The following is a 144,179-nucleotide window of genomic DNA, read 5'->3' as shown; positions in this document are numbered from 1 at the left end:
ATCTCCTAGTAGGTGTCAAAGTTCTAACATGGATTGGACCCTCCACTAAATACACACCTTGAAGCAATGCACCTGTCAGATTAGTAAGATGCATCTAGGAGCTTCAATCAAAAAATAAGAGTGGTAAATTTTGGAGACAGAGTTCTCTATACAAAGGACGATGTGATTATCAAAAGGATCCAAGGTTAGCACGAATCTGGCCAAAGAAAGAAGGCCAAAATAAATGCAATTGGAAACTTTATGCCTACAAATGGCAATAACGAAACCCCAAGACAATGAACCATGCCACTTCAAGAGAAAATGTCTAAAGCTTAGCCAAATAATTCACTAAAGATAATTTTAATGGCTAGAATTGCACAATTATGGCCAAGGGAAATGTTGTTGGTACAACCCTCAAAGGAATAGAAGAAGGTGAAGACTCTACATTAGAGGCAAACATGGAGAGAGTTACGGTACATATTGCCCTCAATAAGAAAGGACCAAATTGCTTATTCTCAATGTTCCAGATGCCAACAACTTACCAAGGTAAAGCATTCATGATTATGATTGACTGTGGAAGTACACACTCATTCATCTCACCAAAATGTGCAAGAAGATCAAGAATAGACAATGCACCTGCATCAAAGTTGTTAGTATAATTAGAAAATGGAAAAGAATCGATTTCAACTCAACAAACTAGGAAAGTGGAATTTAATTTAGCAGGTAATTTTTCCAACATGGGATTTAGAGTAATGAATTTGTGAACCTATAAGTGCTTTCTAGGAATGGGTCGATTGATTCTCAATGAATGTCATATTCATTGTGGGAAATGCCAAATCACATTCAATTGGACCCTTCTAGATAAGAGCGACACTCTAGACAATAATTTGCTAGTCAATGATGAACCTTTTGATGATAGACACAAAAAGTGTCTACACTAATTGCAAATCCCAACTAGAAGCCTTAGGAAATGAACTTGAAACAATTGATTATGGCATTAATGGACATGCAATTGAGCAAATCATTGTCAACTCTAAACCTAGTGGAAGCACCTACATTGCTCATGGATTGAATAGTCAAGATACCCTATGATCAAACTTAGCTTGAGTATCTCAAGATGATAGCTCAAATGAGCAAAACTCAACCAAGCATAATTCGTTGCACTTTATGAAGTTAGGGTCGAATCTGAGTTGCAATCACCAAGTGAAACACCCATATCCAACAAAGGATACAACTACAAATCTGAGTCAAAAATTAGCTTTGATGGTGATCCAAAAATTCCATTGCCAGTCATCTAAGACATGACACACCAAGGGGGATCTTTTAGTCAACCTATTGTGCAAAAGTTTGGAGGAGGAAAGGAAGAAAACATCAAAGGATTCACAGGCTAGGCAATAGAAATAGCCTAGGATCTCCCTACGCATTTCATGAAATACAAGAAAGGAGATTAGATCGTGGTGTTGCTAGGTACTAAGTGTCAAGAAAAAAACAACAAGCCTATAGAGGGGCCTGCCAAGGTAAAGGAACTCAACTTGGTTGGCAAGGGGGAAAAGCCTCCATCCATGTTCATAGCTGACGACTAACTAAGGATGGGGAGCATGGTACCAACAGTGGTATGTGTGAAACAACAACTATATATGATGATCCCAAAATGTGCACATGTTGCAAAATAAGAGATAGACAAGCTCTTAAATGTAGGATTCACTTATCAAATTGGGCACACAAATTGGGTTTTTTTAATTTTCATCGTGTTGCTAAAGAAAGATGGAAAGATTAGAGTGTGCATTAATTCCAAGAAGGTCAATGTAGTGATGAAAAGAAACATTCACTATTGAGTGGGGAGTGTTTGCATATATAATCATGTTGTTTATCCTAACTAATACCCTTGCTACCTTCCAATGGCTTATATACACCTTTTTCAAGGATATGCTCTAGAAATGGTTGGAAGTGTTCATGGATGACCTTTGTGTACACACCAATTGGAAAGAGAATTTAGAAAAGCTTTGATCAATCTTTGAATGTTAAAGGCAATATGGTCTCTCCTTGAACCCCTTGAAAACCCAAGTTTGCATCGTGAAGCACGGTTGTATATTAGTGCTTGTAGTTTTCAAAAATGGCATTCCTATCAACATCTCAAAAGTAAAGGGGATTGTCAACTTGTCTCCACCAAAGAACTACAATGGAGTTCAATGATTTTTGCTACACTAGATACTATTAGAGTTGTGTTGAACTATGCATTGATCACTCAACCCTATATTTGTTGGAAATAGGCCTCTCTAATGGGCCAATGTGAATCCTCCTCTAGATGGTGAAAAAGGGGGAGATGTATTTAGACCCCTTTGAGAAAAGTAGATGGACCCATGACATCACTGATGATGTAAGCAAGCCACTTGCCTCAACCTATATAAGAGGTTGATCATTCTCATTGTAATACACAACACTTGGATCTATCAATATGAGTACATTTCTACTTTGCATCTAGCTTGTTTATCTTGCTCTATTTTTTCTCTCCACACACACATTCTCTCTCTCACACAATCATGAGCACTCTATAGTACCATACTCCACAACCATGTCTTCCAACTTGTGATCATGTAGAGCATCAAAATTCCAACATGGTGTCAAAGCCATAGGTTCTAGGCTTGTGCACACACAATTTACTACTATGTTGTTATTAGTCACTCATGCTTAGTAGTCACTACAAGGATTTGAGCTAGTAGCGATGCCGATTAGTGACGGCGGATAGCGGCGTCGCTATTGGCATCACTAATAGCATCGCTATTTGCGTCACAGCTCCACAGGGAAAAAAAGTGGGCCGAAATCGAGTGCAGTTTTCATTTCGCGTTTGCGGCTTGTGTGTTTTGAGAGCGAGAGCGAGGGAGAGAGCGACCGTCGTGAGAGAAGGAGAGGAAGAAGACTTGCCGCCGCCGTTATTCGCGAAGGAGAGGAGGAGCCTTCATTGCAAAGAGGAGCCGCCCCATGCTTGCCATATCTCATCGGTGAGTCTCCCTCTCTCTTTCTTTTGCTTGTTTAAGGTTTAAATCACTTTCTCTTTTGCTTGTTTAGGAGAGGAAATGAGAGAGAAAGAGAGGGAGAGAGAGAGAGAGGGAGAGAAAGAGAAAGAGAGGGAGAGGGAGAGGGAGAGGGAATGAGAGAGGGAGAGAAAGAGAAAGAGAGGGAGAGGGAGGGAGAGGGAGGGAGAGTGCATTCTCTCTCTCCCTCTCAGGGAGAGGGAGAGGGAGAGGGAGAGGAAATGAGAGAGGGAGAGAAAGAGAAAGAGAGGGAGAGGGAGAGGGAGAGGGAGGGAGAGTGCATTCTCTCTCTCCCTCTCCCTTTTGCTTGTTTAATGTTTGAATCACTTTATTTTTTGCTTGTTTAGGAGAGGAAATGAGAGAGAAAGAGAGGAGAGAAAGAGAGGGAGAGGGAGAGGGAGAGAGGGAGAGTGCATTCTCTCTCTCCCTCTCCCTTTTGCTTGTTTAATGTTTGAATCACTTTATTTTTTACTTGTTTAGGAGAGGAAATGAGAGAGAAAGAGAGAAAGAGAGGGAGAGAAAGAGAGGGAGAGGGAGAGGGAGGGGAAGGAAATGAGAGAGGGAGAGAAAGAGAAAGAGAGGGAGAGGGAGGGAGAGTGCATTCTCTCTCTCCCTCTCCCTTTTGCTTGTTTAATGTTTGAATCACTTTCTTTTTTGCTTGTTTAGGAGAGGAAATGAGAGAGAAAGAGAGAAAGAGAGGGAGAGGGAGAGAGAGGGAGAGAAAGAGAGGGAGAGGGAGGGGAAGGAAATGAGAGAGGGAGAGAAAGAGAAAGAGAAAGAGAGGGAGAGGGAGAGGGAGAGGGAGGGAGAGTGCATTCTCTCTCTCCCTCTCCCTTTTGCTTATTAAAGGTTTAAATCACTTTCTTTTTCACTTGTTTAGGAGAGGAAATGAGAGAGAAGGAGAGAAAGAGAGGGAGAGGGAGAGGGAGGGAGAGAGAGGGAGAGAGAGGGAGAGAGGGAGAGGGAGGAAATCAGAGAGGGAGAGAGGGAGGAAATCAGAGAGGGAGAGAAAGAGAGAGGGAGAGAGAGAAAGAGAGGGAGAGGGAGGAAATCGGAGAGGGAGAGGGAGAGGGAGAGGGAGAGGGAGGGAGAGTGTTAAGATATATTGTGAGAGGGAGAGGAAATGCAAGAGAAAGGGAAAGAGAGGGAGGGAGAGGGAGAGAAAGAGAAAGATAACATACATTGGAATGATAGCATATCCATGATTATGGGAATGGTACCCACTTTACTTTTTTTATGGGTACCATTACATCGACTCTTTAAGAGGGCTAAAAATTAGTCATACACTTTATAAAGTCTAATTAGGAGATTTAAGATGCACGATAATAGACTTATCGATAATGGTATGCAATGTGCTTTGCCATGGGCCACGTACATTGGTGACTCTTTAAGATGGCTTAAAATTGGTCATATCCTTCATAATGTCCAAGTAGGGGATTTAATTGTGATATACATAATTCATTGTTTTTGTATTAACTTTATAGGCATAACAAATTAGAAATCATGCCAACTAGTCAACGGAAGGACTAAAAGAAAATGATACCCTAGCTAATGGTCATTACGGTACTTCATCAAAATGAACCCAAAAGTATTGTTATAGAAGAAGAATCCCTTAAATTAAGTATAGGATATTTTCTCTCACGTCTTATGACTATGAGTAGAATTGATTGAAATAAATTTTATTACTATAGTTGATAAATTTCATAGATGGCATTAATTTTAATACGCGATCCTAGGACAAAAAAACCACATTTCTAAGATGCTTTTTGTTGAGACTGATTTATTATTAGACTAAGAGATCCTCAATGATTCTCATAAATGGATTACTTATACTCAAAGCCCTCTAGTGCAGTTTTTTACAATAACGAATAATTATCTACTGGGACAAACAAATCCTTAAGCATGATACAGGGCCGAGATATAACATCAATAAATATCTCAACTACTATGTACAATGCAAGATTTATGGTCAACTTGCAACTTGACATACATCTCCATAAAGCTATCCATTTAAGCCTCGTTTGCTGTAATGTAGATAAGATAGAAAACGAAGAAGGTCTTATTGTTCAAGATCGCGAGACATATCTTAATCAGTGTGTCCCATGTCCTTGCTCTCAATGCAAGTTGGCAATTAGACGAAAATGCCGATTGTCTATAGAACACGTACGACGATTTGGCGAGTTTCAATCTGAGATCATTGATCAGGCGATTGCGGATTTTCAGCAAACGGTAATTTGAAGTTAATATTAATCATGCATTGTACTCGCAAGCTAATTGAAAACCATACACAATAAGATTGGGTCTTGTTGGCAAATTTTCTATCCAGGGGGGTGATGTCTCGACCCAAGGGGGAGTGCACCCTTTGCCAGTCAATTAGAAGAGTTCGTGGACGTGCGATGGATGGATTGCAGGAGCCAATCCACCACTCGCAAGGCCCATCTATACCGTCAATGCCAGAGGAGACAGACAACCTTCCCGACCTACCTACAATCTTGGAGCCTGAGATGGAGGCAATGATCGATGCATTGATTCCCATCTGACCCACTTAGAGAGGAAGCATCCATACCATTATGTGATGGGTGTCGAGTATCTCGGTTGAAGACATTGCTTGCACTCTTAAGTGTACAAGCAAAATATGGGTGGAGCGATACGAGTGTGACCGAGTTATTCAGGTACCTTACACATAGGCTTCATTGATTTTTTTTTTGATACTATTATTGCAAACATTTGTACTTTTTCCAGGTGTTTTATGATTTTTTTCAGGTTATTGAAATATCATATATTACCACCTGCAAATACCATGCCTGAGTCTCGTGATGATGCATGACATGTTTTACGGAAGCTTTGCATGGACTACAATAACATCCATGCATGTATCAACGTCTGCATACTGTTTCGACATGAATACGAGACTATGGAGACATGTCCAAAGTGTGGTGCTCACAGGTATCGATAGGACTTGCAAGGGCAAACCATCCCTCAAAAAGTTCTCAGAAACTTTCCTCTCATCCCCTGCATAAACCACATGTTTCGCACGTCCGGCATGGCATGCTTGACAAGGTGGCATGTGCAGAATAGGTCCACGGATGGAGTTCAATAAATATCAGCGGATTCACACGCATGGAGCCACATTGACTCTACCTTCCCAGGCTTTGCGCAAGAGCCAAGGAATCTTCGGCTCGGTCTCGCCATGGATGGTGTGAACCCATTCGGTCTACGCTCGACTTCTTACAGTGTGTGGCCTATAGTGCTTGTCAACTACAACATCCCTCCATGGCTTTCTACGAAGAAACGACATCTCATCCTTAGCTTGCTCGTCCCGGGCCGCTACAAAGTTAAAAATATGGACGTGTATCTTCGTCCATTAGTCAATGAGCTTAAGATTTTGTGGGAGGAGGGGGTCACTGTGCAAGATATGAGCAAGCGCGATGGTCGGCAGTCAGCCAACATTCGAGCCATTCTCATATGGACGATGCATGACTTTCCGAGATTGGGAGAGTGCTTAGGTGAGCAGACCTCCGTTCTCGCTAGTAATATCTATATTTTATCTCATTCAATCAAGAATTCACTAGGTCGTGGCTCACCTTACAGGTCTGGTTACCTCAGGTTATCATGCATGTCCATTGTGTGGGCCACAGTTAGACTCCCGAAGGTCACGAACCATGAAGAAGATGGTATATCAAGGACATGCCGCTTTCTTGCCAGAGGATCATGAACTCAGGGAAGGTTTTCTTGGACGACCTCCAACACGTATGAACGCCACAAGCTGATACGAGTTGAAAATGGTAAACCCTGAATCACATCCAAATGGAATGCGACAATTCTCTATTTTCTACGAGTTGCCATATTGGACCCACTTACAAGTCAACCACTTGTTGGATCCCATGCATATTTTCAAGAATATGGGCAACTTGCTATGGGACCACATCACAGGAAAGAGAGACATTATAGGGTCACGAATGGATTTGAAGGAAGTAGGTAAGATGGAGGCACTTTGGCCGCAGTCGAGTACTGAAGGGGGAGTGCAGCTTCCTCCCGCTCCTTGGGTTTTGTCCACCAAAGAAGAGCGCATTGTGAAGCAAGTAATCAAGTCTATCCGCGCTCCGATGGGTATGATGCGTTCTCTCAAGTCCGCATTTTCTAAAGATGACCAATTGTCGGGGCTAAAATCCCATGATTAGCATAAGATATGTCAGGTTTGAGCTACGAATGGATTGTAATTAGCGTGGGCATTTTGCAATTTGAAAAGTGGCCATTATTCATAATGCTTTCTCATTTGTGGCAGTTTGTCCTACCGATCGCGATCACAGGATGCCTTACTCCAGAAATTTGCGGGGCTATTTACAAGTTGTCAACTTTGGTGCAATGGATCTCACAAAAAGAGATTAAGATTTCCTCTATTGAATCCACGAGGCGGGGAGCAATGGAGACAGTCTGTCTCTTTGAGAAATGCATGCCCACTAGCATGCTCACGATACAAGTCCACCTTCTTATGCATCTTGTGGACGAAGTGGAGATTGCTGGACCTATCCATACACAATGGATGTTCGTCCTGGAGCGCTTCATGAAAACCCTGAAAGGCTTTGTGCGACAATGAGCTCGGCCAAAAGGTAGCATGGCCGAAGGTTGGTTGGTGTCAGAGGCATTAGTGCATATCTCACAATGGCTACCAACGGTGGAACCAGACAATGAAATGCTATGGACGCTCAAGGACGATGATAGACTGACTGGAGATGTGGTGGTTGGAAATGGGGTAGAAAAAAGAATGGATGCCTCAATGGAAGAGAAGGTGAATCGCTTTTGTATGTTGCACCATGCCTCCATGGAGACGTGGCTCGCGAAGTACCAAATTGCAAGGCAAGATCGAGAGGAAGTGCGAGCTGAATTCCGACGCAGTACACATTATCGACCGATTCGATATCCCAAAGGCATGGAGGAGATGCCGCGGTTTATGTCAACACGATGGTTGCATGGAGCCTTGACCGCAGCATCCAGCGAAGGGACAGAGGTCTCAATGGAGGAGTGGGAGTTCTCGAGGGGATGTAGTCCAACGGTGATTAGGGGTTTAAAATATGTCGTATCTAAATTTTATATGCGACATCTAATTTGAGTGTTTCAATGTACAGTACAAAATATATAGTGCAGCGTGGTCACGCGGACGACATTTTCGCGTGGAGCGTATTGACAAAATGTGCTCCACAATGGACTGTGGTGTCATGGCAAGGTTTGAGCAAGAGAGCCGGCGACGAGAAATGGATCTGAACATGGTTGTGGATGAGATGGAGTATTTTGGGAACTTGCAAAGTATTATTACGGTGGATCACTGTAACTTCTCCATGATACTATTCGATGTGCAGTGGTTCAAAGTGGTACTTGGAGGAGCTGGAGCAACAGTTCGACGAAGTCCATCTAGATTTCTCAAAATAGATTCCGAAAAAAAATGGACGGATTTGCGCGACACCTTTGTGTTGCCGGCCCATTGTGAACAAGTGCATAGAGTCATTTGCTTGCTAATTGTAATACGGCATGGTTTATGTCACAATGGTTTGAACTCGCTTTGTACGTGTTTGTGAACAGGTAATCTTCTATCCAAACCCCCGACAACCTCGATGGTGGTATGTTATACCTTCAACTCCTCAAAGTGCGAGAGTATATGATCAAAGTGATGTTCCGGGCATAGATAAAGATAATATGCAAATAGAGGGGTCGATATTACAAGGGGTGGAGGCTGCCGCAAGCTTGGAGCCCGCATCGGCTAACAATGATGGAAATACAGGAGTCCAAGAATTTTTTGACAACGAGACAGACTCATTCTTTTGTGGTGACATGTCTATCGACCTTCGAGTGTATGCAGAATTGTGTTAGGAGATTAACATGAGACCATAGGATACTTCATTCTTGGAGAATTGTATTACTCAATTCGTTGTTTAGATCTTCCATAAAGGTACATAAGATATGCATTTTAAGAGGGATTTTTTAAAAATGATTTATATTACTGTGCTTTGTATAGTTTAAATTGATTATTCTAACACCATTTTTTATCTGTGCAGGTGACATTTTCAAGATGAGTCGAGGGATGAGCGATGAGGAGTTTCAGGACATGATAGCACGCATGTCTCCAAACCAACTCGCAAGATTCAGAGAGATGGGAGACTAGGAGCTGTCTCGTTCTTTGTCAGGGCGCTCTGTTAGATCTGCTTCAGCGCGATCAGATGCTTCAGCTTTGAGCAAACAATCTCGATGCTCATGACTTGGGCCAAAGGGAGGGACTGCATCGAGATCAGGGGGATGCTGCTGTGGAGACACGGATGTGGTGTCTCCGTCTCATCGTTCAGCTGGAGCTGCATCACCTCCAGGATTTGTCACACCTGTGGGGATGTCTTCTCCAGTTACTCCGGCTTTTGCGCAGCCATCAGCATGTGGCACCCCTTTTGGTGGCACCCCTTTGAGTGCCACTCCGAGAGAGGTTACCCCCGTCGGTACACCGGATGTAGAGGGGTCTCCTGGATATGCCCAGAAGCGTGGACGGATATAGGAGAGGACCCATCTTAGGCAGACTCCTAGGGGTTATGGATATCTGGTGGATAGTAGGTTCTCTTTTGTTTTGTTTGTTTGTTTTTTTGAAAATATTCTTTGTACTGACAATCATGTTTCTAACAGTTACCATTTTGTTTTCTTTGCAGCACTCCATTACAAATCGCGATCCGCAAGGCCTTGAGACTCGATATGCAGAGAGGCACGGTCTCAATGCATTGATCGACCGATTGTATAGATGCGGGGGCCCTGTAAGTCACTCATATTTCTTGTCCATAGTTACCATGAGATATTTGAATGCATTATTGTATGGTGGATTGATGTGTTGTTTCTTTTTTTGCAGAATCCGTTCGATACTCCTCAGAGCTTTCGGGGGACGAGGATTTGTAGCTCGCCCTTGGATCCTTGGAGCTCACACACCTTTAGTTTTTAGTCGCCTGATCTATGTATACATTTTCTATATATTAGTGATATCCTGTCATGATTGTACCAATAGCATTTTATGTGATCATGTATTTATTTCATGTATCAGTTTTATGATTTCAGTATACATTCTTTTTGTTTGCAAGCGCTTTGTATACAGTAGTGCAGAAACTATTTTGTATGGCTCTCATATAGCACACAGTGCTAACCACAAAAAAAAAAAAAAAATCCATGTTACCATCACTATTTGCGTCGCAAATTTACTGCTCGCGTCGCTATTGGCGTCGCTATGTGCGTCGCAAATTTGCTTGCATCGCTATATGCGTCGCTATTTGCGACGCATATAACGACGCATATAGCGATGCCAATAGCGACGTTTCTATGGCGTCGTCCATAACGACGCTTTTTGCGACGACGGGGGCAAATTTTGTTGTTTGTATTTTCGTCGCTTTAAATGTCGGTATAAGGTCTATATCTTGTAGTGAGTAAGGACTAAATATTTTTAGTTTGGTTGTGTATTCTCTCTCTCCTTTCTCTTACCCACCTCTCATGCCATCTTGTTATCCTCTCTCTTTATGCTCATTTATCTTCTTAAGAGCTTTTCATTATCATCTGAGAGAGAGAGAGAGAGAGAGAGAGAGAGAGAGAGAGAGAGAGAGAGAGAGAGAGAGAGAGAGAGAGAAGCTCCCAATTAACTTGGCAATAATCATCAGCTTTTGGCCCATGCTTCAACTCAGCATGGCGATAGTCCAAAGGAAGCTTGAAGCCAAATTAGTATACATGTGACATTAGCTCAATAGTTCAACTTGTACTCCACATCAGCCATACCAAGCTTCAAATCATTCAACATGTCTATTCACTCAACATTCCATTCCCCTTGCATCACAATGCTAGTCATCCAACTAAAATCTTGAAAGCCACATCAATTTCAACATAGTAGCTCAAACTCCAATGACTTTTACTCTAGTGTAGTCAACAAGCAACTATCTACAAGCATATCTAGCATGCAAGAGGCATCACACATGTAGCATTAGTGCTTACCAACTAGCATATTTGACATCCTTCATATGCAACATCCTCAATGAAATCAACAATCCTTCATGATTAGATTTAGCATCTTCTGCTTCAAAATCGTCGTGGTTGTTTCCACCATATCAATGCAAAAAAATGGTGCGATTATAAGCCTTTTGAGCTTATAAATTTATGAAAGGTTAATGAATTTTATATTTCCTTTTCCCTCATTCATAAACTAAGGCTGTGAGCCTTCTCTTAGCCATTTTTTTACAAAAGGAAATTTATTGTTGATCTTCCTATCAAGTTTGCACTTTGAACTACAAAAAGTAGCATTGTATGGAGTCTCTAGACTAGCAAAATTATGAAGTCAATATACAACAAGCTTCCACAATCACAAGTGTATAGGACTAATAGAAGGACATGTTTCCATGCTACAAGCAAGGGAGGGTCATCCAAAAAGGTTCCCAACAATGAAAATAAGCTTCATGTGTCTCTTATGAGGGCACTATTTCTAGCTCATAAGAGAAACTGTGCAAAAGAAGTTTGTGCATTAGGATCATCAAACGAAGATGTTCTTCATCAACAAACCACTTGGAGATTTTGAAGACAGATATTTTGTAAAGGCTAGGTTTTGTTTTATATCTCTTCATGTGATCTTGTACTTATTGATTAAGTTCCATGAGTACTTTTCCTAGTATTTGTGAACTTGTTGTTTTAAGTTCTAGAGTCTTTCTTAGTAATCTTGGTCTTCATGGGTAACACTAGGAATTTGATATTTGTGATCCTAGACTTTCTTTTTTGAGGTTCTAGATGTTATTTTGCCTTATGACAATGAGTACCACCTAGTCCCATCTATCCTATCTTATCTTATCCATCTATTGTCTGTTATTTGAGCTAGGGAGAGTGGCAAATAGGCCTCTCTAACAAACTCATGTGAATCCTCCTCTAGATGGTGTAAAAGGGGGGGGAGATGTTTTTAACTATTAAGTGAGGATATTTTTTACTTTTGAGTTACAATTTAAGGTGCTCAAGTGGTTTCAAGGGGGCTTATTTGTTATTTATGAAAACAATCGCATGTACACTCGATTTTCTAGGCTTTTTTTTTCTCTATATGACCTTAGGCTACTCTAATCTTTCTCAAGTACAAAATCATAGCCTAACCACCTATTGAGGTCCATACAAAACTCTAGTAGAGATTTTTCACTTGCTACTTTCAGATAAACATCAAGTCTACCTTCTTGAATGGTGTCCTTAAGGAGGAAATTTACGTTTCTCTGTCTCTAGGTTTTCTTGTGCAAGGGAAGGAGGACCGTGTCTAAAAATTGTAGAAGGCCCTCTATGGCATGAAGCATGCTCCTCATGCTTGGTACTAGAGGATTGATCGATTCTTTCTACAGAGTGGCTTCCAACGATCAGCTCATGACCCTAACCTATACTTCAATGTTGAGGGTGACATGTGTGGTTTTCTCATCTTGTGTGTGGATAATCTTATTATTACAGGGAGCTCTACTCATGAGGTTGATTGTACTCGGGAGATTTTGCAATAGGGGTTTGACATGATAGATCTTAGGATCCCCCACTTCTTCCTTGGATTTGAGATCTATTAGATGGCACATGGCATTTTTATTTTGTAGCATAGGTATATTTCCAAGCTTCTCTCAGAGTTTGATATGGCCACTTGTCAAATTTTTTATTGCCTCACGAACCCAGACTCCAAGCTATCGAAGCTCCCCTTACAAATGCCACCCATTATATGTGTCTTGTTGGCTCCCTCATCTAACTTATTTACAATCCATTAGATGTTTCTTTTGTTGTAGCATTGTTGTCTTCTTTCATGAAGACTCCCACTCAGGAGCATTGGAGAGAAATCTTGTGTGTTCTTCATTATTTATAGGGGACTTGATCCTACGAGATCATGTATGGAGAGGGGGTTACTCTCTCTGGTTGGAGTGACTCTGATTGGACAAGTGATGTGGATTTGTGATGGTCCACTACAGGTTATACCTTCTCCCTTGGATTGAGAGTTATCTTGTGGAGTAGTAAGAAGTAGCCTACTGTGGCCCTTTCTTCTACAAAGACAGAGTATTGTGCCTTATATTCCACATCTAATGAAGGTAGTTTGGCTTGGTGGCATGTTGGTAGAGATTGGTTTTCTTTAACCTGGACCTATGAAGTTGTGCGTGGATAGCTAGAGTACTCTAGCTCTGGCAAGAACCTTGTGTTTCATGCTCGCATGAAGCACATCGAGATTCAACATCATTTCTTCTTGAGTTTCCCCCATTCCTTGACCTCTTCCTCTTCCCGAATCTATCATTGAAGCTGGTCTAAAGTCCATAAGGATAGGATACCCTTGTTGTAGGTGACATAAGGGTTTATGTAAGGTTCTTCTTCTAAGGGCTCTTCCATTTAAGTGTATAAGCATATTGCTAGGTGGATGAGTAATAATGGGTACAAGCAATCTAGGTATTCATATCAGATTTATATCTACCCTAGGTGTTGTGAGTCTTTACTTGTTTGGTGTTGATAGTTATCAATGGGGCTCCCCTCCTGTAGTTGAGATACTAATTCATTTGATAGAATGGTTTTGGGTAGGGTTGATAGTATGGCAAGCTCCTAGGTAGCCAATAGTGCTGGGGTCTTATGTCCAAAACTTCCATAATTTATGCAAGTACACAATCAAGGATTTGAGGATTTTGCCAAAATTTGGTTTCCATCAAAATGAATGCATTGCACATGTGGTCACATGGGTCATTTCAATGCATCCTAAAGTTTTGGGAGCTCTAAGCCTTTTATTGTGTGAGGTCCATGTCTTTCCCTTTGTCTTACATGTAAAAATTTGATTGCTTATTAAGAATGGTGGATCACTTGTTGTTTATGGGTGAGAATGCATGTTGGTTGAATAGCCTTATTGTTTCGCTCCTTTAGTAGGTGGTCAACATATATTGTTTCTTTGAAATCCTTGGCCAACTTGTCCCTTTGTAGACTTGAATTGTTGACTAGAGCTTTGTATAACTCTTCATTTCTAATCCCATTAATAAATGTTATGGAGTTAGCCTCCCACACACTCCCTTTCACATTCAATTCTCTCTCTCTCTCTCTCTCTCTCTCTCTCTCTCTCTCTCTCTCTCTCTCTCTCTCTCTCTCTCTCTCTCTCTCTCCAATGGCTATCTTGAGTGATGATGAAAGTTAGAATATAGACGATAGTTCCTGTTTTCTTTCTTGATGATGATGCTTGCCGTGAGCATATATTTTGCTCCTTGGTTGTTCTTTTGTGGCATTTTAATGTCCAAGGGTGTAGAAATGCATGGCCCTATCTACTATACAAAGGCAAAGTATGTTGTAGCCACTAAGGCTTGCAAGGAAGCTCTCTGGCTAGGCCGTATGATGGCAGACCTTGGCATCACTAATGTGGTCCCTATATTGCATTCGAATTCTATGAGTACTATTCAGTTGGCCAAGAATCTAGTCTTCCATGCAAAGACAAAGCACATTGAGGTATTCCATGTGAAGACGAAGCACATTTGGTCTTCCATGCTATTCAGTTGGCCAAGAATCTAGTCTTCCATGAGAAGACGAAGCATATTAAGGTGCATTGCCACTTTATTTAAGAGGCCATTAAGGACAAGTCCATTGAGCTTGTCAAGTTCTCAAATGACCAAAATCCTATAGATATGCTCACGAAAATTCTCTCAGTGGAGTGTTTTGCATTTCCTAGGAAGTTGATGCTCGTTGGATAAGATGACATCTTTCCTCATCTTGTTGTACATATGTATACTTGTAAATTGTCACTTTTTTTCTTGTTCTCTCCTCAATAGGGACACATTCACCTTCAAGTGGGAGGTTGTTAAGGGTAAAGGCGCCTATGCCTAGCTGCCCTGTATATTAGTTACACTCACAATATTTGCATATCCACACATGTACACTGCAAGTAGTAGGCACCCATCACTATCACTTCATTCTTTATTCTTTGGTGATATTTGAATAAAGAGAAGGGCAGTCACACATTGTGACTGTTGGAGTTCCCACTTTTTGTGTGTCTCTCTCTTTTGCTCTTGCTCCTTTCACCATAGCTCTTGCTTCTGTTTCGTACTTCCACTTCAGGGCTCACCTCCCTTCATCCACAAATATATATGTTTTGACCCTAGGTGAGTATAATACTATAGTTTTTTTGTTCTTTTTAATCACATAGTGCAATATGACCTTGCATGTGATTGCATCAATCATGCAAAGAGGAATCTAGACTTGATCTATGGACTTTAGACATGATCTACTACATGACTGCATCATGATTGGCCAATCTTTATGCCGAGACACACTTGATTATTTAGTAGAGACACATGCTTCAGCTAGGTGGTGGATAAGCATACTTTTAAGGTGGAAAGGAATCTAAAAGGTGGAGTAGGAGTAAGAGAGAGAAAAGAGCACAAGCGAAAGTAAGAGCTATGGAGATTGGAGCAAGAGAGAGCAAGACACTATGTGGAAACTCCAATAGTCACAATATGTGACTTGCCTTCCCTTATTCTATTTTCATGGAAAGAATAAAGAATAAAGTAATAGTGATAGGCAACTACCACCTATAATGTACTAGTGTCCGAACACTCTGTATAGAGTAAATGTAGGCATCTAGACACATGCTTTAGCTAGGTGGTGGATAAGCATACTTTTAAGGTGGAAAAGAATCTAAAAGGTGGAGTAGGAGTAAGAGAGAGAAAAGAGCACAAGCGAAAGCAAGAGCTATGGAGGTCATAGCAAGAGAGAGCAAGACGCCATGTGAAAACTCCAATAGTCACAATTAATGACTTGCCTTCCCTTATTCTATTTTATGGAAAGAATAAAGAATAAAGTAATAGTGATAGGCAGCTACCACCTACAATGTACAAGTGTTCGAACACTCTGTATAGAGTAAATGTAGGCATCTAAGCACAGGTGACCTATAACCCCCAACAACTTCCACTTAAAAATGAATATGCCTCAAGTGAGGAGAAAAGAAAAGTAAAAAGTACAATGTGTATGTATGAGTACAACTAGATGAGGAAAAGACATCATCTCATCCTACATCTATCATCTTCCTAAGGAAAACATAACATTCCACTAGGAGACTTTTAGTGAGCAAATTAGTAGGATTCTCATATGTAGAGATCTTGACAAGCTCATGGACTTGTCCTCTACCACCTATGATGAAGTGAGTGTGTACCTTGATGTGCTTGGTCTTCACATGAAAGACCAGATTACAAGCCAACTAAATGGCACTCATAGAATTGAAATGTGGTGTAAGAATCATAGTCATACCAAGATTTGCAACCAAATGGCCTAACCATAGGGCCTCTATGCAAGCCTTAGTGGTTGTTGCAATATACTCAGCCTCTGTAGTAATAAACAAGGTAGTGCATTTTTGCACCCTAGATATCCAAGAATCAACACCTTCAACAAAAGTGAAAACATAACCAGAGGTGAAATTCCCACTATCGGCATATCTTGCATAATCTGAATCAATTTGACCCATGACTCTAGTAGCTTAGCTACCATAGCGAAACCATAAATTTACAGTGCCCTTAAGATGTCACACGATATCCTTCACAACACCCCAATGCCAGTTGCCAAGTATCGTCATATAACGAGCCACAACTCCCACTGTAAATATTATATCAGGTCTAGTGGCTATCATGGTATACATGAAGTTTCCCACTACAGATGCATACAGGATATTGGCCATCTTGGGCTACCTAAACTGACCTTCACATGAGAAGATAAAGGGGTGCCAATGGGCTTACCACCTTGCATATGAAACCATTTGAGTACTTTGTGAATGCACTCCTTCTATGATAAGTAGAGTTGTCTCTTAGAGTGATTGCGTGTTAATACACATACTAAATATATGAGAAGTATGCCCATGTCTTTCATCTCAAAGCTCTTCTTGAGTCGAGTCTTCAAAGCATCCCACTCATCATAAGCACTCCCAACAATCAACATGTCATCAACATATAGTAGCAAAATGATAAGACTACCATCATGGCCTTCTGTAAAGACAAGGATCCAAATTGCTATGGGAATAACACTATGAATACATAAAGGCATCAAACTTATGATATTATTACCTAGGTACTTGCTTAAGTCCATAAAGACTCTTCATCAACTTGCACAATAGGTGTTCCCTACCCTTTTCCACAAAGCCATGGGCTACTATATAGAGATGTTCTCATGTTGGTCCCCATGTAAGAAAGTTATTTTCACATCCATTTGGTATGAGTCCATTCCATCTACGTAATCAAGACCAAGATCAAGAAAAAGAAAAAGGTAGTCATCTTGACTAAGGGGATAATACCTCATCAAATCAAATCCCTTTTTCTTTTTAAATTCCTTAGCAATGAAATGGGTCTTATATATTGGCTTAAGGCAATCAAGGGTACTCTTCAACTTATGTACTCACTTGCATGGCAATGCATGTTTTTCAATGGGCAATGGAATAAAATCCCACATGGCCTTCTTTTGTAAAGACAAGGATCCAAATCACTATGGGAATAACCCTATGAATACATAAAGGCATCAAACTTGTGATATTATTACCTAGATACTTGCTTAAGTCCATAAAGACTCTTCGTCAACTTGCACAATAGGTATTCCCTACCCTTTTCCATAAAGTTGTGAGCTACTATATAGAATGTTCTCATGCAGGTCCCCATGTAAGAAAGTTATTTTCACATCCATTTGGTATAAGTCTATTCCATCTACGCAATCAAGGCCAAGACCAAGAAAAAGGTACTCATCTTGACTAAGGGGTTAGTCTCTCATCAAATCAAATCCCTTTTTCTTTTTAAATTCCTTAGCAATGAAATGGGTCTTATATCTTGGCTTAAGGCAATCAAGGGTACTCTTCAACTTATGTACTCACTTGCATGGCAATGCATGTTTTTCAATGGGCAATGGAACCAAATCCCACATATGATTCTTCTACAATGAATCAAACTCAAACTACATTGCCCTCTTCCAAGAGTAACTATCACCTTTGCATATAGCCTTCTCATAAGTAAGAAGTAAACCATAATCTATCACTATGGCATAATCCATAGAGGACATATAGATGAGAAGGACACAAGGCTCGAGTAGAGCATCTCAAGGGTGGTTGGAGGGCTTGTATATCATGTCCTCTCTGACCAACATCATGATCCTGCTCAACAAGTGGATCGTGGGCCACTACATCATCAATAGTTGTAGGCTATCTAACTAGGACTAGCTGTATAATAATAAGAGGCTCCTCCTGAAAGATAACCTTGTGTGCCTCAATCACCAACTTTGGTTGCTTACGCATCTTTCCCTCGTGAAAGACAACATCATGGTTGTGGATAATATTCCAAGCTTGCTGATTCCAAAGGTGGTGGCCCATCTCACCTACATCACCATATCTAATAAAGATGTATTTAACAAACTTTGAATCTAGCTTATTGTGTTTGTATTTGGGAATATGACGAAATACATTACATCCAAATATGCACAAATGGGTGTATGAGGGAAGTTTACTAGGCCATACCTCCTCTACAACTCCACCACTAAGAGCAGTGCATGAGGATCAATTAATCAAGTGAATGGTAGTACTAACTGACTCGTTCTAATATGTATATGGTAAGCATATCTAACTATTGCGGACTCTTTCTTGAAGAGTCTTATTGATGCACTTTGCAACACCATTCTAGGGTAGGATGTAAGGGGCAGTCAACCAATGCTTAATATCCCTCTCATCACAAAACTACTCAAAGGCACATGAGATATATTCACCCCCATTGTTAGATCTAAGGCACTTTAATCTATGTCCAAACTAGCTCTCAATAATAGCAAGAAATCCCTAAAAAGTAGACAAAACTTCTAACTTTTGCTATATGGGATAGGCAGAGGCCCTAGACCTTATACAAATAATCATCAATGAATGTAATCAAATACTTAGGGCCACTTGAGGATTCATAGCGCAAGGGACCATAGACATCCAACTGAACAAGAGCCAGAGGCTCACCCATGCATATAGAGCCAGACATTTATTACATGTTACAAGTCTGATTGCCATATAAATGATGATCACATGAATCAAAACATGAAAAGTCTAGGGGTGGGAGATATCACAAAAATGAGTCAGGACTTGCATTCCTTTGAGAGACATATGCCTAAGATGGTAATGGCAAGGAGATACATGTTAAAGGCTAGTCATAGCCAAAACATGATCAGTAGTGCCATATACAAGTAAGGGATAAAGACTATCTGTCTTGACACCTTTAGCCAAAATGAGATTGCCAGGAGTGATTTTCCATCCAAAATCACAAAAAGAGACACAATATCCAACATCACCCAACTATCTTGCAGCGATAAGGCTTTTAATCAAAGCTAGCACATGACATACATCATGTAAAACAAATGAAGTATCGATAGTAAACTGCAAGTGAACATCATTGATGCCAACAATATTGTAAACATGATCCTCAATCTCATAGAACTTGTTATGAGATTATAGGTATAAAAGCAAGCACATTGTGGGGTCACATGAAAGGAAACCCTCAAATCGAGCAACCAACACTGGGAGAGAGAGGACTAAGTGACAATCAATTGAGCATTAGGTTAAGAAGAAACCAAAATGTACTTACTCATCAAAACAATATCCCATTGTATTGATCTCCTAAACCTTGATAATAGACTTTGTGGTTCCACGACTATCAAAGGTCTTAACGTTATCCTATGCTTTTTCCTTGCCTTTATCTCGCTTATTCTAGTGCATTTCATAGCAATGTGGTTGAATATGATCCTCTTGCCTGCAATAATGACATGTAAGAGATGATTTGGAGTCACAATATTTATTACAACCCTACCCACATGATTTGGACTTTGACCTTCCCTATCATGCACGTTTGTCACGATAGTCATTACCACGTCTGCCATCATTATGGCTTCTAATAGTGAGTGCATGAAGAGATGCATAGGCTGCATCAATATTCTTTCTATTTACTCCCTTAGTAAGAAAGACACCTTCTACGTCTTTGAGCTTAAAAGCATATGCAAGAGCATTAGCATTTATGGTAGTGGGAAAAGTATCCCAATATTCAGGGAGAGTAATAAGCAAGAACATAGCCCAAACATTCTCCTCAAAGGTAATCCCCTGCAAAGTAAGCTGGCTACAAATGGAATGAAACTCGTTCAAATGAGAAGACATAGTGGTGCCTTCCTTCATACGAAGATCCACGAGTTTCTTAAGCCAATATAATTGCAAAGCAAGGCTTTACTTATCATAGAGATCACATATCTTCCCGCATAACTCTCAAGCAACACCCTCACTCTCAATGACATTAAAGTAAACGTGCTTTAACAAGGACAAAATAATAGTGGACTTGCATAACTCATCAAGATCAACCTAAGACTCTACATCAAACTCTTTAGGCTTTATCCTTTTAGTCTTCAATGGTATAATTTGTTTCTTTTGGACCAAAACTTGCAATATTTGGGTCTTCCAATAATTGAACTTGTTGCCATCCAACTTATCTATGTTGAAAATGACTCTATCCCTAGAAGCACTTGAAGTAGTTGCCATTATGTGGTTGCAAAGCAAGGTTGCTATTGTAATAGTAAATCAGTCCCAAAATCAGCCCAAAACTAAATACAAGAGACAATATATATTACAATCTATGGACATCCACATGTACTAAACTACTAAAACCAAGTGTTTATTCTCAACAAATTGACTCAAAACTGAATTTCAGCATTGCTATCCATAAAATTGCAATAAAAGAGTATGTAACTATAGGTAAAATACCAAAATACAAAGCTTCCACTACCAAGGAATCCAGGTAGCAATCAAACAAAAAATGCAACTGGCAGTATAAAAAGAATGAGCATAAACCTCCATGTATCAAGTACTGTCAAAGAACTAAAGTATGTTAGCTATGTAGATACATCCCAACAAATAGGATAACCATATACATAAGCTGATTATGCATAAGAGATCTCCAAAAGCAACAAAGATCCACTAATCTACAACTAACTCACTATATTTGAACAATGAAGCTCAAGTACATAACCGGGCATGCATACAAAGCTAACAAACTTGTTTGACATGCGGAAGTGCTAGGTGTACAAATCAAACATAGATCAGCTAAAATTGATCAAAGTCAGCAAACAAGGATAGTGTATGTAGCATAAAACAACTAAGTATATACACATAAAGAAGAGACTCCCACTGTCTCTAATAAGCCAAGCTATGCAAATGTCAAAGTGCTCCCACTGGATCAAAATCCAAAATAGCAAAGAGCAATACAAGCTCAAGACATAAGCGTCATAGCATCCAAGAACCCAAGAAGCATCAAATGTACATCCATGAGCATATGTATAACACAAGTGACCAAGCCCATAAAACTAATAAAGCTCCAAAGCAAGTAACCACTTCAAGTATGTAAATATCTAAGCTTAAGTTCAAAGCTCATGTCTCAACATAAACATATCCTTGCATATATATTAGTGGCAAGCATCAATACAACTATGTGGCATACCCTAAAAGCCTATAGGCATCAAATACATAAGCATACATAGTGTACACTTGTTGTCCACATGGTATTATAGTAAAGAACTTTTAAATGGTGGAGTTATCTGAGCTCTAATGGATCCAAATGCCTTTCCCAAGCATAAAAGCATTGATTGGTGCATCAAAACCTTGCCCCATAAGCATCACTAGAGTAATAGGCAATCAAATACATGCTACCCAAACATTAATCCACTACATCTATCTTGAAAGATGAGGCAATGAATGGTACTTAAAACAAAGCCTCCAATGCCAAGAGCAATGCCCAATAGTTGGAGCAACACCCAAGAGTTGATTGAGAACTAATGGAGTTATCGTGAGTTAATGACACATTGGCTATACATTAGGCACAACCAACATGAGCAGTCGTGGAGCCTATGATGGTTGTTCTTCAACTCAATTAGCACTTAGCAAATGGACTTCTTCCCTCTCTCTAACAAACATTGATGCCCTCTCTTCTACCTTGGAGTTAACACAAGATTACTAATTAAAACTATTTTCATCACTTTGTATATAATCAATTTAGTATTTACCTAGGCTTGGACAAGGTGCCCTCCTCATTGCCTTGAAAGAATCAACAAGAGGCTTATCACCATCCTTTCTCTTCATCTCAATATAAAAAATGCTATGCTTCTATCTTTGTAATCACCAAAAAAGAGGTTGTATCTATCTTGTGAGTGATAAAGAGGTATCCTACACTTCTAGACTCTATTCTAACTAACTTTGATCCAACCATCTTGCCTTAGGATTAACAACTAAGATGAAGGGTTGTAAGGACTACTGACAACTAATAATCCTGAGAAGATAGTTTCTATTATAAAGGAGAGGGGTAGTACTCATATACACACACCAATACTTTATCAAACTATTGCAACACCCTCGTTGGTACCATGCATGTGTGTATGGGGGTTATAGCACAATTATGTTACCAAAACTCTACCCAATTTTGATGGAAGCCACTTAAAAGAGAAATGCTTATTGTATGGGATATTAAAGGATGATTAAGCATGAAGAGGAGCATTTGCAATCCTTACATTCATGATGGCCCCAAGTCTCATGTTAATGCCACATCCTTATGTAATTGGGGATGAACAAGTGCTTGGAGTTTACTTCCTTTCATTAATAAATGCGATGGAACAAAAGGGTCTACTCTCAATTGGGTTATCCCTCGATTCTTGCAAATGTACAAACCAATTGATATAAGGACATTACATTATTGAATTCTAGCAAGAAATCATCGTGCCTCTCTCATTAGGATCCACCATTGACTAATGCCCAGTCGAGAGGTCATCTACAAGTGGAAGGTTCACTCCTATGGTGGGACACAAACTAGCAAGCTTTGGTTGTGCTAGTAATCCCCATCATCACCCTATGATGAAGCAAAGACCCCATGAGCTCAATTCACTACATCGGATGGCCCATTTTAGATAAGGGCAATATGGAATCCATGGAGGGTTGTTCCAAACCTTGGAGAGAAAAGAATATTGCTTTGAAAGGATCCTTTTCCATTGCCTTTTGTTCATATAAGAAATTACATGAAGGAACCTACGTAAAGGTCCAATTGAGGAGGCTACTCCTAATTGTGTATTGATAGGACCTAATTAGACAACTAGATCATACATTGGGTATGTGAGTTGGAAAGTAGGTAAATGCTACCATTGATGGGTGTGTCCTATAGAAGGGGTGGGCCAATTAGTGAGGTAGCTTTCTAAGATATATTAGAACATGGCTCAATGAATACGAATATTTGGGTCGATGAATTAGAATCCTAGCTAGCACTATTTTAGGGAGCCTTTGTGTAACTAGGCTTTGGCAGAGGGGTTAATATTTAGCTCCCTCTTATTTCACACACTCTTTAAACCAAGTTTGATGTTAGCTTACTCTAATCTTTGATTGGTTATAAAGTGACCCTTAAACAAGCATTAGGATATTGTTAGATAACAAAATAAAATAGAAACCTTGGGGCAATCCTTTTGGTTCATGTTTTTGGTGCTCCAATGTGAAGTAAACTCAAAAAACACCTAACTAACTAAGTCTATGCATTTCATGGAATCCAAATAGTGTTGTTCTCATAAAGAGATGTCTCAGCATCTCAAACATTACTTTCTCTAGCCTAGCCAAGACATGTATGTCTCATATGGTATCATAGAGGTAGGAATTATTTGTGAGGTTTGTATAGTAATAATAATATTTGTACATTGAAATGTGATGTGATTAGCAAGCTTGAACTTTTCAAGGCCCATTAAAAAACTAATAGGTAACATTCTATTTCATTTCATGACCACCTATCAATCAGATGATTACTACTTTTGATGCTTGGTCATGTGAATCATCAACAAGGTGATCATACCCAAAGAACTCTTATGGATGAAGTTGGAGTGATTACTTTGGTTGGCACTAATGTTGGAAAGATTTCCACATAGATTTGAAGAATTTGAAATGTCTCAAGTGGGACTTGAAGAGGATTGAAGTGTTGAAACAACTATGCCTAGACTCTGCCTTTTGGTTCTCTAAGATAAGGGATCCTTATATTGAACTTAGAGTCAATGGTTGATTGATCAATAAAAACCAATTTGCATACTCCAACATAACCAATATTATACTCTCGAGGATGTTGTGGTTTGCATGAGCTCACTACAATAGCTTATGATATAAATGTTCTTAATGTAAAGAAGTAACCTTCCAAGTAGCTTACAATAGTAGCTACACATTTTTATTATTAGCTTGATAAACCCTAGCAATATTATCAATAATCGGTAATTGTATTGCTGAATTCTTATGTTGTAGAATCTTATACTATAATTGCTTTGATAATAAAGTTACAAGTTTATTGATTCACTTTTGAGAATGTATACCCAGCCTTTGTCAACATGAGGACATCTCTATTTTCTTAAGGAACATAGGATGTAATGTCCTTGAGATCCCTAAGCTTAGATGATTACGCATGACTACATGACTGCTACTTGAGACCACTCTATGGTTCAATGACACCCTCCTCCAATTGTAATTGCCTCTCGATACATCATGTCCTCCCTTCCCCTCCTCCCCTTGCACTGCCAAATAAATTTTCATTTTCCATTTGAGACCTTCCTTCTATCTTAGGGTCTCCAAAAACATCATCGTGTCACTCTATATTATTAGTCCCCCTACCCAATTATCATCAGCAAATTTGGTTATCCTTTCCTCCTCCTCATATTAAGGATGGCCACCATGAGCTTCTAATGAATGAGGGAGGGGAGCTAATATTAGGGTAGGCTTTTAAAGAGGGGTTATAACTAGATAATGGCTTATGAGAGGCAAAAGTGATGAAGCATGCCATTGATGATAATGGAGTTGGAGGGTATTATATTAATGTTGCTTTCTTTAAGGTGGGGAATTATATAATAGGCTATCACTTGAGATAGCTATCGGTTGTTTTAGAGGACCCTCTCACATAAGATCACCATTACCCCCACCATGAAACTCTATTAAGCGCTCCATGTCTAGATTCTCCCAATGCGTTGTGCCAATGTTCTCTTGATGCTTTGTATCGAGATTCAAAAGCATGTTTCATGTGGCAAGAGGGTTTACGGGAGTTTGATATAAGAAACATGATTAGAACTTTGAAACCTTTGACATCACACACACCTACACATGTATGTATGGGTGTGTATATGCACATATATGTGTATATACATATATATACGTATGTGTTTAATAAGTGTATCTAGTTGCGTGGTCTCATAAATGCGTGTCCTCTCTCTTGCACTCATCATTTTTACTCTCTCTCATTTTTTTTTCTTCTTCCTATCTCTCGTCTTTATTCATCTCATATGTGTGCATGCATGTGTATACGTGTATGCACATGTGTACGAATTACATGTATATGTAGATATATATATTTGTATGTGGATATGTGTATTTGCATAGGGTAAGGGAGATGATTGCGAAACAAGGGTCAAAAAACAAACATATTTGGGCCACTGATATTACAAAAAAAGAGGAAAATGCTGAGAATCTTGCTTAGGTGTCAATCATTGATTTGTCAAAAGGTGTCACATTACCAGCCATCAAGTGTACCCTTACCTCCCAAAAGTGTATTTTTAAAATTACATGAAAGATTTTAAAAATAAAAAGCTCAATATTAAACTCGTTCAAAGTTTTTTGATATCCCCTATACTCTCATATATTCAAATCTCAAAAAAATTACAAAATGTAAAATCTCCCTCGAAAATACATATTTTTTCTCAGGTGTTCCATAATTAGTCGAAGGCATATGTGGATGTGTGCATGTTTATAAATGTGCATTTCAAAGAGTGTATTTATTTGAGAGAGGACTCAGGAGCCTTTTCTGATGAACTGGAATCCATTGGCAAGCCTCCATGTTTACGCAGAGCCGCATTTAGTAGCTCTGATTTGTTATTGACAGTCCCCTATGGTGAGCGAAGGGCCTGCAAGCTGAAAGTTTCCACCCGTTTACCTCATTGCTGAGATCGAAGGTGGGGGGATTGCATGCCACTATACTTTGCCAGCTTACCCTAGGCTATGGCATCCTCTACCGTCACACTTCCCCATACCTCTGTTTGCAGACATCCGGGCTACAGCAACAGATTTCATTATTGGCTGCTTTCATTTTCATCTCCTGCAAAGCAATACCGCAGCTCGATAGCTCAGTCACCTCGTCTCAAGGCTACATTGAAGAGTATTATGCCCGTTACAGATACTTCTTCGGTATGCGTCAATTCTGTTTCTCTCATAATGTTTATATGTATCAAAGAGAGAGAGAGAGAGAGAGAGAGAGAGAGAGAGAGAGAGAGAGTGTGTAGTCCATAGACCAATTGGGACAGAGCTCAGTAGAAGCAAGACACAATGTAAAGCATTAAAAACCTTAAAGCTAACCCAAAGCAGGGGTTCTGGTCATTGTAATATGGATGCTCATCTCTCTCTACTAGTAAGGATAGATCTCTATTGCATCCATGTACATTACCTTGCTTCCCTTGGATGAATTTGTTCGATTTTTGGAATTGAGATCAAAGAAGTTGATATAAATGCAAAGCTTTGCATTTTTCTTGGGCACAATCACAATAGGTGAAACCCATTGACTTTTGGCCATTGGATAAATTAACTCCACTTCTAAAGGCTTCAGTAACTCAATCTTTATCAAAGCAAAGCAGTTGGGATTTTCTATGTTGAGATTGCCATACCGGCTCGGCACGAGGCTGTAGGTCGATGTGATGTTGGCATAAATGGGATCTATCCCCTTTAGATCCTCATACAATAGGTGACATAGGGCCAGTAACTTCTCCTTGGAAGACCGCTGTCCACCTTTAAATGAGACTTAGTTCCATTTGCATCAATAAAAAACAATTGCTTCTTTCCTTCCACTCCTCTTATGAATATGCATCGCATAGCTTTTGGGGTATAGGTCAGACTTCTTGAAGGGAGTTGCCACTTTTTTTGATGCCCAATTGGAATTGGCCTTGGTTACATTGGGCTTTAACTCTTCTAATGCCATGGGGGGACTGAAATTGGCATGAGGGCCATTTTTCACTATACCCTAAATGGAATCACTTCTTGAGTGGATGATTTATCTTTTGATGATACATCTAAATATCCTATATGGTAGTTAAGGCTCAATACTATACTCCTAAACAAGAAACTTCTATTGCATCCTTTTAATGTTGTTCCATATCTTTTGCGTCAAGCTTGTTACCAAAGTTGGCAATCGTCTATAAGACCATTCAGCATTGTTCACACCAAGTCCTTGTCAGTGTTTTAGCTTTTGTGACTTTGAATAATACATTTCCTTCACTTGATTAGAGACTTTCCAAGGGTGCACATGACACATATTTTACTTGCTTAGATGCTCTATAAGACACATATGACTTTGATCGGCATTGCTCATGCAAATAATTTGAGAGGATGCACATTGCTTATTTTCATTGTGTAGGTGCTATGTAGGGTACACTTTGTTAAGTTGCCCGTGAATTAGCTAAACATTTAATGTAAAAAGTCACATGTGAATTTCTCCAACTTGATTCAAAATTCTCTCCAAATAGAGCTTCTAGAATTATCCCTCATTCTTATTGATTGTCATTAGCCGTTGCCATCACCATCATCATTATCGTTGCTATCATCATCATCATTGCCATTTCATTGTCGTTGCCATCACCCTTATGATTTATTGTTGTGTATCCATAAACTGAGAAGTCTCCAAGATGGCATGGACTAAGTTGGAGTATTGGTAGATACCATAGTGTCTATGGGTTGAGTTGAGTTAGTGGCTACCCCTATCCACATCCTTAATTTATCATCTATGTCAACCATGGTTGGTATGATACCTTTTGAGGTTTACTTTGGTCTCAAATCCGATGTGTCTTACTTTAGGGTGTTCAAGTGTAATGCTAATATTCACATCTCAAAGAAATAGAGAGAGAAGTTTGAGCCAACTTCCAAAAGACAAGTGTTTATGGGATATGAGTTGCAATCATAGGGATATAGGCTTTATGACCTTGTTTCTTAGGAGGTCTATTTGAGTCGATATTCAGTTCATGGGGTTTCCAGTTGTTGCAGGAGGGAGGGGGGGTACTGAGCATCTTGTACGTGGAGATTTGAATGATAGTTGGGCACTTGAGCCAATGCCTTTGGAGCCTATGCCTCTTGACACTCCACCATTAGTGGAAGACGACATTGCTTTACCATTGGATTCACCCATTGAGTCGGCACCTGTGGTTGTTCTAGAGACTTTATCAAAGGTAAAGCGATGAGGGGAGTACTAGTCTTCTCGTTGTTGGGCACGTGTCCTTGAGGAGTGGCAATGGTAGGATGGCCCGTGGCGATCTTAGAGAAACTATGCACACTCCTCTCAGATTGTTTGTACTAACTATTATTTGATAACTTTTGCCATATAAGATAGAGAGCCCACCTTCATGAAGGAGGCTTTGTAGTCACAACATTAGAAGGCTATGGAGCAGAAGTTGGAGGCTATTGAGTGGAGTAGCACTTGGGACCTTGGGTTGCGACCCATTCATTAAAAGGTGATTGGAGTCAAGCGGGTCTTCAAGACCAAATACCACAGTGACGGCACTTTGGATAAGCACAAGGCATTGCTGGTTGCTAAAGGGTTTGCACAACGGCTAGGTGTGGCCAAGGTTGTCACATTTGATGGCGTCCGATTTATACCGTCTGATACTAGTATGGTACTAATCAGATTGATAAATCTTGGACCTATGTTTTATGCTATATCCATTTTAAAAAAAATTACATATAATTTGTGTACTTGACAATCTTGGGCTTAAAATGTACATATAGAGACTTAACTCAAAACTAAATGCAAAAGAGAGTTGAGATTACAAGGATAGAGAGGTTGAGGGAGTAGAGAGAGCTTCACGGAGTAGAAAAGGCAGAAAGATTAAGGAATCAAAGACAGCATGAGGGATGAGAGAGCTTGAGATGGTAAGAGTGCTTGAGGGAGTAGAGAGTGTGGGAAGCTCAAGTGAGTAGATACTAGAAAGAATGAATAAGATGGGAGAGAGGGAGAGATTTTTATAGAGGGAGAGTTTGGGAAGAGAGAGAGAGAGAGAGAGAGAGAGAGAGAGAGAGAGAGAGAGAGTGGGTATGGGTGTAACCAGCCTTCCTTTTGTGGATCGGCTCCAAAATTGGCGCCCCTTTCGATATTTCTTTAGCTTTATTGAAGAATAAGTTGATTTACAATGGGATTCTTCCAATCCCTTTCGGTATTCCAACTCCCCTTGTTGTGATGAATCACCAACAAGTCTTTAATCCGATTTGCCCCTTGATTTGGGCAATCAATTGGCCTTCACCCGCTTTGATGGAAATGGAAAACGTCCCAAATTCAATTATTTGCTGGTCCCTCCACTTGAATAGGCTAAAGACAACTTTAGCCTTGTTCAATCCAAGTCTTGGAGCTTCCAATTTCTGGCACGATTCTCAAGGTTGCTACTAAACCCTAACTTCTGTTGCATATTAGGATTTACAATAAAGAAATCTGAAATTTCTCAGCCTCCAAGGGTCGAAATGCTGAGATTTTTGGAGCAAGGCTATGAAATGGCTAAGAGATGAGAGGGAAAGTTGTAGAGAGAGAAAATTCAGAGTTTTGTTGTGAAGAATGACTGAAAATCAGTCAAATGCAGCTGCTGCCCTGCCGCAACAGCTTGTAGATGCGAAGAATTGAAGAAAATTAATCATTCACAGTTGGTGCCATGTCTCAACAACCTGTAGATGCTGCCTCCTACTGTTGATTGATCTTCTCTTGCACTTGGTAGTCTCAAAAGGTCCTCCAACGATTGCAAATCAGACCAATAGTCCCCTCTTCCTCTCTCTTGCAGACTGAATTTATAGAAATGCTTCTCTTCAGCCTCTAAAGACGTTTTTCAATCTTGCATGGGCATTTTTGACAAGTGGCAGTCTTCCCAAATGGTTTTTTCAGCATTTTTCATAATTAAATATTAATTTTGAGTCTTTAAATACTGAAAATTAATCTAATAATAATTTCGGTGCCCTGAAAAATAATCTGACTGGCCAATTATTAAATTGGCTAGGCAACTTCCATTTCTGAGTGTCTTTACACTATCTTTGACCATCAGATTAGTGTTATGTACCATTAAACACCGCTTCTCTAGTGTTGCCAACTCACTTTTATTGCAAAATGGATGACCTAGGCCAACAACTAGCACTAGATACCACCAAATACCTATGCGGCATAACTTACAATAACTTTTGCCTTTGACATCCCGTGATTTCCTTAAGTCTTGAGCTTGTAAATTTACTCTAGACCCAGTTACATCTCATGTGTGCAACGTTTACTTAACCATGTGGTTAAAAATTAATTCACATGTTAAGTGAGGTTTCAAAAATACATGTCTTGATGACAGTGGGTATGGCTGGTTGTGTATTTTGGGGGAGAGAGAGAAAAAGAGTCCCTGAGATGGTTGCATTGAGTGGGAGAAAGAAAGACTTTGGGTGTAGGGAAGAAAAGAGAGCTGCTAGAGGAGAGTAGATGGTAGAGAAGGGAGAACTGTTGGATATAAAAAATGCAAAAAAGGTGTAAAAATGGGTAAAGAATAGTCATTTTGACCTCAGCCCTGACATCCTTGACTGGCGCAATGAATCCATCGAACGCCTTCGGATGGGATTGGATGAGTCATACGAGACAGTATGGATTGGACGGATTGACTATCACAAGGACGTGAAATTTTATTGCTTTGCTTAGCATTTGATTAAAAGTTAATTAAATGTGTTAATGTCACTTGCACATTGGAGATACAAGTCAATTATTTCATAGTGTGGGACCTAGGATCTCAAGATATCAGTTGGTGTCAAAGGCAAAAGTTGTAATAAGTTATAATTGACAGGTACTAGGTGGTACTCGGTGCCAGATTTTGGCCTAGATCAATTTATGGGCCACTACTGTTGGTGGTGACATTAGACACTAGAAATTAATTAATTAATTAGTTAATGCCGGTCTAAGGGCTAATAACTGCTCAGGGATACTTGGAAGACAAATTAGCCTAGCCAATTTAATTATTGGTTGGGGGAATTGATTTTATGAGCATTAGAATAATTGTGGATAATATTAGAAAATGAGACTAGAAGGTTGTCACTTGGTAAAACTTGCCCATGTATGTGGACAAAACGTTTTTAGGGGTTGGGGGAAGTCTATTTCAGCCATTGTTGGAGAGGAGGTTGTTATAGAGCAAGAAGAGGAGGCTGATGATGTGATTTGTGTAAAGAAAATGTCCTAACACAGAAGCATAAACAGAAACTGTACGACAAAGCATAGACTGATAAAAGAACACAGTTAGGATTAGGGTTAGGGTAACTCAGAGACAATGAACACAGTGAATAAATGAAATGATATGACTACTAATAATACGATGCTCATGCAGCAAACACACTATGAAGTAAATGAATACTAAATCTCGAACTCCTATATCTCAAGGATCAGGGCAGGGGTAATGAGCAGGATAGTGTGTCGTACTTCGAATGGATCTCGAATCACAGCAAGGCAGCCTCCGGATGTCAAACACCAGCAAATGCAGCAGTGAGAAGTTGGATCTGATGCAGACAACAGTGAGAAGAGAGAGAGACTAAAAACATAGGCAGGACAGCCTGCAAGAGAGAGAGACTAAATACGAAGGCAGCAGGTGAGAGAAAGACTAAAAACGCAGGCATGATAGCTTGCAGGAGAGAAAAAAACTGCAACAAGAGAGAGAAAACTGTCAGGGCGGCAGTTGGGGCTTGCAAACGCAACAGTTTGCTGACATGGTAGGTTGTACGACAACAGTGCAGATGATCAACAGGCAGAAACAATAACAATCAGCGTGTGGAGGGTTGGAAACATGCGCCAGACTATAGGGAACAGTGATGGACAGCAAGGGTTGAGATGTCCTTCGCGAACGGGGTGTGGGCAGTAAGCTGATAACACCTGAAACTTGCAAAAACGAGATTTGGGGAAGAGTGGAGGGTTGGCTGCCAATTTATAGAAAATTAGGGTTTTAGATTCTCTCCCACTTAACTCTCTCAATCCTCTTCCCATTTTAGGGTTTTCGCTAAAATAAGCCTAAAATAAGCATGCTTTGGGGCTGTTTAAGTGGCTAAGAGCAATTCTTATCACAACACCCCCTCTCAGGCCCAAAATAGGGCGAGAAAAGTAGGCTAGCCTAAATTTTGATTTACCCCAAGGCATCCCACCCCAAGCAGCCAAGGCATCGGACAAAGGGTGCACGTCTGCTGCCCAGTGGCCTACCAAGACTACAGAGGCGATGGTTATCTTACCAAGGGAGCCCAAGTGATCACCCTAGAGAGGCCAGGGCATCAGACCAAGGGTGCGGCGGCTGCCCAAGGGCCTACCAAGTCCTACAAAGGCGGATGAAATCAATGGATTTTTAAAATTTTTTTTTGAAATGTTTTGAAAATACATAAGTAATATAAGGGCAACGGCCGATTAAGTGACAGATAGGAAAAGATAAAGAGAGCTTTAAACCCAAGTCAAGCACAAAACTAGCAGACCAATCCCTCGCACTGACTAGGATAAGTGCCTAAGGATGAGAACAAGTGTGTGTATGTGCCAATCTTATGGTGAATATGTGGAAAGGCAAAAAAGAGGATGGTGGGCTTAGCAAGACAAGCAAAATAAGCTAGCAAGCAAGCAAGGGTAGGGAAACTGCTGTTAGGAGAACTGCCATGTGTTATGCAACGAATATGGTGGATCCTAGAGTCGACCACCTCAAAAGACCGAAAAGGAATAAATGTGCAGAGATGCATGTTTACATGAACAGAATGCCAATGCATGGGGTAATGCAAAGGGAGATGCAAGATGTCATGCTCATGCAATATGCTATGCAACAGTGCCATTGGGACAGTGCCCTTGCAGGGGAATTGTTCACTTGTCCAAGTGCCCTTTTACAATCAGGTAATCCTCCTGACAGTGCGGATGAAGTTACAAATTGTCACAAGGATGTGAAAGTTTGATGCTTTGCTTATGTTTGATTGACATTTGATTAAAGGATTAATCAAATGTGCAATTAAAAGATGCACGAGTTGCATATGTGAGGTGCAAGCTACTTTTTCACAGTTGAAGGCCGAAGGTGTTAGCAGTTATGTTTGTCATGCCTTGTCATCTCTTCCCTGTGAGCCTCAGTCTGAGTCAGACGAGGACTTTAGGAGCTCTGACTTGTCTATCACTTGTTTTGACGGAGGAGGTAGCTCATTCTAGAGCACTCAGTTTATTGCATTTTAGTGCATTTTCTCCTCTAGTCGGGATTTTATGTGCATTTCCCGGGGCAGTTTCTGCATTCTTCAGCTTGCCTCACCTGCCGGACATTGTCCACCCTTTTCGGGATTTTTTTGAGCATTCCTGGCATTTTTACCAGCATTAAATGCTGGTCGGATCAGCATTAAATGCTGGTCGGATCAGCATTAAATGCTGGTCGGATCAGCATTAAATGCTGGTCGGACATATTTATGGCCTCAAATTTCAGGTCGGCCAATTTTTGGGTTTTTTGGCTATTTATAGCCATTTCCCACTTGCCAGTCAATTGTATTATCATCTTCCCTCCTTCTTTGGCAGGTGCACACTCCGACTCCGTCATCTTCCTCCGTCTTCGGTGCTGCCATCATCATCAGCCTGATCTGGTGCCCTCACTGACGCCTCGGGCTGCGTGCAGGGACTGATCAGTCCACAGTTTTGTATTCAGCATTCATTACAGTCAGTGCAGATTTTCTTCCTTCATTCCTTGCTTTCTCTCTCTCCTCCTTTGTGTTCGTGTTCTTCCGTTTCGCACTCTCACATGGTATCAGAGCCGAAGGAGAGAACACGGAGTTGAGATCTACACGGGAGAACACCCACAACCTTGCGTTTGCTGGTCAAGACGTCTCCAACAGCTGAGGCGTCACCTTTTGCACCATCTCCTTGATCAAGGCGGCCTGTTTTAGTGTCAACCTACTTGCGTTTGCTGCTGGTGTCATCCCCAAATTTGCATTTTCAGACTGGGCGGCCCTCCTCTAGCTGGGCGACACTCCATCAAGCTGCGTTTTCAGCTTTTGTGGCTGCGTTCAACCTTTGGCGGCACTCCTCCAAGCTGGCGACCTCATTTCTCCTTGCGTTTTGAGGCAGGAGGTTGTTTTTGGTGGTGATTGCATCGTTAGCACTTGTGTTTGACATCATCCTTGCGTTCTGTGCAAGGCGGCCAGCTTAGGAGCTTGTGATGTTTGTGTTTTGGCACCGGCAACCTTCCCTTGTTGTGTTTTGGTGTTTGCAGATATCGAAGACGTCTTCTCATCAATTTACGGGCTTTGATGACTCAGATGACGAGCTTTTGTCTCGACACTCATCTGAACGGAGGCGTGATTTCTATCACGAGGACCGTCGTCCGGAGTCTATTCCTCTTTCCTGTCCCCCTTCTATTCATGTATCTCGGCAAGCCCCTTCCAGTGGGCCGAAGATGCAGCCTTTGGTACCCCCTGTACAGGTACCCGTACTTCCTCAGCTGCCCAAAGAGGACCGGTTGGATGGCTCCAATTTTTCTTTATGGTCCTGCAAGGTGGAGTGTATCTTGGACTTCTTCGATCTTTGGGAGCTTGTTTCTATTCCTATTCCCCGGCCTAAGGTGGATCCCGCAGATGGGACATCTATGGATCGTGCAGCATTATGGGATCGACTCAATTCTAGAGCCAGATCTTTCCTCTTTCTGAGTTTGCAGGATTCTGTCCTTGTTCATGTTCACAGGTTGAAGACTGCAGCAAATGTGTGGAGAAAGCTCACGTCTCTCTATCAACAGAAGACGTTTGCCCACCGGATATCTCTCGAAAAGAAGTTGCGGATGCTCGCTATTGATGATAGTCTTTCCATGAAGGACCACATCAACAGAGTACAGGATATGAGGGATGAGCTTGCATCCCTCGGTCGAACGATATCTTCTGAAGACATGGCTATGATTCTTTTGACTCAGCTGCCATCGCCTCGGTTTGATGTCTTCTACACCAGCCTTCTTACATGGAGGACCCGTGAGAAGCTTCTATGGGAGGAGCTATCCCCGCTTGTCTTGGAGCATGATGAGCGACTCAGAGAGGTCAGTGCTAGTGGATCCGACTCCACTAGAGCCTTTGTTGCAGGTTCGGGAGGACAGAAGAAGAAGAAGACGAAGTCAAAGGCTAAGTAGAAGGATAGTTCTTCAGGCTCTGACTCAGATTCAGAGAGACCGAAGTGCCCACACTGTGGGAAAGGGACACATCCCGAGGAGAAATGCTAGAAGAAGTACCCTCACCTTGGTCCGCGAGCGAAGGGTGGATCTACATCGGAGCCTTCTTCTACCTCTACACCAGCTGTTACCCATGAGTCAGTGTTCCTTCATATCCATGCTTTGGAGGAGGATCCTTCTTCCGTGGCTGCAGTGTCTTCTGCGCAGCCTTGGTTAGTGGACAGTGGTGCTTCGAGTCATATGACTCCCCGAGGTGATTTGTTACAGGATCTCCGTCCATCAAAGGGTTCAGTCACTGTTGGTGACATTTTATCGGTGCCTATTAGTGGTGTTGGCCCTTCGAGCTCCTTTTCACAGGCCCTACATGTTCCGGATTTGGGCCTTCTCCTCCTCTCAGTTTATGGCCTTACGAGACTTGGGACACGAGTGATCTTCACCGAGCATGTCGTTGTTATTGAGGATTCTTTTACAGGAGCTGTCTTATCTACAGGTTGGCAGGAGAGCGGGCTTTACAGGCTCCATTCCCCTTCTTTGATGCAGGGTTCTCCGAGGCAGTCTATTGCTACACCCGTTCCCGCTTGTGCACCTTCTATTCCACAGGTTCCTTCCCATCCCCCACCCTCTCCTCCGGTGGTTCCCTCGTACCTCCCATACCTTTCAGAGGGGGACGATCTCGGTGATGTGGCTGTGGATTCCCTGGTCCCTAGTGTTTTAGAGGGGGATTCCCAGGATTGTGAGGAGTTCATTCAGCAGCAGTCTACATCGACGGACTTCATCGACCTTGGCATTCCTCTTGCCACCCCAGGATCCGTTTCTCCCTTGGCCTTCTGCCACATCCAGGATGTGAGAGGGGGTGTTAGCAGTCATGTTTGTCATGCCTTGTCATCTCCTGCCTGTGAGCCTCAGTCTAAGTCAGACGAGGACTTTAGGAGCTCTGACTTGTCTATCACTTGTTTTGACGGAGGAGGTAGCTCATTCTAGAGCACTCAGTTTATTGCATTTTAGTGCATTTTCTCCTCTAGTCGGGATTTTATGTGCATTTCCCGGGGCAGTTTCTGCATTCTTCAGCTTGCCTCACCTGCCGGACATTGTCCACCCTTTCCGGGATTTTTCTAAGCATTCCTGGCGTTTTTACCAGCATTAAATGCTGGTCGGATCAGCATTAAACGCTGGTCGGACATATTTATGGCCTCAAATTTCAGGTTGGCTAGTTTTTGGGTTTTTTGGCTATTTATAGCCATTTCCCACTTGCCAGTCAGTTGTATTATCATCTTCCCTCGTTCTTTGGCAGGTGCACACTCCGACTCCGTCATCTTCCTCCGTCTTCGGTGCTGCCATCATCATCAGCCTGATCTGGTGCCCTCACTGACGCCTCGGGCTATGTGCAGGGACTGATCAGTCCACAGTTTTGTATTCAGCATTCATTACAGTCAGTGCAGATTTTCTTCCTTCATTCCTTGCTTTCTCTTTCTCCTCCTCTGTGTTCGTGTTCTTCCGTTGCGCACTCTCACAGAAGGACCCTGTGAAAAAAATGGGTGTCAAAGGCAAAAGTTATAACAAGTTACACTTGTTAGATTCTAGGTGAATTTTGGTGTTAGTTTGCCCCTAGGACCATTAGTTGGCCATTAAGTGTTAGTGGTGACACTAGGGACTAGGCATTAATTAATGGATTAATGCTTGTCGAAGGGTCAATTAATGCATGGGACCACTTTGGGTTGCAAATGGCCTAGCCAATTAATCTTTGGATGGGTAAGGTCAATTTTTTGGGCATGGATTAAGGGCTGAATTTATTTTCAGAATTAATTAATTCTGAAAATTAATTAAATGATTGGAAATTGCTGAAAATGGATTAAGAAAGCTGCCACTTGGCAAAACTTTCCCATGCAAGTGGAGGAAAGGTTAAATAGGGCTGAAAAGAGAGGGAAATCTAGTTTTTTCGTTTTGGAGCTGTTGGAAAGAGGTGTTGGACTGTTGTTGCGAGCTTTTGGGGCCATTTCCCAGCCATTGGAGACCATTTTGGTGATGGAGATTGCATATTCTTGACCTTGGGAAGCTAACAATTGCTGCTGATGCACTTTCTCTTGAAGATTACAGTCTTTGATGCTCCTATTGTTGTTGGTGCATCCGTTTGGGGCTGGTACAGCAGGGCAGCAGCTGATTTTGATTAGTTCTTCGTAACAAATCTCAGAAATTTCTCTCTCTACAGTATTCTCTCATCTCCTTCAGCCTATGCTTAGCCATTCTCAACAATTCTTAGCCATTCAGAGGAGATCTCAGTCATTTTTGGTGGGCTGATCTGTAATTTCTGCAGTAAACCCTAATTTATAGCAGAAATTAGGGTTTAGCAGCCACCTTGGGATTTGTGCCAGAGATTGAAGACTCAAGGGACTGAAATCAGCAGGCTGATAATTGAAGATTATCAAGGGATTTCAGGAGCCAGCCCATCCCGAATTGATTTGGGGCAGCATTTGGCTAGCGAAGGGTCAAATTGGAAAAGAAGTCCTTGGTGAATCAAGGGGCAAATGACCCAAAACGCTTGCTGGTCATTTATGACAGCAAGAGCAATTGGTTAGCAGGAGGAGATTGAAGAATCTCAAGTTGTACTCCTTCCAATTGAATGAAAGGTAAAGAAATACTGCAAGGGGCGCCAGTTTTGGGGCCAACAAGGAGTCTATGGTCCAAGAATGTTATGGTAAAGTGAGTATGTCGTTTTATGTACTTTTATTTGTTGCTGTAATTAGTTCTTAAATCAGGTTATCACCACCCATTCCAAGAAGGAAGGCTGGTTTCAAGGTTCCATTACCGGGATACATCAAATCTCTTGATTTGGTGGGCCCGAGGCACCTGATTGCAAGCCAAAGCTTTGTGCTAGTGTTGATCTTTGTGCTCAGTTGAGAAATTATAGCAAGATGTCTTCATATAGTGGGATGCAATCAAGCAGTAATGATGCCTCTCATGATGCACATTCACATGGGGAAGAAGGAAATGCAATGCCTGATCTTGGACAAGGCAGGAATCATGGACAACATGCTGAAAATATGGCTGAAGGCCAAGATGTTGGACCCTCAATGCAGAAAGAGGATGATGATCAACAAGGGAAAAGGAATTCGATGATGCATTCAAGAATCGAATGAGGGCAGCAGTCAATATCTTTGCTGAATTGGTAAAAGATCCTCAGTTTACTCGGTTTTCGAACACTCTTACGAAGGACAACAAGGGCAAGAAGAGAAAATCCTCTTCTAGAACTTCGGGACAGCAAGATGCACCAAAAAACAAGCCAAAGCCTTCTTAAGATGCTCCTAAAGATGCTCATGGTGAAAAGCAGTTGGTGCTAGTTGGGCAAGAAATGCAAATGCAAGTTCATGATGTAAATGCTAATCCTATGGTTTTTGGACAGCAAGATTTGCATGAAAATTTGGGGCAGCCAGCTTACTTTGGTGGTAGCACAAATTTTCATGCTATGGTGGGTGAGCGACCGAATGTGGGAATGTATGGCACACCTCCCCATAACTTTCAGCAACCAATGCATGGCTTGCATAACCCAATGTACTTTGGTATGGCTCATGGAATGCATAATCCGATGTATGGTGGCATCGGTATGATGCCTGGTGTGCAAAATCATGCATATGTGCAAGCATCGGTACCCTATCGTGCTTTTGGGGCTCAAGGAATAAGTGCTGGTCATGCAAATGCTCTGTTTAATGCTGGCTATCATGGAAATTGCCTCTACACTAGCGGATACACTATGCCTTTCATGTGAGCTTGTTGAGGCCTTTTTATGCTGATGTGCCTAAGGATGTATCTGCTGAAATTCAGTCCAATGTAGAGGAGCTGAATGAGATATTGGTATGCGAGTAGATTTTGGCACATAAAAAGAAAAGCTCGCCATGGGAACATCGGGTGTCAGGATCTCCCGCCCAGTCAGAATTGGTGTAACCTTGCAAGCATAAACCATATCCATAAGTCAGTTCATAATGAAAAGTACACCGCTAATATCTCAACACACGAAGACAAGCAATCCAATGTGACATCCTAGGTGCTGAAAAATACGGACTAAGAACACTAAGTAAGTATGCTAAATTTGATCTAGTATGAATTAACCAAGGAAGCTTCCCTACAATAGATCGATAGGTGTGTGCGTTGAAGGGTTGACTAGGGTATCATTTGATAGATGGACAGTGGGAGCAAGAGGTGTGGCCATAGGTTGTGTTTGATTTGTGCAATACTGTTCCACCAATAGCACTTGAAGGGCGTACTTTTGTTGTGAGACACAAATACTTCCCCCATAACAAACTATCTCCATCCCCAAGAAATAAGATAATGGACCGAGGTCAGTCATCTCAAAGGTAGAATAAAGCTTGGCCTTAATTTTCGCTATGGCAGTAGAATCGGAGCCAGTGATAAGTAAGTAGGCTTTCTCTTTGGAAGAATAATCCACAAAGATTAACATATAAGCTTAACCTTAGGGAGCAAGCTGTTCTATCTTGTCATCAAGTGTGTGCATGTATGCATGACTCCCAAAGACTCTGAAGTGGGAAACAACAGCCATCTCGTAAAAGAATACCTCTTAGGGAGTCCGCTGAGGGACTGCGACAATCAGGCATTGGCTGAGGTGTGAGAGTGCACAGCGGAAGAACACGAACACAGAGGAGAGGAGAGAGAAAGCAGGGAATGAAGGAAGAAAGTCTGCACTGACAGAGATGAATGCTGAATACACTGTAATGGACAGAGCAGTCCCTGCGCGCAGCCCGGAGCGTCAGTGAGGGTATCAGAACAGACTGAAAGCAATGGCAGCACCAATGCCGGAGCGGGAGACGACGGAGACAGTGCTGAACCTGCAGAATACAATGCTGGGAATGACTGGCGGGCTGCTATATATAGCCCCAGGCCAGTAAACTGGCCGACCTGCCAAATCTGGCCAACCTGGCCGACCAGCCAGATCTGGCCGACCTGCCCAGAAAACTGGGCAGACTGCACAAAAACAGCCCAGTATGGGCTGTGTGTCTCCCGAAGGCTGAAGACTGACAAAAAACAGCCACTAATGGACTGACAGAGCTCCTTTGTCTCCTGTCAGACTCTGACAGGAGCTCACAACCAGGAGATGACAGACTGAGAATGATAAAAGAGCAGGCTAACACCCCCTCTCAGATCCTGGGAGGGTTTGAAGACCCAAGAACCGCATGTGATGAAGCAAAGAAGCGCGAGGCAAAGGCTTCGTAAAGAGATCAGCTGCATTGGCCGCCGTAGGACAATACACCACCACCAGCTCCGAATCCACGATCCGCTCTCGAACATAGTGATACTGAACCTCAATGTGCTTCGTGCGAGCATGAAACACCGGGTTCTTGGCCAGAGCAAGAGCACTCTGGTTATCCACGCGTAGCTCCGTAGGTCCGGTCTGGGAAAAGCCAATCTCCGCTAGTAAGCGACGGAGCCAAACTGCCTCCATAGCGGTCGAACATAGGGCCCGATACTCAGCCTCTGTAGAAGAAAGTGCCACAGTAGGCTGCTTCTTGTTGCTCCAAGAGACAGCACCGGATCCAAGGGTGAAAGCATAACCTATAGTGGATCGTCTCGAATCCACATCACTTGCCCAATCAGAATCACTCCAGCCAGAAAGAGTAATCCCATCTCCATACATGATCCCGAAGGATCGAGTCCCTTGTAAATAGCGAAGAATCCGCAAGGCTGCCTGCCAGTGATCCTGTGTAGGAGTCTTCATAAAAGAAGACAATAAAGCCACCACAAAAGAGATATCCGGCCGAGTGTGAAGTAGCCAGATGAGAGAGCCGACAAGGCACCTGTAACGAGTGGCATCTGTAAGGGGGACTCCATCTGTTAAAAGCTTGGACTCTGGGTCCATAGGGCATGAGATAGGCCGACATGCGACCATATCAAACTCCGAAAGAAGCTCGGAGATGTACTTGTGCTGCGAGATAAAGATGCCGTGTGCCATCTGATAGATCTCCAGGCCTAGAAAGAAGTGAAGGATCTCGAGATTCGTCATGTCAAACTCATGCTGAAGAATGGACCGAGTATGCTCCACCTGCTGAGTGTCGCTCCCTGTAATGATAAGATCATCCACATACAAGATAAGGAACACAGAGAGAGAATCCACAACCCGTAAGTAGAGATTGGGATCATGAGCGGAGCGCGCAAAGCCACTCTGTAGAAAGAAGCTGTCAATCCGCTGGTACCAAGCACGAGGAGCCTGCTTCAGGCCATAAAGAGCCTTCCGCAGCCTGTAGACATGATCCTCCTTCCCTGGCACAAGAAAACCAGGAGGCTGTGAAACATAAATCTCCTCCTCAAGAACGCCATTCAGAAAAGCAGACTTGACGTCCATCTGATAAACAGGCCAATGGTGGTGAGCGGAAAGAGCCAAAAGAACTCGAATGGTGGACATCTTAGTTGTAGGAGCAAAAGTCTCAAAGTAGTCCAAGCCTGCGCGCTGGGCAAAACCCTTGGCAACAAGCCTAGCCTTATGCTTGTCCAAGGAGCCATCTGCAAGATACTTGGTCTTAAAGACCCATTTCACACCTATCACCTTTTGCTTCTTGGGACGCGGAACAAGCTCCCAAGTATGGTTTCGCTCGATGGAATCGAGCTCGGCCTGCATAGCCTGTCTCCAAATATCCTGTGCAAGAGCCTCCTCCACAGTGGAAGGCTCGGAATCCTGAAGAATCTGTGACATAAGAGCATAATTCACACATAGTGAACTATCCTGCTGGGCCTATAAACGGGCTGATCGACGTGGACTTGTAGAAGAGGCAGGAAAGTGAGTAACACCTGAATCCTGCATGAGCCGGCGATACCATAAGGGAATCTTGAGAGACTCCTGCTGTTGCGAGGGAGACCGGGGGGTCTCCGGAACCTGCAAAGCACCTAAATCGGAGAGGGACTCCCCCTCACCAAACGAAGGTAGATCCTCCGCATCGGAAGAAGACTGTGTATCCCGTGAAGATCCCGAAGTGGAGGTGGAAGAGCTCGTAGAAGACGGAGGCACATCCACCAAAGGGGAAAGGGAAGCCGAAGGAGGAGGAATAGGGGGGTGCTAAGAGGTATCCTGGAAGGAAGAGAAGGGAGAGAAGGTGAGGGGGGTCCGTCGATGATGAAGAAGCACCTGTAATGGAACCATCAATCGGATCCTCAGAGGCCGAAGCCTCATCAAAGATCACATCCCTGCTCACCTCAACCTTCCGTGTCGTTGGGTCGTAGAGCCGATATCCCTTCGTGGTCGTGCTATAACCCACAAAGATAAGCTTTCGCGACTTAGAGTCGAACTTCGTCTTCCTCTTCTTCTTGTCCACATGGACAAAAGCATTGCACCCAAAGATGCGAAAATGGGACACGGAAGGCTTCTTTCCAAAGAAAGCCTCATAAGGAGTCATGTCCTGTAGAGCCGAAGTCGGAGAGCGGTTGCGAATATGCACCGCTGTAGCCACCGCCTCACCCCAAAGGAAATGAGGAAGGCTTCTATGCTCTAGCATAGATCGGGCCATCTCCACCATGGTCCGATTCGCACGCTCCACCACACCATTCTCAGATGGTGTGTTCGGATGTGAATACTCCACCCGAATACCATGATCCCTGCAAAACTGAGAGAAAAGGTGAGAAGTGAACTCGCCACGGTGATCAGCTCGAACGCCACGAACCTTGGAAGTTGTTTGGGTCTCCACAAACACTTGCCACTCACAGAAACGGGAGTACGCCTCGCTCTTGTACTCCAAGAAATAAGGCCACACATAACGACTAAAGTCGTCCACAATCAGTATCAAATACCTGGCCTTCCCAAGGGAGGCCGTGCCTATAGGTCCGCAAAGGTCGGTGTGAACCAACTCAAGCGGAGAAGTAGCTCTCCTAGAAGCAACCTGAGGGTGAGGTTGCCTATGCTGCTTGCCCCTCAAGCAGCTAGGGCACAAAGTGTGAAGAGGAGGGAAATCTGGAAGTCCCTCCACCATCTTCCTCCGAGAAGCCTGCCGAAGAGAATCGAGGTTCAAATGACCATACCGAGCATGCCAAAGCAGCCCAAGCTCATGGGAAGTCCGCGCAGCCAAGGTTGTGAGCATATAAAGCCCACCTTCCTGTGTACCTGTCCAAAGAGCATCACCTGTAGAAGCATCCTCCACTGTGACTGCATCCTGTGTAAAAATGACTCGGGTACCGAGCTGAGTAAGGCCATGCATAGATAATAGGTTAAAACCCAAATCAGGGACATAGAGAACTTCGGCGGAGGAAGACCGCCTGTTAGAAAACATAGGTAAAGTCCCCACGCCTCGAATAGGGACTGTAGAATTGTCACCTATGGTGACTGTACCCCCTCTGGAACGAAGATCCTGAAGCCAATCCTGGTGGAAGGTCATATGCGAAGATGCTCCACTGTCGACAAGCCAAGGCTTCTCCAGTGTGGTAGAAGCTAGGGCTGTATCCTCCTCAACAAAGACATGCACAAACGCAGATTCTGTTGTGGCTGGGGCCGCCTTCGAGTTCTTCTCCTTAGGCTTCAAATGGGGATACTTCTACCAACACTTCTCCTCGGTATGAGCGCCCTTCCCACAATGGGGACATTTGAGCTTCTTCTCCTTCACATCCTTCTTGTCCTCCTCCTCCTTGTCCTTGGCCTTCTCCTTCTTTTGTTTCTTCTTCTTGCCACCACCTGTACCGGTCGTAAATGCCTTGGTGGAGCCACTGGCTCCCACCTCTTTGAGTCGCTCGTCATGCTCCAAGACAAGCGGGGAAAGCTCCTCCCATAGGAGTGTCTCACGGGTCCTCGAGGTGATGAGGCTGGTATAGAAGACATCATAACGGGGTGATGGCAGCTGAGTCAACAGAATCATCGCCATATCCTCAGACGATATCATACGACCAAGAGAGGCTAACTCGCCTCGCATATCCTCCATCTTCGTGATGTGCTCATTCATGGAAGGAGAATCATCAAGACTGAGCATCCGCAACTTCTTCTCCAAGGAAATCTTGTGGGCAAACGTCTTGTGCTGATACAAAGACGCAAGCTTCTTCCACACTTCCGCCGCGGTCTGTAACCTGTGAACATGTACAAGAAGGGAATCATGTAGACTCATAAAAAGAAAGGAACGGGCTCGAGAGTTGAGCCTATCCCACAAGGCTGCACGGTCCATAGAGGTGCCATTGGACGAATCCGCGGGGGGACGGTTGATGGGCGAAGAAACAAGCTCCCAAAGGTCAAATGTATCGAGGATGCATGCCACCTTGCATGACCAGAGGGAGTAGTTGGAACCATCCAACTTATCTTCCTTCGGAAAGGAAGGGAGAATCGGCACCTGAATGGAGGGAATCAAGGAAGGCATCCGCACATCGGAAGCAGTCTTCACGGAAGATACCTTCGCAGTAGATGGAACCCTTTGAGATGCATGGACGGAAGAAGGACGAGTGCGAGGAGGTTCTTCCCGACGTCGAACCTCGTGATAATCCCGTCTCCGCTCAGAGGAATGATGAGAAAGGAGTTCATCCTTTGAGTCATCAAAGCCTGAAAATTGGTGAGACATCTTCCAATCTGCAAAATACCAAAGAAAGTTGTGCCGATGTCGAAATATGACCAGCAGTGTGGTCACCAACCACCAAGACGCAGGCTGAGAATGCCTACAAACACTTGGATCTGCAAAACGCAAAGATAACTGATGATGATCACCAGAAAAGAGACCACCAGCACCAGGAAACAGCCAGGAAATGAGTCGCCAGCAGGAAATGTGCCGCCTGGAGTGGAAGCGACCAGCAGAACAGCAAAACACAGGCTGTAGATGAGTTGCCCAGCAGCAGGAGGGACAGCCAGGTGGAAAACGCAGGGTGGTTGTGTCACTGGATGATGTGGCAGCCTCTGTAGTCAGCGTGTACAGAAAACGCAGGCTGAAAAGCCTCTAGAAGATGTCGCCTGGGCAGTTGCTGATCAGATGACAGCAGCAGTGAGGCATCTCTCTCCAGAGTGTATGTCCTCCGTGCTCTCAATTAGGCGATGATACCATGTGAGAGTGCGCAGCGGAAGAAGAACACGAACACAGAGGAGAGGAGAGAGAAAGCAGGGAATGAAGGAAGAAAGTCTGCACTGACAGAGCAGACTAGTCCCTGCACGCAGCCCGGAGCGTCAGTGAGGGCACTAGAACAGACTGAAAGCAATGGCAGCACCAATGCCGGAGCGGGAGACGACGGAGACAGTGCTGAACCTGCAGAATACAATGCTGGGAATGACTGGGGGGACTGCTATATATAGCCCCAGGCCAGTAAACTGGCCGACCTGCCAAATCTGGCCGACCTGGCCAGATTTGGCCGACCAGCCAGATCTGGCCGACCTGCCCAGAAAACTGGGCAGACTGCACAAAAACAGCCCAGTATGGGCTGTGTCTCTCCCGAAGGCTGAAGACTGACAAAAAACAGCCACTAATGGACTGACAGAGCTCCTCTGTCTCCTGTCAAACTCTGACAGGAGCTCACAACCAGGAGATGACAGGCTGAGAATGATAAAAGAGTAGGCTAACATGAGGATGTACATTGCAGTGCTAACAACCTCGACCCATAGACGATTGGGAAGCTCTGCTACTGTGAAGAGCAAAGAATATGCTATATTCAAGACTGTCTGGTTCCTATGCTTTATGACTCCATTCTGGGAAGGGGAGTTGGTAGAATTGAGCTGGCAAGAAATGCCATGCTCTTGTAGAAACTCGGAAAACTCGTGGGAGATAAACTCGCCACCGCTATCACTTCTCATCGTCCAATGTAGTGCAATCTTGACTCTCATCAGTGGTAAAACTGACATGACCACAAGCGTGGATCTTGACCAAGGAGTTGTTCATACTCTGACTCTTCCAATTGTAGGATGTCTGGGGAGAAAAAATGTTACTATAGGGGTCATGTGATGAGTAGCTCCACTGTCCACGATCCAAGTAGGAGCAAAAGTGCTTGGCTGTGACAAGTGGGCCTTTGTGATTGTCTTCTTAGAAGATAGCTCACAGATATGGACAAGACTCACATTTGATGCATCTAAAGAGACGATGCTAGCTTTTGCAGACCAATCAGACAAGCCCTCTAGCATTGAGAACGTTGTCAACTATGATGGTTGACCAATGGCAGCATGAGATTGAGCTTTCCACGGCCCTTGAGATTTGTTGCTACCACCTTGCTTCCCTGGTTGGGGTGTGGGGGTTTGATTCTTTGATTTTGGTTGTGTGCCTCTTGCCTTTGATTGATACTTGTCGTCAAAATGGCCAACCTTTTGACAATGTTGACAATACCTATTTTTCTTAGGTACCTTCTACTACCTTGGTATAAGAGAGGATTTGCTGTTCCCTTGGGTCTCACTAGATGAGGTCTGAGTGGAATTTTGAGGTTTCTTACCCTTCCCTTTCTGTTCCTTCTGAGAAATGGCAACACGGGCCTCTACTACAGGAGATGCCCCATGAAACTGATCAAACAGCCTAGCATATCGGAAGATCTGACACTCAAATTCATAGAATGTGGGCACAGTGGGCTGTGAGATGACCTGTTGTACAAAGTTAAAGTATTTCCTTGGCAACTTGTTTAGGAACAAGATGACCTGGTCATCAGGGGACTTAGAAGCCCGGGCCCGTCATAGAGAACTTAGCGAGGAGTCGCCAATACTCAGACAACTTGACCTTAAGGTTGTCCTTATCATTAATAGTGAAAATTTGAAGCTCATGGTCAAGATTAATGCAACGGGTCCTATCTCGAGCCGCATAGCGGTCGGTCAAGTGTGCCCAACGATTTGACGCTAAGTTGAAATGCTAAAGCTAAGAATGAAATTTAGATAGTAAGCCTTGCATTAGCTCAACTATAGCAGAGGCGTTACGAGCCTTCCATGAGTGGACGACCTCGTATGGAACAAGTGTAGGATCGGGTTGGGGTTCCAAACCTTGCACAAGATCCCATAGGTTCTGGGAGTCTAGGACATGCCTCATCAAATTAGACCAAGTGGTGTAGTTAGACCTGTTGAAATGAGACTTGTCATTGAATGAGTTATTGGCAGAAGAGGAGCTAGAACCATGAGGTGTCAGTGGAGGTGGAAAAGTATGATGGGGTGGTGGATAAGATGGTGGAGGATAAGGAGGGGAATAAGAAGTAGGGTAGGCAGAAATAGGTTGCTGATGTCCAACGAGTGTCGATTGTTGTGGAGGCATTGGAACAAAAGTGTTTCCATAAGGTGCCAAAGGTGTAGGTGGAGATAGTGGGACACAGTAGTGCGAACTAGGGCACAATAGAATGACCAAATGGTCCATTAGGTAAAGCCATAGAGGCAAACTGTGGTACCAAATGATCCACACTCGAAGAATGCCATGGAGGGGGAAAACTCGAAAGTGTGTGTATGGGAGGCTGATCTCCAATCATTGGTACACTACCCGAATAGGAGAAAGGAGTGAGAGAGAAGATTTTTTGAAGGAAAAGGAAGAGAAGGGATACTTACAAGTTCTTGCTTCTTTTTCTTCCCTTGTCTAGAGTTTTCACAGAAATATCTATCTTTCTCATTACTTTCAAACCAAAAGATGTTATGTATTACCCCTTCTTCAAGAGGATCTCCCAAACCATGAGTAATAGAATAATCAAATAGCATAGAATCAAAAATGAGATTGTGCATACTTGGCATTAGAGAAAAGAAGTAGGATGGAAGTGGTATATAATCTGTGCCAGTTTTCACTTGAGGATAGCCAGTTTGAAGTGGAGATTCTATTGTACCTGCGTGGTCAATAGTTTTGTTCACCGAATCTAAAGGAGGAAACTTAGGCTTACCTTTAATTTGTTGCTGAGCCCTATGCATAAGGATGAGATCGCACTCAGCGAGTGAAATCTTGTACGGTCGATGGACTCCATGGTAGTCCAAAGTTTCTCCACCCATGCTAGATCTAGTAGGGGCAAGTTGGGAGGCCCACTCCTGCTCGTTTCTTGACATACTTGGTTGTGGAGTCTAGAGCGGTGTGTTGGTGTCCGAAGTCATCTGAACTTTGTGTTCTTGCTTTTGCGAATGAGCTCTCCGATCAAGTCCAAGGTTTCTCAAAGAGAACTTGGCTCTGATACCATGTGGCAAGATGCTCTAAACACAAAAACACAATATCAATCGTACGACAAAGCACAAACTGATGACATAGAACATAGTTAGGATTAGGGTAACTCAGAGACAATGAACACAAATAATAATGAAATGAAAGACTGCTGAATATATAATGCCCAAGCAGCAAACACACTACGTAAAGAGTGAATACTGTACTACAAACTCTTGTATCTTGAGGATTAGGGCAAGGGTAATGAGCTGGAGAGCGTGTCGTACTCCGAATGGATCCCGAAACACATCAAGGTAGCCTTCGGATGTTAAACACTAGCAAACACAACCAAGGAAGGCTGGATCTGATGCAAATGGCAGTGCATGAGAGAGAAAGACTAAAAACGCAGGTGAGGAGACAAGCAGCAATCAATAGGCTGAAATCAGCTCTGAACAATGTGTGGTAGGTTGGAAACAGGCGCCAGACTATTGTTGACAGCAATGGCCAGCTTGGATTGCGATGTCCTCCGCGTCTGGGATGTAGGCAATATTCTTTTCCTTAGGCACAATGCTGTACAATCGAGGACAATTGTAGAGATTTCAAGGGAGTGTTTTGTCACGAGCATGAAAGGGCTGCTGTAAATGCAGCTAAAACAGTCTCGAGATGGCTGTTACAAACTTAGGAGAGTAAAATGGATGTCCTAATAGAAGTAGATGATTGTGATGACCATATGTTTACGAGCTCATTGTTGGATGATGATGAGCCTAATTCCTCGGATGAAGCCTAACAAGATGTACATTGGATGTAGGCCATGCGGGTGGAGTTAGACTCCATTGTCACAATAAAGTCGTCTAAAGTATTCTCAAAAGATATCATTCATTATATGTTAGGAAATTGTTGGAGCATTCATGAGGCCAAATGGCATGACAATATATTCAAAATGCCCATATCTTGAGCAAAAAGCCATCTTCCATTCATCACCTTCCTTTATCTTGACAAGATTGTAAGCACTAGGAAGATCTATCTTGGCGAAGGCTTTGGCTTTCCCAAGTCATTCAAGGAGTTTTGGAATTGAGGGAAGAGGGTAGCGATTCTTGATAGTAATCTTATCGAACCCTCTATAATCCATACACATATGGAGGGATCCATATTTTTCCTTGACAAATATAATTGGAGTACTTGCTAGAGATTTTGAATTACCCATGAATCCCTTGGCAAGATTCTCATCAATATATTTCTTGATCTCTGCTAATTCATCTTGGGTTAGCTTATAGATGGGGCCGAAAGAAGATTTTACATGGGATATTGTAGATCTACCACCTGGCAAGAAGGCCAATGGCACTAAGTGGGTTTTCAAACTTCAACATAAAGTTGATGGTACTATTGATATATGTACAAGGCACAATTGGTTGCAAAAGGCTATGCATAGAAAAAAGGCATAGACTATGAGGAAACTTTTACTCCTATATCCCATATGAGTACGGTGAGATGTGTGATTGCGATAGCTACACATTATGGTTGGAAACTATATCAATTGGATATTAAAACAACATTCTTGAATGGGGATTTACACGAGGATGCTTTATGTGCATACTTCCGAGGGAGGTCGTGTGTTGTTTGTTTTATATGTTGATAACTTGATTGTTGCAGGTGATCATTCCCAAAAGGTCGAAGAGACGAAGGCGGCCCTACATCAGAAGTTCGAGATGACGGATTTAAGACTTCTCCATTTCTTTCTGGGCCATGAGATTTATCACTCTTAGAGGTGGATGCTGTCACATGCTATAGGATTGATCCCTGGTGGTTGCAAATCACATTAGTAACGTCTCCTTGCCTTTTAACAACGTCCTTTTCTCTCACAATGGCTAGAGTAGATTTTTACCAACCCGTAAAAATGTTTTTTTCACCTTGCAAGGGTAAGTTTTGCCAAGGGGCAGCCTTCTAATTTAAGTTTGAAAGTTAACATAATAATTATTCTAGTGTAAAGAAAATTAATTCTACTAGCCAATAGTTAAATTGGCTAAACCAATTTGTCTTCCAAGTATCCTTGAGTAGTTATTGATCCTTAGATTGGCATTAATTAATTAACTAATGCCTAGTTCCTAATGTCACCATTGATATTAGTGGCAATAAATTGGTCTAGGCCCAAATCAGACACTGGTTACCACCTAGTACCTGTTAGTCATAACTTATTAGAACCTTTGCCTTTGCTTGGGGTCTTGGGTCCCAAACTGTGAAATAATTTACTTGCAACCCACATATGCATGTGACATTAGCACATTTGATTAACTTTTAATCAAATGCTAAGCAAAGCAATAAAATTTCACGCTGTTGTGATAGACCATTCCCTTGAAATCCTTGCAATCGTCCTCGATTGCATTGCAATGTGAAAAGCATCTGTTGCTATTATTGGAAATACATGCTAGTATCATAGACAAACAATATGTGCATCTATTCCATAACCATGCTTATGCTCTTTGCACGTGAAATTCCAGTTACTTAAACCAGTTACAATCCACACACATGAATCATAACCACTGTCAAAATCATAAGGGATGCATCCACACGCCAAAACCCAACGTTGTTTTGACCACCAAGGCATTGTAATACATAAACTAAGCATAACCAATGCCTCCTGGCAATGATGTACCACATGGTTGTTATGTAAATTATACATCAGCTACAAACCACATGTAACTTATGCAATTGTACTTCTTTAGTATCAACTGCAAATATACATTGCATACCATGTTAATAACCTTGTAAACGTATAGTTTCAAAGCCTAGGTGCAAACCATACACATTTGCATACAAACTCAAGTGACCAGTACACTGAATAGTGATCCCAATGGTAGAAATACTATTAGCATACAGTACCTTGGATGCAAGCCAAGTACATCCAAGATTCACTATATAACCGAGTTGTCCATTACTAGGGGAGTGGAGGTGCAACCTTCCCCTTGAGCATCAAGCGATACTCTAGACCTTCTATGTTCTATTGAGCGTGATCCAAAATTGTCTCTAACTAAAACACATTAAGGTAAAGTGCATCACTAAGGTTAATTTGCTAGGTCACCCTTCTCCATCTAGTTGCGTTCTTTCATAGGTGAAACAATGCTGAAGCTTCATGAAGAAGCACATGGAAACTTTACCTCTAACTATACTTGCGTCAAAACCTCCACTAGATTCTAGGCCTTTGTCTCTTTGAAGCATGGATATCCTTTGTACTTCCACATTGTTGCAACTCCAACTTAATTGATATGCAACATTGCATCCAGTTGACTAGCCCCTCATGTGTACCTAATATGCTAGGAGCACCAAATGCATTAGGAAATATTCTTGTTTGTATACTTTGGACCATTGTAATGTGATTGTGCATGGGAATATGCATACTGCCAACCATGCCAAGATATATTTTCCCATACGTTGCATGCATTACTAGTTGCATTTTTCTTCATGACCAACACTATAGGAAGCATTTGCATGACTAGCATTAATACCATGAGTTCCAAACAAAGTGGGCTGCATAAATGCATTGCCAAACTTGCTACTTTGTGCCCGTGCCCCAGCATTATGCTAATATTGCTATACATGGGATTATGCATATTACCAGCCATACTTGGATACATTAGGCCTTGCACACCATGCATTGGTTGTTGCATATCATAAGAAGCTATGTCATATGTCCTTATATGTGGTCCCTGATCTACCATAGCATGGAAACTAGTGCCATTACCAAAGTAACCTGGTTGCCCCATAATTGCATGCATGCGTTGTTATCCAAAAAACGTTGAATTGGCATTTTCAAGTTGGCCTTGCATATGCATCAATTGCCCCATTGGCATCATTTGCTTATGCTCACTACCCACATATGGAACATCATACTGTTGTATTGTCTCTTTCCTCAGTGCATCTTGCTGTCTTGAAGCTCTTGAAGGCGATTTCCTCTTCTTGCCTTTGGTGCCTTTCTTTAAGGGGTTCAAAAAGTGCGTGAACTGAGGATCATTTGCCAATTGCATAAACATTTCAGTTGTTGTCTTCAAATGATTTTTAAAGTGGTCACAAATTTTTCTTTCTCTTGCTTATCATCAGCTTCTAAAGGCCTAGAAGGGCTCACATTTTGGTCTAAATCAACATTATCAGCTTGCTATCCATGCTACATGCCGTGTCCAACATCAGACATTGCATTTTTCTCAACACTTTGTGAATTTTCAGATTAAGGGGCATCATTCCTGTTTGATCCCATCTCACTATTTGAAGACATTCTTGTTATAATGCTTAGCTGAATACAATTTCAGCACTAGAGCAAAGCTCCTAACCTTCAATCAATTGCCTTAGGCCCACCATTTCAAGGAAATTGATGGTATTTTAGCAATGGAACCTTGAAACCGGTCTTCTTTCTTAGATAGGGTGGTAAATAACTTGATATAAGACTAATTACAACAAGTAATTAATTCTAAAAACTCAAAGGTTATCACTTAATCTTGGATAATGGACAGCTTGTTGGCCCCAAAATTGGCACCCCTTGCAGTATTTTTTTAACTTTATTGCAAATGGATGGAGTACAATTGAGATCCTCTCACCTCCTTTGCTTATCTAAATGCCACTTGTTGTCAAAACTAATTAGCAAACTCCAAACCAATTTGCCCCTTGGTTTACTTGGAGAATGGCCTTTACCTTGCTTTTCGAAAGACAAATTCGGCCCCAAATCTGATATTGACTAGTTTGCCTTTTGAATCTCCTTGAAATTCCTCCATTTGAACTGTGGGAATTCCTAGACCCTCAATTTTGAGCACACATCTCAAGGTGGCTATCAAACCGTAATTTCTACTTTGTAAGTTAGGATTTACAGTAGAGATTGACTGAAATCTCTTCCTTTGATGGTTTAAACTGTTGGAAAATACTGAGATATCTTGAAAGATGGCTGGGGGATGAGAGAAAATGTTGTAGAGGGAGAAATTTCAGAGTTTCATTGCGAGAAATACTGAAAAGATACCGTTACTCTGCTCAAATAGCCATGGAAGCTGTTACCTATAGCTTAGGACTACTAGAAAGACTATTGTTCCCTACTATATGTTGTCATTTGCACCAGAAGGACCTTGGGTTGTTGCCACCCGTTCTTGGAGGGCTTCAAACTATTGCCACATGCTGTAGAATTGATCCTTGGCTGCAAATCATATCAGCAGTCTCTCCTTCTTGCTCTCTATTAGTCCCCTCTATCTCAAAATGGTTGGAATAGACTTCCACCAGCCCCTAAAAACGTTTTTCCCACTTGCATGGGCAAGTTTTGCGAAGTGGCAACCTTCTAATTCCATTTTCGAGCATTATCTAGCTTATTAAATTAATTCTCAAAAGATTTGATTCTGAAAATTAAATTAATAATTATTCTAGTGCTTAGAAAATCAATTCCACCAGCAGCCAATAATCACATTGACTAGGCCAATTTGTCTTCTAAGTATTCTTGAGTAGTCATTAATCCTTAGAATGGCATTAATTAATTAATTAATGCTAGTCTGGAATGCCATCATTGACATTAGTGGCCAATAAATTGGTCTAGACCCAAATCTAACACCGGGTACCACCTAGTATCTGTTAGGCATAACTTTTTGGAACCTTTGCCTTTGGTACCAATTGATATCTCTATTAGCAGTCATGTGTATCTTGTGTGGTCATCTCCTACTTGTGAGCTTGAGTTTGAGTCAGATGAGGACATTAGGAGCTCTGGCATTGTCTTTGTTTGTCATTTTATGTGTTTTAGACACTTTAGATGGAGGGCACATTAGTGCATTTCTTTTCTGCGATTTAGGTTATTTTTTAGGGGTTTGACGACATTTAGGGTTTTCCCTCTTTTTCGCCTATATATAGGCAGCCTGCCCTCCCACTTTCATTATCCATTATCCATCCCTTAATCCTTTGTGGTTAGCTAGCCCTCTTCATTCTCTCATCCCCTTGCTATACTGTCTGGCGTCCACATTGACGTATAGAGCTGTATATTGGGGTTGGCTGTTACAGCCTTATACCTTCAGCCATTGTGGTCACATTGTTTCTTCTCTCTCCTACATTCTCTCTTTGTCTCCTCTTCTCTATGTTCACTTTCCTCTTTCCGTTGCACACTCACATGGTATCAAAGCCATGTGTGGGAGCTAGAGATCTTGAAGGGGAGCACTCTGTTCACAGTCCCGGTCATCTTCGTCACCAATTTGGGAGCAGCAAACTTGCATTTTGCCTTCTAACAAGCTAGGCAACCTATTTTCAGATCTGCATTTTGCAGGCAGCCCCTCTCTCGCGCATGTGCATTAGGTTTACATTTGCGTTTCAGGTAGGCAATACCCTGCTCTTGTTGGGTGACAGGTTTTCTTTTCTGGGCGACAGTTTTTTACAGTTGGGCTGGAGCTCCTATCTACTGGGCAGCCCTTTATGCAGGTTCTAACCTGTGTTTTATGCAGGTGACCCCCCTCCAATCTGCGTTTTCAGGCAGGTGAACCACTGCCACATCGGCATTTTGTTCCTACAGGGCAGTCTCCAGCTTTGGGTGGCTTCATACACCATTGGGAGTCCTTATCCAGGCTGGGCAGTGTGCTTCAAGGCTGGACGGCATCTTTTGTCATGGGGGGCCTGTTTTATAGGCAAACAGACCTTCTTATGCTGTATTTTCTACTTGACGAACTCTCTTTGCTAGGTGGCCTCTTTCTTGGCTGGGCGATATGTTTTTGACCTGTTTTGATGGCATTTATTGCAGCCATATCTGTATTTTGCAGATTTGCTCCTTCAGCTCAGCATTGAGTCGTCTCTCACACCTTGGATACTCCTCGTCTACCTTGCCCTCTGATTAGCATATCGATAGACCCGGTATAGGTGGACTTTCTAGTGGCAGCATCTTCTTTGTTCTCTTGTAGGTGTTTCTTGAAGGACAGATATGGCCGACGTGTATGCTATGGGGGATCGTGTGGTTCGGAATCATTCAGACGGACCACTATCTTATTACTCTTTTTCATTATATTCTTCTTAAACTTGTAGTCCCCAATTGGCATTCATGGCACCTCTTGAGTAGGTGCTAGTCCTACCCTCTCTGTCCACATCTGACAAGCTGGATGGGATGAACTACCCTCTATGGTCGTGCCGCATGGAGTGTCTTCTCGACGATTGTAACCTTTGGGATTTTGTTATAGTCCCTATACCCTGACCTACCATGGATCCTCATAATGGTGTGACTGTGGATTCGGCAGCTTTATGGGATCGGTTGAATGCCAAAGCTTGCTCTTTTCTCTTATTGAGTTATACAAATTCTGTGCTTATGCATGTTCGATGTATTCGCATCGGTGCAGTGATTTGGAGGAGATTGGCATCTCTCTTTTGGATCCAAACATTTGGGTATCACTTATCTCTTGAGTTGAAGCTACTACAACTCTATGTTGCTGATTCCCCTACGACGAGGGATCGCATCCATAGGATGGAGGAGATTCGGGATGAGCTTTCATTCCTTGGTATGGACATTTCTTCGGAGGACCTAGCTATGACACTTCTCTTACTTTTTCCGTCACCAACATATAATGTGTTCTTCGGAGTACCTAGCTATGACACGTCTCACATCTTCCGTTATCGACATTTCTTTGGAGGACCTAGCTATGACACTTATCTCACATCTCACTTCTCGTAGTAGGGAGACTCTCACTTGAGAGGAGCTAGTTCCATTGTTGCTCAAGTAAGATGTGCGTCAAAGTGAGTCAGTTGCTTATGGAGCTCGTGCACATGGCTATGCTTATGTGGCTTTATCTATAGGTACGGGACTTATCTATGAGACTTCTCTCACATCTTCTGTCACCGACATATGATGTGTTCTATACTCGTCTTTTCACTTCTCATAGCAGGGAGATTCTCACTTGGGAGGAGGTAGTTCCATTGGTGCTTGAGTAAGATGCGTGTCAAAGTGGGCCAGTTTCTTACAGAGCTTGTGCACATGGCTGTGCTTATGTGGCTTTATCTATAGGTACAGGATAAGCCAAGCAGAAGAAAGAGAAGAGGAAGAAGTTATAGTCATCATTTGACTTTGATACAAATTTTGTGGGGACACGTAAAGAATATCCCACGTGTTCTCATTGTGGTAAGACCTCGCACCCTGATGAGAAGTATTGGGGGATATACCCTCACCTTTGTTTTGGGAGCAAAGGATGGATCTACATTGGAGCCTTCGTCTACCTCTACTTGGTTACCCATTATTACCACTGAGTCAATGTTTCTACACATTTATCAAGTGGAGGAGCCTTCTTTGATTGTCTCGTTTTCTGAGCAGCCTTGGCTCTTTGACAGTGGTGCATCTAGTCCCATGACTCCCCAAGGTGATTTGTTATAGGTTCGTCGTTTGTCAGAGGGTATCGTCACTACTGGTGACATTTCTTCAGTGCCTATTAGTGGTATTGGCACCTTGCCTCTATTGTTTGACTGTCCATCAAGCTTTGTTTTTGAGGCTTGGTTGTCTTTGTTGGGGATTCTTTTACAAGAGCCACTTTTGTGGCAGGTTGGGCTATCTATGCTCCATTCCCCTTTCTTTGTGCAGGGCCCTCCGAGGTATCTTTCTATAGCGGTATTTGTTCCTGATTGTGCACCATCTGTTCCACAGGTTCCATTCCATCCCCCACCACCTCCTCTAGTGGTTTTCTTGTACCTCCCATCCCTTTCAAATGGGGAGAATATTGGTGATACGGTTGTGGATATCTTGGCCCTTTGAGTTTCAGAGGGGGCTTCCTAGGATTGTGAGGGGTTGCTTCAGGGTGTGGAGTCTCCTTTGGACCTTTCTTTTATGCAACTACTCCTTTTCTTCGTCATCGAGCCACCATTCAATGTTGCTTGGCCCTTGGTCCTTATTTCTATGTAGCTTATGGCGCCTTCGATAGTTCTTCACTTTCGTCTCCTAGTTGGGTTAGAGGTTTGGCTCACCCATCCCCAAATGGAGTTTTTTGGAGTGATCCATTTGAGGCCTCTCCATTTCCATTGCCCTTTGGTGGCCTTCCATTGGATCAACTGTTTATATAGAGACAGGGGTCTTGCTCCTTGACTGGCTTTCTTCATCAATGGACATCGGCATTGGTACTCTTCTTGCTGCCCTCAGATCCGCATCGCCTTTTGCCTTTCGCCACATTTAGGATAAGAGAGGGGGTGTTAGTAGTTGTGTGTCTTGTGTGGTCATGTATTGCGTGCGAGTCTCAGTTTGAGTCAGATGATGACATTAGGAGCTCTGACATTGTCTTTGTTTGTCATTTTATGTGTTTTAGACACTTTAGATGGAGCCCACATTAATGGATTTCTTTTTGTGCACTTTTGGCTGTTTTTTAGGGGTTTGACTACATTTAAGGTTTTCCCTATTTTTTAGGGGTTTGACCACATTTAAGGTTTTCCCTCTTTTTCACGCATACATAGGCAGCTTGCCCTCCCACTTTCATTATCCATTATCCATTCATTGATCCTTTGTGATCAGCTAGCCTTCCTCTTTCTCTCATCCCCCTGTTGTTTGGCACCTACACTGACGCGTAGAGTTGTGTGTTGGGGCTGACTGTTGCAGCCCTGTACATTCAGTGATTGCAGTCACATTGCTTCTTCTCTCTCTTGCGTTTTCTCTTTGTCTCCTCTCTGTGTTCACTTTCCTCTTGAGTCTTTCCGTTGTGCACTCTCACAATCTTGGGGTCCTAAGTCCCACATTGTGAAATAATTAACATGCACCTCACATGTGCAAGTCACATTAGCACATTTGATTAACTTTTAATCAAATGCTAAGCAAAGCAATAAAATTTCACGTCCTTGTGTCACCCTTCCTAGTGCTGTACATTATATTGGTTTAAAGGGGGGGGATAGACCTTACAAGAAGCCCACTTCTATACAGATTAAGTTCAAGTTTGTTTTAAAATTCCCATGTTACAAATTTACTTTGTTTGTTAAAGCTGTGGTCTTGTTTTGGCATTTCTTTTTGTGACTATGTTCTGTGTTTGGAAAAATATGTCATATTGCCACTACTTTCTATTTATGAAAAGTATCCAAAAGATTGGATCATTTTACACCCATATGCTCTCCCAAAATGTAAAGAAATGTGTGAGTAAGTTTGACTTTTGCCAAAAGACATCACTGGATTGGTATGCACTATGTAGGTTCTTATGTCCAGTCAGGGTTATACTTTTTAATGGTGTGGTTACTTAAAAGGTTCTTGCTTTTTTCCTAGGACATACTCCCCTTTTTTTTTGGTTTGGGGGGGGGGGGGGGGGGGTTTGAGAGTTGGGAGACCAAAACTAAGATCTCATAATTTGAATTAAATGAAGGCTTACCTTTTATTGTTCAAACATATTCTCTTCACTGTTGCAGGACAAGACAGACGTCTCAAGTCTCTATTTTGAACAGAATGATCTGGAGCTTTGTGAGCTTAATGCAGTGTCACCTTTGGATGGACGATATGCATCTCAAGTCAAGCCACTGAGAGCAGTTGTTAGTGAATTTGGACTTATCCGCTACCGAATTCTTGTGGAAGTAAGAACTTTTTCCTTCTGGCATAGAAACAAAAATCTGCTAATTGATCCTCTCTTCTAAATGGATCTCAGAAATTTTCTCCCATTGGTGGAGGAACAAAGCATCTCTTAAGCAGTGCTTTTTCTTTTTTCAAGGATGCCATGCAACTGTTTTGCTGTTGCAAAGGCATATAGAAAGAAAGAAAGAAAGAAAGAAAAAAGAAAAAAGAAAGTTGTATTAACATCTACAAAAGGTCAAATTGGCCTCAGAAAGAGAGAGAGAGAGAAGCATTTGGCATTTCTCTACCCTTTTGCTAAGGGCATTATTATAGCAGCATTTGCTGTCTTTTTTCCTCAGACAGGTGCTGTTTTTATTTTTTCAGCTTCTTGTTCCTTTACTTCCATCTGTATGTAGGCATTTTTTGCTGTTTGGGGCAGTAGACCGCTTCAGGGCAGTTCATTTACAGCTCAGAAATAGTGAATCTCGAGTTGCATGCAGTCACTTATTGCTGGTTTTCAGCAATTTGCATGTCAGGACACTTCTTGCAGGCCTTTGTTGCTCTGTTTGCAGTGATTGCACCCTCCAGATTTTACAACGAAAGAGACAGGTGGCACGGGCATGGAATTTGTGGAGCAACATCTTGAATTTGATATGGAACAAGGACTATGTAGACTTGTGTCACAGGCAGGTGATTCTGATGTTGATGGTGAGGATGTAGATAAGCACTGTAGGCTTACCACAGATGCTGTGGGCTTTGGTGTTCCAAATACCTTTGTAGGATGGGAATGTTCGATCGCCTGCTACAAGTGGGGATGGCTGTTATGGCCAATGCTTTGAAGCTTGGTTTTGCAGCGAATTGTTGCCTTTTACAAGAGTCAAGGAGCTTTTACTTTACAGGATGCACATCGTTGATTTGGCAGATTAAAGCTTGGTTGGAGGTCATATCGTTGAATGATAATGCAACTTTTCGGTGATTGAATGATTGATGAAATTTATGAAGGTCCTGAAGGTTTTTTGAGATACTGTTTCACACTCCTAGACTCGTTGCATTTTCTATTGCAAGTTCCTCTATTTTTGGATGGTTAGTTGGTACATGTAGCTCCATGAAGGCCATTGGATAAGTTTAGGGATGTTCTTTGGCAAACATGTCCAATTTGGGTGGAAATGGGGAACCTGTCCTGTTATCTTTGGTGCTTTCTTCCTCTGGTTTAATGATGTTTGAGCCGAGATTGGCATCTCGAAACAGCAATCAATATTGCTTGTGATGGGATACAAGCAAGCGTTGTCCTACAAAACACAGGTTGAGCTTGTGGCTTGCATGCACTTGTGTGTGAGTTGAAATGGGGCACTTTTGCTGGCCATTTTGTTTCAATGCAGTCAATAGGATTATTTCATTTCATAGTGTCCCTAGGACATTGAACAACTCCACTATAAAACTCTTTGCATGGAATGGATAGCCTGAATACAATTAGTGGGCCTCGAACCTTTGTGTTTCTAGGACTAGGGCAGATGCAGGTCTGGCTGAGCTGGAGACGACGCCAGCCCATTGGAACAACTTTGGGAGGCTAGGCAGCATCAGGGTGGCTTGCCTGGCCAAAAAACGCAGATGGCAGCAGTAGAAATCTGACCTCTGAAAGCAAATAGCAAGTGTTGGAGCAGTAGGCAACAGCTGCAGGAGTGTCGTTAGGAGCAGGGCAGCCTGGAATACCAGCAAACACAGCTGTCCGTGAGGGCAACTGGCTGCTGAATGTTCCAGACAGGTGGCAGCAGATCTAAAGATGAAAACACAGCTTGCAGGGGTGTTGAAGCTGGTTTCCTGGATGGAAACTGATGGGGAACAGCTGCATGGTGTGCCTTTGATGCTGAAGATGCAATGGAAGTCTGGATCAGGTTGCCCAGCTGTAGGTGTTACATCCTTGGACATTTGGATCATAGATGCCAGGGTTTTTTGAAATGGGTTCCATAGGTTTCATAGGAGTTTATAGAACTTTAGAAATGAGTTTCATTTGAGATAGAAGAAAATTGTGAGACTTCATACGTATAGAATACCACCCATATAATGTAATCTATCATGACTCATGAGCTATACAATGGGAATGGCGATTCAACATAATGTCAATATGGTCCTTTATCCATGACAAATATGAGCTTTGATTATAAAAGAAGCCATCAATATGTACATGCATCATAGATAACAACTCAAGCACAACTTCTACAATCAATGTCATTATCCATGTCAAGGTGTAAAATGAATTTGTGATAAGTGTTGATTCAAAATATTCATTTGCATTTTTTAGGGTAGGGCATTTTTTGAAAGTTTAGAATAGATGTTTCATACGTTTCAGAAACACTCAAGTATGAAACACGTTTCCTAACCTTATGAAACGAGTTTCTTGGCAACTATGATCTAGATGGGCACTAGTAGCATTGGTCATAGGGGTCATGAAGTGACTTAGTACAAATGCACTAAGGGCACTTCAAGGGGGCAGATCTAAAGATGAAACCGTAGCTTGTAGGGGTGTTGAAGCTAGTTGGCTAGCTAGAAATTGATGGGGGATAGCCGGGTGATGTGTCTTTGATGTTGAAGATGGGGTGGAAGCTCCTTTAATCATGTTGTCTGGTTGTAGGTGTTACATCCTTGGACATCTAGATGGGTGCTAGTAGCATTGGTTGTAGTGGTTATGAAGTGACTTGGCACAAATGCAATAAGGGCACTTTAGGGTTAGGGCCGCCTAGTCCTATTTATTGGACTCAGAGCCCTATTGTGCACATTATTGGGTGATCACTGCTCTCGGACTCTTGACTCTTGTTCCATAGATTGACGCATTCGTACACTGGGATGGTTTGGGTTGGTGGTATCGACAAAACTGCTGGAGTGAATGTTGATAGGTGCATCAAGTTGACTGAGAAAGGAAGACTTGGAATTGGGCTTTCTATAGGGGCCAAAAACATAGCAACGCTACCTCTTGCTTTGGGCAATAAAGAAATGACCCCCAACTTGGCTACAAGTTGGTGCTTGGTCTTCTCTTAGTCCCATTGTTGCAAATCTCCAATTTGCACACGAGATATGGCATAAGCTGTATGCACAAACACATGGTTAATAGACATCAGACTCGCCTCCTAACCATAGAGCTAAGCAGACTCATCCTAGAACTTGGAAGCTAGCAACAAACCCGGTCATGACCATGTCCCAAGTGTTGGTATTTTATACCACTAGTCCACATTGTCTCATTATACGAACATGTGACCTTGAAGGCCAAGAGTCCAAGAGTGGTGATCACACAATAATGTGTACAATAGGGCCTTGAGTCCACAAAATACGACTTGACTGCCTCAACTTTGAAGAGCCCTTAGTGCATTCGCATTAAGTCATTTCATGACCACTGTGACCAATGGTATTTAGCACCCATCTGGATGTCCAAGGATGTAATAATCCTCCCCTTATGAATGATTGCTATTCTTAGCAATATGCTTGGGAATGAAGTCTAAAAAACATAGGAACTCCGAAGTAGCCTCCTCCTCTGGATAGTATTTTACTTCACTAAATACTTGAGATAAATGGATTGACGAGGTCGTTTAGTTCTATCATCAAGAACTGATTTGGGTTCATGTGGAACATAACGAGCAATATCCTCAAGCCATGGAACTCCTCAATTGGAACTATTAGTTCACCTTGCTCCAGCTATTCTTTTGCATGTCTCATGTGGACATGGGGTGAACTTGGATATCCGGAGGTAAATCAAGCTTGTAAGATACACTGCTTATCTTCTTGGTGATTTGGACCTTCTTGGTAATTTGGAAAAGGCCACAAAGCCTCAGAGATAACTTATGGTACTTGTTGGCAATTATTGAATCAGAGTCCTTTGGGACTTAAGGTGAACCCAGATGCCCTCCTAGAGCTCTTGAGGAGTATGATTTTGGTTAGCATAACTTGTAGCATGATCCTCAGCCGTTTTAATGCTTTCCCTCATAATCGTTAGCATCTTCTACGTATTGCCTAGAAAGTTGACGACGGATTGCATTTTCTCCTTGTTCAACTAAAATTGCATTTAGCTTCTTTAAAACAGCCCCAAAACATATATAATGAAATTTACCAAACTTTATCCAAAGAAACACAATTCTAGAGACTGTATGTGACCCACATGCAAACCCTAATTTGGGAGGACCCAAACTCCACACCTTGTTCATGGAAGATATCTTAGTTGGAGCTGTCCGTCATTATCTTCCATCATCAAGCACTTATTGCCCAGCCTTCCACTACTAATTCGGACTGTTTTCAGCCATCGTCCACCTTGCTGGTCATCCTGGTGGCTGCAGCCTACAGAATAGAGCTTATGTTTGCTGCTGATTTTCAGCAAAAATCTTGCCTTTGATGCTGTCTAGGTGATGCCGCACTGTAGGGAATCATATCCAAGCCTGCGTTCTGATGATGATAGTGCTGTCTCATCATAGGCCTCTTTTCTTTTTTGTATCATTGTATCCACTCTTGATTCCTACCTATGATCTATAATCCATGTATGATGTATGTTGTTGTAACTTGTACCGCATGTTGTGTATACAGCCACAAGGGCCTAGCATATGCCTATTTCGGCTTTTAATCTCATGTATTCATGTAAGTTTGTAATGGCATTGCTATTTTCACTTTAAACATGTGTTCTATTAGTTATAGTTTTAAAAAGGTCAAGTTAATTTTTTTTCCTCTTACTAATATTGTACCGTATCTTATGAAATCTTAAGGTACCATTTAGTACCGTATTTTATTATACTATACTATCTTGTACCTTTTGTACCTGACAACTATGTTGTAGATGTAGCGGATTATTCTCTCCGTTTAGGCTCTTCTATAGCCAAACGCAACAGATTTAGTATGTTTGTAAGTCTAGAGACATGGAATTTCATTGGTTTCAAGGTTTTGATGACTCAGATGAGGAGTCTATTTATACTCGCTTTGGTAGGCAATGTGATCATCATGAAGTTCAGTGGGTCAAAGTCCTGTTCTCAATAGGAACAATTACCTAACAAGCCAATAAGATTGGAGCAGCCCTCTCTTTCTCCCTTTCTTCATGTCTCCCATAGGGCCTATCCTTCTAGCCCTCGGATGCTTATGATGACACCTTGTGTACAGGTGCCTATTCTTCTTTCTCTATCTAAAGAAGATCGTTTGGACAAATCTAATTACTTTCTTTGGTTCTGCAAAGTGAAGTGTATTCTTGATACCTTTGATCTTTGGGCCTTTGTTACTACCCCTATTCCTCGGCCCATGGAGGATCCTGCTATTGGTACATCTATGGATTGTGCAACCCTTTGGGATAGACTTATCTCTAGGGCTTGGTCCTTTCCCTTCATGAGCCTAAAAGATTCTATCCTTGTTCATGTGTGTAGTTTAAAGATGGCAGCAACAATGTGGACAAAGCTTTCTTCTCTCTACTATCTGAAGACTTTTGCCCACCCTGTCATCTTGGAAAAGAAGCTTCACATGCTCTCGGTTGATGACTCTTCTTCTATGAAGGACCACATTCAACAATATGAAGGATATGAGAGATGAGCTTTTTTCCTTGGACAACGGATATCTTCAGAGGATAGGGCCATGGTTCTTCTTACTCGATTGCCATCTCCCTAAGTATGATGTCTTATGCACCAGTCTTCTGACATTGAGAGTGTGTGAGACTCTTCTTTGGGAGCAGTTAGCCCTGCTTGTCTTGGAGCACAATGAGTGCCTTAAAGAGAGAAGCTAGTGGATTTGGCTCTACCAAAGCTTTATCGCAGGTGTAGGAGAGTAAAACAAGAAGGCGAACAAGAAGGAAAACAAGAAGAAGAAGCATAATGACAAGGAGGATGAGAAGAAGTCTAAGCGCAATTGTCCACACTATGGGAAGAGCACTCATCCTAAGGAGAAGTGTCGATAAAAGTATCCCCATTTTATGCCAAATGATGGTTTGAAGGACTCGGAGGCTACCCCTACTACTACTGAGTTTGTCTCTGTGCATCTATTAGAGGTTGAGGATACAACCCTTGCTTCCTCTATTGAGGAGAAGCCATGGCTTGTTGACAATGGAATCACTTCCCACATGACCTATCGACAAGATTGGCTTCAAGTCCTTCATTCGAGAGGGGGTTTTGTCACCATTGGTGACAACTCTTTCATGCCAACTTGTGGAGTGGGGACCATTTCCCTTTTGCTTGATTGTTAGGCTTCAATGGCTAAAGTCCTTTGTGCACTAGATTTGGGCTTTAATATTCTTTTTGTCTATGATTTGACACGGCTAGGTACTTTTGTGGTTTTTGTGAGTGTGCAACGAAAAGGGGAATGTGAACAAGGAGAGAAGGAGACAAATAGAGAATGTAGGTGAGAGAAGGAACAATGTGATTGCAATGGTTGAATGTACAAGGTTGCAACAGTCAGTATTAATAGGCAATGATAGCAGGGGGATGAGAGAACGAGGAGGGTTGGCTGATCGCGAAGGATCAATGATGGACAATGAGAGGGAGGGCATGCCACCTATATATAGGCAAACTAGGGTCAAAAGTGGCCGGGCCTAAAATAGGCCACCTAAGACAACCAAAAGTGCCCAAAAAGAAATGCACTACTATGTCCTCCATCTAGAGTGCCTGAAGCACATAAAATGACAAACAAATACAATGTTAAAGCTCCTACTATCCTCGTCCCATAAGCAGAAGACGACCATACAAGATACACATGATTGCTAACAGTTTTTACCGAGGACGCTGTGACCATTGAGGACTCTTCTATTGGCTCTATTCTTTGGATAGGTACTATGAAGGTTGGGCTTTATAAGCTCACTACCCTTGATGTGGGGACTTCTTACAAGCTTGGGCTACTTTGGCGTGCCTATTATGGCACTCAAACTTTGATTCCATACGCAAGACTTCTCAAAATAAGCTAGTGAAGGGTCTCCTAAATGTTCCTCTTGTTCACACCTTGTGTCCTAGTTGCTTATTATGAGGTAAGCACCATAGGGAGTCTCACCTATAAGTTGCCTCTTGGGGGGCTACTACGCTGCTTGACTTGGTCAGCACCGACATTTGTGGATCTACGAACATGGCCTTGCTTGGTAAGGCCAAGTATTTGATGCTGATTATTGATGATTTCAGCAAATGTATGTGGCCATACTTCTTGGAGTATTAGAGCGAGGCATACTCCAACTTCTATGACTGGAACATGTTTGCTGAAATGCAAACATCTTTTAAGGTTCAAGGTATATAAGTTGACCATGGTGGCAAGTTTTGCTCTAATGGTGTGGTAGAGCCTACCAATCGGACTATGCTTGAGATTGTTTGGAGAATCGGAGTCCCCCTCGTACTCTGGGTGAGGTAGTTGCTATAGCAGTGTATATCCATAATAGGTCTCCAACTTCTACGTTGTAGGACATGACTCCATATGAGGCTTTCTTTGGGAAGAAGCCTTGTGTATCCCACTTTTGCATCTTTGGATGTGATGCTTATGTCCATGTGGACAAGAAGAAACATGACAACAAACTTCATCTGAAGTCAAAGAAGCTTATCTTCATGGGTTACAGCACGACCATGGAGAGCCATAGGTTCTACAGCCCGATGACATGGAAGATCGATGTGAGTAGAGTGTCAGAGTGCAGCGGTGCGGAAGCGTAGGACTGAGAGAGAGAGAACGCAGAGAGAAAAGGGAGAGAAAGAGACAGTGTACAATGAAGATCTGCTGTATAAAGAATGCTGAATACAAAGATATACACGGGCACAGTGTGCTGGACTGCGTGTCTCCACCTCGACGATGCGACCTGCTGTCCACCTCGAAGTCTGCTGCAGTCTGCACTGTCTGCTGTCTGAAATCTGTGAACAGAGACAGAAAACTGCACAGCACCGGTCTGTAATCTGCGACAGAGAAGAGTGGGCAGACTGCTGGAAACGTCAGCAATATATAGCCGAAAAACTGCCTGAAATGGGGCGCCAGAAAATAGGGCAGGTCGGCTGTCGGCTGCATTAAATGCAGCCGACTGGGCTGCAGGCAGTCGGACTGCCACGTGGCAGTCCGACTGTGCAGCCCAGGCAATCCTGCCTGCCTGGCAATGATCTGTAACACCCCCTCTCAGAGCCGGGGCAGGGCAGAAGCTTGAGGGATCTGGAATGTTGCCGAAGTAGAGCCTGAGGAAGCGCCTTCGTAAACAAATCCGCAAGATTATCCTCCGTCTTGCAATACTCCACAGTGATGGTCTCATCCAGAAGCTTTTCTCGGATGAAATAGTACTGAATCTCAATGTGCTTCGTCCGGGCATGAAAAACAGGGTTCCTCGCCAAGGCAATGCAACTCTCATTGTCACATCGTAGCAATGTAGGACGAGTTTGGGGGACCCAAGCTCCTCCAACAATCTCCGAAGCCACACAACCTCGCATGTGGTGGAAGACGCGGCCCGATACTCCGCCTCTGTAGACGAAAGGGCTACCGTGGGCTGCTTCTTGCTACTCCATGAAATAACACCTGCACCCAAAGTAAAGCAGTAACCTGTTGTAGACCGCCTGTGGTCCACGTCACCGGCCCAATCCGAGTCGCTCCAACCTGCAAGTACGAGATCTGACCCATCTGTCCCTGCGGGGTAATGAATCCCCAAATCAGACGTCCCCCTCAGATACCGAAGTATCCTCTGAGCAGCCTGCCAATGCACCGTCTTAGGTTCACTCATGAACCTTGCCAAGAGCCCAACAGCAAAACATAGATCAACCCTAGTGTTGAGAAGCCAAATCAAAGACCCTATCAACTGTCGATAGCGGGAAGCATCCGCCAAAGGAGAAGCTGAGTGGGAAGTGGCCTTCCAGTTCGGATCCATAGGAGTAGAGAGGGCCCTACAATCTTCCATCTCAAAGGACACCAAGAGCTCCTGTACATATCTCTGTTGGGAGAGAAAAATCCCCCTCTGAGACTGATAAATCTCATGTCCTAGAAAGAAATGGAGTAGCCCCAAATCCGTCATCTCGAACATCCGATGTAAAGCTGACTTTGTCTCCTGGACCTGCTGTGCATCATCACCTGTGACAATCAAATCATCAACATATAATACAAACAACACACAACCATCCTCGGAAGTGTGAACATACAGCTGCGGATCGGCCTTGGACCGCCGATATCCCAACTGAGACTGGAGGAACGAATCAATCTTCTCGTTCCAAGCTCGCGGGGCCTGCTTGAGACCATACAGGGCCTTCTTCAACCTGTAGACTTTCCCATCTGAAGAACCAAAGCCAGGAGGCTGCTCAACGTAGATCTCCTCCTTCAAATCACCATTCAGGAAGGCCGACTTCACATCCAACTGATAAACAGGCCATCTCCTATGGCCAGCCAAAGCAAGAACAGCTCTAATGGTTGCCATACGAGCTGTGGAGGCAAAGGTGTCATGACAGTCAATCCCTGGGCGCTGGGCAAAACCCTTAGCAACAAGGCGAGCCTTGTGCTTATCCAAAGTACCATTACTGAGATATTTGGTCTTGAAGACCCACTTGACTCCAATCACCTTCTTCTTCGGGGGGCGTGGCACAAGTGACCAAGTGCCATTCCTCTCAATAGCCTCCAACTCAGCTTCCATAGCTTTCTTCCATGGGGCGGACTGTAAAGCCTTCTTCACGGAGGTGGGCTCTCGATCCTGCATAACACGGGACATCAAACAATAATTGGAGCAAACAAGCTCCGAAGAATGCGCCTGGTGCCTCCGTGACCGCCGCGGACTATCCTGCGGTCCCCACTCCTCAGGAACCCCCTCGATCCCTGAATCATGGAGTGTGTCACGGGCCCAGTGAGGAGGAGGCCGAACCTCCCCTCGTCGTTCTCCATCAGTAGAAGACTCTGGAATGTCCACCGGTGGTAACTCCTCAGAAGGGTCCGGTGGAACTGTAGACTCTGTGTCAGAAACAGAATCATAATCAAAAGGCACAGGCTCCAGTGGAACTGTAGAAGGAGCCAAACTCTCCCCTGGATCTCCAAGAACGGGGTGCTCCTCACCCGTTGAAGAAGCCGGAACCTCCACAAACCGCACATCACGGCTAGTATATACATCCCGCTTGACGGGATCATACAGTCAGTAGCCTTGGGACTGGGAGCTGTAGCCAACAAATACTTGTTTTCGGGAAGCCGCTTCAAATTTGTCACGGTGAGCCTTGGGAATGTGAACATAGGCATCACACCCAAAGACTCGAAAGTAAGAAACATCTGGCTTCGTCCCAAAATAAGCCTCAAATGGAGTCATCCCTTCCACGGCCGAAGTAGGGGATCGATTAAGGATGTGGACTGCAGTAGCCACAGCCACGGCCCACAGAACCTGAGGGGTCTGTCGGTGCTCCATCATGGTGCGCGCCATCTCGATCACACTGCAGTTCTTCCGTTCTAGAATACCATTTTCTTGAGGAGTATTGGTATTGGCAAACTCCTGGTGAATTCCTCTATCTGCACAAAACCGAGCAAATTCATTAGACACAAATTCACCTCCCTTGTCGGATCGCAAGGTCTTCAACTTCCGGCCTGATCGGTTCTCCTCAAAGAGAAGCCAATCCTTGAAGTGCGAGAAAGCTTCTGACTTTAGTGCCAAAAAGTAGGCCCATGTCATCCTGCTGTAGTCATCCACGATCAGCATGAAGTACGAGCTCCCACGCAGGGACTCATTCCTCATAGGGCCACATAGATCCGTAGATACTAGCTCCATCGGCGAAGTAGACCGCCGCGAAGCTGTGTGGGGAATGGCATCCCTATGTTGCTTCCCCCTTATGCAGGAGACACATGGCTGCTGGCTCACCACTATATCCGGCAACCCTCGAACAAGCTGTCCACGTGACGCCCTCCGAAGATAGTCATAGTTCAGGTGACCAAACCGAGCATGCCATAATTCAGACTGTGACTGTGAGGTAAGAAGAAGAGTAGAGAGGGCAGTGAAAGACTTCAGTTTGTAAATGCCGTTCTCCTCATATCCAGATGATAGAACCTTCCTCGATTCACGATCAAGGACTCGCACAGTAGAACTGTCAAACTCCACCAAAAGACCAAGGGAGCAAATCTTATGAACTGAAAGGAGATGGTACCCTAATCCTGGTACATGCAAAACCTTTGAGGTATGGGTGCCACCTCGTCCATCCGGAATAAGCTGCATCTTACCCCGACCTGCAATAGAAACTGAAGAGCTGTCTCCAATGAGAACCTGCCCACGCGAAGGTCACAGCTGGGCAACACCATTTGATAAAGGAGTCATGTGCCGTGAGGCACCACTGTCAACAATCCACTCTCGAGCTTGGGGAGCCGTCATCGCAGTATCAGAAGCATTCGGTGAAGCGTCCTCAATGACAACTAGATGTAGAAATGCAGCTGATGAGGGTGCAGCCACTGCTCCAGAATCCTTGGTTTCCTTCTTCTTGGTGTCCTTCGAGTCTTTGTCAGGGCAATCCTTCTTCCAATGGCCAGTCTTTCCACAAATATGGCATGTGGAGTCTTTGTCCTTGTCCTTCTCCTTGTCCTTCTTGGACTTGTTATCCCCCTTCTTCTTCTTTTGGTCCTTCCCCTTCTTCTGAGAGGCTTGACCTGTCAACGCCTCCGTCTTGGAAGCATTCTGTCCCTTTAACTGTTCCTCTTGGTCCAAGACCATAGGAACCAACTCTTCCCACCGAAGAGTTGACTCTCGTCCTGAAGCAATAAGGGCAGAGTAAAATGTACCGAATCGTGGTGGCAACTGGGACAAGAGTGTGATCGCCATGTCTTCGGAGGAAATCGGCTTCCCCGCATTCTGAACCTGCATCTGTAGCTGCCTTAGCTTGTTAATGTGTTCCCTTAGCGAAGAAGACTTATTGACGGACAAAGTCCGCATCTGGACCTCCAAAGAAACCCTCTTCATCAGGGTCATCCGATTGTACATTTGATCAAGCTCCAGCCATATCTCACGAGCCACCGTCAAGTGCTCGATGTGAGCGATCACGGCTATAGTGCATGATAGAAAGAGAAAGGATCGAATCCTGGCATTCAGTTTGTCCCAATGAGACTGGGCCCTGGCCAACTCCGCACGAGCATCGGAAGAGAGTTTGGACTCATCTCTTACCGAAGGCCGGTCAATCTCCTCCTGTACCAACTCCGCCAAATCATAGGACTCAAGGATGGCCAACATCATAACGCGCCATATGCAGTAGTTGTCGCCGTCGAGCTTCTGATCTGTAGGAAGAGCCGGTAAGACAAGCACCTTCCGGTCCATAATCGCCTGGAATTCCAAGTCCATCTCTGTAGACATCTTCACTTGCAATGCCTTCTCAAACGCAAAAGCAGCCCCCTCTGACTGGGTAAACTCAGCCTGCTAAGGCTCTTCCGCGTCCTGAAACTTCTTCACCCGCCGGAGGCGATGAAAAAGCAAAACCTGCACTTTTAGGTTGAAAACTCAAACTTCCTCCGCGTCAAACAGCAGTAAACAGCAGCAAATCCACCACCTGTACTCCTTTCCTGTGCGCCCACACTCGTTTCAGCCTTGTTCCAAGGCGCAGCCCTCCTGTCTGCCCTTAAACGCAAAAAACGCAAATTTGTGTCGCGATGGAAACTCTACTTCAGGTTGATTCTGCGCTCAGTCAGCCCTCAAACACTGCTCTGATACCATGTCAGAGTGCAGCGGTGCGGAAGCGTAGGACTGAGAGAGAGAACGCAGAGAGAAAAGGGAGAGAAAGAGACAATGTACAATGAAGATCTGCTGTATAAAGAATGCTGAATACAAAGATATACACGGGCGCAGTGCGCTGGACTGCGTGTCTCCACCTCGACGATGCGACCTGCTGTCCACCTCGAAGTCTGCTGCAGTCTGAAATCTGTGAATAGAGACAGAAAACTGCACAGCACCGGTCTGTAATCTGCGACAGAGAAGAGTGGGCAGACTGCTGGAAACGTCGGCAATATATAGCCGAAAAACTGCCTGAAATGGGGCGCCAGAAAATAGGGCGCCAGAAAATAGGGCAGGTCGGCTGCATTAAATGCAGCCGACTGGGCTGCAGGCAGTCGGACTGCCACGTGGCAGTCCGACTGCACAGTCCGACTGTGCAGCCCAGGCAATCCTGCCTGCCTGGCAATGATCTCTAACATAGAGATGTGATTTGTGATGAGGCTTCTTGTGGAGGTGGTTCTTCGTCATCTACTGCATTAAAAAAAAAAAAGAAGATCAATTTCACATTTTTCTTCTTGGTTACCTATTGATACTCCTTCTTTATCTTTGGCTGCTTCCCCTCCATCCTCTCTTTCTCTCCCTTTTGCTTCTGTTTCAACCCTAATGGCTCATTCTATTCCTTCTTCCTTGAGTATTTCTACTTATTCCTCGTCCCCTCAGGTGGGGTTCTCTTTCTCAGACGTAGCATTCGGCTAGTTGGTGGTTTCATTTGTGCGAGTAGTAGGTGAAAATCGAGGCGTAATTGGCCCAAATTGGTTGTTGATTGTATGCACAGCAAGGGGCTTCTGGATCAATAGAGGAGATTGTGGAATCTTATATTGTACATTGTCCATTAGGAATCTAAGTTAAAGAAATATTGAAAGGGGTGTCAATTTTGGGTAAACTGAGTGTCTATTGTTCAAGATTCTTAAGATAATGTGTGCATTTTAATTTATGCTTAGTTTTAAATTGTTCTAATTAAATGTTTAATAAAAAAACTACCACCTCTCCAAGAGTGAGGGCAAATTTCAGCAGATGTGTGATATAAGTCAATTATTTCATATTGTGGGACCTAGAACCCCTAGATATAAGTTGGTGCCAAAGGGAAAAGTTGTAATAAGTTATGTCTAATAGCTACTAGGTGGTACTCATTGTTTGATTTTGACCATGACGAATTTATTGGTCACTAATGTCAGTGGTGACATTAGAGACTAGACATTAATCAATTAATTAATGCCAGTCTAAGGGCTATTAATTGATTAAGGATACATGGAAAAGAAATTAGCATAGCCAATTTCATTATTGGTTGGTGAAATTAATATTTTGAGTATTAGAATAATTATTAAATTAATTTTTGAAATTAATATTTTAAAGATTTATTTAATAAGATTGGTAATGCTAGAAAATGAGATTTGAAGAGTTTGTCATGAGGACGTGAAGTTTTATTACTTTGCAAGTCAATTATTTCACAGTGTGGAATCTAGGATCTTGAGATATCAGTTGTTACCAAAGGCAAAAGTTGTAATAAGTTATGTCTAAGAGGTACTAGATGGAATATGGTGTCAGATTTTGGCAAAGACCAATTTATTGGCCACTAATGTCAGTGGTGATACTAGAGACTAGGCATTAATTAATTAATTAATACTAGTCTAAAGGCTAATGATTGCTCAAGGATACTTGGAAGACAAATTGGCATAACCAATTTCATTATTGGCGAGTGAAATTAATATTTTGAGCACTAGAATAATCATTAAATTAATTTTTAAAATAATAATTTGAAGATTTATTTAATAAGCTGGATAATGTTGAAAAATGGGATTAGAAGGTTGCCACTTGGTAAAACTGGCCTATGCAAGTGGGAAAACGCTTTTAGGGGTTGGTGGAAGTCTATTCCAACATTGCGAGAGAGAAGAAAACTGATAGAAAGCAAGAAGAGACTAGTGATGTGATTTGCAGCCACCAAGGATTAGTCCAACAGCATGTGATAGCAGTCTTTCTGGTAGTCCTAAGTTGTAGGTGATAGCTTCCATGGTTGTTTGAGCAGGGGAGTAGTAGCTTTTCATCGTTTCTCTTGATGGAACTCTGAAATTTCTCTCTGCAACACTCTCTTATTCCCCCAGCCATCTCTCAACTTATCTCAGCATTTTCTTGTAGTTTGAGCCATCAGAGGAAGAGATTTCAGTCAATTTGTGCTGTAAGGTCTAGTTTTGGCAGAAATTAGGGTTTGACAGTCACCTCGGGATGCATGCTTAGAAATGAGGACCTAGGACTTGAATTCCAATAGCTGAAATTGAGAAATTTTAGGGAGATTCAAGAGGCGACCCAGTCAATATCAGATTTTCAGTTAAATTTGTATTTGAAGGAGCAAGGTGAAGGCCAATTTCCAAGTAAACCAAGGAGCAAATTGGTTTAAAGGCTTGTTGATCATTTGTGGCAGCAAGGGGCATTTGGATCAATTGAGAAGATTAGGAGATCTCAATTATAGTCCTTCCATTTGCAATATTATATAAAGAAATACAGCTAGGGATGCCAGTTTTGGGGCCAATAGGGTGTCTATTGTCCAAGATTGTAAAGGTAATGTGTGCATTTCAGTTTATGTTCAGTTATTAGTTGTTGTAATTAAGTGCTTGATCAAGTTTTACCTCCCTATTCCAGAAGGAAGGCTAGTTTCATGGTTCCGTTGCCGGGACACCACTCAATCCCTTGGCTTGCTAGGATCGAGACACCTGATTGAAGGTCAGAAGCTTTGTTGTAGTGCTGAAATTGTATTATGGTGGGCATTATAGTAATAATGTCTTCACATAGGGAGATCAGTTAGAATGTCTTCAAAAGTTGACGATCAGCAAAAGGAAGAGGAATTTGATGACCAATTTAAAGATCAACTGAGGACAATAGCCGAAATGTTTATGCAATTGGAAAATGATCATCAGATTCTATGCGTTTTGTATCCCTTAAAGGAGGGTAGTAAAGGCAACTTCGGGACAGCAAGATGCTCTGAAGGAACAACCGATACAATAGCATGATATTCCAAATGTGGGTAATGAGCATAAGCAAATGATGCTAGTGGGGCAATTGATGAATATGCAAGGCCAACTTAGAAGTATCAATCCAATGTTTTTTGAACAGCAGGGCATGCATGCAATTATGGGACAGCTAGATTACTGTGGTGGTGACACTAGTTTCCATGCTATGGTAGGCTAGGGATCACACACGGGGATGTATGAAACAACTCCTTATCATAGGCAGCAACCAATGCATGGTATGCAAGGCCTAATGTATTTGAGTATAGCTGGTAATATGGATAACCCCATGTATAGCAATGCTGGCATGATGCTGGGGCACAAAGTGACAAGTTTGGCAACGCATAAATGCAGTCCATTGTGTTTGGGACTCATGGTATTAATGCTGCTGATGCAAATGCTCCATATAGTGTTGGTCATGAGGGAAATTCAGCTAGTAATGCTTGCATGAGGAAAAATGTAGCTAGTATTGCATGCAGTGTATGGGAAAATGTATCTTGGTATGGCTGGTAGTATGCAAATTCCCATGCACAGTCACGTTGCAATGGTCCAAAGTATGCAAACAAGAATGTTTCCTAATGCATCTGGTGCTCCTAACATAACCCCATGTATAGCAATGTTGGCATGATGCCGGGGCACAAAGTGACAAGTTTGGCAATGCATAAATGCAACCCACTGTGTTTGGGACTCATGGTATTAATGCTAGTCATGCAAATGCTCCATATAGTATTGGTCATGAGGAAAATTCATCTAATAATGCTTGCATGAGGAAAAATGTAGCTAGTATTGCATGCAATGTATGGAAAAATGTATCTTGGTATAGTTGGTAGTATGCAAATTCCCATGCACAATCACATTGCAATGGTCAAAAGTATGTAAACAAGAATGTTTCCTAATGAATTTGGTGCTTCTAGCATGTAAAGTACATGAGGGGCTAGTCAACTAGATGCAATGTTGTATATTAGCTAAGTTGGAATTTCAACAATGTGAAAGTATAAAGAAGAAAGGCCTATAACCTAGTGGAGGATTCGAGGTAAGTAAAGTTAGAGGTAAAGTTTCCACATGCTTCTTGGTGAAGCTTCAACATTGTTTTATCAATAGATGTACAAAGTGGATGGAAGAGGATGACTTGACCGACCATTTTCAAATTTTGCAACTTTACCAAGATGCCTTTCAATTAGAGCCGACTTTGGTTCAGGCTTAGTTAGGTTTAACAGAGTAGGGGTTCGAAGCATTGCCTAATACTCAAGGGGAAGGTAGCACTTTAACTCCACCAGTTTTGGAGAGCTCTCGTATATAGTGAATCTTGGATGTATTTAGCATACATCCAAGGTACTGTGCTAACAATATGTTTACCATGAGGTCACTACTCAGTGTACTAGTCACTGTAAGATGTATGTAGATGTGTATGTGTCATAAGGATATGTATTTTTGAAACCTCACTTAGCATGTGAATTAATTTTTAATCACATGGTTAAGTAAATGTTGCACATGTGAGGTGTAACTAGGGTTAGAGTAAATTTACGAGCTCAAGACTCCAGGAAATGACGGAATGTCAAAGGAAAAAGTTGCTATAAGTTGTGCCACACAAGTACTTGGTGGTATCTAGTGCCAATTGTTGACCTAGGTCATTCATTTGGCCTAACACCACTTTGTTGGTCAAAGATGGTACAAAGACACTCGTGAATGGAAGTTGCCCAGTCAATTTAATTATTGGCCAGTCAGATTATTTTTCAAGGCACCAAGATAATTATTAGATTAATTTTTAGTATTTGAGGATTGAAAATATTAATATTTAATCATGGATAATACTGGAAAAACCATTTGGAAAGGCTGCTACTTGTCAAAAATGCCTATGCAAGACTAAGAAGTGTCTTTGGAGGCTAGAGAGAGCCATTTTATTGTATTCAATCTACAAGAGAGAGAGAGAAGATGTTGGTATGATTTGAAGCAATTGGAGGATATTGGATAGAGCAGATTGGTTATTGAGATACGACAGCCTATAGAGAGAGAGAGAAAATAATTCACGTGCTAAGTGAGGTTTTAAAAATACATATCCTCAACAACCTATAGAGGGTATTGTGTATATCGAGATTTTCTCTCTCTCTCTCTTAGCATGAGGTTTGATTTGAAGCCATTGCATCTATAGGTTGTTGAGACAGGGTAGCACTTGTAAATGACTTATTTTCTTTAGTTCTTTACATCTACAGGTTGTGTTGACAAGGCAACAGTAGTAAATGACAGATTTTCTTCAGTTCTTTGCGAAGAAAGTTTGAATTTTCTCTTCTCTCAGCATTCTCTCTTATCTCCTAGCCTTTCTACAGTCTTGCTCCGAAGATTATAGCATTGAGATCATTAGAGGCTGAGAAATTTTAGAGTTCTTTGCTGTAAACCCTAATCGACAGCAGAAATTAGGGTTTAGCAGCAACCTCGAAAATCGTGCTAGAAATTGGAAGCTCCAAGACTTCGATTCAACAAGGCTAAAGCTGTTTTTAGTCAAATTCAAGTGGAGGGACCAACAAATCAATGAATTTGGAGCGTTTCCCATCTCCATCAAAGTGAGTGAAGGCCAATTGACTATCCAAATTAAGGGGCAAATCAGATTGAAGACTTGCTGGTCATTTTGGGAGGTTGGAATACCGAAAGGAATTGGGAGAATCCAATTGTGTAAGTTAATTTGTATTTCTCAGTTTTGTAATAAATGTTATTGCTGTAACTAAGTTGTAATTAGGAAATTACTACCCATCCACCGAAGGAAGGTTGGTTACATGGTTCCATTGTCGGGATTACCACTCAATCCCTTGATTTGGTGGGTCCAAGGCACCTGATTGCAAGCCAAATCTTTGTGCTAGCCATGATTTTTACTCTCAACTGCAAAATTACAGCAATATGTCTTCATACAGTGAGATGGACTTAAGCAGTGATGACGTCTCTCATTATGAACATTCACATGGGAATGAAGGAAATGCAATGCTTGATCTTGGACAAGGCTCAGATCATGGACATCAAGCTTAAAATGTTACTGTTGGACAAGATGCATAGAGTCCAAGGCATAAGAAGATTGATGACTAGCAAAGTGAAGAGGAATTTGATGACCAGTCCAACAATTGGATGAGGACAGCAGTAAATCTCTTTATTGAGTTGGAAAATGATGCTCAATTTACCTAATTTTTGAATGCTCCAAAGAAGGACAGAAAAGGCAAGTAGAAGAAGACACCTTTTACACCTTCGGGATAGCATGATGCACCAAAGATAATGTGAAACCCTTCATTTGAAGCTCCCAAAGATACTAATGAAATAAAACAATTGGTACTTATGGGGCAAGGAATGCAAATGCAAGGCCATCATGGAAGTGCCGATCCAATGGATTTTGGACAGCCCAACATGCATGCTATGATGGGGCAGCTAGGATATTTTGGTGGAAGTATGATTTTTCATGCTATGGTTGGACAAGGACCGCATACGGCACTGTATGGTACAAATCCCTATGGTATACAACAACCAATGTATGGTGTGCAAGGCCCAATGTATTCGGGTATGGTTGAAAATATGCAAAACCCTATGTATGGCAGCATTGGTTTGATACCTAGGGCACAAAGTAGCATGTTCGGTATCTTTACCCGTGAATGCTTATGGGGCTCAAGGAGTGAATGTTGGTCATGCAAATGCTCCGTTTGGCATTGGTTTTGATGTAAATTCAGCAGATGCACCCTTTTTGCAACAGCTAGTGTATGACAACTTGACACCCAAAGGGGCAGCAAAAGACTGTGATGAGGGTGGAAAAGCAATGAAGTTTGAGTCCTTCAATGGTGTATAAGATAGGCTGAAAGCTTTGACTTTCATTCAGCAGTTTGATGCAGTCTATTTAGGGGGGAACTTCACGGAGTCTTGGAAGATTCAAAAGGTAGCTACTTTCTTGAAAGGGAATGCATTGTAGTGGTGGTCCACTCTTTTGATGCAAGGTAAAGCACTGTCAGCGTGGATACAATTCAAGCAAATATTTGTATCGAATTGGTTGACAAGTACCTTTGAGGTTGACATCATGATAGCTTGGAATAAGTTGGATGCTAAGGAATGTAAGAATTTGGAGCAATATAATAGGAAGTTTTGGGATACATTGTTACCTATTACTTCTTATTGCCTCGTACCCCTTCATGAGTAAGTGGAAAAATATATTTGTGGGCAGTCCAAAGGAATCATGGATTTTTGCATTAAATCCAGTGTGTCTAGCATGCTTGAGCTCATAAGAGACTATTGCTACAACCGATGCTTTGTTGCATGGGAAGGATTCGGGCTTCCTAGAGAGTGGGGAGAAGCCAAATAAAAAGTTGTTTAAGGCTAAGGAAAGGGGCAGATCTGAAAAACAGCTTGAAAAGTGGCCAAAACAGTAAAGAAATGGCTCAAAAACATTGGCACAACGTAGGGAATTGATGGCTGATAATAAATGTTTTATTTGTGAACAAGAGGGTTATAGCACCATAGCATCTTGAAAGGCCAAAAATTTTTGTATACCCTGCCACATTGAATATATATATATATATATATATATATATATATATATATATATATATATATATATATATATATGTTTACTTATTTTCAAGCAATTATACCAAGACTTATTCAAATGTCTATAGTACTTTAACGATAGTCAAAGTATCAAAAGTATGTGATAAACTTTAAAGCTCAATGGTGAATTTAGCCACGAATGAAACCTTGCAGGTGACCTCATTCTCTAGTATGTTAGCAATCTCTTTTGAGAATAGGCTAACCTTGCAAGGGACTGTCCCAATAGGCAGTAAGCTGGAAAATCAGAAAATCAGGGAGATTCTGAAGGAAAGAAGCCCAAAACATCAGTGGGATTGGTTTCCGATGTTGTTAGTGATCAGCCCAATGATTATGCTACTGAGTTGTGCAGATCATGGGATAAAATTAAGGATCAGCACGCATTGATTTTCTTTGATAATGGTACACGATCCAACTTCATCTCTATTGACATGGCTGCCCGTCTAGGCATAAGAGAGGATGAGATGAGATCCATGGGGGAAGTTGGAATGGCATGTAAAGGCCATGCAGAGCCCGTCACATTGCTCATCGGAAAGCTTTAGTTGGATATACAAGGATATGTAAACAGCGAAGAGTTCTTTATTGCTCCACTAGAGGGTTGTGATGTATTGCTTGGTATGCCATGGTGTCACCGTATGCATATAGTGATTGATTTACATACAAAAAAATATCACTATTTAGCATAAGGAAAAGGCACTCACACTTGATGTAAAGTTGAAAGGTGAATTCATCCTTGTTGTATTTGCAATTGTCATTTCTAAAGTAATGAAAAATCATATTTCAGTGTACTTGGTTTTTACTAAGGATAAAGATGATATTGAGAATGTTGGGAACATGTCCAAGTTAGAGAAGAATCGCATGCCGTTTTTAAAAATGTATGCTAGTTTATTCTTTAAGTTACTTCTAGGGCAGCTAGTGCCTGAAAGACCAGAAGATCATGGCATAGATCTTATTTTTGGAAGTAGCCCACCTAATAAGCCACCCTACAGAGTCAGTGCAACCCAATAGGAGATTATGAGTCAGGTAAATGAGCTGTTAGAAAAAGAGTTGATTCAGCCCAACTCATCTTCTTTTTGTTCTCCAATACTTTTGGTGCAAAAAAAGGATGGTTCATGGCTTATGTGCATTGATTATCGTACTTTGAACAAGATCACAATAAATAATCGCTTTTCAATTCCTTAGATCGATGATATTATGGATAGATTGCAAGGAGCAACCATATTTAGCCATATAGATTTGAAAAGTGGGTATCATCAGATAGATTGGAAAATGTGTCTAAGATATCTTTTGGATTGTATAAGTTTCTTGTTATGCCTTTTGGACTTATGAATACTCCTGCCACTTTTAATCAGATGATGGATCGTATCTTCAAGCCACATAGAGGATTTGTAGGCACTTTCTTTGATGACATGATTGTTTATTCAAAGAACGAGGCAGAATGTAGAAAACACTTAGACATTGTGTTCAATAAACTGCGTGAGCATAAGCTAGTTATCAATGATAAGAAAAGTGAATTCTTCTTGCATGTAATCCACTTTTTGGGGTATATTGTATTAGCTAATGGTATTCACATGAACCCTAAAAAGGTTGAGGCAATATGATCATAGCCACCTTTGAGGAATGTGCTTAAGATCCGCAGCGTCTTGGGTTTATGTTCTTACTACAGGAAGTATGTACGCAGATTTGCTAAAATTGCATCTCCATTGTATGTCTTGCAAAAGAAGGATGTGCCATTTACATGGACAACTGTGGAAATTTCAACATTTGGAAAGTTGAAGGAAAAGATGACTTCGGATGTTGTGCTTGTGTTGCTTGATCGAAGGAAGTCATTCGTAGTTCAATGTGATGTATGTGGTAACATCATTGGGGTTCTTCTTATGCCGGACGGTTGAGTTGTGGCTTATGAGAGCCAAATTCTCCATGGTGCAAAAAAGAACTTGCAGATCTATGAGAAAGAGCTCTTGGCTGTAATTCATGCACTGTCTACGTGGAAACATTATTTGTCGGGGGTTGATTTTACAGTGCAGGCAAACCATTAAACTTTGAGGTACTTTTTGACGCAAATAAAGTTGTCAGAGAAGCATATGACATGGACAAAATTTCTCTCTATGTTTCATTCTCAGATTATACAAATTGATGGTAAAAAGAATGTTGTGGTTGATGCACTGTCACGTAAGCCACAAATTTCAGCTGTCAGCATGGTTTATCACTCTGAGTTGGATGCCATGTAAGAGCAATATGTTGCTGATTCGGACTTTGCTAATGTTTATTATCAACTTTGCAATGGTCGAAGGCATGAACACTTTGTGCTAAGAGATGAATTTCTAATGATGCATGGATGATTGTGTATCACAAAGCAGTTGAGACCTAGAATTATTACTGAAAGTCACGGTCCTTTGTATGCAGGACATGGAGATATTAATGCCACTATTAAGGTAGTGGAGCATTTCTTTTATTGGCTAGCTTTGAGACATGATATAGAACAGTTTGTTAAGACATGCATCATATGCCAAAATGTAAAGCGTAATAGGCAAAAAATGCCAGATTTGTTGCAACCCTTGCCTATTTCAGATAGGCCTTGGCAGAACATTGCAATGGACTTTATTTTTGAGCTTCCTAAGACACCTATAAGGAATGGTCTGATACGGACTATTATTTGTAGGTTTAGCAAATAAGCCCATTTCATTCCGGTAAGGAAGAAAATAAAGGCTGATCATATGGCACGATTGTTTTTGCAGCATATGTTTTAGTCTCATGGTATGCTAGAGTTGATCATTAGTAATCGAGACCCCCGAATGACCAATTTATTTTGGAAGGGGTTGTTTAAAAATATGGGTACCACACGGAAATTCTCATTATCATTCCATCCGCAGATAGATGGTCAGTTTGAGGAAGCAAATTTCAGAGTGTTAGATCTTTTGAGATGCTATGTTTCAGAACCACAAGACACAGTGGAAGTAGTATTTGCCCTTGGTTGTGTTTACTTACAACAACACAATGCATAGTTCTACGGGGCAAAGCTTCATTTGAGGTGGTTGAGGGTGGCAAGAACGTGCCACCTATTGTGCAAACTAAGGATAAGATCTTTGAGGTTAATCATTATGTGGAAAACTTAGATGTAGCCTATGTAAAGATAAAATATGCACTTCAGAGATCACAAGAAAAACAAAAGAGAGTAGCTAATCGCCACACATGTGCTTTGCAGTGTATCTTTGTATTTTGAAAAGGCAAGGTTGAAAAAGAAAGAAAGAGAAAGATTGTATCCGAAGTTGAGTATGAGATACTATGGGCCCTTCCAGGTATTGGAGAAGATTAGGATGTGGCATATCGGCTGAAATTGCCTCCACGTTGGTGGATACACAATGCCTTTCATGTTAGTTTGTTGAGGCCTTTTCATGGGGATGTGCGAGAGGATATGTTTGCTGAAATTCAGCTTGAGGTTGAGGAGTTGAATGAGATTTTGGCACCCGAGTAGATTTTGGCACATAAGGAAAGAAAGCTCAAAGATAAAGTTTCCAGGAGATACTTAGTGAAATTTTAGAATTATTCACCAATGGATACTAAATGGATGGAAGAGGATGACTTCGCAGACCATTCTCAGTTGTTGCAGCTTTACCTGGATACCTTTCAATTAGAGTCGACTTTAGTTCGGGCTTCGTCAGGTTCAACACAGCAAGGGTCGAGAGTATTGCCTGATGCTCATGGGGGTAGGTAGCACTTTTACTTTTCTAGTTATGGACAGCTCTCGTATATAGTGGATCTTGGATGTATTCAACATGCATCCAAGGTACTGTGCTAACAATATGTTTGCCATGAGGTCACTACTTAGTGTACTAGTCATTGTGAGATGTATGCAGATAAGTATGAGTTTTGCCTGAGCATTGGAACTATACTTTCGCATTAGCTTATGATCAATTTGACACAAAATTCGCCTCAATTTTGAGACAAAAATTTTGACCTATTTCAGCTTGGTTTTTTATCAACTTGAGAATCGTTTATGGTCACTTTTAGGATCGGTTTTTGCATTGATTGCTGTTCAGTTTTTGCAACGAGTTTGTGATTAGTTTGGGACCACATTTGTAGCAATTTGTGATTAGTTCTCAGATCAGCAAGGGATTTGTTTGTGATCAAATTGTACTGAGTTTTCAATGGTTTACATTTGGTTCCATGGACAATAGCATATGTTATGATGCCATTGATGTTTTAGCCATGGTTTATTGTGACATTAATGTGACATTAAAGTGATATTTAATGTGACATTAAGATAAATCTAGGGGAACACGCACGAGGATGACCGTCCGGGCTCTTGGGCGCCCAAATGGGGTTTAGGGAAGCCTAGAATTGAAGAGAGTCCAAGAATAGTAGGACTCACCAAGGTTTGACGGCTGGCAATTGGATCACGATGGTCTGGCCAGCAATATACTAGGCAAGGCTGGGAGGTGAAAGGAATCACTCGTGCTCATTCATTCCGGCATCTCTCTTTTGCTTTTATGGTCTTTCTCAGAGTCATCTGTCATTGGTATCAGAGCTGACGGGTTTAGTCGTGTGGATCCGTGGAGTTCTTCTACGAAAAGGTAGTCGACGGGTTTTCAGTCGTCCCACTATTCATTTTAGTCGACGGGTTTCAGTCGTCCCGCTATTCATTTCAGTTGACGGGTCTTGCCTAGTCGACCCGTGAAGGACCCGTGAAGCCGCTGGTCAAAAATGCCTGGTGACATGTCACGTAAAATTTGACGTGACGATTATCTACGTCACGTATTATAAGGCGGGGAAGATAGCTTTACATGAAACGCCGTATACTGGATCGTACGCCACCGAATCTTGGCTCACGCCCATCTGTAAACGTACCAACGGATCACACGTTTTTTCCCCTTTTTGCAGGCGGAAACTGAAGCTATTTTTTGATGTATGTCTGATTAGTCGACTGCACGTTTGGAATTTTTCTCACCAGCCTCGATTGCACTTGCATCACAAGTACAAGCTCAGCAGAGAACAAGTTCAGGAAAGAAGCATTGATGGCCTGCGTGATTATTGAGAAGGGGGCTGAATACTAGTCGTTTCTGCAAAGAAGCTCCATTTCCTACGTGACCGACTTTGTTCGGGTGATAAAATTTGTTCCTTACTCTTCCGGTTTATTTACAAACCAGCTACAACTGCCTGCCATTAAAATCAGGGAAGTACTTTACTTTGTATGCAAATTTCTTATCTTTGCTTTCCAATTCCAGTGTATTAATGGCAAAAAAAGGGAAGGAGAGAGTAGTGGAAGGTTCTAGTTCTGGGGACCACCCTATGGTAGATTCCCATGAACCAAAAATGCAAGAAGAACAATGGGAAGAATTTTTTGCTACATGAGAACAATTTGATGATCTCACTGCTCGTGTACAGGCTCAGGGGGTTCAAATGGAATTTTTAACCCAAACACTCACTGAAATAAAATCTCAATTAACTTTATTGTTAGAAAGAGATAAAAATAAGATAGAAACCTCGGATGTCCCATCTTCATCGAAAGATTTAGATGTGACTATGCGAGATCCTAAGGAACCCCACCATAAGTTGAGGGATAATCCAGTTTTAAAGGATATGAAACCCCCTCAGTTTCAAGGGGAGAAAAAAGATAGAAATAAAGATACAATCTTTAATTTCCTTCAAAAATTGGAAGATTTACATAAACTTAAAAATACTCCACCACATCTCCAAGCATTGGAGGCTAGTTTAACTTTGGGGCCCAAAGCATATAAGTGGTGGCGAACTTTAAAGGAGACAAATAAAATACCTGAAACTTGGGCTCAATTTGAATCCGTCCTTTTGAAAGAATTCCTTCCTGAAAATGAAATGGAAAGAAATTGGGAAGATTGGGATTATGTCAGACAAAAGGGAAGACCCCTGCTGACATATCTGGAGGAATATCGTGAGATAATCCTCAAATTGGAAGGAATAGATGAATTTCAAAAGACAAGAGGATTCATTAGGGGACTAGATAAAGCCTGTAAAAAGGAAGTAAAAAGGAGTTCACCTAAGACGTTGGAAGAGGCAATTAAATTTGCATTAATCAATGAAGATAATGTGCGTCCAGGTACACTCACTAGTCTCACTGATACGGAGCCCAAGTCTAAGGAATTGGAAACCTCAAAATTTGTGGGCAAATTTAAAAGGAAAATACCATTCTTTAAGGGTAAAAAACAACCTTTTGAAAAGAAACCATATGTGAGGCCAAAGTTAAGTCCTGATGACTTTGATAAGGCCAAAAAAGAAAAGTTGTGTTTCAACTGCCTATCCCCTAACCATGCTGCTTGGAATTGCCCTCAAAAGAAAAAGAGGGAAGACAAAGGAAAGGATAAGGACAAGGGCAAGGGAAAAGAAAAACAAATCCATATAGTGCAGACCTTAGAATTAAACGGGCATGAAAGGTATAAATCTTTAAAGGTCTTGCACATGGATGTACAACACAAGTGTTGTATGTCAACTTCTATGTGGCAGCCTACTTTTGGGCCATATGATTTACTTAGAGTACATGGATTGATAGCTGGAAAGAGGGTTAGAGTCATGATTGATGACTCTGCTACGCATAATTTTATAAATTATGCATTTCTCAAAAAATTGAAACTTCCGCAACAAAAGAGTGGGCATCAATATGTTGTTCGTATGATGCAAGGCCAAGACAATAAAATATGGGATACAATAGTATCCAATTTGGAAATTGAGATTCAAGGATATAAAGATAAACTTGATTTCCAAATTATGAACATGGAAAGAGCTGATATTGCTCTAGGGAGGGAGTGGCTATGGGGATTGGAACCATCCTTAAAATGTAGTTACCATCATAATACACTGGAATTTGAAAGGGATGGTAAGACTTTTGTCATTCAAGGTGAACATGAAGTATCTGATAATCCTTTGCTGTGTTCTACTGAAGTTCAGAAGCTGATAAAGAAGGAAGTTTGTGAGGTATATATGTTATGGTCTCTTCCTGTACAGAACACTTTTACTTTCTGTAATATAAAGCAACAATTTTCTTATGTTTGTGAGTTGAACGTTAATAATGAATTAAGTAGTTTGTTAGATGATTTTAAAGATGTGTTTTCTTCTGATTTACCAAGTAGCCTTCCACCAAATAGGGGTGATATAAATCACTCAATTGACACAAATAAGGATACACACCCTATTTCTAAACCACCGTATAGGTTAAGTGAAACACAACATTAAGAAGTTGAAAGACAAATTAAGGATTACCTTGATAAAGGGTTTATACAACCCAGTAATTCACTTGGACTTCACCAATTTTATTAGTAAAGAAAAAAGATAGTTCTATGCGACTTTGTGTTGACTATAGAGCACTTAATAAAATAACGGTGAAGAATAAATTTCCTATGCCCAGAATGGAAGATCTTTTTGATCAATTGCAAGGGGCAAAATTCTTCACAAAGATAGATTTAAGATCAGGTTATCACCAAGTAAGAATTAAGGCACAAGATGTTCCTAAGACAGCATTTCGTACTAGATACGGGCATTATGATTTTTTGGTGATGCCTTTTGGCCTCACTAATGCACCAGCTACCTTTATGAAGCTGATGAATAGTGTTTTACGGCCCTATCTAGGACATTTTGTAGTAGTATTCTTGGATGATATCTTGATATTTAGTAAATCAAAAGAAGAACATTTGAAACACTTACAATTAGTATTCCAACTGTTAAGAACACATTCCCTTTATGCGAAGAAAACTAAATGTGAATTCTTTGTGCAAGAGGTCAAATATTTGGGACATATTATCTCGAAAGAGGGAATCAACATGGATCCAGAAAAAGTAAGGGCAATTATTGAATGGCCATCTCCAAGGAACTTGGAAGAGCCGCAGATCTTCCTAGGTTTATCTGGATTTTATTATAGATTTATTCGAGATTATGCCAAAATAGCTATTTCAATGACTGACCAACTTAAAGGGAAAGGAATAAGTTTTAATTGGGGAACAGACCAAAATGAAAGTTTTCAAAAACTTGGGGTAGCTATTGCTACAGCTCCAGTACTATTAATTGTGGATCCCAATAAACTGTTTGTGGTTGAAGCTGATGCCAGTGATAAGGCGATAGGCGCGGTCTTATTACAAGAAGGTCGACCAGTTGCTTTTGAAAGCAAGAAATTAGATCGTGCAAAACAGAATTATTCTGTTTATGAGAGGGAGATGTATGCAATAGTATATGCAATGAAGAAATGGAGACACTATCTGTACAGTGCCAAACTTTTGATTTTATCGTATCATGAAAGCATTAAGTGGCTTAATGATCAACCGGTTTTACACGGGCGTAAAGCCAGATGGGCCGAACTCCTCCAAGAGTTCGACTATGAGATAAGATATAGAAAAGGAAAGTATAATATAGTAGCTGGTGCACTCAGCAGAATGCCCATTATTAATGAATTGAGTTTTACTCAGTTCACTTCCAACTTGCTTGAATCTTTAAAAGGAAAATGCTAGGTTGATCCGACATATTCCAACATATGGGAAGCAATAAAAAATGGGGATCCAAATGAAAGTGCTTTTACTGAGGAAGGAATATCTGAGGATATTCAACAAGGGAATGGAGCATCAGGGGTTGCTCAAACTCGATTCAAGTGGAAGAATTTTACCATTGATAATGGTTATTTACTCTACAAGGGTAGGGTATGTGTCCCGAAAGATATAGAAATAAGGCGCCAGATACTCTTTGAGTGTCATGATACCCATAGTGCGGGACGTCCAGGAGTTCATAAGACTTATAGTCTTATTAAAATGCAGTTCTATTGGCCTGGAATGAATAAGGACGTCCTTGACTATGTGGTCAAATGTAATAAATGCCAGGTTAATAAAGCTGAAAGATTGAAAATGGGAGGACTTCTTTATCCACTAGAGATTCCTTCGGGAAAATGGGAGAGTATCTCCATGGACTTTATTGTTGCTTTACCCAGAACACAGAGGGGGCACGACTCTGTGTGGGTGATTGTGGATAGGTTAACCAAAATGGCTAGGTTCATTCCAACTTCAACTGATGTTAAAACACCAGAATTGGCTAGATTGTTCGTAGAGAACATATACCGATTGTATGGCCTTCCGGCAAATATAGTTTCTGATCGGGATAGAAAATTTGATAGCCAATTTTGGCGTGCGGTATTTAGGAAATTGGATACTAAACTTAGCATGAGTACGGCGGATCATCCGCAAACTGATAGGCAAACTGAAAGGGTTAACCAAATTCTTGAAGATATGCTTAGGGCATATGTAAGTAAAAGGCAAACTAATTGGGAAGAGTATCTACCGATAGCAGAGTTTGCATATAATAGTGCCAAGCACTCTTCCACTGGATATAGTCCATTTATGTTAATGTATGGGTTTCAGCCCAGAGCTCCTTTTGCAGTAGGACTGCATAAGGAAAAGGTTCAGGCAGCCAAAGACTTTTTGGAGGATATGAATAGTATGTTAAAATTTGCTCAAGAAAATATTAAAAAGGCTCAAAATCGAGCTAGAGCATATGCAGATCCTCACCGAAGAGACATCTCCTTTGAAGAAGGAGAATTGGTCTATCTTAAGGTGCCTGAACAAACTAAAACTATGAAAAAGGGACAATGTCCAAAGCTTTCACCGAGGTATTGTGGTCCTTTCATAATACTTAAAAAGGTGGGAGAATTGGCTTACAAGCTCCAACTACCTATTGGTAGTAAAATACATCCAGTTTTTTATGTAAATAAATTAAGGAAGAAGCTGGGTGATTTGGATAATCTAATCTTAAATGATGACATTGAGGAGCTATTCAATGACCAATCTAATCCACATGAACCAGAAAGAATATTAAATGTTCGTAATAGACGAACGAGGAATACTATTTATCAAGAATGTTTGGTTAAGTGGAAAGATTGTTCAGAAGAAAGCTCAACATGGGAGCGAGTAAGTACTTTAAAGAAAAGGTTTTCCGATTTACAATTAGACCTTCCAAGTATCGTTTTCGAAGACGAAACCGATTCTTAAGGGAAAGGAAATGTGACATTAATGTGATATTTAATGTGACATTAAGGTAAATCTAGGGGAACACGCACGAGGATGACCGTCCGGGCTCTTGGGCGCTTGAACGGGGTTTAGGGGAGCCTAGAACTGAAGAGAGTCCAAGAATAGTAGGACTCACCAAGGTTTGACGGCTGGCAATCGGATCATGATGGTTTGGCCAGCAATATACTAGGCAAGGCTGGGAGGTGAAAGGAATCACTCGTGCTCATTCATTCCGACGTCTCTCTCTGGCTTTTATGGTCTTTCTCAGAGTCATCTGTAATTTATCCTTGGTTATGTTGAACTATGGTTTGGTTTTGCCAGATGAGTTAAGCTCATGAAGTCACATGATAATCTGGCAATGTTTCTAAGATTCTTTGTGGGCCTTATATTATGTTATGATTGGTTGGTAATTTTCAGTATATGTTGGGCATATGGAATGGTTAAGCAATAGTGCGCAATGCTGTGTTAACTATGAGGCCTTGTGGAAATTCCAATCTTTTATTTTGCTTTTGATGCATCTAGCAATGCAATCGAGGATGATTGCAAGGATTTTGAGGGGGAGGGTTGTCATGAGAACATGTATTTTTGAAACCTTGCTTAATATGTGGATTAATTTTTAATCACATGGTTAAGTAAATGTTGCATATGTGAGGTGTAATTGGGATTAGAGTAAATTTACGAGGTCGGGACATATGGAAATTATGGGATATCGAAGGCAAAAGTTGTTATAAGTTATGCCGCATAAGCACTTGGTGGTATTTGGTGCCATTTGTTGGCCTAGGTCATTTATTTGGCCATTAGTATTAGTTTTGGTGACACTAGAGAAGTGGTGTTTAGTGGTACCTAATGCCAATCTGATGGTCAAAGATAGCACAGAGACACTTGAAAATGGAAGTTGCCTAGATAATTCAATTATTGACCAGTTATATTATTTTTCAAGACAATCAAGATAATTATTAGATTTATTGTCAGTATTTAAAGACTGAAAATTAATATTTAATTATGGATAATGCTGAAAAGATCATTTGGGAAGGTTGCCACTTGTCAAAATTTTCCATGCAACTTCCATAATTAAACATTTTAGTGTATTCAGTCTGCAAGAGAGAGAGAGGAGATGCTGTCGGTCTGATTTGCAGCCATTGGAGGACCTTCTCAGACAGCCAGGGGCAGGAGAAAACCAATCAACAGCAGGTGATAGCATCTACAAGCTGTTGAAACAGGGTGGCAGCAGTAAGTGACTGGTTTTCTTATGTTCTTTGCATCTACAAGCTGTTGAGACAGGGCAGCAACAGTAAATGAGAGATTTGCTTCAGTTCTTCGCGAAGAAAGTCTTAATTTTCTCTACTCTTAGCATTCTCTCTCATCTCCTAGCCTTTCTACAGCCTTTCTTCGAAGATTATAACATTGAGAACACCAGAGGCTAAGAAATTTCAGATTTTTGTGTTTTAAACCCTAATCGGCAATAGAAATTAGGGTTTAGCAGTAGCCTCAAGAAGCGTGCCAAAAATTGGAAGCTCCAAGACCTGGATTCAACAAGGATGAAGCTGCTTTTATTCAAATTCAAGTTGAGGGACTAGCAAATCAATGAATTTGGGGCATTTCCCATCTCCATCAAAGCGAGTGAAGGCCAATTGATTGCCCGAATCAAGGGGCAAATTAGATTGAAGACTTGCTGGTCATTTTGGATAGCAAGGGGAGTTGAAATACCGAAAGGGATTGGGAGAACCCTATTGTATATCAACTTTTTCTTCAATTAAGTTAAATAAATATAGAAAGGGACGCCAGTTTTGGGGCCAACAAGGTGTCCATTGTCCAAGATTGTAAGTTAATTTGCATTTCTCAGTTTTGTAATAAATTTTAGTGCTGTAATTAAGTTGTAGTTAAGAAATTACCATCCATCCACAGAAGGAAGGTTGGTTTTTGTATGAGTTTCACCCCGGCACTAAAACTATACTTTCATATTAGTTTATGATCATTTGGGCATCAGTTTTTACCGCAGTTTGAGAAAAAAAACTGATAAGCCTTAGCTCCATTTTTTTATCAATTTGAGAATTGTTTATTGTCATTTTTAGGATCAATTTTTGCAATTAGTTTGTGATTAGTTTGGGGTCAGATTTGTAGTAGTTTATGATCAATTCTTAGATAAGCAAGTGATCAGTTTATGCTGAAATTTCAATGGTTTACAGCTGGTTTCATGGACAATAGCATGTTAGTAAATGCCATTGATAGTTTCATCCACGGTTTATGTTGAGAATATGCTTTATTGTGGTTCTAAAGTCTGGATAGTTAAGAAACATGTGTTGTGGATGCATTCAATGGGTTTCTAGCAACAATTCTAAGCTAATTTTCAGTTTTATGTTATATATATGCTGGCTCGAAATTTTTGGCAAGTTTGGGTATAATTTTCAGCAATTGAGAACAATGTAGTACAATTGAGAACGATTGGTGAGATTTCATAGGGGTGGTTTGTCACGAGGACATGAAATTTTATTGCTTTGGTTAGCATTTGATTAAAAGTTAATCAAATGTGCTAATGTGACTTGTACATGTGAGGTGCAAGTCAATTATTTCAGAGTGTGGGATCTAGGATCTCGAAATATCTGTTGTTGTTAAAGACAAAAGTTGTAAAAAGTTATGTTTGAGAGGCACTAGGTAGTAGACGGTGTCAAATTTTAGCTTGGACCAATTTATAGGCCACTAATGTCAGTGGTGATATTAGAGACTAGGCATTAATTAATTAATTAATGCTAATCTAAAGGCTAATAATTGCTCTAGGATACTTGGAAGACAAATTGGCATAACCAATTTAATTATTAACTAATGAAATTTATATTTTGAGCACTAGAATAATCATTAAATTAATTTTTAGAATAATATTTTGAAGATTTATTTAAAATGCTGGATAATGGGATTAGAAGGTTGCCACTAGGCAAAATTGGCCCATGCAAGTGGGAAAAACGTTTTTAGGGATTGGTGGAAGTCTATTTTAGCTTTGTGAGAGAGGAGGAGGCTGTTAGAGTGCAAGGAGAGACTATTGATGTGATTTCTAGGTACCAAGGGTTTGGAGCCCTCTAGGAGCAGGTGACAACAATCAAAGGTCCTTTTGGTGCAAATGATGGCATATTGGAGGGGGCAATAGTCTTTTTGGTGGTTCTGAGTAATAGGTGGTAGCTTCCATGGCCGTTTGAGCAAGGCAATAGTAGCTTTTTCAACGTTTCTTGTGATGAAACTTTGAAATTTCTCTCTTCAACATTCTCTCTCATTCCCCTAGCCATCTCTTAAGTTATTGCAGCATTTTCTAGCAATTTGAGCCACCAAAGGAAGAGAATTCAGTCTTAGGGTTTAACAGCCACCTTGGGATGCATACTATCAGCGGAGAAGATCAGGGAATCTCAGTTGCAGTCCTTCCATTTGCAATATAAGATAAAGAAATATAGCAAGGGGTGTCAGCTTTGGGACCAACAAGGTGTTCAATATCCAAGATTGAAGTGGTAAAGTTTGCATTTTTAGTGTATGTGGATTTTATGCTTGTTGTAATTAGTGCCTAATCACGTTATTTATCACCCTATCCGAGGAAGGTTGCTTTCAGTTGCACTTGACCTTGACGTGTTGTAGTTGGAACTAATAGTAGTGAATTGGGTTCATTTAGGTTTAGCAAAGTATAGATGGTTTAGAGTATCATTGAATGCTCAAGGGGAAGTTGCACCTCCACTCCCCTAGTAATGGATGGCTAAGTTATGTATTGGATCTTAGATATACTTGGTTTACATCTAAAGTATAGTATGTTTATAATATTTTTGCCATAGGGGTCACTATTCAAAGTCCTAGTCATAGTGGGTTGGTATGCAAATGTGTGCGATTTGCACCTATGCTCTAAAACTATATATTCTGCAAGGGTATTGATATTTATGGAGTACATGGAATCCATGGAATGTATATTTTACTGCGATGTACATTTGCAAGGCATTTAGGGGATGCATCAATTGTATGCAATGCACATTTGTGAGTGATGCAAGAGAAGTACATTTGCGTGAGTTACATGGTTTTGCAATTGATGTATGTGCTGATGTATGTGACACATGCATATCATGTGATACATCATTGTTATAAGGCTCTATTTATACTTGGTATATGCATTACTTTGCCTTGTTGGTCAAAATAGCGTTGGTTTTAGAATGTGGATGCATTCCTTATGGTTTTGATAGTGGTTATGCTTCATGTCTGTGGATCGTAATTGGTTTAAGTGATTGGAATTTCAGACATGCAAAAGGCATGAGTATGGTTGAGTGATAGACACACATGTTGTGTAACTATGATGCTAGCAGGTATTTCTAGTAGTAACTGATACCTTCATATCACACTATGGTGCAAATGAGGACAATTGTAAGGATTTAAGAGGGGAGATCTATCAACACAAGGACGTGAATTTTTAACTTGCTCTTTGGACAATTTAGTTGTGCACATGTGAGGTGCAAGTGTAAGATTAAGTTGGATGTGTATCATGGTGGCAAGATAGTCCTAGCTTTGGCAATGAGGACAATAATAGAAGTTATTGTGGACAAGTGCCAGTGGGGTACCTAGGATAGGTCTTGGTCAAGGACATTTAATTTCCCCTTGGAAAGTACTTTTGGGGTCCTGGGGGCTAGAGATTTAAATGATTACATGTCCTAAACTAAGGTTTGTGGAGTTTCAACATTTTAGGTTCAAAGCGGTCAGAATTTTAAAATTGAGGATGGACACCATTTAATGTTATTTAACGGCAGCAAGACCAAAGGACTAGGCAGCTCATTTTTGCATGCGGAGGTCCCAATAAAAATGGAAATTTGGCAAATGTCAAGTTTGGCTCAATCTTGGGCTGCATGCAAGTGTATCTTCCATGTTGGACTATTTTCCTCCCATTTTGGGTTTTTTGGGGCTTTGAGGGGGAGAACTAGGTTGTGGGTAGGGGGATAGCTGTTAAAGCTTTAGGGCAATAAGGCAACCTGATCTGGTGCAGATTTTGGGGTTGTAAGCATCAAGAACAATTGTTGGTGCAGAAAATAGGGTTTTAGACACTCAAAACAAGCAGATGACTTGATTTTCTCTCTGTGAAATAGGAGGGGATTGCTATTACAACACTTTCTTGGCATCAAATTGAAGGTTTCTCTCTCCTCTACTATCCTTCTCCCTTATCTCAGTAAATATGAAGATATTCAGCATTGTTTTACTGAATTCAAACCCAATTTCTACTATAATTAGGGTTTATTAGATGTCTTGAGATGCATGCCATTGAAATTTTAAATCTCAGCCAGATAAGAAGGAAATTTGTTGCAAATTTAAATCATTACATCAGATCTGTCAAAGATTGTCCATTTATAGTCAAAGTGACTTGCATGCAACTGGACAAGGTCCAATTTGTGTTCAAATGTGCTTCTAATCAAGGAGCTTTGGGAATTTGTGAGTTTGTCATTTGTAACAGCCCAAAGTTCATGCATGTGCCATCTGGTGAAGGCAATTGAAGACTGGAATGTTAGATTTTAGCTTGATAGTGTTGTGGTTGCTGATTTATTTATCCCAACGTGTAACTAGCAAGGCTTAGGGTTTTGGATGGCAGTATTGGATTGTGTGCATGCGTGCCTTAGTGATTCACGAAGGTTGCAAATGTACATTTAGCCAAGGGACATTAGATTAGGTGAGATTCTGGATCTACTAGTGGGCTGATTTTGTGTGAAATAACAGGGACAATTAGGCACTTGATTCTGTTGATCATTTGGGACTGATTATGTCTAATAATTGGATCTATTAGTGGGCTGATTTTGTGTAATAGCAGGGACAAGTAGGCACTTGATTCTGTTGGTCATTTGGGACTTGCATGTAGGTGTTCAAGATCCAATTTGTGCTCGTGTGTGCTTGTAATATAGGGAAAATTTTGGCCTTGATACAGCTGGTCATCGGAGACCATTATGCAAGTACTCTTGACCCAATTTGTGCTCGGATGTACATTGGATCATGGGAAAAATTAAACTTGATGGTTGCTAGTTATAAAGGATAGGTTATAATTTCAAAGGTGGTTAAAGAATTGACTTACTAAGTTCTTAATTTTATATTTTGGAATTGATGTGAAAAGAAATACTGCAAGGGGCGCCAATGTTTTGGGGTCAATTGGCATTTTAATTCCTTAAGGGCAATGTAATCCGAAGTGATAAAGTGATTTCAATTTTGATTCATCTTTTATTTGAAATATTTGCTTGCTGTAAATTGTTGTAAATCAATGCATCTTATGGTTCGACCACCCTCTTGTAAAAAGGAAGGTTGGTTTCATCTCACCTCAAAGTAGGTAAAGTATTGGACAAAGGATGCACGGAGGCTACCCAATGGCCTACCAAATTCTACAGAGGTGATGAAGAAGTATGTTTGTTTTACCCCGAGAGGTCCCACCCAAAGCAGCCAAGGCATCGGTCAATGGGTGCATTTCAGCTACCAGGAATCTATCAAGACTATAGAGGCAATGGTTATCTTTTGTTGGGAGCCCAAGTAATTTTTTTGTGGGCTTCACTTTTTTCTTTACTTTTGATTTTTCAAATCCCTACATTTTCTTTAGCAAGTGCTAGAGTCTTATTAAACTTTGCCATGGCCCATAAGAAGTTGCCTCTAGGTGAGATATTGTAAATATGGTGGATCCAAGTCAATCACTCCTTTGAGGAGGCAAAAGGGTGGTATACATAGGTGCAATGAGTTTTAAATCTTGGATTGGGATTAGCATTCATGACTCCAGTCAAAACGTGTAGGCTACAGCATACACATAGTATAAAATGTAAAGTAAAAGTAGAAACTCATGTTCATGAGTGAAAATCTTGTGGGGAGACATTTCGACTTGAGGTGGAGACCCAAGGTAGAGGAGGTGGAGGAGGAGTGTGGAAGAGGTGGAGGAAGAGGAGGAGGAACAAATGAGGAGGAGGTGGAGGAAGGGATGGAGGAGGAGGGGGAGACGCACTAGGAGGAGGAGGTCATGGGGTGTGCAAGGAGGATGACCAGATTTTGCGAAACAGAACAAAGTAGGAAGAGCTGGAGGAGGTGATCGGGCATGCAAGGCAGGTTGAAAAAGCATGAGTTGCAAAAGAAAAACAGGTTGTATGTTCATTTTAATAAAAGAAACCCTTTTTTTTTCCTGTTTCACAAAGATTTTTTTGTTTCATGACCCTATTTTGTGAAACGAAACAAAATGTTTCACTTGTTTTGAGGTTTCACATGTCACCAGGACAAAATGCGCTTTTGGTTCCTATGTTTGGTGTACCTGCACATCCACCAATCCAAATTGAGTCCAATTGTTTAGTTTCAAGTTCATCATGGTGAAAACTTTTACTAAGTCTGTAAAGTGATGCCTTAACAACATCTCTAATATAACTACTTCACTTTTACTTTCTATCAATATGGAGAATTGCCAACAGAATAATGTAGGTATTTGTGCCATGTTTCTGGTGATGTATGTACTATTTCTTTGGAAGGTGCTGAGCTTTTGGATGGATGGATATAAGTTATCTGAAGCTTACTTAGTTCTTGATTCAGATTGATGTCTCCTCATTGTATTTGTGTTGTTTGTTTTATTAAATGGGCTCAGTAGCTAATACATTTTTGGCATTGGAAACTGTTTTTATGTAGGTGCATTGGTTGTTGAAACTGTCAGAGTTAGCTGAAGTGATTGAAGTGCCTGTTTTCAGTACTGAGGCTAGACACATTCTTGAGAGTATTGTTTCGAATTTCAGTTTGGCTGATGGTCTTGCTGTCAAGGATATTGAAAGAATTACAAACCACGATGTGAAGGCTGTTGAGTATGTAATAAAGAAAAAGCTGAATTCACATCCTGAGCTGCAAAAGGTGTAACATTGTACTCTAGCCAATCCCATAAATGCAGTTAAAGGCTTGAATAGTTGTGATTTGATGTGCATTTTTCAATGTAGGTTCTGGAATTTGTCCATTTTGCTTGCACTTCTGAGGACATCAACAATTTAGCACATGGGTTAATGCTGCAACATGCTTTACATGCAATGATATGTCCTGCTATGGAGCAAGTTATTGAAGCTATTCGCACTTTGTCCCATGATTATGCAGAAATACCAATGCTATCTCGCACACATGGACAGGTAGGATCAATCTTTGAGATTCTCCATTAGTAGCTTTGGAGTTTTAGTGTCTATTCTTTTGCAGGCCCCATATTGTAGTGAACAGTAATAGCCAATGAAAGACAAAAGTAGTGCAGGGATTTTCACAGTGCACCATCTTGTAATTATGGAAAGATGTATAATGTTACTAACACTAATAGTATGACCAGCCTCAAACTGTACAATTACACTTTTAATGTGAAAAATAATCGGAACTTGTATTCACATGCATTGCACTTTGCAACACTTTGATGTAAGATATTTTCATTCAAGGCATTTTTGCATACTTTTGAGCATGCCTTAAACATTAGTATTTTGTTGGTTGGTTTTAATGGTGGGAGGATGGTTCCCAGCGGTGGCACCACCTCCCCACGTCATAGAGGAGATTCTCTTAAAAAAGGGGTGGGTACACACATGCAAAGTTACTTCAAATAATACTTCACCTACACTTTAATTGACTTTGACTAGATGCAACTTGCAACTATTCCTGTCTTTGGTACTAGCCTTCACAATTTCTAAGCATGCCCTTCACCTCCTGAAATATGATAGAAACTGAGTTTGTCAGTCCACTTCTAAATATGTATGCAAACTTAAATTTAATATGCTTGGGTGCTGATGGGAGTAGCGATGAGGTAACTACTATTCCAAGTTATGCACGGGGAAGTCTGCTTCTGTTTGTGTTTTCTTTTCGAAGTAAGAGAACATTATGTATTGATGAAAACCTTGGAAATGAAGCCAAGCTAAACATAGAAAAAGAGCCTTCTATAGGACTCCAAAAAACATTGGAACACTAAATGAAGTACAACATGATTCTAATGTTTTACGAGTGGATCTTTTTTGGAGTACATTTGCACAAAGTTATCTTTCTTTTTTATTTAGTTCAATTATTCAAAGGGTTTGAATGATGTGTTAGCTAGTTTGGTGTTTGATTTGACTAAGCGTTAGGTATTTTGTCTAGTTGAGGGTGTTAAGCTAAAAGAGATACATTATACATTAAATGCTCATTAGCTCATTAAAACAACCCCAAAACTCAAAATTTAAAGTTTCTGTAAGAAAATGCCCAAACTTTGGGAGGATCCACATCTATAAATAGGAGGCTGCCTGGCCAATCAATTTATCCCTTGTTTTGCAGGTTACCCTAGTTCCTACCAACCTCCATCCATCAAGTGTCTCATGCAGCTTTGCTGCTGTGGTCATCTCCAGCTGTCACCTTCAGCCTTGGTGACACCATCATCATCTACAGCAGGTTGTTTTTGTGTTTTCAGCACTATTCTTCATCAGCCTTTGCCTTGACTAGTAGTCAGAGCATGCAGGACCCATCTCTTGCAGATGGCACACATCGGCACCTCTCTCAACATGCTCCCATGAGGCTGACGTTATATATCGGCCTGCTATGGGCTATCGCCCGTAGACAGGCCACGTGTTGGTGACCCCGCACTTTTTAGGGGTCACATATTTTTATATGATATATAAATTTAAGAAAACTGTATTCTTTCAACTGTGCGTGCACAGGTGAGATGGTAAGGAAATTACCTATCAGGTGGGTGGTGCAGGTTCAACCCCTGGCAGCAACAAAGTCGTGCCCTTTTGGTCCAAAAAGAGGGCTTTGCACTCTCACCGGATGTGACCGGATGCCACGTCACCAGGCAGGCCGAGATTTAACGTGAGCCCTCCCATGAGAGCCATTGGCTGTCAGATAGCTTGTTAGTAGCCATGTTTGTAATGCACGGTCATTTCGTGCTTGTGAACCTCGATCTGGGTCAGACAGGAACATTAGGAGCTTTAACATGTCCGTCATGTTCTTTGATGGAGGAGGCAGCTTTATTCAGAGCATACATTTCTTTTCTCGGTGAGTTTAGTGTGCATATCTTGGTTTTACCATACATTTGTTAGGCTATGCCGCGCCTACAGGATGCAATCTGCCCTACCACCCCCTGTCTGCATTTTCTCCCTGCACGTTTGCATTTTTGGCATTTTCTAGTGGTGGCTTGTTAGATTTAGCTCGCCGATTGCCATATTTAGTGGCTCAGTTGTCTGGTCAGCCAGTTTAGGGACATTTCAACTATTTACAGTTGGTCACCACTTTGGGACAAATCATTCTTCTTCCTCTTTTGTAGGTGCACACTTCGAGTTCGGCATTCTTCTCTGTCTCTAGCAGTGGTTGCTATTGCGTACTCCATCTCCATCTCCGGTGGTGTCATCATCTTCCAATCTAATCTGGTGCCCTCACTAATGCTTTGGGCTTGCAGGGACTGATTACTACATCATTGTATTCAGCATTCTTTCTAGATTTAGTGCAGATTTCTCTTTCGTTCCTTCTATCTTCTCTCTTCTTCTTTTCTCTGTGTTCATGTTTCTCTTCCATTGCACACTTGCACATGGTATTAGAGCCTAAGTGAGGACACAGAGGCTTCCTTAAGAGAAGACCACTCTACTATAGAAAACACAAATTTTCAGCTTCTTGTTTGTTGCAGAAAACACATTTTTTCTATGTTTTACAAGTGCTTTTGATAAAGGTGGGACATCTATAACTAGTTTCTTGCAGGTGTAGCTGATTGTTCTCTCTGTTCAAGCTCTTCTACAACCAAGTGCAGTGGATTTAGTGTGTTTGTAGGTCTAGAGACATGGATTATCACTGGTTCCAAGGCTCTGATAACTTAGATGAGGAGTCTATTCATACTCCCTTTGATTAGGCGGTATGATCATCGCGAAGATTGGAGGTCAAAGCCCTATTTTGAATAGGAACCTTCTCTTGCTAAGTCACACAAATTGGAGCAGCCATCTCCTTTCCCCTCTCTTCATATCTTCCGTAGTGCCCATCCATTTGGCCCTTGGATGCCTTAGATGGCACCATCAATGCAAGTGTGCATTCTCCCTTCTTCACCCAAAGACGAGTGACTGGATCGATCAGGCTATTTGCTTTGGTCTTGAAAGATGGAGTGTTGAAACCAGCTTGCCTTCTCAGAGAGGGTGGTAATGACCTGATAAATCAACAACCACAATAAGCACAAAATTCACATAAATTGAAAATGTATGCTTTACCACTTTAATCTTGGACAATGGATAGCCTGTTGGTCCCAAAACTACGCTTCTTGTGGTATTTCTTTAGCTTTTAATGCACATGGAGGGCTCCAAATTGCTATCACCTACTATTGTAGGATTGGTCCTAGTGATGGCAAATCACATCTCCTTCCTCTCTAACAGTCTCTTTCTCTTTTACAATGGCTAGAATAGACTTCCACCAATTCCCAAAAACGTTTTTCCTACTTATATGGGCAAGTTTTGCCAAGTGGAAGCATTCTAATCTTATTTTCCAACTCTAATGACTATTTTAGTAATCAAAAAATTAATTTCACTAGCGAGTAATTCAATTGGTTGGGTGCCCTTAGACCAATATTAATTAAGTAATTTATGCCTAGTCTCTTTGATGTCACTACCATTGATATTAGTAGCCAACAAAATTAGTCTAGGCTAAAATCTAACACTTGGTACCACTTAATACCTATCAGATATAACTTATTATAACTTTTGTCTTTGGTCCCACCTAATATTTTGAGGTCTTGGGTACCACATTGTGAAAAAATTAACTTGCACTTCACATGTGCAAGTTACATTAGCACATTTGATTAACTTTTAATCAAATTCTAGGCAAAGAAATGAAATTTCACATCCACATGACAAGTGTATTCTTGACGCCTTCAATCTATGGGAGTTTGTTACCCTCCCTATTCCTTATCCCATCGAGGATCCAAGAGTGGGATTGACAATGGATAGTGCAATCCTATAGGATCGACTTAATTCTAGAGTCTGATTTTTCCTCTTCATGAGCCTACAAGATTCTATTCTAGTGCATGTACATAGGTTTCACATAGCGGCGGATGAGAGGATAAAACTTGCTTCTTTGTACCATCAGAAGACATTTTCCCACAAGATCACCTTGAAGAAGCAACTTCGAATGCTCAATATTAATGATTCTCCTTCCATGAAGGATCACATCAACATGTTGGAGGATATGAGGGATGAGCTTGGATTCCTTGGCATGATGATATCTTTTGAGGATATGCCTATGATTCTCTTGACTTAACTACCCCTATGTGGCGTATAATGTCTTCTACACTAGCCTTCTTATCTTAGGGATCCAAGAGACTCTTTGATGGGAGGAACTAGCCATACTTGTCTTGGAGCATTAGAAGCGTTTCAGAGGTATAGGAGCCAATGGCTCTGGCTTCACGAAGACTTTCATAGTAGCTACAAGAGGGGAGAAGAAGAAGAAGGAATCAAAGGCCAAGCACAAGAAGAAGAAACAGTTCCAATATTTGGAGGATTCTTGAGACTTTGATATAGATTCAAAGAAGCCTAGATGTCCACATTGTGGAAAGGGGACACATCTCGAGGAGAAATGTTGGAAGAAATATCCTTACCATTGTTCGAGAGGGAAGGATGGAACTAAATCATCTAAGCCTTCCTTGATCTCTACACTGATTGTTATCCATGAGTGTGTGTTTCTTCATATCCATGCATTGGAGGAGCCTTCTTTCGTGGATGTCTTGTCTTTCAAGAGACCTTGGCTTATTGATAGCGATGGCTCAAGTCATATGACTCTGCGAGTGTCCATTTGACGATCTTGTCACTATTGGTAGCATTTGTTCAATGCCTATTAGTGGTATTGACACTCTGGCATTATTGCTAGCCCATTCATCAAGCTGTGTTTTGGAAGTTCTACATGTTCCAAACTTGGGCTTTCCACTTCTCTTTGTTCATGGCCTTACTAGACTTGGTAACTAGGTTGTCTTCATCGAACAGACCGTCTTTATTGAGGATTCTACTTCAAGAACTCTTTTAGTGACAAGTTGGCACAAGTGGGCTATACAAGCTCCATTCCCCTTCTTTTATGCAAGGCCCTCTGAGGTAGTTGTCTATTGCTGCACTTGTTCTTGCTTGTGCATCATCTATTCCATAGGTTCCATCTCATCCCCTATCCACTTCTCGAGTGGTTTCCTCATACCTCCCTTCCCTTTCAGAGGGGAACAATATAGGTGATGCAACTGTGGACTTCTTGGCCCCTAGTGTTTTGGAGGGGGATTTCTAAGATCATGAGGAGCTTCTTCATCAACGGTCTACATTGATAGACTTCATTGGCATTGGCACTCTTTCTACCACCCTTGGATTTGCATCTTCTTTGGCCTTCAACCGCATCCAAGATTTGAGAGGGGGCGTTAGCAATCATGTTTGTCATGCAGTGTCATCTCCTACCTATGACCCTCAGTCTGAGTCAAACAGGAACATTAGGAGCTTTGACACATTTGTCATGTGCTTTGACGAAGGAGGCAGCCCTGCTTAGAGCATGCATTTTTTCTCTCAGTGAGTTTTCTATGTATTTCTTGCTTTTGCTAGGCATCTGTTGCAAACAACTCGTGCAGCCCCTACAAGATGCAATCGGCCCTACCAACCCTTGTAGGTATTTTCTCCGTGCAATGTTAGCATTTTCAGCATAGTCTTGTGCCAATCGGCCAAACTTAGTTGGCCGATTGCCACATTTAGTGTCTCAGCTGGGTGATTAGCCAGTTTAGGGGCATTTCAGCTATTTATAACTGATCGCCACTTTTGGGCAGACCATTCTTCTCTCTCTTTTATAGATACACGCTTCAAGTTTGGTGTTCTTTGTCTCTGGTAGGGGCTGTTTGCTGCATACTTCGTCTCTATCTTCGTCACCATCTCTTGTGCTGTTATCATTTTCTAGCCTTATCTAGTGCCCTCATTGGCACTTTGGAATGCGTGCAAGGATTGATCAGTCCATCATTGTATCTAACATTCTTTCTAGATTGAGTGCAGATTTCTCTTTCATTCCTGTTGTCTTTCTCTCTATATTCATGTTTCTCTTTTGTTGTGCACTCTCACACAACTCTCCCCTTGAGCATCTTGTATACTCTTTCCTCATTTACAATATTCATTCATTCACTTCAAAGTTCTCCTCCTTTGTTTGTGTTTCTGCATTTTTGTGTTTGTGTTTGAGTGTTGAGTGCGCAGATAGAGGAAACGTGAAGATTTGCACCAGAAGTGTGCAGGTAAGTGAGAGCGACACAAAGAGAGTACAATCTGATTTGGGTGTACCAACAATGTGTTGGTACACAAAGAATAAAATGTATTTATACTTAGGGCTCGTAAGGGTACATTCACATGTACAACATAATAATACACGTGTACGATACATAGGGGTGAATAAAGGACCTTTACATCCCAACAACCTCCCACTTAAAGGTCCGAAGTGAACCTATAACCAACTCCCACTAGTCATATGCAATGCTCATGCTGAGGTATGCTTAAACTTTTAGTGAGAACATCTGCAGGGTTATCCTGTGTTTTGATCTTGGTCAATGTGATTAGACCATCGTCCAGAATCTGTATGATAAAGTGATATCGCACATCTATATGCTTTGTGCGTGAATGATACATGGCATTCTTAGCCCGATGCGCAGCACTCTGGCTATCACATCCCAACACTGGAGTACTCATAGACATGCCAAGATCCTCTATGTCAACCATATAGCTTGCTTAGAAGCTTCAGTAGCTGATATGTATTCAGCTTTAGTAGTACTCAGTGCTACGATGTTCTACAACATGGAGCACCAAGAAACAGCCCCACCAACAATTGTAAAGACATACCCACTAGTGGACCTGCGAGTGTCCAAGTCACCTGCCATGTCTGCATCACAATAATGTTACAGACTAAGTGCACCTTACCCATAGCAAATACTTTTTCTTTGTGTACCCTTTAGATATCTAAGAATACACTTGATAGCCTTCCAATGTGGTTTGCCAGGATTTGCCATAAACTTGTTGACAACTCCCACTACATGAGCAATGTCTGGACGAGTAGTGACCATAGCATACATAAGAGAGCCACAAATTGATGCATAAGGGACTCTCTTCATAGTATTGGCTTCCATGTTATTTTTTGGGCTATTCGCTTTACTAAGCTTAGGATATGAAGGTAAGGGCACCCCAAGAGACTTAGCTTTGGCCATGTTAAATCTGTCCTATACCTTTTCAATGTACTTCTCTTGACATAAGAACAATAATTTCTGCATTCTATCCGTGTGAATCCTCATGCCCAATATATGCTCTGCATTCCCCAAATCTTTCATGGAGAAAGTTGAGTTCAGCTGATCTTTGAGACCATCCAAGCTAGTCTTTCTTTTCCCAACTAGCAACATATCATTCACATACAAAACAAGTATGATGGGGTTGCCATGTGTATCCTTTTTCATGTACAAACAATGATTTGCATGGCTGCATGTAAACCCATGAGAGAGCATAAAAGTGTCAAACTTTTTGTACCAGTGTTATGGTACTTGCTTTAGCCCATACAAGCTGCGTTTTAGTTTACACACCAACTGCTCTTTTTCAAGAACTACAAAGCCCTCGAGCTGTTTAATGTGGATCTCCTCATCAATGTCGCCATGCAGAAAAGCTGTTTTCACATCCATTTGGTACAGCTCTAAATCCAATACAGAAATGAGAGCAAAAAGCACATGTAGAGTGGTCATCTTCACAACAAGTGAGAAGACCTCTTGGAAGTCAATCCCTTTCTTCTATGCATACCCTTTGGCAACCAGTCTTGCCTTGTACTTGGGTTTCTCATCAAGTGTCTTTACTTTACAAACCCATTTGTTTGGAAGAGACTTTCTTCCTTTGGGCAATGACACAAGATCCCAAGTATCATTAGCATATAGAGATTTAATCTCTTTCTGCATAGCTAGCTCCCACTTACTGTTGAATTTGCATGACTTGGCCTCTTTATATGTAAGAGGCTCACCCTCATCTGTAAGCATCACATAGTGGAGAGAGGGGTCGTACCTATGTGGCTGCCTTCTTAAGCGTGTAGACCTGCGTACCCAATGATCTACATTCTCAGGAATTGGGTCTACATGTGAAGGCATGTTATTTTCAGCATTTATTGGCTGCTGTAAGCCATTTTCAGCATGCTTTTCATGCTATAAAACACCTTTATTTTCATTTCCAACACTTGCATTTTCATAATCAGCAAGTCTATCATGTTGTCCATGACCTTCTTGTGCTTCTATTTGCTGTCCATCATCATCTGGCTCAAAATTAATCGGCTGATCATCAGTTTCAGCCTGTGGTACAACATCATGAGGCTCGTCATTTGAAGTATTAGGTGGCTGCAAATTCTGAAATTTGACCTTTTTCATGTCTTCATCAAAGGCTAAAGTACTTTTCAGCAACCTTACCTAATTAAATACAACATTACGGTTGCGAACAATTTTCTTGGACTGTGGCAACCACACTCTATAGCCAAATTCACCCTCATCACATAGCCCATGAAAATGCCTTTGGTGGATTTCGGGTCAAGTTTACTCCTCAGCTCATCTCTAACATGCACAAAAGCATCACAACTGAATATCCGTAAATGGTCATATGAGGCGGATTTGCCAAACCAAACCTCTTGAGGGGTGCCATTATTTAAGGACCTATTTGGAGAGTGGTTGCAAATGTGAACCGCAATTTTAAGTCCCTCTTGATTCCATGCAGGTCACAAAAGGACTTAAACTTAGTAGATGTGAACTCACCCCATTATGAATTCTCAAGCATTTCAGCTTTCTACTTGTTTGAGTGGTCACAAATGCATGAAAAGTTTTAAAAACAGCAAACACTTCACTTTTCTTTTTCAAGAGATAGACCCAAATCTTCTTGGAACAATCATCAATAAAGGAGACAAAATATGCAGCATCACCCAACGGTTTCACGAGCATACTACATATATCAGAATGCACTAAGTCCAAGATATTGGATTTACAGGAGACGCCAAAGTAAAAGGAAATTTTCATTTGCTTTCCAAAATGACAGTCATTACAAAAATCAAGTTTAGAGCCTTTCCATTAACCCTCTTCAAAGAGGTAAGGACATCAAGTCCTTTTTGGCTCATATGGTCTAATCTCTTGTGCCACAACTCCAAATGATATCCAATTTCAGCAACTGCAAGAAACTTGCCATTCAAAGCTTTACAGTGCAGACAATACAAAGTGCCCTTCTTGGTTCCTTTTGTAATCAACATGGAACCCTTTTTCAATTTCCACAAACCACCACCAAACGGTGTAGTGTAACCATGCAAGTCAAGTTGTCCAACAAATAGTAAACTCTTCTTGATGCCAGGCACATATCTCACATCTTTCAACACAAGCTCTTGCCCATTATCCAAGGACAAGTGTACAGTGCCTATCCCATCAATGCTGCAAGCATGGTTATTTCCAAGATACACTTTTCCATAATTGCTTGCATTGAACATAGCCCATCCCAGCCTGCGTCGCTTGACTTGCAACCCGGCGGTGCCAATCACTTGTGACGAGTCGCGCTAACCTGTAGCCTTTGTCACCTCGCCACGCGCAACCTCCTCCGTCACTCGCACTCTGGTCATCAGCCAGTCAATTGGTCCCATTTTCTGCCTGGTCACATTCTTGCGTGTTGACTGTAGGAGTTGCCTTAGTCTGCTTGGTAACCTACTTCTCGCCTGTCATGTTTGCCCATTTTGTCTGCAGTTTGGTCGGCAGCTGGTCCGAATGCTACCTACTGGTCTCAGAAAGCATGCACAGCGTGTGCTCTGATACCAGTTGTTGAGTGCACGGACAGAGAAAGCATGAAGATTTGCAGCACGAGAAGTGTGCAGGTGAGTGAGAGCGACAGAGAGAGTACAATTTGATTTGGGTGTACTAACAATGTGTTGGTACACAGAATAAAATGTATTTATACTTGGTGCTCGTAACGGTGCATACACATGTACAACATAATAATACACATGTACAATACACAAAGGTGAATAAAGGACCTTTACATCCCACTTTTGATTTCCTTGTGGTTCAATTGTGAACATATACTCGGTTGTGGTTCAATCATGGATCTGAAGATGGAGTGATTGGAGCTAAGCTCTTTTTAAGAATTACTTGAGACTATCGTGGATTGCTTGGTTTGTTTTTATTATACCATATGGTGTGTTGATTAATGATGTCTCAAATCACTCCATCTTCGAATCCTATGATGTTTTCTCAAGCTACTCCTTCAATGGAGGCTCTATTGAGGTATTATGGTCTTGATGTGGAGAGCAATACTCCATTGGAGCACTTCATTGACGAGACTAATCACTCTCAATTGAGGGACGACGATCCACTTGGGACACAACTTAAAGTTTTGACTTTTCATAATCAAGCCTAGTTGCATGTTTGTACAATCCATTTTTGTGTGAATTTGATTACGACTACATTGCTCCTGTAGTTATATAGGGACCAATTGTATGTCACCTAGAAGACAAAGTTCAATATCGGTATGGATTTCAAGAAAAATCTATGTTCAGAGATATTCCACAAGGTAATCCTTCATCCTTTGTGTCATTCAAGTATGAGTTTGGTGCCTCCCATACACGTTGACATTCCCGCCATTCCCTTCCACTATCACGTCACACACTTGGATTCTTCTCCATTCAATCTAGACCCCTATTTTAGACCTAACACAGGCTATCTTATCTTAGCTCATGTTGTCTTTGATGTATATTTAGGTTTTAGGCCATCACTAGATACTTAGAGGTGTATCACTTTGCACCCTGATGCTTTGTTGCCGAGAATGCCACCCATGCACTATGCACCTCCTTCATATCCGCATGTGCATCGCTCTTTGTACTTTGGTCCCGTTGTGTGGGGAATCCCCCTCCAACACAGTGTACCACCATGCTGGTTGCTCAAACTCATGTTGTCTTTGATGTATATGTAGGTTTTAGGCCATTACTAGATACTTAGAGGTGTATCACTTTGCACCTTGATGCTTTGTTGCCAAGAATGCCACCCATGCACTATGCACCTCCTTCATATCTGCATGTGCATCGCTCTTTGTACCTTGGTCGTGTTGTGTGGGGAATCCCCCTCCAACACACTCTACCACCCTCCTTGGTTGCTCAAACGTATGAACTCTTTTCTTGTGCTGATGAGTCACCTCCTTCTTTGAAGGACTCAGGGATGGACAGGAATCACCTACCCACTTAGATCCAGTTCCACCCTCCCCAATTGATCCTAAACATGGGCCATGCTCCAATGCTGATGCTCAGTCTCCTTTGAAGGCAAAAGGGTGTGTGGTAAAGTCCAAACCTCACAAAGATCCTTCCAGCATTACTTGCCTAAAAAGAATAGGTTTTGTACATTTTGCCAAAAACCTGGCCATGTACATGACAATTGTTGCTCCAAGGCCAAATGTATTTGACACAAAAAATCACACCATCCACACCTAAGGGTATTTTACCCACACAAAAGCTAAATCTAATTCCTGTTCCCAAACCAACCTCGGCACCTTTTGGCAGCAGTGGTACCACTCTTGTATATTCATCATGTAATTGTAGTTATCATATAGCTACACACTATTGGGCCAAGTGAAACCAAGCAATATCCACATCTTCCTAGACTTGATCAAATAGTGGGACGATTGCTGCATGAACCATTTGGATGGAAGCATCATACTCTAGATAGCTATTATTAATCAATAGGTGGCATCATTGATCCAAAGGAGCCTCATCAATTTGCATGCCAAAAGAGGGCCCTAATGATTGACAATGATCTATCTGTAATGTGTTAGCATAATCGTCGTATTGATTAGCATGTAGCGACTTGACTAAAAAGGGACTGTGATAAAAGGTGTATCACAGCTGATCTGGATGTATATGATTCCAAAGATCAACAGCATTCCGTATAGCTAACATTTAGCCCACTGATGCCTTTCCAATTCAAGCATGTGTGATGTCCAGAAGTATCCGAGGGGAGCAGCACATTATTAAAATCTCCAGAAACAAATGCATTATGCAGCCAAGGATAATCTCAAAACCTACATGTGAGCTTGTTCCCTGGAGACTTGCTAGGCATATACTGCAGCACACACACGCACACACACATGTGCACACTTGCTTTTCTCACATCTCCTACAATGTGCAGTTATTCCATTCATACCTAGTTCCCAATAAGCAGGTCAGACCAAAAAGTTAGCATGTAAAATACAAAACTAAAACTTAATAAACATTCCCAGTCCAACTTATTTATGTTATGCTAGTATAATGATTATGCATATGAATCCTTTACTGTGTTGGGGAAACATTTTAGATTGTTATGTCCTTGACATGTCCTTATTGATGATCATCTCTAAGTCCTCACTCTTTATGTCCATGGCCATGCCATGTTCATGTTAAGTCTCACTATATGTATCATCTTAGGTTTGTAAAGAACAGCCATGAAAGAAACATGCCTCTAACAAAAGAAACATTTCTTAGAGGATCGTACAACCCCCTAATAACATGAAACAAGTTTAAAGACAGATATGCTTCTTATTAGGTAGTAGACAAACTTAGATGAAACAAGTTTCGAGACATATAATTCTTATTGGGTAATAGACAAACTTAGGGTGCACTAAGTAAAACTTGGGTGGACATAAGAATACTCCAGTAGTCCAACATGGTTCATTAAGTTGGAGAGGTGAGCAAAGGCATGAGAAAAACACAAGGGACCAAAATACTAGGGACAATGGTGTTGTGTTGCCATATTCAGATTGTGCTTAATGATAGTCATTGGACAGCTTCCCACTATCCCAAAAGTGACGTTCTATCAGTGAAAACTTGGTGCCAATAATTGTGAGGTTGTGGGCTCAAGTCTTGTTGGTTGTAGTTCTTGGTTGGACACCTATGCTCACATTTTTTGTTTGTCTAAGTTTGGGGTCTTAACCTCTTGAATACCTCCTTAGTGTGGGCACCTCAGCAAGCTCCACTGCAATCAAACTCCATTGCTCTTCAGCTTGCAAGGTGCCCTATTTGTGCATAGGAACTATGCATCGTGGATTTTGCCTTGCTCTCTCAACTAATATGTGGATGTAGGTACCCTCCTAGTGGGCATTTGAGTGTGTGTGCCTTATAGGGTGTAACCCCTTAATGGTTCACAAGGAAGATCCTAAGGGTTCTTTTCCACATCTAAAGGATCCATTGCATAGTGGTTGTTCGCACGTTCATGTTGACACTTTTGTTTTAAGTGGGAGGACTTTTGAGAATTAGTGTCCAACTCCAGATTATGGGCCCCTTAATATCCATGCACTAGAGTTGGGCACCACACGCGTTTGTGTTTGGGTTTAATCTACTTTGGTCCTCTGGTACATCATCCATCTTCCCTAGGGTGGCCAGTTCTTTCACGATTTATTTGTTAACACATTGTCAAGAAACCACTTCTTCAATTTACACACTTCATTTAGGGTTTTACACTAACAATCCTAAAAAGGGATGGTGTCTACATTTCGGTCACTTTTTCAGTGGGCACCCACACAGTGGTGTGCCACCCTAGACAGCTTATGCCTATAAATAGGCAGTCACTTCATTCATTCTACAGCACCTTAGTCATTCTTCATCCTTCTTCCTCCGGTCAGCCTTCCTCTTCTCCTTCAAGTACCCTAATCCCATCACTCGAGTCTTGCATTTGGAGGCTCCACCCTCTAGCGTCATCATTAGACTGTTGGCAACAACACTCCTACCTTGGCATCAATCCTTATTCCACTTCCTTTAGGCTTCACCAAATTTGCTTTTGGTTCTTGAAGACCTCCACACCTGGCATCACTATCCCCAGCTTGGCATCACCCCATATTTGGTATCAGTTTCTGCAGTTGCATGTACTTGCGTTTTTGGGTTGATAGGCCTTCATAGGCTGCATTTGCCCTTGTAGTGGCTATCCCCTCATCTGGCATCAGCATCTGCGTTGCTTTCTCTATGTTTGACAACTCTGACACGCTCTAGCATTCGCATTTTGCTACCTAGGTGATCTTCTCAACATCTGAGGATTGTGCTTCACTCCCTCTATAGCTATGATCATCTTCTTCATCCCTGATGGCATTAGAGAACTACGGTTTACTCCCTCGACAACCATCCTTCACCCTCCAGTGATTACTTCGATAGCCCATTGCCCCAAGAACTGCATTTCGCTCCCTTCACTATGCAAATTCTCCACAGGTTGTGAAACCAGCCTTTCTCCTCGGATAGGGTGGTAAATCCTTGATTACAACTTAATTACAGCAGCAAACGATAAATACAAATCTGAAAATACAAATTTACCTATTGATCTTGGACAATGCACACCCGATTGGTCCCAAAATTGGCGCTTCGGTATTTCTTTAGCTTTATTGAAGAAAAAGTTGATTTACAATGGGATTCTCCCAATCCCTTTCGGTATTTCGACTCCCCTTGCTGTCCAAAGTGACCAGCAAGTCTTCAATCTATTTTGCCCCTTGATTCGGGCACTTAATTGGCCTTCACCCACTTCATAGACGATGGAAATGTCCCCAAATTCAATGGTTGGATAGTCCTCCACTTGAATACAACTGAAATTCACCTTCAGTCTTGTTGAATCCAAGTCTTGGAGCTTCCAATTTTTGGCGCGCTTCCCAAGGCTATTGCAAAACTCTAATTTTTGCTGTAAATTAGGGTTTACAGCAAAGAAATTTGCTATTTCTCAACTTCCAAGGGTCCAAATTCTGAGATCTTCAAAGCAAGGCTGTGAAATGGCTGGGAGATGAGAGGGAAAGCTGTGGAGAGAGAAAATTCAGAGTTTTGTCGCGAAGAGTGACTGAAATCAGTCAAATGCAGCTACTGCCTTGCCACAACAGCATGTAGATGCAAAAAACTGAAGAAAATTAGTCATTTACTGTTGTTGCCCTATCTCAACAGCCTGTAGATACTGCCACCTGTTGTTGATTGGTCTTCTTCTGCCCTTGGCTATCTCAGAAGGTCCTCCAATGGTTGCAAATCGGACCAGCAACCTCCCCTTCCTCTCTTGCAAGCTGAATTTATAAAAATGCCTCTATCCAGCCTCTAAAGACGTTTTTTAGTCTTGCAGATAAGTGGCAATCTTCCCAAATGGTTTTTTCAACATTTTTCATAATTAAATATTAATTTTCAGCCTTTAAATACTAAAAATTAATCTAATAATTATTTCGGTACCCATAAAAATAATCTGACTGGCCAATAATTAAATTGACTAGGCATCTTCCATTCCCGAGTGTCTCTGCGCCATTTTTGACCATCAGTTTGGCGTAGGTACCATTAAACATCACTTTTCTAGTGTCACCAACTGACACTTATGGCCAAATGGATGACCTAGGCCAACAATTGGCACCAAATACCACTAAGTATCTGTGCGGCATACCTTACAACAACTTTTGCCTTTGACATCTCGTGATTTCTTTCGGTCTCGGGCTCATAAATTTACTTTAATCCCAGTTGCACCTCACATGTGCAACATTTACTTAATCATGTGATTAAAAATTAATCCACATGTTAAGTGAGATTTCAAAAATACATGTCCTCATGACAACCCTCCCCCTTGAAATCCTTGCAATTGTCCTCGATTGCACTACCAAATGCATCAAAAGCAAAGTACTACATTGGAATTTCCATAGGACATCATAATCAACACAACATTACGCACTTTTATTCAACCATTCCATATGCCCAACATATACTGAAAATTACCAGCCAACATAACATAACATAAGACTCACAAAGAATCTCAAAAACATTGTTAAATTATCATGTGACATGTCTATTTCTCATGAGCTCAACTCATCTAGCAAAACCAAACCATAGCATAGCATAACCAAGCATAAACCATGGCTAAAACATCAATGGCATCATAACATATGTTGTTGTCCATGGAACTAGATGCAAACCATTGAAAAGTGAGCATAATCTGATCACTTGCTGATCTGAGAACTTATCACAAACTACTGCAAATCTGACTCCAAACTAATCACAAACTCATTGCAAAAACTAACTAATAGTCAGTGCAAAAACTGATGCACAACTGATCCAAAAAGTGACCATAAACGGTTCTCAAGCTGATCAAAAACTGAGCTGAAACTGAATAGAATTTTTTCCTCTCAAAAATTGAGACAAAATTCATACTAAACTGATCATAAGCTAATACAAAAGTATAGTTCCAGTGCCCAGGTGAAACTCATACTCATCTGCATACATCTCACAGTGACTAGTACACTAAGTAGTGATCTCATGGCAAACATACTGTCAGCGCAGTACCTTGGATGCATGCTGAATACATCCGAGATCCACTATATACGAGAGCTGTCCATAACTGGAGGAGGGAAAGTGCTACCTCCCTTGAGCATTAGGCAATACTCCGGACCCTTACTCTGCTGAACCTGACGAAGCTCGAGAACTAAAGTCGGCTCTAACTGAAAGGCATCTAGGTAAAGCTGCAACAATTGAGGATGGTCTGCCAAGTCATCCTCTTCCATCCATTTGGCATCCATTGGTGAATAATTTTGAAATTTCACCAAGTATCGCTTGGAAACTTTACCTTTGACCTTTCTTTCCTTATGTGCCAAAATCTGTTCAAGTACGAAAATCTCATCTAGCTCCTCAACCTCAAGCTGAATTTCAACAGACATATCCTCTGGCACATCCCCATGAAAAGGCCTCAACAAACTGACATGAAAGGCATTGTGCATCCGCCAATGTGGAGGTAATTTCAGCCGATATGCCACATCGTTGATCTTCTCCAACACCTAGAAGGGCCCATAGTATCTCATACTCAACTTCGGATACAATCTTTCTATTAAATGCGGGAGTCTTCTCATAAGTTCCCCCCCCACTCAGTTATCCAGGATCAAGCACGAGAGAGTCGTCTCTGTTTCTCCTCCCCTCCCAGCCACGTCTAGGAAATTGTTGGTTAGACTTCCCAAGTCGTGTCTCTTCCCACCAACCATCTCCTTAAGGTGAGTTGTACTATTTTAGAACTCACTCATTTCCTAGGCTCCCCTTGACCCCGTTCGGGTGCCCAAGGCTCTCGGACGGTCTTCTCTCGCACTTGTTCCCCAAAGTATTACACCATAAATGTAACATTTCCTCCCCCTTAAGAATCGGTTTCGTCCTCGAAAACAATATTTGGAAGGTTCAACTGTAATTTGGGAAACCTTTTTCCTAAGGTACTTACTCGCTCCCATGTTGAGCTTTTTTCTAAACAATCTTTCCATTTCACTAGATATTCTTGATAAATGGTATTCCTCGTTCGTCTGTTACGAACACTTAAAATTCTTTCTAGTTCATGTAGAATAGATTGGTCACCTATTAGCTCCTCAATGTTATCATTTAAGATTAAATTATCCATATCACCCAGCTTCTTTCTTAACTTGCTTACATGGAAAACTGGATGTGTTTTACTACCAGTAGGTAGTTGGAGCTTGTAAGCGTGTTTTCCCACCCTCTTAAGTATTGTGAATGGACCACAATACCTAGGTGAAAGCTTTGGACATCGTCTCGTTTTCATGGTTTTAGTTTGTTCAGGCACCTTAAGATAGACCGATTCCCCTTCTTCAAAGGAGATGTCTCTTCGATGAGGATCTGCATAAGCTCTAGCTCGATTTTGAGCTTTCTTAATATTTTCTTAAGCAAATTTTAACATACTATTCATATCCTCCAAAAAATCCTTTGCTGCCTGAACCTTTTCCTTGTGCAATCCTACTACATGAGGAGCTTTGGGCTGAAACCCATACATTAGCATAAATGGACTATATCCAGTGGAAGAGTGTTTGGTACTATTGTATGCAAACTCTGCTATCGGTAAATACTCTTCCCAATTAGTTTGCCTTTTACTTACATATGCTCTCAACATATCTTCAAGGATTTGGTTAACCCTTTCAATTTGCCCATCTATTTACGGGTGCTCCGCCGTGCTCATGCTAAGTTTAGTATCCAATTTCCTAAATACATCATGCCAAAATTGACTATCAAATTTTCTATCCCAATCAGAAACTATATTTGCCGGAAAGCCATACAATCGGTAAATGTTCTCTATAGACAATCTAGCCAATTCTGGTGTTTTAACATCAGTTGAAGTTGGAATAAACCTAGTCATTTTGGTTAACCTATCCACAATTACCCACACAGAGTCGTGTCCCCTCTGTGTTCTGGGTAATGCGACAATAAAGTCCACGGAGATACTCTCCCATTTTCCCAAAGGAATCTCTAATGGGTGGAGAAGTCCTCCCATTTTCAATCTTTCAGCTTTATTAACCTGGCATTTACTACATTTGACCACATAGTCAAGGATGTCCTTATTCATTCCAGGTCAATAGAATTGCCTTTTAATAAGACTATAAGTCTTATTAACTCTTGGATGTCCTGCACTAGGGATATCATGACACTCAAAGAGTATCTAGCGCCTTATTTCTTCATCTTTCGGGACACATACCCTACCCTTGTAGAGTAAATAACCATTATCAATGGTAAAATTCTTCCACTTAAATCCCATTTGAGCAACCTTTGATGCTCCATTTCCTTGTTGAACATCCTCAAATGTTCCTTCCTAAGTGAAGGCTCTTCCATTTGGATCCCCATTTTCTACTGCTTCCCATATGTTGAAATATACCAGATCGACCTGGCATTTTCCTTTTAAGGATTCAAGTAAATCGGAAGTGAATTGAGTAAAACTCAATTCATTTATGATGGGCATTCTGCTGAGTGCATCAGCCACTATATTATACTTTCTTTTCTATACCTTATTTCATAGTCCAACTCTTGGAGGAGTTCGGCCCATCTGGCTTTATGCCCTTGTAGATCCGATTGGTCATTAAGACACTTAATGCTTTCATGATTCGACAGGATCAAAAGTTTGGCACCGTACAGATAGTGCCTCCATTTCTTCATTGCATGCACTATTGCATACAGCTCCCTCTCATAAATAGAATAATTCCGTTTTGCACAGTCTAATTTGCTTTCGAAAGTCGACCTTCTTGTAATAAGACCGCACCTACTGCCCTATCACTGGCATCAGCTTCAACCACGAATGGTTTATTGGGATCCACAATTAATAGTATTGGAGCTGTAGCACTAGCTACCTTAAGTTTTTGAAAGCTTTCATTTTAGTCTGTTCCCCAATTAAACTCTTCCCTTTCCCTTTAAGTTGGTCCATCATTGGAACAGCTATCTTGGCATAATCTCGAATAAATCCACGATAAAATCCAGATAAACCTAGGAAGATCTGCAGCTCTTCCAGGTTCCTTGGAGATAGCCATTCAATAATTGCCCTTACTTTTTCTGGATTCATCTTGATTCCCTCTTTCGAGGTAATATACCCTAAATATTTGACCTCTTGTGCAAAGAATTCACATTTAGTTTTCTTCGCATAAAGGGAATGGATTCTTAGCAATTGGAATACTAACAGTAAGTGTTCCAAATGTTCTTCTCTTGATTTACTAAAGATCAAGATATCATCCAAGAAGACTATTACAAAATGTCCTAGATAAGGCCGTAACACACTATTCATCAGCTTCATAAAAGTAGTTGGTATATTAGTGAGGCCAAAAGGCATCACCAAAAAATCATAATGCTCGTATATAGTAGGAAATGCCGTCTTAGGAACATCTTGGGCCTTAATTCTTACTTGGTGATAGCCTGATCTTAAATCAATCTTTGTGAAGAATTTTGCCCCTTGTAATTGATCAAAAAGATTTTCCATTCTGGGCATAGGAAATTTATTCTTCATCGTTATTTTATTAAGTGCTCTATAATCAACACAAAGTCGCATAGAACCATCTTTTTTCTTTACCAATAAAATTGGTGAAGCCCAAGGTGAATTATTGGGTTGTATAAACCCTTTATCAAGGTAGTCCTTAATTTGTCTTTCGACTTCTTGATGTTGTGTTTCACTTAGCTTATAAGGTGGTTTAGAAAGAGGGTGTGTATCTCTATCTATGTTAATTGGGTGATTTACATCACCCCTATCTGGTGGAAGGCCACTTGGTAAATCAAAAGGAAACACATCTTTAAATTCATCTAACAAACCACTTAATTCATTATTTACATCTAACTCACAAACATAAGAAAATTGTTGCTTTATATTACAAAAAGTAAAAGTGTTCTGTACAGGGAGGGACCATAACATATATACCTCACAAGCTTCCTTCTTTATCAGCTTTTGAACTTCAAGGGAACATATCAAAGGGTTATCAAATACTTCATGTTCACCTTGAATCACAAAAGTCTTACCATCCCTTTCAAATTTCAATGTATTATGATGATAACTATGCTTTAAGGATGGTTCCAATCCCCATAACCACTCCCTCCCTAAAGCAATATCGGCTCTTTCCATATTCATAATTTGGAAATCAAGCTTATCTTTATATCCTTAGATCTCGATTTCCAAATTGGATACCATTATATCCCATATTTTATTATCCTGACCTTGCATCATACGAACAACATATTGATGCTCACTCTTTTGTTAGGGAAGTTTCAACTTTTTGACAAGTGCATAATTTATGAAATTATGGGTGGCAGAGTCATCAATCATGACTCTAACCCTCTTTCGCGCTATCAATCCATGCACTCTAACTAAATCATGTGGCCCAAAGGTAACTTGCCACATAGAAGTTGACATGCAACACCTGTGTTGTACATCCTTGTGCAAGGCCTCTAAAGATTTATACTTTTCATGCCCCTTTAATTCAAGGGTTTGCACTACATGGATTTGTTTCTCTTTTCCCTTGCCCTTGTCCTTATCCTTTCCTTTATCTTCCCTCTTTTTCCTTTGAAGGCAATTCCAGACAGCATGGTTAGGAGATAGGCAGTTGAATCACAACCTTTCTTTTTTGGCCTTATCAAAGTCATTTTGACTTAACTTCGGCCTCACATATTGTTTCTTTTCAAAGGGTAGTTTCTTACCCTTAAGGAATGGCGTTTTCCTTTTAGATTTGCCTACAAATTTTGAGGCTTCAAATTCCCCAGTCTTGGGCTCCGTATCAGTGAGACTAGTGAGTGCACCTGGACGTGTATTATCTTCATTGATTAATGTAAATTTAATTGCCTCTTCAAGCGTCTTAGGTGAACTCCTTTTCACTTCCTTTTTACAAGCCTTATCTAGTCCCCTTATGAATCCTCGTCTTTTGAAATTCATCTATTCCCTCCAATTTGAGAATTATCTCACGATACTCCTCGAGATATGTCAGCAAAGGTCTTCCCTTTTGTCTGACAAAATCCCAATCTTTCCAATTTCTTTCCATTTTATTTTCAGGAAGGAATTCTTTCAAAAAGACTGATTCAAATTGAGCCCAAGTTTCAAGTATTTTATTTGCCTCCTTTAAAGTTCTCCACCATTTATATGCCTTTGGCCCCAAGGTTAAACTAGTCTCCAGCGCTTAAAGATGTGGTGGAGTATTCTTTAATTTGTGCAAATCTTCCCATTTTTGGAGGAAATTAAAGATAGTATCTTTATTTCTGTCTTTTTTCTCCCTATGAGACTAAGGGGGTTTCATATCTTTTAACACCGGGTTATTCCTCAGCTTTTGGTGGGGTTCCCTAGAGTTTCGCATAGTCACATCTAGATCTTTTGATGAAGATGGAATGTCTGAGGTTTCTACCTTACCTTTATCCCTTTCTAGTAATAAAGCTAATTGAGATTTTATTTCTGTGAGTGCTTGAGTTAGCAACTCCATTTGAACCCCCTATGCTTGCACACAAGCAGTTAGATCATTAAATTGTTCTCGTGTAGCAAAAAATTCTTTCCATTGTTCTTCTTATATTTCCGTTTCATGGGGATCCACCATAGGGTGGTCCCTGAAACTAGAGCCTTCGATTACCCCCTCTCTCTCTTTCCCCTCCATCTATACACTGGAATTGGAAAGCAAATATAAGAAATTTGCGTACAAAGATCAAGTACTTCCCTGATTATAAAGATAGAACAGATGTCAATGATCTCTATAAGGTAGAGATGGCACAAAGAACGAAGCAATTGGGAACACGGCTTGTCGGCAGGAGCGCTAGGTATGGGTGTAATTAATCCCCCTACCAGGTCGCGTGGGAACTCAAGCTGTGACCAAAAATATTAAGGCGGGAGTTAGTCCCATCGTGATCGCTAGCGCGAACGTTGACGATTAGCATGGCCAGGTTCAACCACGTCGGTGAAAGCGACCACAACGGGAATTACAGCCGAGTCACGTCAGTCGTCGTCTTCTGTGTTGGTGATGGCGACCACATCATTCTCTATGTTGGCGATGGAGATCTCGACAAAAACTACTTGCGCTACATTAATCGTTATCCTTTGTGTTGGCGACCACGGCTCTGATACCAGTATTAAATGCGGGAGTCTTCTCATAAGTTCCCCCCCCCCCCCCCCCCCCACTCAGTTATCTAGGATCAAGCACGAGAGAGTCGTCTCTGTTTCTCCTCCCAACCACGTCTAGGAAGTTGCTGGCTAGACTTCCCAAGTCGTGTCTCTTCCCGCTAACCGTCTCCTTAAGGTGAGTTATACTATTTTAAAACTCACTCACTTCCTAGGCTCCCCTTGACCCCATTCGAGTGCCCAAGGCCCCGGACGGTCTTCTCTCGCACTTGTTCCCCAAAGTATTACACCATAAATGTAACACTTTCTCTTCCTTTCATCTTTTTCAGCCGTGCCTTTCCAAATCACAGCAATACATAATATCCCTCTGCAGAGTGCAAAGCACGTCTATGACGATCATTATGCATCACTTTTCCCACTCTTTCTCTGCAATCTGTTCCTCTTTCCAGCCCTATTTTCAGATCTGCCCTGATTTTCAGCCTTATTTTCAGATTTACTCTTTTTCTCAGCCCTTGACTCTTTGACATGTGACTTGGCATCATCATCGTGGAATCCTGCATCCTTCCACGCAGCAAAATATCGGCTGTAGTAGTAGTTTCTATAAGCTAAGACATGCTGGAAACAGTGGACTTAATGCAAAAATCCTTGATTCCTTTGGCAAACCACAAATATACTCCACCTGCTCATGGAGGGGTACTGTGCGATAAGAAGTAATTCGCAACAATGCATCCCAAAACTTCTTATTGTACTGATCCAAGTTCTTACAATCTTTGGAATTTAACTAATTCCAAGCTGTCATAATGTCTACTTCAAAGGTACTTGTCAACCAATTTAAAGCAAACATTTGCTTGAACTGGACCCAAGTGGTAGGTGACTTCCCTTGAATAAGAAGTGTAGACCACCACTGCAATGCATTTCCTGTCAAAAATATGGCCGCCTTGCGTATCTTAGATGCCTCCAAAATAGGCTGCATCAAACTACTGAATAAAAAACAAGTGCTTTCAGCCTATTTTGTGTGCCACTGAAAGGCTCAAACTTCACACTTTTGCCACCTTCATCTTAGTCCTTCAGTGGACCTATGGGAGTTCAGTTATCATAAATGGACTGCTACAAAAAGGGTACATTGGCTATATTTGCATAAAAACCAGCACTATCTGAAGCACCTACATGACCAGCACCAAATCCTTGAGCTCCAACAGTTCCTAGGGGTGCCGATACATATCCATATGGCCCGCTTTGTGTCCCAAGCATCATACTTATGCTGCCATACATGAGATTAGGCATTCCACTTGCATTACCCGGATACATTGGGTGTTGTGAACCATGCATTGGCTACAACATACCATAGGGATTTATGCCATACATTCCCGTATGCGGTGCCTGTCCAACCATAGCATGAAAAATGGTACCACCACCAAAGTATCCTTGTTGTCCCATGCGTGCATGTGCATAATTGCCTTGCTGCCAATGTTCCCATGGATTGGCACTACCAAGTTGGCCATGCATTTACACTTGTTGCCCCACGGATACCAACTGTTTGTGCTCATCAAGCATTTTGGGCACTTCTAAAGAAGATTTAGGTATTTCCTTTGGTTCTTGTGGCTGTCCGGAAGCTATAGAAAGTGTCTTCTTCTCTTTGCCTTTGTTGTCCTTCTTTGGCGCATTCAAGAATTGAGTATATTGGGGATCCTTTGCCAATTCAACAAAAAAATTTGCTATTGTACGTATTCAATCCTTGAAGCTATCATCAAATTCTTCAGCCCCTTGTTGGTCATCAGCCTCTTTATGCATTGAAGTGCCAACATTTGGGTCATTTCCCACATTTTCAGCATGCTGTCGATGCTGAGAACCATGCCCAACATCAGTCATTGCATTTCACCATGTGATTGACCAAGGAGTGATACATCCTCTCCACTTGATCCCGTATTACCATGTGAAGACATGCTCACTGTAATTCATTGCTGAGAACAATTTCAACAATAATGCAGTGGTCCCAAGTTGCAATCAAGTACCACGGGCCTAGCAATTCAAAGGATTTGATGGTATCCCGGCAATGGAACCATGAAACCAGCCTTCCTCCTCGGATAGGGTGGTAAATCCCTGATTACAACTTAATTACAGCAGCAAACAATAAATGCAAATCTGAAAATACAAATTTACTTACTGATCTTGGACAATGCACACCGGATTGGCCCCAAAATTGGAGCCCTTTTGGTATTTCTTTAGCTTAATTGAAAAAAAAGTTGATTACAATGGGATTCTCCCAATCCCTTTCGGTATTTCAACTCCCCTTGCTGTCTAAAGTGACCAGCAAGTCTTCAATCTATTTTGCCCCTTAATTCGGGCACTTAATTGGCCTTCACTCACTACTTAGACAATGGAAATGCCCCAAATTCAATGGCTGGCTAGTCCTCCACCTAAATTCAGCTAAAATTCCCCTTCAACCTTATTGAATCCAAGTCTTGGAGCTTCCAATTTTTTGGCACACTTTCCAAGGCTTCTGATTTACAGGAGAGAAATTTGCAATTTCTCAATCTCCAGGTTTCTAAATGCTGAGATCTTCGGAGCAAGGCTGTGAAAGGACTAGGAGATGAGAGGGAAAGTGGTAGAGAGAGAAAATTCAGAGTTTTGTCGCAAAGAATGACTGAAAATCAGTCAAATGCAACTGTTGCCCAACCACAATAGCATGTAGATGCAAAGAACTGAAGAAAATCAGTCATTTACTGCTGTTGCCTTGTCTCAACAGTCTGTAGATACTGCCACCTGCTGTTGATTGGTCTTCTTCTGCCCCTGGGTGCCTCAGAAGGTCCTCCAATGGCTGCAAATCAAACCAGCAGTCTCCCCTCTCTCTCTCTTGCAGGTTGAATTTATAAAAATACCTCTCTCTAGCCTTTAAAGACGTTTTTCAGTCTTCAGATAAGTGGCAGTCTTCCCAAATGGTTTTTCCAATATTTTTCATAATTAAATATTAATTTTCAGCCTTTAAATACTGAAAATTAATCTAATAATTATTTCAGTGCCCATAAAAATAATTTGACTAGCCAATAATTAAATTGGCTAGACATCTTCCATTCCCAAGTGTCTTTGCGCTATCTTTGACCATTAGTTTGGCGTTAGGTATCATTAAACGCTACTTTTCTAGTGTCACCAACTGACACTTATGGCCAAATGGATGACCTAGGCCAACAATTGGCACTAGATACCACGAAGTACCTGTGCAGCATAACGTATAGCAACTTTTGCCTTTGATATCCCATGATTTCTTTGGGTCCCGGGCTCGTAAATTTACTTTAACCCCAGTTGCACCTCACATGGGCAACATTTACTTAATCATGTGATTAAAAATTAATCCACATGTTAAGTGAGGTTTCGAAAATACATGTCCTCATGGCAGTTGGTGCCTCCTGATTCAAACAAGACAATGCAATTATCTTTTGAGCTTTGGCTTTGCAATATTAGCTTTTCTTCTCGTAGCATGATTCAGTGTATCATCAACATGTCATGTGTTTCTAAGTTTCTTTTCTCTCTCAGTATTTGTTATACATACTCTGTGTTTCTCCCCCCAAACCCTACTGTCTCTTTGGTCTCTTTGTCATTTTTTGACATGGTATCAAAGCTAGATGCGCTCAGTGAGCCAGGAAGATCCTCTGCATGAGAGAAGCAAAGACAAGTTGTGGATTCGACATCGCCTACTGATTTTTCTCTCCTTCATTTTTGTTGCATCACTAGAAGATAGAGATACCCTTCTCTTCCTCTCTTACCCAACTTGCCTTTTCCAAATTGACACTCCGGTGCTATGACTTCTCCACAAGCAGATCGACAGACCATTAGGTGCTCCTCTTCCGGCGTCACCAGAACCCCACCAATGCTTGTCGACATGGACCTTTACTCCCCACACCACCAAAGTATATGTGTCTACCCCTAGGCACTTGTTGTGCTACCTCTCCCTCTGAGCCATAGGGTTTATTCTACACTGACTTTTAGATTTTTATGCTCTAAGGCAATAAGCCGCATCCAATGCGTACTAAGCCCTTTTTTGAGCCACAAGAGATCAACCAGTATCATAGCTCCCCATGACCACCGGAATGTGCTACCAAGGTTACTTCTACTTCTTCTAGGGTTTTAGGAATGCCACCTCGACAAACCACAGTTCTGCAATTCACTCCCTGAGGGACGGTGATTGTTGGATACCGTCCCCTCCACAATCCACTCCTTCGCAAGATAGTGGCTGTTGGATACCTTCTATTACTTCGACTCCACAATGCACTCCATTGAGAGAGAATGGTTGTTGCCTGTTAGCATGAGCCTCACCTTTCCCCAACCTCAACTGCTCAAGTTTAAGAGGCCACCTCTAGGATTTCTTTGACGTCTTTGATATTTCAAATACCTTCTTTGGCACAACCGGCAATAATTCCTTCATCATCAAATGATTCAGAGTCCACGATCCATGAGTTTTTAGATTTTCTATCTCACATCACCTCCACCCTCTGGGGGGGCACCTATTCATCATGAAGTTCGTCACTCACCATTTACTCTTTTGGGATGTCTATCTTCAAGCAGTCATTTCACCTATTGATACCCAAGAGCTTTAGGTACCACTTAGATCGGGGCTTTGGAGGTTTGGTCACGACTTGCTGACGAGTCCTTCAAATTACTTCCAGCATGGAGCTATGGAGCTCGTGGCTTCTTTCTCGAGTTGGAGTTAGGTTGTACAATACATCTCGTCTACTATTCCTTACTACAAGTTACCTTTCAGGTGAAAGTCTTGGATCTCCGAGATCCTCTCCCTCTTCTTCTTCTCTCTCTTTGCTCCTCTTTCTTCCTCCCTTTTTGGGCTTGGGAGGGGATGTTAAGAAACCACTTCTTTAGTTTACACACTTCATTTAGGATTTCTCACTAACAGCCCCAAAAAGGACTAGTGTCCACATTTTGGTCACTTTTTCAATGGGCACCCATATAGTGGTGCACCACCCTAGATAGCTTATGCATATAAATAGGCAGCCACTTCATTCATTCTATGCCACCTCAATCATTCTTGACCCCTCTTTCTTTGTCACTCCCACACTCTTCCCTCTTCACTCCATTGCTGCCCATACCCCTACTGGAGGACATTATAGTTCGTGGTTAGCCTTCCACTTCTCATTCAAGTGCCCTGTCCCATCACTCAGGTCTTGCATTTGGAGGCTCGATCCTTTGGCGTCATCATCAAATTGTTGGCGATAGCACTCCTACCTTGGCATCAGTCCTCCAAAGCTAGCGACCTCTTCCACTTCCTTCAGGCGTCACCAGATTTGCATTTGGCTGCCTGGAAACCTCCGTCACACGTGGCGTCATTGTCCCCAACCTAGCCTCAACATCTTTTTGCCTTCTGTCACCCCACATCTAGCATCAATTTCTGCAGCCCCAGGTTCCTGCCCTTTTGGGTTAGCAAACCTTCACAGGCTACATTTACCCTTGTTGTGGCTGTCCCTTCATCTAGGATCATCATCCATTCCATGACATCAGCATCTAGGCTGCTCTCCCTGCGTTTGACAGCTGTGACACACTATGGGATTTGCATTTTGCCCAGGCCATCTTCCCGGCATCTGAGGACTGCGCTTTTCGCTCCCTCAATAGTTGGTGATCATCTTCTTCATCCTCGACCGTATCAAAGTGTTGCAGTTTGCTCTCTCAACAACCGTCCTTCACCTTTCAATGATTACTTCAATAGCCCACTACCCAAAGGACTGTGTTTCACTCCCTTCACTATGTAGATTCCCCACAGGTGTTGTTGCCTGATTTAGACAGGACAATGCAATTATCTTTTGAGCTTCAGCTCTGCTATATCAACTTTTCTTCTCATAGCATGCTTCGGTGTATCATCACCATGTTCTTGTGTTTTTGAGTTTCTCTTCTCTCTCAATGTTTGCCGTACACACACTGTGTTTCTCCTTGAATACCCTACTATCTCTCTGGTCTCTTTGTCATTTTTTGACACACACTTCTGTGTGCTTTAGTGTTCTTACTTCAGTATTTTTGCCTAGGGTGTTCAAAGCCTGGGAGCCTTGTTCATCTCTACTCTTTTTTTTTGCATTCATTCTTCTTTTGCTAGGTACTCACCTTCTGCATCTCTTTTTCCATCAAAAACTACTGAATGGTGACTCACTCTTTTGTGTTGTATGCTTGTTCAAATGGCTTGCTTCATTAAAAGACTAGGTGGAAAAACTATTGCATTAATGATCAATATATGTGCACCCACATGTACTTTTAGAACTGTGTGGCTCACATGCATAATTATCCGTTCTAAAACCCTAGTAACTATTTCTGCAAGGGGTAGTCTTGACATACACCTGGACTTTTTCACATCTCGTACAAATCTATATAGGTGCTGACTTGTTGGCCAGATATTGCTTCAATTTTGTTTTGACCATACATCTACTCACTTTCTTCTTGTATTGAAGGTTGGGCAAAGGTATGCTTAGAAATTTATGATTATTGCTGCAATGCTTAAGCACAGTGAGCTTTCTTTGATATTTCCAATTTGTTGAATTATGCAAAACTTTCATACATAAATTTGTTTATTTAAGAGAGATTGTTAATTTAGTATTCGCCATCTGAAGGCTTTGTGTTTAACTTTCCGCAATATGATCACCTGAAAGCTCTATTGACTTTCTCTTTCGACATATAAAACAGCCTGCTTCACCAACTACCCTTGGTAAAGAGATGGCAAACTTTTGCTATCGGTTGCAACAACAATGGCTTCACATTTCTCATATAAAGCCCAGGGGAAAAATGGCAGGTGCAGTTGGAAATTATAATGCTCATGTAGTTGCTTACCCTGATGTTGATTGGGAAAGAGTAGCAGAAGACTTTGTAACCTCTTTGGGAATAGACTTCAATCCGTATGTTACTCAGGTAAACAATTGGTCTCCAAATTAAAAGAGATTGAGGTAGTAGTTGTGTCCCTTGACTCATTCTTAATTTTCTTGCCTACTGCAGATTGAAATTTTTGTCCCTCCCTGAAGTAAACATAACCCTGACTCATATTTAGTTTTCTTTCTTGCACAGATTGAGCCACATGATTATATTGCAGAAATCTTTGATGCTATTTCACGCTTCAACAACATTCTTCTTGGTTTTGATCGGGACATTTGGAGCTATATCTCGATAGGCTATTTCAAGCAAGTGTGTACTGTGCACATTCCTTGTCAACCAGTGCTCTATAGCAACCAAAATTTTCAAATTGTGTTGCTTGTATTGACTTGTTTTCTTGATTTGAACATCCTTCCATGTGAACAAGCCAAAAGACCGCAAAAGCTAGACTAGAGACATAAAGCTGCAGCATACTTTCATGCTTCAGCAGTATTGTTACTGGTTTTGGTCCAGACATTTGGAGTGCTATATTTCAATAGGCTGTTTCAAGCTAGTTGATCTTATGTACATTCAATTTTAACTTCAGCAGACAAAGTTGTATTCATCTGTGCTTGATCGAATGTCTATCTTAATAAGTAGAGGAACTAAAGGTTCAAGAATAGAGATATAAACCTGCAGCATTATTGGTACAATAGGGATGTTTTGGATTTTGGTTTTTGTATATGAACTGAGAATGGTGGTGTATGGAAAGTCTGGAGACAGGCTATATGTGTTGTTAAGGTAAATGTAATGGGAAGACACTATAGGCAGACTCGCAAGAAACAGTAAAGGGACAGGAAGATAGAGGGAGGGGAAACAAGGGTTGATATCACTAACATCAGACTATTGGTGTCATATCACATCCAAAGTTGGTCAGCTCATGTCATCAGACCAGAAGCTGTAGGGTGTAATTAGGTTTTTTCCTTGCTGATTGTAGCCCAATAGCTTCATACTAAGTGATGGTGTCTTTGTGATTTTGCAGCGTATAAAGGAGGGCGAAGTTGGATCTTCTACAATGCCACACAAAGTGAACCCCATAGACTTTGAAAATAGTGAGGGCAATCTAGGCCTTGCTAATGCTATTGCAAAGCACTTGAGTATGAAACTTCCAATCTCTCGGTGGCAGGTTAGAAGTCTTGTTGAGTTTTTCACATACTGATTGTTTGTTATTCAAATGTATGAAATAATCCTGCAGTTGGAACTTTTAGCGTGATTTGACAGACTCCACTGTGCTTCGAAATCTTGGACTAGTGCTTGCATACTCATTGATAGCTTACAAAAGTACCCTCAAAGGCATCAACAAGCTGCAGGTTTGTACTTATGTGTGGAACTTTGAGGGATAAGAACTTCCTTTATTACTGAATTTGAAAGGTCAGTTTAACGAGTTCATGTTCAACTTGGGTTGATTCTCAGGTGGATGAAGCATGCATAAAGAATGACCTAGCAAATTCATGGGAGGTTCTAGCCGAACCGATTCAGATGGTCAGTTGTTTTAATGTTCCCATGTTACAGTTTTTAGAAATGTTAATTAGTGATGGGTATGTGCATTGTGCAGTAAAATGCAATGCTGATACTTTTTATGCTGAATGGTTGTGGTTCTGCAGGTTATGCGTAAGTACGGCATTCCTGAACCTTATGAAAAGCTGAAAAGTTTTACGAGAGGTCAAGTGGTTACCAAAGAGAGCCTGCAAGAGTTCATTTCTTCCTTGGACCTGCCGCAACAAGTTAAAAGCCAGCTTCTGCAGCTAACTCCCGAGACATACATAGGAATTGCAGATCGGCTTGCAAGGAGAGTGTGATGACTGTATGTAATCTTGTCAGAGAAACAACAAGGCTAGCATGGCTTTTAGATCTTTCTATCAGTATAAAATTGTTGCACTAGTTGGAACAGGGACTACTGTATCCTGGCCTTTCAACTTCTGTGGACTGAACAGGAGCTTGATATGGTGGAGGTTCAGCAGCTTTCTTGTTGTGATAGCTTGATGATGGCATGTAACATTTTGACAAGGGGGGACAGCTGGATTACACCCGTGAAGGAGAGCCAGCCAGATTCATGAATCCCTCCCAGGGAGCTTGTCTCAGTTTGGGATTTTACACTGCCTTTCACCTTCAACAGCAACACACAGACCCTGCTTATTTATATAGGGGAGATTGATAGACTGTCTTCTCTGTCATGTCACTGAGAGGGTATCAGAAGAAACTTCTGACAGAATGAAATGCTGGAAAGTCACTTGAGCAAAGTATTGGCATTTAATATTCCCTACTGCCAATGACCTGAAGGGTCAGCTGGTTTTTAACGCCAGCCAAGTGTGTGTGCATTCAGGCTGAGCTCGATTTCCAGGCAAGGCTCAGTCTTAATTTGCCTTACCTCATGGGGGCTCTTGGCACCTTCATAAACCAACAACATTACCCAAAAAAACACCCCTCAGGCAAATTTAAAAGTAAATAAATACCCAACAGCATTTAAGAGCAGTTGACAAGGCATCTGTATATGGTGTGTAGTATGAGAAGCCAGTTTCAATTCCTAGGGACAAACCGGTAGATTTCTCGCTCTGCTGCACGGGGCTCTGTGAGGGTACCAAATAAACTGCCATAAATGTCATGCATTTATAAAAGTAAATTTTGACTGTCCATGCATTACAGTTGTGCTTCTAGCTAGAGAAACTATGAAAAGCAACATGTGCTTATCCTCTTGAGAATCTGGGCATCTACTTTAACTTCTCTAGATACTAAGAAATACTTGCTCGCTCATTAAAGGAGGTTAATGCAATCACTTTACTTTAAAGATCATGTCAATTCTCAAATTATTCATACATTTAGTTAATGAATAATTACCAAAATTGCTAAAATTTATTATAATTTCACTAAATTTCTAATATGCACTTGTATTTCAAAGTTCCTAGTAGCTCCAAAAAAGTGCATAAGGAAATTCCAAAACACCCTTAAATTATTGATAAATTTCCAATATATCCCTCATATTGTCAAGATTCCCAATCCTTAAATCATAGAATGAATCTTTTCAAAATATCCTTAAAGTTTCCAAAGTGTCAAATTTAACCAATGCCATACATTTTATCTAAATAAAAAATTGAGAATGAGCCAAGGGGAAGAACTTAAAGATTTAAATTTGTCATTGCGATATATAGAGCTTGGAGATTAGTGTTTAGGATTATTTCAAAGAGCTGTCCTTACTATTGCAAGAGGTTAAGGCAAACATTTTTCTTTAAAGATCAATCAATTCTCAAATTGTTCACACATTTAGTTGAGGACAATCACCAAAATTATTGAGACCCCCTACAATTTAACTAAATTCCTAATGTGCACTTTTATTTTAGAGTTCTTAGTAGCTTCAAAAGGTACATTAGGAAATTTTATAATACCCTTAAATTTTTTACAAATTTTCAATATATCCCTTAGTGTCAAAATTTGCAATATGTCCTTAAATTATAGAATGAACTTTTTAGAATATCCTTGAATTTTCAAAAAACTCAAATATGCCTAGGGCTATACATTTGTCTAAATTGAATTTTTTTGTTTTTGAAGTGAAACTCTAATTATACATAGTTGATGAGGATGGTAGACTCCACATGGAGGAAGTTGACTTGACACAATACTTTAGATACATTAGGCAAAGGATTGTGGTAGTTGCTAATTGTGAGTGGAAGTGGTATATTAAACTTGATGTAGCTTCTTGTACTTCGCAAGAGGGATAGTTGTTTTGGGCTTGGTAGACCTTTGTAAAGACTTAATAGGTTAACAATCCTAGAACTTCAAATCATTGTTCCCACTCTTAGCTTTTCTCAAATAGTACATCTAGATAACAATATTCAATAAGGCTATAAACCAAGAACCTAATTCTTTTCAAAGATGCTTTCCCACATTGTCACTTGAATTATCCAAACTCTCAAAGGTAGATGTGAAAGATATCAATGAGAGTTTAATGGTATGAGTGAGGCATTTTTGTGTGCTTGAGAGACTCACACATTCCACCTAGGGCCCCTTGACATGATTTGGTATGATAACATATGAGAGATGATATCTCCTTTGTATTGTACTCTATGTTGTGGAATTTTGTGATTCATATCTTCCCTTAGGAATGTCTTACCTAAAGTGAACTTATAAATTATCTCTTCTTGATGAAAAGAAGAGATAAATGTGTTAATTCCCATGGTTGGCAAGTTGGTAGGTGTATATCTATAAACCAAGCCATTATCTACGATAGTCATCCTTCCTTCTCCATGATCTTTGGTAGGGTGGTATGTGGTGATTGCCCCAAAATAATGAGGTTAAAAGATGCTATCTCTTGGTTTCCTAAGTTGGCTTATTAGTCTTTTAAAATTTGGTAACAAATCAATCATTGGGGTTTGTCATAAATAAAGACACATCAAGTTTAATATTACAATCATTTTGGTCATCAAGTACATACCCAAGTTTTCCTATTGTCCTTTATTATGCTCCAAATGCACAAAGACTTCTAAATTCTGGGAAGCAACACAATTCTTGGCACGATTCTAAAATGCACTTCCAATATGATCAATGCACATACTCTTGATCACAAAGAATATATCAAAGGTCATGACCATCAAAGGAGATTCCATGTGTACAAATATAAAGAGAGAGAGATGTTCCATGAAGCCTAACCAAAAATGGGAAAGCTTTATGTAAGGTATGGTAACTCTTTATCCATCACTAAGGCTAGTCTATCACAAACCAAAAATGTAGGGTGGGTTGAAACCTCTCCAATCATTATAGAATAATAAAATAATTAAAGATATGTTTTAGTAGATTTATTGTGCACTTATGAGAAAATTTTTATTTCTTTCTTTTTTGTTTCTATTCATTCCTTAATTCATTGCATCGATAATTTGGTATAGTATGATATTCATCACATAATTATTGTGTTTTTCTTATGGCTCTTGATAGTGATTATATTTATGTTTAGGTTGAGTTCATCTGTGTCAAACATCATATCCATAAAATACACTCTACATTGTTATCACATATCTAAGTGTTGTCTTTGAATCTTGTTATTAGGCTGTTAAACTTTTGATTATTCAAGCAAGTTGATCACAAGTACCCCAAGTATATCTTACTCTCTCTATTCTCTATCATCTTAAATATTTTTCATTGTGTATATTTTATTCGAGTGGCTTGAGATTTGTTCACCATGGCCTAGCCTTGATGTTCTAAGGCTTCATTTTGGAGCTTGGAGGATGCCAAATCTTTGGTTTGCTTTGCTAATGCTTTTGCATAAAAATGCTCCACATTGAAGAGAATGCATATTGGCCCCAAATCTTGGCGCCCCTTGTAGTATTCAAGGGGCTAAATGCATTGGAGTATAACAAGTTGATGTCTATCTGTAAATTATTCAAGGCTAGTATCCAATGATGATTATTAAGCCAAATACCTTCTTTACCGATTCTAAAACTAGTACATCAATCAATTCAGCTTATAAACTCCTATCTATGGCAATTAACTAAGGAGCTAAATGCATTGGAGTATAACAAGTTGATGTCTATTTGTAAATTGTTCAAGGCTAGTATCCAATGATGATTATTAAGCCAAATACCTTCTTTACCGATTCTAAAACTAGTACATCAATCAATTCAGATTATAAACTCCTATCTATGGCAATAAACCAATCCTTATTATGCCTCAAATCCTTTTTGCATGCCCTTCAACATTCAATCCAACTTTGCCCCTTGCCTATTCCAAATGTTGCTCTCACAAGTAACATAGTTTCACATTAGGGGTCATTTGATTACCTCATAACATGTAAGGATGGTGCACTTCTTTGCAAGAGCTGGGTTAGTGGCACCTTTGATCTTAGCACTCGTATCCCACTTTTTTTGAGGCATTATGGTTTTTTTCCTAAGTGGTGTTGATTGTTTTGATTGCGATTAGGATGCAACTATTCAACTATCACTTTGGATTTGGTAGTAGCAACACGGTCAATGAGTTGGGTGTGTGGGGAACTATTGAAAGGAATCCTAGGATTGGTTAGAAGTATTTTGGGGCTTGGTTGTCTTTGGAGGGGGTCCTTGAGTGCAGCATAAGGAAACTTCTTCGAGCTCTCAAACTTGGTAGGTCATCCTCTTGACTTGTCACTTGGGCAAGGTGCAAAGGGTTGTGCTTGCCTTACTTTGATGGCTCAATCATCTTTCTCACTTGCTTGCTTAGATTGCCTTTTGGCCCTTGGTTTGTTGCTTGCTCCTATGAGTGGAGTGTTGTTCATAATCATTCTCACTTGCGATGCATCATCTTGTAAGAGATTCATAGTCTAGTTACTAGAGGGCTAGCCATCCAAGAACTTAGAAGCTGCCTCAATCTACTTTGCAGTTTTCCCTTCTATTGAATTGAGAGGATTAGATCCATTTGTTTGATCAAGATATTCTTACTCTAGTCTATCCATTATCTACTTTGAAGTCCTAAATTTCCCCCATTTGGTTGGATGGAGTGCTACACCTAATTGGTTCATGGAAGCTATGAAGGGGATCTTGCATTTCCTTGGGAAGGTTTGAACATTGATACTCCCCTTCCATGTGACAAGTTACTTTTTGTGTGATGATTATGCTTCGAGATTTCTTCTAGTACACATGCATTGGCTCTTTGTCTTCCCCCTTAAGATTCATATTAGCATCCTTAGTAGTAACATGAGGTCGATGTCATCATTTTCCCCTATCTTTTTCTGCATTGAAGGTTTGGACTTAGGGAAACTTGGGGCATTCAATTAGACTAGCAACCATGGCCAACTATGTCTTGTTAGCATTTACTTCTCCTAACATCTCTATGTTTTATTCTCTAGGTTGGATTGAGTAGTGTTATTGGCATTTGACAATTTTGGCTCTTCCTCTCACAAGGATGGCTTCTTTGGAGCTTTGGCCATTACCAATGAGTCAATTATAGCCTTATGGTGCTAAGTTTCAAGAGTTGGTTTCCATCATTTTCTTTCAATAAATGAGTGCCAACATTTCACAGATCATTTGGGTTCATTTTATCACTACAACTAACTAAGCCTCACATTTAGATCCCATTATCCCTCCCAATGAGGGGGTTGGCATTTCACTTATAGCTGTTGGGGGTGGTCTTGATTGCATTGTTGGTTTAGCTTGCAATGTAGGCTTACATTTAGGCTAGATTTTCCTTTTCTATGTAGGTGTTGGAGGCTTATCCATTAGTTAATGAAGGTGATCATATGAATGGTTTAAGCAACCATAGCCAATGGTTTCATATGTAGGACCCTTCAACATGTAGGAGGGATTTAGGGATGCTAGCTCTCGATCAATGTTTACAATTGTGTGCTTTGCATTGCCTCATTCATTTCATTGGATGTTTTTGGTGTTAGGACCAAACACCAAAGAAGTAGCACTAAATGGTTGGTTGTCTTATTTGTACTCATAAGAGTAGCACTAAATGGTCGTCATTTATCTTGCTACCCTTTTAGTATTCATTGAGCACTTTCTTATTCTCCTTTCATGAGGATTTCTATTTTCTTTGAAGGCTAGTCCATTGGCCTTTCCCTGGGAGCAAGAAAGTATGCCCACATAGAAAGTTTTGATTACCTTGATGCTCAATAGTATCAAGCATGCTCATTGTATAATGTCACATTTGGTTGTGTATTTGAAGGGCCTACTGATTAGGACTTCCTTCCTTGCATCTCGCGATTAGGCAACACATAAAGCATAGTTGGTATGCTTTCAATCTTGATAACTATAATAATCTTGCATTTTCCTAAGAGGGAATATGGAGATCCTCTGCAATGACAGATTGTAGCATCTATGGGTACTAGCTCTAGTTATCCTATTCCAATCTATGTGTCATGATATAAGACATTGAAATCTGCCCCTTCATCAATGAGAGCATTTGTGTTGTAATCTCATTTTGCAACTAGTTTGACCATGAGATAAACAAGTGGTATAATCTCTTTGCCATTGGCATCAATGTTGGTAGCCTCAACTTTTCATATTAAAATTTTTGTCCTACACCTCCAACCCAATCCCTATTAAGATTGCTTGATGTTGTGTAGTTCTAGCGTATATGTGGAATGTTGCACTCGTGGTACCTTGGGTTAGTGTATAGGGTAGTAAATGAGCTACATGTCTAGGCTAGTTGTGGCTCCCACACATTATGGTAAGGCTGGGTCTATCTATATCTCTTTCTTTGCTTTTTGCTTTTTGACACAATGTTTCCTTCCTCATTGTATAAGGTAAAGTATTTTCCTTTTTCATCGTAGTTGTTGATTGCATGTCCAAGAGCAATATTGGTGGAGTGGATTTTAGTGGGTTGCACGCCATGAGGTAGCTAAAGAGTTAATATTTGTGCAAGAGGTTTCAAGAATTTTTGAGCCTTTAGTTTAGCTTGTTCGAGCTCTTCTACAAGTTTTTTTCCAAGTCGTCTTTTTGTATTGCCTCTCATTTCCTTTCACCTTTGTCATTTTTGTGGACTCGCATCCAAAATTCTTAGCTCTCTCATACTCAATGGGTCCTTTCATGTCGTCACACTCTAATGTCCACCACATTCACTTCCACCAAAGAAATTCACTTCCCCCATGAGATCACTTCCACCATAATATCACTTTCACCACAAGTTCACTCATACCCAAGAAATTCACTTCCCCCATGAGATCACTTCCACCACAAGATCACTTTCACCACAAGTTCACTCATACCCAAGTAGGTCACCCCTACCATGGAATTCACTTCCACTCAGTTCACTCATGCCCAACAAGATCACTTCCACCAAGGAATGCCCTTCCACCATAGGATCACTTCCACCAAGAGATCGCTTCCACCACAAATTTATTCCCACCATAAGTTCACTTTCACAAAGTTCACTCATGCCTAGCAAGATCACTTCCATCAAGGAATTTACTTACACCATGGGATCACTTTCACCACGAATTCACTTCCGCTAAGATCACTTCCACTAAGAAATTCACTTTCACACTCGCACTTCACCTCCATACTACTCTCTCTCCACATATTCCTCTCCCACATGAACGCTAAACCCACACACATTCACAAATACACCCTCTCTAACACACACACACATCCATTACCCTACACTAGCCCTAGCACTTCTACACTAGCCTAGGGATTCTACACTAACACCTCTATAGGACTACATTATCACTTATATACTAGGACTCCTATACTTGAAACTAGGGGTTTGCTTCTGCCAAATAGTTCGCACTCCACACACTAGTTCACTCGCACACACTAGAGCTTACTTATTCACTTGCACTTCTACGCTACTTTTTCTCCATATGTCCCTCACCTACACCCCATTACTCCTATACACACACCAAATGCCATCCACTCATGTGTCTAACCTTGTACAACGTTAATTGCATTTTTTAGGCTAGTCCTTGCATTGCGCACAGCTTGTCTCAACACATTGCCATCTTGGTGATTATGCTACATGTGGTATTGCTTGCACAAGTGCACCTTGATTTTTTTAAGAAAGCCTAATTTTGCACATCTCACTCCTGTATGTTCAAAGTGTCTCAAGTGTCTTGAAGATTATATGTTTTAGAATCAATTGTTGGAAGAAGCATTAAAGTGCCTTGAGATTTCACTAAGAAGCTTGTATAGACCAAGGTCAAGAGAACTACAAAATACTCTATCACATCACAAGGACCTAGCACACATAGCACCTAGGCAACACACTAGGGTAACATTACCTAGGGACATTATGGGATCCTAGTGCACAACCACAACAATCATAGGACACACTACAAGTCAAGGGGGGGAAATCATCCAACCAAGCTTGCTCACTTTCAACCCTTGTATGTGCCTGACATGTAAGAGGCTATTAACCAAGCTACCAAGAGTCCTAAGCTATATTTGAATCATTTCAAGTCTCAGAGTGTACCAAGACCAAAGCAATTGAGAGAGAAGGGACCCACTGAGCCTACAATTTCAACACTTCTAGTTAGTGCACGATCACAATATAAATTTGAAGGGTGGGACTAAGAAACAAAGGTTAGAGATCCCAAAAGAGTTGGCAATTCCAGATATTCAATTAAAAGAAGCACACACATAAGGTTGCAAAATAAGAGTCTAAGAGTTTTCAATTTCGCTATTAAGAGCCTTATATTCAATTGGCGCGCTTAAAAGTGGACTAGATTGTGAAGTCTAAGGGTACTGAACCCCTAGGAGTCAACTAAGAGCATGCAATTCCCATCCAACTATCTATTGCCAAGATGATTAAGCTAGCAACTCAAGAGCCTAGGCCACAACTAGTGGACCAAATGGTGATAAATGACCTCCCAAATATGAACCTTACATGCATTGAGTATAGCATCACTCATATGTATCATGATTGTCCTTGATAAGCAAGGCATTGGTAGCACCTTAACTAGGTCTACTGAGCCTAACATTTGAAAGGTCAAGGCCACAAATACTCACCTAGAACATAAAGAGTTAATATCTCCAGTATATCTTAGGGTCAAACTAACTACTACACGAGAGTCATTGATGATCTTATTGGCGAAGGTTTCAATTATAACATCCTAACTTATTATGCATGGATTGAGATTTGACAACCTAAACTCATCTTGAAAAACGCAATCATCAGATCTTATGGAGGATCACCTTATCCCCTCCTAAGACAATGCAAGATTCTTTTGACTGTAGAGGTTACAAGCCTATCAATTATTTTCTATGTGCTTCCAAACTAAGAAGATATGGGCTAGCAAGTCTTGCTTGGAAGACCTTCAAGGCATATAATCAGAAACGTTAATGGAGAGCTGGCACAAAGTTGCAATGGGTTCCCAAAGGATTACTACATGATTTAGGGTTCTATGTGGGAAATCATTGGATCTAATTGCCAAAACCAGCCACACAACCACCTCCATTGACCACAATCCAAGTCCTAATAAAATGTGAAAGAGAAAGAGACCTAAACGTAGATCTAGGTTAAGAACTAAGATACTCGAGGAGACAAAAATGAATAAGTCAATAAGTGAAACATTAGTTCTTATTAATACTAAAGCCCACAATTCTAGATGAGCAAATGCTTGAGGTTGTTGCACTAATATTGAAACAAAAAGTCCAAAGGAGAAGGTAGAGTCCTCAAATATTGCAAAGCAACAACCCATTGAAGTTGCTACTCCAATCTCCTAGTTGAAATCTCCCAAGAACAAAGAATCTTTATCACCTAAAACCAAACAAAAAATCTAGTAGTAACAATCTACTGTAGTTTCTCAATCAAAGAAAAATGATCCACAAGGGATAGCTTAGAAAATGCCAAAAGATCGACAACCTCTCTTTGAGAGTGTTGTTAATAACAAATTTAGAAATTCCAAGACTAAAACTACTTCTAAATAATTAGTCCAAGAATCCTAGTGCACAGTCATGTTTAACTAATAAGATTAACCAATCTTCTACATCAAAAGTTACTGCTTCCAATTATGAGATGGAATCCACACTGTCATAACCTTTGTTTGTGACCAAACCTATCACTTTAGCTAAGAAACATGCCTCTAGTACTTCAATGTTAACCCTCACACGAAAAGGTGGAAAATCCAAAAAATTTAAAGCAGAAGACAAGGCCAAGGCAAAAGTGAAATAGAAGACGAAGGCACACCAAGAAAAATATGGAAACACAAGAAGTGCAAAAAAGTCCTAAATCAAGGATAAAGGGGCATAAGAAAAAGCGCAAGTCAATACTTTTATAAAAGAGCGCAAGGTACACCATGATTTATTTTAAGAGCATCGGGCTCTCACGCTCTCACCCATGCAAATTGTAAAGGTAGATGGGTGGTAGGAAGAAAGCTAGGAAGATAGGAGGACAATGGGAAAAAGGGCCTAGGCCGGCCATGTAAAAAAGGGGATATGGGATGACCGCCCAAAAGGGATTTAGAGTTTTATATATAAAGTTGAAAAGTGAATGAGAAGATCATTCTTGTGTGTGGCCAAAAGTAGCTCTCCTCCTCCTCCTCCTCTTCTTCTTCTTCTTCTTATTCTTCTTCTTCGTCTTGATTACTTAAGCTTGTGTTGGGAGAGAGAGTGTGAGAGTGTGAGAGAGTGAGTGTGTGAGGGTGAGGGACCGTGGTGGAAAAGCTCTCCATCTTCTCCTCTCTTCTTCTCTTATCTTCCCTTCCCTTCCCTTCCCTTCCCTTTCCTTCTCCTCTCTTCTCGCGGTAATGGAGCTTGGAGCATGGAGCTTGAGGATTGAGCTTGCTTGAAGCTTGCACTTGGATCGTGGAGCTACCGCACTTGGATCGTGGAGCTATCAGAGTGCTTGAGAGAGGAGGCAACTTGATCGGGAATGGAGGTAAGCTCACTACACTCGTAGAGAGAGATAGCGCATTGACTATGTGAGAGGTAGCCATTAGTGCTCGCGTTAAAATGCTTGAACAATAAGCAGTCTATGGGTCTTGGTGGTTGAGCGAGAGAGCTCCCTACATTTTGGTTCCGTTATTGCCGAGACCAACAAATTCAAGCCTTGAGTGCTTGCGCGCTCCAAATCGAGCATTGAAGTAGGGTTTTACTTGAACCAGTGCTTGAGATCAATGGGAGATTTAGGAGTATTAATCATCAAAAACAAGTAAGTATTTTTGGGTTTGGATGTGTAGATAAGTAGGCTAAAGAAGCACAAACATTATCTTGTGATTTTTGCTTGCATTAGATGGGATAGGATCAAAACAGTGTGAGCACATAGTAGGGTTTTTGTTGTTGTATAGTAGGCTGAAATAGAGAAAAGAAGGGCAAAAAATGAAATCTTGGGTTAAATGCTGGTAAGAGGTGCAAGATTAAGATGAATGCAGACTTGGGTAGGGCAATAAGAGGCCAAAAGTGGCAAGGGAGACCTCATTTTGCATTTGAGAGATTAAGGAGAGCTTGAGAGAGAGAGAGAGAGAGAAAGAGAGAGACTTGCTGGGTAGAAGAGATTGGGGCACTCGATTTTGGAGTTATTCATGTGATCCACGTATGCAAAATCCTCCCTTGTATGTCATTGTTGCTATCTGGAAAGCCTTGCAAGAGGTCGTGAGACATGTGTGAAGAAATCAATCAAAATCATCGTGTTGCGCCCCATCGCTTCATAGTCGGGTGGGACCAATGTCCATGTCCGACTCCCAAAGTCGAGCAGTCGGGACCGTCCGATTGGGAGAGTCAAACTATCCGACTCTGAAAATCGGGCCATACCCCTTTGGTCCAATCGGACCAATTGTCCGATTGGACACCCAACAGTCCAATCGGACAACCTTCCCTAATCAGACCAACTGTCCGATCGAGCACACGCCTGTCGAATCGGACATGCCCCTATCCAATCAGATGCGCACAATAATCAAACCACTCGAAAGTCGGACCAACCATAGAACTTATACCCAACTACCAATCGAACCAGTCTTCGGAATCGGACCCAATCCAATTGCAAACCGTCTAACTCTGAAAGTTGGACCACTTAGAATCAGACAGCCCGATTCTAGGAATCGGACCAACAAAATAAAATAAGAAAACACAGACCCAAGACCAGTTCCAAGCTCAGAGCCAACCAAGATAGAAACCAAAGCACCCTTGGAAACCCACCTTGGCTCACCAAAGCCAAAAACTAGAGGAAACTGTGACTATGCAGCCTAGAGGTAAGCTCTAGGAGCCCAATCAAGGATAGAAACCAAAACACCCCTGGAAACCCACCCTGGCTTGCCAAAGCCAAAAACTAGAGAAAATCGTGACTATGCAGCCTAGAGATAAGCTCTAGGAGCCCGGTCACATAACCGACTAGACTTGTAGCCCAAAGTTGGCCCCTAGACTATAACAACCCAGCCTTCATAGAACATAGAGGGAGCAGCAGAGACCCTGGACAACCCTTAGGAGCGACCAGAGACCGTATAGAGCCAAAAGCACATCATAGATCTATCACTGGACTGGAATCTAGAGCAAGTACTTGGCTACGAACGGTCCTTTGAATCACGCATGGTATTTAGTGTAACGGCCCTGTGGACTGAGGGGCATTGCCCCCCCCCCCCCACCCCAGGGAACCCCCGCAAAGGGGGATCTGCCCCCTGCGCACCTCCCCCAAGTTAGGCTAGAGAGAAAAGCACACCATGACAAGTCCTCCAAATTAGATCCTAGTGTTGTAATGGCTCTACACAAGCACAAATTCTCACTTGGAAAACAGCAACGAATAGCCCATACCCGAACAAAGACAAATAGAGACCCTAGAACCTCAATGGGCCAATCTAGCCAACAAGGGCAAAAAGGCCACACAACAAAAGCATGTATATGATGCATTCGAACTGCATCTAGTCAAAGCGGAACAGAACAAAATCAAGCTACAACTGTGAGGATGACTAGACATGACAGTCTTGATGATAGATGCACCTTGAATGACACTACATAGACAACCCAAGACATCAGTGGAGATTCCACATCTGGCTGTTCAATTGGGGACTCAAAGGCATGTATCAAAAGGCTTCAATTTATAAGCCAAGACCCAGAAGAGGAAGACATAGTATCGCTTGCTTATATTAGGGTCAAACTCACCACAAAAACAAAGCATAGTATCGATGCTCTCATTGATGAAAGAGCAGATTTCAATATCTTGACCTATGAAGCATGAACACAGGCCACCAACCAGAGCTCACACCAACTATTGCAACTCTTAATCCTTACGGGTGACACCCACAAGCACTTATGGAGAAATGTAAAATCCTTGTAACTATTGAAACATGAAGCTTGCCTATCCTATTTCATGTTCCTCCAAATAGTGCTAATTATGGAAAGGAAACCCTCCTAGGAAGACCCTTCAAAAGGGCGACGAAGTGTGAGACTGATTATGTAGCACAGAGGATACACTTGACACTACCAAGTGTGAAAATAATCACAACCTTTAGTAAGGGTGACCTCATCAAACCTCGAGGGAAAGATAATAAACATTCTAACATACCAGGTAAGCCTAGTAATGAGAACAAGGACTTGTTGAAAGAGTTAATACAAGTGCATCTTGAACAGAGAGAACCAGTGAGCGAGGCCATGCTTGAAACAAGAAGGTGAGGAGACAATGCTAAGGATAGGCTTTGGACTTACGAATATCATAAAAGACCACAAAAGAAGCCCAAGCCTTATAGACAAAGGTATCGATGGTGGAGAGTCAGCACAACGCCGCGATGGATATCCAAAGCATTGCTATGTGCTCAAGGGTATTATGCAGGTAATCGATGGATTTGGATGTCAAGGTCCCCCTACTAAACCACCTCTATCAGCTGAAGGCCAAATCGTATCAAAACTAAAGAAGCACATGGGAAAATCTAAATGAAAATCCAAGTCTAGAGTCAACAACATTGGATGATTGAGCCCCTTACGATTAAAATCAAGAAACCAAACATGACTATTCAAAAGGTAGATCCTCAGCCTAGCATCCTTAACAAGTGGGTGTCAGATATAACCCTCAAGTGTGCACAAAGACCACTAGTGCCCAAGGAGCCTTTGACTTCCCAAGAGGATAATGAGCACCACATGCACAATGTTGCTCACGATAAGGCTAATTGCTCAACAAAGCAAATGGCGGAATCGTCTAGCAGCCCACAAGCAAATCTTCCAGTCTGTGCCTAGTCCACCTAGGAGTCCCAAATCTCCTACATTGTCTTTTCCTAAACGAACATAGAAAGCACAACAGCGATCATCGGTGCAACTACTCAATCCCTATCTTGATCTCTATCTGAGCTTCCAAATGTCCAAGATGCGGGACATGACACCACCCCTAATTCTCAGCCTAAGGATATGCTTGTGCAATCCACTATGACTAGCTCAATTGATGCTTGATCTACACAAGTGGATGCACAAAAGGCAACAAAAGACACAACTACTTCTAATCTGCCTAAGGACTTGACACCGCAGTCTACCAATGGTAGCCATTCCATTGAACTAGCCGCTACTACTTCCAATCAAGAATCACAGCAGTCGTAGCCTTTGGCCGTCACGACACCCATTGTAGAATGTGTCCTTAGCAATTCACATGTAAAAGAGGTGTCATAACCAACATTCTTGACACCTCCAGCACTTCCAAAGCACCTAAAGCCTAAGCTTAAGGAGAAGTCTCTCGAAGATTTGGCCAAAGAGATAACGCATCTGACCAATGAACCAGAGATGAAGTGCATGATGAAGCTTGATCATAAGCTAATAGCCATCATCACATGTGCATACGTCCATGTCGACATTGGAAGGCCAACACCAGAGCACACAAAGCTTATAGCCGAACCCCTGACTTGGGACGAAGCAACATGTTTGCTCCCACTATGTAGCTGTTACTATGGAAGTCATAAAGGACATCCCAAAGGCCACAACTAGAGAATTGCACTCGATACCCTCACTCTATACTACTCAATGTGAGACAAACAAGGAAAATCTCAAAGCAATCAAGTAAAAAGGGAAAGGACAAGGTAACTTTGTGTAGAAATGATACTCCAACCAAAGTTTGTTGGCAACCAAAATTGGCCACCGACTAATGACACTCGCCAAGCTAAGGAAAGCCCTTTGGACATCAATACACAATGCCACGTATGTTGCCCCAACCTCATTAAGAGTGTTGGCAATGGTCCATCAGGTCTAGCTTTCTACCACTGTCCAAAAACATCCCTTGTATGATAAACTGCTTCTAAAAGAAGATCTGCACATGGCTAGCAGGTTAGGAGTAGGGAGCATGGTACTCGATGTTAGTGCATATGTCCTTTGCCTCGCTCAAGACCCTACAATCCTAGATCTCTATGCTTTCCATCAATACAACCCTGACTTCTTGGCCAAAGAGCACAATGAATCCAAAGATTCATAAGTCTTGTTCTTCTTGGCTAGAAGCTCCAGTGCATTTAAAGTCAGTTAAGAGATCTCTCTGAAGGCTTTAGAAAATATGGGGCAACAAAAGGATCAATCCAAGGTTACAAGTTCCAGGGAACTAGATAAAACACTATTGGTTTTGTTCACTTATGCACATGTTCATGCCGGCATTGGAATTTAGACTATTGAGGATGAGAAGCTCTTAGAAAGGCCTCTGGCATGGTCAAAGCAATCACAAATTTATTGGTGTTATCCAGTAATCGTAGGAGATGACCAATGCAGAGCAAGAGAAGCATCGCTTGATTCCTATGTTCCACCTTAGGCAATGTTAAGCAAGTAAGGAGAAATTTGTAGCATTAGCTAAGAAAGCAAAAGGTCAAAGTGAGTTTGAAAGGAAATGGTATTTGTATTGAGGTTTAGCAACAAGTTACAGTGATCATCTAATGACTATTATTACTAAGCAACAAAAAACTATGGACTTCCCTACATAATCTAACATATTTAGCTCCTACACATCTAAGAGTGCTTGTGAATCTCCATGGTGTCAACATTTCTAAACTTGACAAAAAATATCCCTTATGTGACAAACTCCTTTCATTGCAAGTTGATTGGGACAATGCAACATGATGATTGATGTCATAATATCTATTTTCTACCTCACACATGACCCACAACTAGATGGCCATGCTTCATTGTAGTATAATCTTGATTTCTATGAATGGTTCATTCCAAGTCTAAGTGGCATAGAATCTCATATGTCCTCTACTTCTACCACTATTCAAAATGCATATTCATTACATGATGTACAACAAATTGATGTACATAAACCTTCTACTAACTTAGACATAGTAGTTAAAATTAGTATGCTTGAGACTTCAAATCACGTGCCTAAAGCTACTGATATCTGTACTAACCCAACCCACCAATTAGTCTAAGTTGAACTAGCTAAACCCTAAGATATCCCAAAGGAGGCTCTTAAACTCACCTCTAGATCAACCCTCCTAAACCTCTCTCTCCTTCTAGCCTCCAACCTTTGTTGTTATGTCAGCCATCAAGTAGCATGGCTGTCCATTTGGCAAAGAAATTCAATTCCTTTGAGATACCACGTTCACTACTTATGCCAAGCTATTTGCAATGATTAATTTAGACCTTGCAGATGATGAGACAATACAAGTTGCTTCCAAATGGCATTCCATTTGGGAAGGGAGTAAAGACCTCTACCACACAAGCCTCTTGGTTCAAGATGATTTTCCAT

At 41.4% G+C, this 144,179-nt stretch overlaps 1 protein-coding gene across 1 annotated transcript; it reads left to right on the top strand.

Annotated features, from left to right (window-relative positions):
* Positions 1–25,805: 25,805 nt before the first annotated feature.
* Positions 25,806–128,852, top strand: LOC148037490 (uncharacterized). Its single transcript, XM_087676438.1, has 10 exons — positions 25,806–26,238; positions 58,595–58,756; positions 96,605–96,820; positions 96,904–97,086; positions 125,928–126,149; positions 126,303–126,419; positions 127,129–127,272; positions 127,355–127,456; positions 127,560–127,628; positions 127,751–128,852. The coding sequence occupies exons 1-10, from the start codon at positions 26,053–26,055 to the stop codon at positions 127,943–127,945; spliced, it is 1,596 nt and encodes a 531-aa protein (XP_087532564.1). The 5' UTR covers positions 25,806–26,052; the 3' UTR covers positions 127,946–128,852.
* The last annotated feature ends 15,327 nt before the right edge of the window (positions 128,853–144,179 follow it).

The sequence above is a fragment of the Lygodium microphyllum genome, chromosome 4 (genome assembly GCF_053477565.2).
Source record: "Lygodium microphyllum isolate KBCC chromosome 4, Lygodium_microphyllum_v1.1.10, whole genome shotgun sequence".
NCBI classification, from domain to species: Eukaryota; Viridiplantae; Streptophyta; class Polypodiopsida; order Schizaeales; family Lygodiaceae; genus Lygodium; species Lygodium microphyllum.
Note: the sequence above shows the minus strand (reverse complement) of the source record. Positions and strands in the feature narration are given on the sequence as shown.

Bases quoted from the DNA above. Each gene is read 5' to 3' on its own strand.
- LOC148037490 (XM_087676438.1), top strand. From the start codon at position 26,053: ATGGCATCCTCTACCGTCACACTTCCCCATACCTCTGTTTGCAGACAT. The intron at 58,757-96,604 runs GTAAGAACTTTT...GTTTTTATGTAG, and splicing joins GCTACCGAATTCTTGTGGAA to GTGCATTGGTTGTTGAAACT. The intron at 126,150-126,302 runs GTAAACAATTGG...TTTCTTGCACAG, and splicing joins TCAATCCGTATGTTACTCAG to ATTGAGCCACATGATTATAT.